Raw genomic sequence first — 144,179 nt, 5'->3', positions numbered from 1 at the left:
GGATGAGTATATGTATTCTCTTTGGGAGAACAGCATTCTAATTCTTAGTAAGAGAGGAGGGGTTTAACCTGATGGAGTGTGCAAGAATGAAAATTTTGGATATCATTATTTGGGTTTATATTTACATTGCTGGTGAAGTTGCAGGTCCAGATGTTGCCACCCTAAGGTCGAGCTAAATGAGAGAGTCTACATAAGAGCTTGACATCTGCATTGTAAAGTTGGGAGCATATGTGAACATTAAGATGAGCATTCATCTCTCAGTCAGAGAACAACCCAAGGATTTGAATAGAATATATTAGAACATACATGAAAGAAAAAGATAGAGTCATTTTCCATCACAGTTCTAAATGGCACTGTGAATACTTAGAAAAGATAATTAGTAGTTACATGGCTCCGCATGAAAGCAAAAGGATACTAAAGAAGTTACTCTAGTGCTGCCTGTTAATGAGGCCCCAAATTCAAGGATAGCCTCTTTGGAAAACTCAGCAGTGGCCACAGGAACGGAAAAGATCAGTTTTCATTCCAATCCCAAAGAAGGGCAATGCCAAAGAGTGTTCAGACTACTGCACAATTGCCCTCATTTCACATGCTAGTATGGTCATCCTCAAAATCCTCCAAGACAGGCTTTGACAGTACATGAACTGAGAAATTCCAGAGATTCAAGCTGGATTTAGAAAAGGCAAAGGAACCAAAGATCAAATTGCCAACATCTGTTGGATCACGGAAAAAGCAAGAGAATTCCAGAAATATTCTACTTCATTGACTATGCTAAAGCCTTTGGCTGTGTGGATTACAACATACTGTGGAAAATTCTTAAAGAGGAGAGAATAACAGACTACCTTACCTGTATCCTACAAAACCTGTATGCAGGTCAAGAAGCAACAGTTAGAACTGGACATGGAACAACAGACTTATTCCAAATCAGGAAAGGAGTATGTCAAGGCTGTATATTGTCATGTTGCTTATTTAACTTATATGCAGAGTACATCATGCGAAATGCTGTGCTGGATGAAGTACAAGCTGGAATCAAGATTGCTGGGAGAAATATCAATAACCTCAGATGTGCAAATGACACCACTCTATGGCAGAAAGCTAAGAGGAACTAAAGAGCCTCTTGATAAAAGTCAAAGAGAGTGAAAAGCTGGCTTAACATTCAACATTCAAAAAACAAAGATCATGGCATCTGATCCCATCACTTTATGATAAATAGATGAGGAAAAAATGGAAACAGTGACAGCCTTGATCTTCTTGGGCTCTAAAATCACTATAGATGGTGACAGCAGCCATGAAATTAAAAGATGCTTGCTCCTTGGAAGAAAAGTTATGACAAACCTCAGTTCAGTTTTCAGTTCAGTTCAGTTGGTCAGTCGTGTCTGACTCTTTGCGACCCCATGAACCACAGCATGCCAGGCCTCCCTGTCCATCACCAACTTCCGGAGTCCACCCAAACCCATGTCCGTTGAATTGGTGATGCCATCCAACCATCTCACCCTCTGTTGTCCCCTTCTCCTCCTGCCCTCAATCTGTCCCAGTATCAGGGTCTCTTCCAGTGAGTCAGCTCTTTGCATCAGGTGGCCAAAGTATTGGAGTTTCAGCTTCAACATCAGTCCTTCCAATGAACACCAGGACTGATTTCCTTTAGGATGGACTGGTTGGATCTCCTTGCATTCCAAGGGACTCTCAAGAGTCTTCTCCAACACCACAGTTCAAAAGCATCAATTCTTCAGCAATGAGATTTCTTCATAGTCCAACTCTCACAAACATACATGACCACTGGAAAAACCATAGCCTTGACTAGACGGACCTTTGTTGACAAAGTGATGTCTCTGCTTTTTAATATGCTATCTAGGTTGGTCATAACTTTCCTCCCAAGGAGCAAGCGTCTTTTAATTTCATGGCTGCAGTCACCATCTGCAGTGATTTTGGAGCCCAGAAAAACAAAGTCAGCCACTGTTTCCACGGTTTCCCCATCTATTTGCCATGAAGTGATGGGACCAGATGCCATGATCTTAGTTTTCTGAATGTTGAGCTTTAAGCCAACTTTTACACTCTCCTCTTTCACTTTCATCAAGAGGCCCTTTAGCTCTTCTTCACTCTCTACCATAAGGGTGGTGTCATCTGCATATCTGAGGTTATTGATATTTCTGCCGGCAATCTTAATTTCAGCTTGTGCTTCTTCCAGCCCAGTGTTTCTCATGATGTACTCTGCATATAAGTTAAATAAGCAGGGTGACAATATATAACCTTGAAGTACTCCTTTTCTTATTTGGAACCAGTCTGTTGGTCCATGTCCACTTCTAACTGTTGCTTTCTGACCTGCATACAGGTTTCTCAAGAGGTAGGCCAGGTGGTCTGGTACTCCCATCTCTTTCAGAATTTTCCACAGTTTATTGTGATCCACACAGTCAAAGGCTTAGCATAGTCAATAAAGCAGAAATTGATGTTTTTCTGGAACTCTTGCTTTTTCGATGATCCAACAGATGTTGGCAATTTGATCGCTGGTTCCTCTGCCTTTTCTAAAACCAGATTGAACATCCAGACGTTCACGGTTCACGTATTGCTGAAACCTGGCTTGGAGAATTTTGAGCATTACTTTACTAGCGTGTGAGATGAGTGCAATTGTGTGGTAGTTTGAGCATTCTTTGCCCTTGCCTTTCTTTGGGATTGGAATGAAAACTGACCTTTTCCAATCCTGTGGCCACTGCTGAGTTTTCCAAATTTGCTGGCATATTGAGTGCAGCACTTTCACAGCATCATCTTTTAGGATTTGAAATAGCTCAACTGGAATTCCATCACTTCCACTAGCTTTGTTCGTAGTGATGTTTCCTAAGGCCCACTTGACTTCACATTCCAGGATGTCTGGCTCTAGGTGAGGGAGCATTCAATCGTGATTATCTGAGTTGTGAAGATCTTTTTTGTACAGTTCTTCTGTGTATTCTTGCCACCTCTTCTTAATATCTTCTGCTTCTGTTAGGTCCATAACATTTCTGTCCTTTATTGTACCCATCTTTGCATGAAATGTTCCCTTGGTATCTCTAATTTTCTTGAAGAGATCTCTAGTCTTTCCCATTCTATTGTTTTCCTCCATTTCTTTGCACTGATCGCTGAGGAAGGCTTTCTTATCTCTCCCTGCTAGTCTTTGGAACTCTGCATTCAAATAGGAATATCCTTCCTTTTCTCCTTTGCTTTTCGCTTCTCTTCTTTTCACAGTTATCAAGAGCATGTTAAAAAGCAGAGATATCACTTTGCCAACAAAGGTCCATAGAGTCAACGCTATGGTTTTTTCCAATAGTCATGTATGGATGTAAGAGTTGGACCATGAAGACAGCTGAGTGCCGAAGAATGGATGCTTTTGAACTGTGGTGTTGGAGAAAACTCTTGAGAGTCCCTTGGACTACAAGGAGATAAAACCAGTCAATCTTAAAGGAAATCAACCCTGAATATCCATCAGAAGCACTGATGCTGAAGCAGAAGCGCAAATACTTTAGCCACCTGGTGTGATGAGCCGCCTCATTGGAAAAGACCCTGATGTTGGGAAAAACTGAAGGCAGGAGGAGAAGGGAAAGAGAAAGGATGAGATGGTTGGATGGCATCAATGGACATGAGTTTGAGCAAATTCTGGGAAATGGTTAAGGACTGGAAAACCTGGTGTGCTGCAGTCCATGGGGTTACAAAGAGTCAGACATGACTGAGCAACTGAACAACAACAAAACCAAGGACAGGCACCTGGGGACCTGAATCACTTTTGGTGCCAAACGAAAACTAGATACTTTTTCTTTAGTGAGAATGGGGGCCAAGTTAAAGTTGAATGATGACCAGAGATAAACATTAATACTACCTATGTAGACATCTTGACATCAACAAAACAATCAGCATCAGAAAAAAAAAGAGACTAAACCAGATTTTCAAGGTTAGCTCCTCTGCATTGTCATGCACTCATTATGTAAGAATATCTTTTGATTGCATCATGCATCCTCCTTCCTGTCCCTGCTCCAAGATCAAAGGAGCTATCCCTCGAAAGAAAGGTTGGAGGTATCTCAAAGCCAGATCATAACAGTCTCCAGCTACCCACCCACCCACCCACCCACCCACGCACGCACGTACTCGTAGAGAGACAAGATCAAAGCTCTAGTTGCCAGAGGGGTGAATTTTAACTTGTATATGAGTATGAAGGGAAGAAGGTATTTAATATGCAGCCTTGCAAAATATTGAAAAATCAATTTTATTTTATACCCCAATAATATAAGAGTTAAGAATATTGAGATATCCTAATTTTATATCTTCTACTGTTTTAAAAAGTACTTTTATTTATTTATCTGACTGCACCAGATCTCAAGTTCCAGCATGTGGGAGCTTTAGTTGTAGCACGTGAACTCTTTGCTGTGGCCTGTGGGATCCAGTTCCCTGACCAGCGATTGAACCCAGGCCTTCTGCACTGGGAGTGTGAAGTCTTAGCCACTGGACCACTATGGAAGTCCTGATTTGCAGTCTTTTTCTAAACCAGCTTCATCACTGCCTTTCAAATGGCCCACATTCAAGCAGGGTGGCAACTGCTTGAAACTAAGAAACTGAGAAATTAAGAAACTGAGAAACTGAGAAACTAAGCTGAGAAACTAAGAAAAAGCTCTGAAAACTAAAGATCAGTATACTTTTTAAAACAAAAGTATTGAGATACACTTCACACACCATATGCTTCACCCAGTTAAAGCTCTCTCTGGTTTTGTCTGATGCTGATGGCTTTTGTTCATACTTAGATGTCGACACAGGTGGGATTCGTGTTCTTCTCCGGCCACTGTTCAACTTCAACTTGGCCATATCTCACTGAGGAAAGGGTAGCCTAGGTTTGCTTCGGTACCAACACTGGTTTGTGTCCCCCAAGTCCCTGGGTTTGGAACCTCATTACTTTGGAGCTCTAGAGAAACAAACAACTCAATGTCATTTAATAGCCTCAAAAAGTTGTACAATCACCACTGCAATCATTTTAGAACATTTTTATCACCCCATAAAGAAACCCATGCACATTAATAGTCATCTCTACTTGCCCTGATTCACCATCTTCAACCTAGGGCTCTAGACAACCACTGATCTACTTAATTTCTCTATAAATTTGTCCATTCTGAACATTTCATACAAATGAAATCATATGAGTTTTTTATTTCTTGTTTCTTTCCCTTACTATATTGTTTTTAAGGTTCATACATATTCTAGCATATATCAAAATTTTATTCTTTTTATTTTGACAAATAATATTTCATTGCATGAATAAATCACATTTTACTTATCCATTTATCAGTTAATAGACATTTGAGTTATTTCTACTTTCTGACTATTATGAATAATGATGATATCAATATTCATGTACCAGTCTTTATGTGGATATACATTTTTATCTCTTGTGTAGATACCAGGAATAGGACTGCTAGTTCATATGATAACTGTGCTCTTAACATTTTAAAAAACTGCTAAGCTGCTTTTCAAAGTACATGTACAATTTTTGCATTCCCATCTGCAGGATGGCCGAGTGGTCTAAGGCGCCAGACTCAAGATTCTATCTTCCCCATCTGCAATGTATGTAGATTTCACTTTCTCTAGTCCTCATCAATAATTTTTACTTTTTAACTATAGTCATCCTACTAGGTATGAACTGATATCTCATTATAATTTTAATTTGTATTGCCCTAATGACTAATGATCAAGCATCTTTTCATGTGCTTATTTGTGATTTGTATTCATTTTTTGAAAAAACATCTACTAGATCTTTTGCTCATTTTAAATGGAATTATTTGTCCAGTTTACCTATTTAGCAAGTTAGCAAGTGCTAAATTAATTTCCTGTTAGGTAATCTTTCTTTTCTTACCTGTGCTTTTGGTGTTGTATCTAGGGAAATGCTGTAACTCAAAGTAAAAAAACATTACTCCTCTGCTTTTTCTAAGAGTTTCATGGATTTAGCTCTTACATTTAGGTCTCTCACTTTTTTTTTCTCTTTTGTATGATGTAAGTTAGTGACCCGGTTTTATTCACTTGCATATTGACATTTAGTTGCATCAGCACCATTTGTTGAAAAGATCGAAAATGAAAGTGTTAATGGCTCAGTCATGTCTGACTCTTTGTGACCCCCATGGACCAAAACCCGCCAGCCTCCTCTGTCCATGGGATTCTCCAGGCAAGAATACTGGAGTGGGTTGCCATGCCCTTCTCCAGAGGATCTTCCCAATCCAGGGATCGAACCTGCGTCTCTTATGTCTCCTGCGTTGGCAGGCAGGTTATTTATCACTAGCGCCACCTGGGAAGTCTTTGAAAAAATTACTCTTTCCCAATTGAAGCATCTTAGAACCCTTGTCAAAAATCAGTGCACCACAAATGTAAATTATTTCTGTACTCCCAATTCTATTCTATTTAACTATTCTTTTATGCCAGCAATATACTATTTTAGATAATATAGCTTGGAGTAAGCTTCAAAATCAGGAAATGTAAGTAATCAAATCTTTTCTTCTTTTTAAATATCTTTTGGCCATCTGAGTCCCTTGCATTTCCATATGAATTGAAGATTGTTTCTCAATTTCTGCAAAAAATTCAGATGGGATTTTGACAAGGTATGCATTAAACCTGTAGGTTAATTTGGGGTGTGTTCATCTATGCTCAATCCATAAACTTGGAATGTCCTGTTTATTTAGGTTTCCTTTACTTTTTTTCAACAATATTCTGTAGTTTTCAGTGTTGAAGACTTGCAACCTTTTGTTAAATTTATTCCTAGGTATTTATCCTTTTTGATGCTAAACAGAATTGTTTTCTTTGTTTCACTTTCAGATTGTTTACTACAAGTATATAGAAATACAATTTATTTATTATTTCAGCCGTGTATCTTGCAACAATGCTACACTCACATATTAGTTCTAGTAGCTTTTTAGTGAATTCTTTATGGTTTTCTATATATAAAATTATGTCATCTATAAATAGGAATAGTTTTACTTCTTCTTTTCTAATTTGATGCCCTTTCTCTCTTTCTCTCTCTCTCTCCCTTACTCCACCACCCCAATTTGGTAAAGCTTTCAATATAATGTTGCATAAAAGTGTAGATGTCCCTGTCTTCTTCTGATCTTGTAGGTGGAAAGCATCCAATCTCTCAACTATTAGGTATGAGGGGTGCTTGTATGTTTTTCATAGATGCTCTTTATTGAATCTTTTGCACTCAAAAGAGCCATAGTTTTCTTTCCTCAAAATTTTTGTCCAGTCTCAGTGTATAGGGTAAATCTGGTCTCACAGAATTAGTTGGGAAGTGTTCAGTTCTCTTCTTTTTTATTAAAGAGAGGGTGGTTTGAATATTAATTCTTTTCAAAATGTTTTATAGACTTCATTGATGCCATCTGGACATACGCTTTTCTTCATAATAAGGTTTTAAATCACTAAATCATTTTACTTGTTAGGTATCTATTTAGATTTTTCATTTCTTCTTGAGTTAGTTTTAGTAGTCATAGAAATTTGTCCGTTTCCTCCCAGTTATATAATATTTTGGCACTAAGTTGTTTACTGTATTCTCCTATAATCATTTTTATTTCTGTAAGGTTGGTAGTGATGTCCCCTCTTTCATTCCTGATTTTATTAAGTTGAATTTTCTCTTTTTTATTGATCAATTTTTTTTGTGTGTGAAATCCTGTTCCTATCTAGTATACTTTTATTTCAACCTGAAGTACTACTACCTTTTTAATTTTTCACCAGGCAAGTTTGTTATCAGTGAGTTCTCTCAGTTTCCATTTATCTGGAAATATCTTTAATTCTCCTTCATTTTAAAATATTATTTTGCTGAATACAGACATCTCGGTTGATTTTTTCTTTTAGCATTTTAAATATGCCATCTTATTGTTTATATCCTTCATGGTTTCTTATGAGAAGTCAGCATTTAATCTTATTGAAAATCCCTTATATATCATGAATCACTTTTTTTCTTGACACTTTTTTTCTCTCCTCTTCTTCTGGAACATCTGTTATTTTGCTGTGCTTGATGGAGTCCCATGGGTGTCTGAAGGTGTTTATTTTTCTTTATTCTTCTTTCTTTCTGTTCCTCAAATTAGGTAATTTCAACTGAACTATCTTTAGGTTTTCTGATGCTTTTGTTTGGCATTTCCCATAAGCTGCTGAGCTGCTCTAGTGAATTTTCTATGTCAGTGATTGCAATTTTCAAATCCAATTTTTTTTTTTTACAATTTATTGATATTCTTTCCTAGTTGAGACATTGTTACCATACTTAGTTTTAATCCTTTAGAAATGATTTCTTTTGATTCATTAAACATATTATGAAACCTATACAAAGTTCTATCCCTAATTATTAAATATTAATTCAGTGCTCAAAAAATGAAAGTGAAAGTCACTCAGTCATGTCTGACTCTTTGTGACCCCATGTACTGCAGTCTGCCAGGCTCTTCTGTCCATGGAATTCTCCAGGTCAGAATACTGAAGTGGGTAACCGTTCCCTTCTCCAGGGGATCTTCCCAACCCAGGGATCGAACCCAGGTCTCTTGCATTGCAGGAGGATTCTTTACAACCTGAGCCACCAGGGAAGCCCAAGAATACTGGAGCGGGTAGCCTTAACCAAGACTAGTATCACTATCATAAAAAACAGTGAACTCATTCATGATTGTCCAATTGGAAAGCCATACGCTGTCCATGTTAGAGACATTACCCTTCAATAACTCTGGTGTATTTGCCCCTCACCTTTTTTGCCTACATACATAGCGAGTTCCTGAAATGTCGAATAAGATTTTTAAGATGTTTATATAAACCGCATAGAAGTGAGTGATTCCTTCTTTGTTCTCCCATATATTCTTTGATTCTGCCTTTCAAAAGGTTTACTACTGCTTAGCTCTAAACTAGTAAAGATAAAATTGCCATTGTTGTTGTTTAGTTGCTAATTGCTATTTAGTTGTTTAGAATGCCCCACTCTTGTGATCCCATGGACTATACCCCGCCATGTTCCTAGAGCCATAGGATTTCCCAGGCAAGAATAGTGGAGTAGATTGCTGTTTCCTTCTCTAGGGAATCTTCCAATCCCAGGGATCAAACCCACATCTCCGGCATTGGCAGGCGGATTCTTTACCACTGATCCACCAGGGTAGCCCAAAGATAAAATATGAGATATCAATATTTAAAGAAGGAGGAAAATAAGCAATAGAGATATTGGTGGATTATAAAAATTGAATCACTTAGCAATTTAAAATAAAGGATTATCTGAGAAAATTGCATCATATTATAGATAGCTAGATAGATAGATCACCCTTGTCTTCTCTAGCTTTTGACATCTTATCTTACACAAGTTGCAGACAACTTCTTAATAAAAGAAATAAATCCTGAGTGAGGACAAAGTAATATTGTTCTGTGTATACTGTCTCTGTCAAATGTCATAGTATTATTTGTGAGAGGGTGTCATTATTGTTTTCCATGATGCTGCACTCACAAGATTAAGTTGTCTCCTGAGTGCATTAAATGAAACTTCAAGAATTCCATATAGACAACCATGATTTTATTTACATTTTAAAAAAATTCTACAGCTATTTCAACCTCTTTATAAAGTAAGTGAAAGTCACTCAGTCGTGTCCGACTCTTTGCGACCTGATGGACTATACAGTCCATGGAATTCTCCAGGCCAGAATACTGGGGTGGGTAGCCTTTCCCTTCTCCAGGGGATCTTCCCAACCCAGAGATGGAACCCAGGTCTCCTGCATTGCAGGCGGATTCTTTACAACCTGAGACACAAGGGAAGCCCAAGAATACTGGAGTGGGTAGCCTATCCCTTCTCCAGCGAATCTTCCTGACCCAGCAATCAAACCAGGGTCTCCTGCATTGCAAGTGGCCAACTGAGCTGTCAGGGAAGCCCAAAATTCCATTTAATTTTAACCTAAAAGAACTCATAGTTCTTTTAAACATTAAATACCAATATGTCTCAAATATGGCTTCATATGGCTATGAATAAGGGAAAGGATTACTTATTTCAATCCTGAGCTAAATCCTCAAGGTACAACCTTATTTTTAACCATAAAAGCCATTTAAAAAAGACCACTGAAGCGATATACTAGTAGGCTTAGGGAATTTCCAGGTTATCCAACTTTCCCATTCCAATCTCATTTCTACTCAGTTTCCATATTAGTGTCTTTGTAACTATTATATACCTCTTACCATTCCTTTTAGAATGATGACTCCTGTGGGTGATGTACCAGCTATTTTGCTTGCTTATTGATTTAGAACTGTCTTTTAGATTACCTACTAGGCTCCACTTTCAGTAGTTATGGTCTAGGAATAATATCACGTACTACTCTAACGTTTTTTGTATGCTGTTGCCATATTAGCTTTCTTACAGTGGTTTTAAATCTATCACATATCTTCTCAGAAAGCTTCAATAACTCACCATTTCTTAGTGTACCAAAACAGACCCTCTGTGCCTTTCAAAGAGTTCAGATTCATGGTTGGACTCCAGTAATCCAACCTATGGCTCACTCTAATAACTCACATTCCCAAAGTAGATAAGGTGATCTTCCATTATCCTCTCCTAACTGTAATACTATTCTTCATTTATGGTCCAGCTTAAAATAACCCTCTCTTTGTTACTCTATAAATAACATTGTTAATATCATTGTTGTTGGTTTGGATACTTGGGTAGAGTTTTATCTACCAGTGATGGATAAATACCGTGACTATAAAATTTATTGTCCAAACCAGGATACTTTTGAAAGTGGAGAGATTGCAATTAATGATACACCTAGACAAGAGGCACAAACCAGAATGTGTTGTGCAATCTAGTACTGTTACAAGCCATCACTTTATAAGACAATTTTCATATACAATTTTAAGAATAATATTGAACTTCTGTAAATCAGAAAATTATTTACCAAATTATAACTCTACTTTGGGCTGAGATTTAATTACCAAGGAAAAGAAAAAGCTGTTAGAATCTTAAAAACTTGAAGAAACGCAAATCTGGTTTTAAAAACAGCTATTCCTCAGACCATATGTTTCCTGTCTGGCTCATCACAATAAGTCTTTTAAGTGAAAGTGAAAGTCAATCAGTCATGTACAACTCTTTGTGAGTCCATGGACTATGCAGCCCATGGAATTCTCCAGGCCAGAATACTGGAGTGGGTAACCTTCCCTTTTCCAGGGGATTTTCCCAACCCAGGGATCAAACCCAGGTCTCCCTCATTGCAGGAGGACTCTTTACCAGCTGAGCCACAGGGGAAGCCCAAGACTACTGGAGTGGGTAGCCTATCCATTTTCCAGTGGATCTTTCCAACCCAGGAATAGAACCAGGGTCTCCTGCAATGCAGGTGAATTCTTTACCAGCTGAGCCATCAGGGACGCCCTGGTCTTTTAAGTAGGTAAAATAAACTAAATATATCAACAATTTCTATATTAATTTGGACATAGTTGGCGGGTTTTTAAAAATTTTTTATAAACTATTGGGAAAGTTGTGATACTTTTATTCTCATTTCATAAAATTTAGCTGCCCAGAGAAGTTCTTCAAAGTTTGTCTGATGACCCAAGTTGAATTAGCCAAATGCTAATATAAATTTATAAACTCTTAAAGGTTAATCCAATTAATCAAAATTAATCCAGTCTATTTGGTCTGTTTTTAAAAACTGATAGAAATCTCTCCTTAATTGGTATTGAGATGTTAGGCACTGTTACTTAACACAATTCTTTTAATTTGTTTCAGTCACATGGATAATGCTTGAATGGCTTCCTTTTCGAAAGCCACTCATCTCAGAGAATTCAAGAGAAAGAAGGAAAGGCTTCTTCACATGAGGCACCTTCCAGAGTGTTTCTGTGAAAAGACATAGTAAAGGAATGTAGTACTATACAGCCAGTGATAGATAGCCCAAGAAGGAAGACTGCACCTCTTTTAAGGAGAACAGTCAGAAGAAAGACCAAGAAAGAAGTGATAGCCTTTGTTATGGCGCAAATGGCCCCTCCAATAAAAACCACATCAATAATAATAATAGTGTTAAAACCAGTCAATCCTAAAGGTAAACAACCCTGAATATTCATTGGAAACATTCATGCTGAAGCTCCAATATTTTGGCCACCTGATGCAAAGAGTTGACTCATTAGAAAAGACCCCGATGCTCGGAAAGATTGAAGGCAGGAGGAGAAGGGGACAACAGAGGATGAGATGGTTGGATGGCATCACTGAGTCAATGGACATGGGTTTGAGTAAACTCCAGGAGTTGGTGATGGACAGGGAGGCCTGGCATGCTGCAGTCCATGGGGTCACAAAGAGTTGGACACGACTGAGCGACTGAACAACAACTATATCAGGTAATACTAAACCTTCAGAGTTTCTTTACACCATACCTAATTATCATCTGAATTTCTGCTTTATCAGTTCAGTACCTGGAGACTACCTTTATCAACAGCTATTTTAATAAGCTGATGGAAATGAGTTAGTGAGAACACTGCAGAACACCTGTTTACACAGCTCTTTATAAACAGTGTACATGATTACATGCCCTTAAGCTTATTCAATCCCTACCCAGAAGGGATATATTTTGCAGAAGTTATATGACTCTGATGTAAAACTAGTTTAAGATGTTTTATAAATAGCCTGAGTTCCTTTTACTGTTACTCAGGCACTATGCAGTGTCTATTTCTGTAACATGCTCTGTTCTCACTGCCTTTCATGTTCTAACAGAAAACAAATTTTCCCTGTTGTGGAAGAAATGATCAGGTGAGAAACATTGTCAATTTTGCCTGAAAGGATGGAAAATGTTTTAAAAGGTTTTGCTTTTAAAAGCCAGTGCTTTATATTCCTCTGGCATGTTGCACGAATTTTCAGGCATCCCCAGAGGAGAGGCGTTTACCTGGAGCCTCTTCATGCAGATTCATTTTCATTGAATGCAGCCGAGCAGAGACACCATCAGTTCTTTTTGCCAATACCTTGGCTTCATTACATAGGAGCCGAATCACAAACCTCAAATGCCTCAAAGAGCAGACGCCTCTCTCTTCTCAAGACAACCACTTTCTTTCTTTGCTCCCAGCAAAGTTAACTGCAATGATATAACGTTCTATGCAATTCAACTAGCACCTACCTTCTGGGCTGTGTGTTACCTTGGAGTTTGGAAATCTCGACTTTGGTCCTACCTCTTAGTTAGAGACGGAAGAAATTAGCAACCAGGAAAGGGAGCCAAGATGGCAATCACTGTAGAGCCTAGTCCCCGTTACCTCCCCCCCATCCTTTTCTAAATTCACACTGGTCTAAGAAAGAGCCAAAGTAATCATTATCAGAATCTACTTTGCGTAACAGCCTTGGGAATGCTGAGAGTCTTAGGAATGGATCTGCATATCTGTTCTTGAGCTCTGGAAGAACTGAGCAGTACTGCCATATTCTTTAGACCCCTGAGGTTGCCAACTATGAGCTTAATGTCATGGGTCCAACCGTGGCACTGCCTAGGGATGTGGTGCCCTGAGGAGTAGGAGGAGAACCCCTGTTGAGGGGAGTGTGGTTCCATCAGGGCAGGATGCAAGGATCTGTGGAGAGAAAAGGGCCGGCCTGGTACTCAGCATGCCCCCCCCCCCAGAGGACTGCATACCAGGATTCTTGGACAGCCCACTCGCTGGAAGTTAGGGCTCTCAACAGCTCTGCAGAGGGTGTTGATGGTGACCCAGGCACTAACCATGGCTCAGTGAGATGCCAGGGACTAGGACCAAAATATTCACACTTCAACACGTTGCCCTGTCTGAGAGCCCTGGCACTTTCTGGCACTTCCTTCCAGAACAAAGAGAATAATCTGCAAGAGCCACTGGCCAATAGGAGACATAGGATGGAAGAACCCACATTAGCAAAGCCTGTTCTCATAAATACTCAGACGTTCAGAACAGAATCCAGCAGCAAGCTCTTCTGAGGGTTTCAGGACCCTGATCCACTGTGGTTTGCCTGACTCCAGTCCCCCCTCCCTTGTGCTGCTGGATGCTTCTGCAATGGAGGTCTCTGCCCCTGAAGAAGCTTAGAAGTGAAAGCCACAGGCTGCTTTTGAGACTAAGGAGATTTCACTGAGTAGCCTCTTCCACCATCATTCAACATCCCAGCCTGTGCAGCCTTCCATGGACCATTCATTACTGAGCACCTATTCGGTGCCAGGCACTAAAAGTGAAAAAGTGAAAGTGAAAGTCTCTCAGTCGTGTCGACCCTTTGCGACCCCATGGACAATACAGTCCATGGAATTCTCCAGGCCAGAATACTGGAGTGGGTAGCCTTTCCCTTCTCCAGGGGATCTTCCCTACCCAGAGCTCAAACCTGGGTCTCCTGCACTGCAGGTGGGTTCTTTACCAGTTGAGCCACAAGGGGAGCCAAGACTCCTAGCATGGGGAGCCTATTTCTTCTCCAGCGGATCTCCCCAACCCAGGAATCGAACCGGGGTCTCCTGAATTGCAGGCAGATTCTTTACCAACTGAGCTATCAGGGAAGCCCTTCTTCTAGAGGCAGAAGCACACAACAAATACACCAACAAATAAAGCAGCTATATGTGGTGACAAGAGCTATGAGGGAATGAATACAGCTCTGTCAGTCGTGTCTGACTCTTTGCGACCCCATCGACTATAGCCTACCAGGCTCCTGTGTTCATGGGATTCTCCAGGCAAAAATACTGCGGTGAGTAGCCATTTCCTTCTCCAGGGGATCTTCCTGACCCAGGGTTGAACCCAGAACTCCTGCAATGGATGTAGATTCTCACCATATGAACCACCCAGAAAGCCCTTATACAGCCCTGAAATAGAGAAGAACACTGGGGCTTGGATAGAGTGGTCAGAGGAGGCCTCTCTGAGTAGTTGAGATTTAAGCTGAGCCTAGAAACATGAGAAGCAACCAGCCCTTGGAAAACTGTATGTGTGTGTGTGCACGCATGATAGAGAGAGAGAGAGAAGGATGTGGTGGGGTGTGACGGAGGTGTGATGGTATGCAGTATTTCCTACAGGGAAAAGAGTTCAGTTCAGAAAGGAAAACTGTACCTGAACAGTGGAACTAGAGAGATGGTGTAAGATGAAGATGAGAAGGTTGACAGGGGTCATGTCATTGTATCCACAACAGTCTGGGAGAGAAATTTGTTTTAAACTCTAGGTATAAAGAAGCCCACTGAAGGGTTTTAATCAGGGGAGGAACAGGATTAGGATAAATATTTGCTGAATTAAGGAAGGCAGGAAGGAATGAGTGGATTCATCTCCTCCCAACCCCACAGTTTTCCACAGTCTGTGCCGCCTGAGTCCTATCTCTTCCCACTCCCTCTTCTCAGTATTACTGTCTTTTCATCACCACTTTATGCAGTGTGAAAGCCAACTCATTTTGCTCCCTTATAACTCACTTCTTTTCACATTCAGACCTCACTGGGGGAGAAGAGGCATGTGCCAACATAGAGCTACCCATTGAAATAAATGGAGACACAGTGAATTGCTTGCTGACTTTTGCACTTGATAAAAAAAGATGTTCCACAATTTGCTCACTCTCAGCAGCTGGTCTCCTCCCTAGTCATGGGAACACTTATCTACCAGAATGGAAATTCCGTGGGAGCACAGCCTGCACCTTCTCTACTTCAGTTCTGTGTGCAAATACGGTACCTAGCTCTGCAAACTCAGCAGAAGTGTCCAATCTGTGTTCTGTGCCTGCCGCCAGGCAAGCTCACAGCCTCCAGCAATTTCCTAACACCTCTCTTAGGAAAGAGAAACAAATCTTCTTCTTATAGCTGTTTTAAATTGGTAAATAAAATGGAAGACCACCAATGACTTTGTGGGCTTCCCAAATAGCACAGTGGTAAAGAATCCACCTGCCAATGCAGGAGACTCAAGAGAGACATGGGTTCTATCCCTGGATGGGGAGGAAATGGCAACCCATTCCAGTATTCTTGCCTAGAGAATTCCATGGACAGAGGAGCCTAGCGGGCTACAGTCCATGGGGTCACAAAGAGTCAGACACAACTGAGCACACATAAATGGAGAGGCATGCACACAAACACACACGATGGCCTTTGCAAGGACCAAATTTCCCTAGAAAAGCTCTGGGGAGGACCAATGTGGCCTGAGAAGAATACCTTCCCTCTCCCGCAGGAGAAGGGTTCAAATCTATCCAGAGCATTTCTGGCTTCAAGATTTTTTTTTGACCCAAGTTTGTTTCACAAGATTGGCATGGAAATCTCAACTGACTATAACCTTTCTGCATTTTTAAAGCATCAAAGGTCTGACCTTGTCTTTCCACAGCCCGAGAGAAAGCCTTACGGCTTCCATCTAAAACAGTTCTTCAGGCAGTGCATATTTTGCATAAGTTAAATGGTTAATGGGCTTCTCAAGGGTTGTATAATGTTCTGCTTTTGTTTGTCTTCTCTTTATCCTTTTTTTTATCTCCTCTAGGTGATTCATCAGGCATACTTCCTGAACCAGCTGTGAAAGATTAAGAAACGTTATTTGCATTCAAGGGAAGAATTCTCAGGCAAGGAACAATCTGCCTGTTGAATACATTCATGTAAATAGAACAAATGTTTTAAAGCTGAGCAAAATGAAAGCAAGGGGCACATGGGAGAAAAAAAAAAAGAAAAACTACCTCTCAGCACAAACCATGCAGAACTTTGATCATTACTTCAAATGAGACTAGATCTCACCATGTGTGACAAGGCTCTGGATCCAGGATTTCTGCAGCTCCGAGAAAAGTTCAAGCAGCACCAAGCCTTCCCCTTTCTGCTTTCAACCAGGACAATGATAAATATAATCATCATTAATAATTTTAAAACGTAAGGCATGATTCTAACAACTAAAGACCACATTAATTGGGTGTCAAGCACTAACTATACCTGTCAAACACCGAGTATAACTAGGTTCTTTAAAACATGATCTTAACTTCCAAATAGCCCTATGTATCTTTATAATGGCTTCCCAGGTGGCTCAGTAGTAAAGAATCCTCCGGCCAATTCAGGAGGCTCGGGTTCAATCCCTGGGTAAAGAAGATCTCTTGGAGAAAGAAATGGAAACCCACTCCAGTATTCTTGCCTGGAGAATCCCATGAACAGAGGAGCCTGGCAGGCTACAATCTATGAGGTCGTAAAAGGGTCAGACACAGCCTAGTTACTAAATACTCACATGTTTTCAACAAATGAACAATCTGAGATTCAGAAAGGATAAGTGATTTGCCCAGCAGTCATCTTGCAAACTAGGGTATTTTGATCAACCAATTTAACTTCTCCAGACCTTAATTATTTGTTGTTGTGAGGTTTTTTGTGTTTTTCATCTGAAAAATGCAGAGTCAGAATAGGTGATCTCTAAGGTACTTTTTAACTCTATCATTGTTTGGTTTGGCAGGTTCTCTCAGCCCTGCAAGGTGAGTTGTCTCTCTGCCATTTGAGTTCTAGCAAACCAGTTCTGCTGCCCCATTCACTGGGCAAATCAGAAAGAAAGGAAAATGAAGCACGTGATGTAAGGGAGATTTCTTCAAACAATGACTTCTGGTCGCATAACATCTGGGCTTCCCTGGTAGCTCAGACAGTAAAGAATCTGTCTGCAATGCAGGAGACCCGAGTTCGATCCCTGGATCAGGAAGATCCCCTGGAGAAGGAAATGGCACCTCACTCCAGTATTCATGCCTGGACAATTCCATGGACAGAGGAGCCTGGTGGGCTACTGTCCATGGTATCGCAGAGTCACACACAACTGAGTGACTAACAGACACACACATACAGCATAGCATCTGGGACAGAGTCAGGACTGAGTGCTGGCTACAATATCAGCCGGTGTTAGACTTCGGTCAACTTGCTTATTCTTAATTTTCCACTTAGTTCAACACTGACTCTGTCCCAAATAATCAAAATCAGACTCGGACCAGAAAAAAAAAAAAATATTCATTTACTCTGCCTTTCTAGTTCCCTCCTCCTTGCTTTGCTTTCCAAGGGAATCTATGAACCACATGTGGACATCTTTGTTCTCAAAGCCTAACATTAAAGAAAATTACAGAAAGGAATACACAATTTGGCAAATTTTACTGATCAAGTAGAATTTTTGAATGATCTTTGAAATTCACTTGAAAGATTATATAAATGTGAGGTTACAAATGCAAGGATGAGGGGGAATGAGTTCAGCTCTAAACTTTAAGAGGACTGTAGAGCATTCTGATCTGCTTTCCACTCATAAGCAGCTTTAGGAGAAAATGGCAATTCACCAAAGAACAACATGAAATGTTGGCGTTTTTTATATGTATAAAAGTAGAAATAAAGTATTTGAAATAATGGAGAAAAGGAAGGCTACCCACTCCAGTATTCCGGCCTGAAGAATTCTATGGACTGTATAGCCCATGGGGTCACAAAGAGTCTGACATGACTGAGCGGCTTTCACTTAAATATTAGGTTTTTAAATTTGTTTTGTTGTGTGTTTTGTTATGTTTATGGAAGAACTTAGATGCCACATGAAAGTAAATTATCATGCAAATCCCACAAACTCCCATGGAAGATAAAAATTTTATTTTCTTGAAATTGAGAATGATTCAGTCTCAAAGATTGCAGATTAATCTTTGATTTGCTGAAAGTTTCCGTATCAACGGAAGAACTTTATGTCCTACAGCTTTGGATTCAGACTTGCGGTTGAGTTTCGTTTGCCAGAGTTCAGAACTGGGTCAGGGTAGAATCAAAGCCCAGTTCCTGCTCAGTAACCTTAGCCTTCTCCCACGAACTTCGTGCCCTCTGCCTGTCCCTTCCACCACAGTTTTTCTTTCCCATGAAGGCAAGCTGCCTAAATAGCTACCAACTGATTACTTTATACTGTAGAAATACAGATGAATGGTACAAATAATTCAAGAAGTGTATGTCTCTTAAATGTAAACTAATTTTAAGGTATCCTAGAAGTTTTAAGATTTGTTCCCAGGTATTTTAATAAACCTTAGAATTCCAGTTCAGAAGCTTATATCTTTTTTAGTTGGAAATCACTTCAAAATTAAAGAAATGCTACAAGATGTCAGAAAGGACCCTGATGCTGAGAAACATTGAAGGCAGGAGGAGAAGGGGATGACAGAGGACAAGATGGTTGGATGGCATCACTGACTCAATGGACATGAGTTTGGAGATGGTGAAGGACAGCGAAGACTAGTGTGCTACAGTCCATGGGGTCGCAAAGAGTCACGTCACCCTCTCTCTGGTAAAACTAACTCTAAGTGAAGTCAACTCAGAGGAAAGCACAGACAGAGAGGGAGAAAAATTACTAGTGGTATTTTAAAGTCATATTTAAAGTTTATCCCTGGATTTATCAGCTACATGAGCCAATATATTCTTTTTAATTAAAAAAGGAAATAAGAATAAAAATAGTACAAAGAACACCCTTTAGTAAGCAAGCACTTTTAGTAAGATTTGTACATTATTAACATTTTATCCCATAACTTCTTTATTGTTTACTTTCTCTGTCCCTGTCTCTCTAAAGAAGATATACAAATGGCAAACAGTACATTGAAAAGGTGCTCAATGCAAAGGGAAATGTAAATCACATCTGTTAGAAAAGTTGTTAGCAAAAACCATGGGATTAATGCTGTAGAGTATGTGGAAAAAATATACTGTAGAGCATATTTACGTCCCCACTCTTGTTGGTGGGAGTGTAAATTGGTGCGGCCAGTATGGAGTTTCCTTAAACAATTAAAAATAGAACTACCATACCCCCAAGCATTTTCACTTCTGAACACATATGTGAATAAAACAAAATCAATATCTTGAACAGATATCTGTACCCCCATGTTCACTGCAGCATTATTTACAGTAACCAAGACACACAGACAACCTAAGTGACCATCAACAGATGAATAACTAATGAAGACCTGGTGTGTGTATATATATATTTATATATATATACATACACAGAGACAATGAATATTATTCAGCTCGCCAGAAAGAAGGCAATCTCGCTGCTTGTGACAACACAGATGAAACTTGAGGGCACTGTACTAAGTGAAATAAGTCAAACAGAGAAAGACAAATACTGAATGATCTCCCTTACATGTGGAGTCTAAAAACATCAAACTCACAGATACAGAAAGTAGATTGGTGGTTGCCAGGGAGAGGGTACGGAAAAGTTGGTCAGTGGTACAAACTTTCAGCTATGAAATGAGTAAGTTCTGGGGAATCTAATATATAGCATTATAATTATAGTTAACTATGCAATAGCAACAACTTTATTGGGTACTTAAAATTTGCTAAGAGAGTAGATCTTAAAAGTTCTCAGCATCTCCCAAAAATGGCAACTAAGTGAGATGATATATATGTTAACTAATTTTATTGCGATAATCATTTATCAAATATTCATGTATATAAAATCATCACCTTGTACACTTTAAACTTACACAATGATACATGAAAAAAATTTTAATTTTACTTCATGAGATTAAGTGAAGATACTTTCATAGATAACATATCTGGATTAACAAATCTTTGTTTCTTCATGGGATGAGGAATTTACACTTCATTTTGGAAATAAAATCAAAGTTCCATAAGACAGTTTTGTATTTGGACTCCTGATTATTAATTTCAATATTTCTTCAATTGAATTCCCTCTGTTCAGTCATTAAGAGTAATGATTCCTCTCCACACATAATTTCTAAATCATTTAAATTAATTCTTTGGAGAAAAAAATCTTCCATAAAAGTGACAAGGTTCTCCCCCATACAGGAAACTATAAAGGACTTTCTAACCAAACGGTGAAGCACACACACCCATTTGAAACCCCTCTATATTAGTGTTCTAATTATCTTGGCTACTAACCATGCTGACCCAAATAATCTATAAATACAGTGTAGACAGATAAGCATTATATTTAATTTAAAACATAGTTTAAAGTAATCTATTGAGAAAAAAAGGATGTCTAGAGTCTGGATAGGTTAGCATTATCTTCAAGTCATCAAATTATGAAACAACAAAAAGTTAAAGAAAACTATATTGAGGGCAATTTGTACCTTTCTCTCCAATTCCAGGAAAAAGATCCTTCATCAACTTTGGTTTAGCATCTGAAAAATGGCTTTTGACTTATCTTGTAAATTTCAATGATATAGGCCATCTGCTCTATGTGATAATATAAAGGTGGTGATTTATTCCAGTGCCTTTATCATATGAATAAAACACAACTCAGATTTGCATCAAAAAGAAAAACCAAAATTAATTATACAGTGAGATGAATAAAAACACAAATTTTCCAACATCTTAATGAAGAAGAGGTAGGCCTCCACTGATTACGTTTCAAATCAGATTCAAGTCAGGTTAACTAGGGTTTTTATAACTTACATGAAATTAAAACAAAAAAGTAAAAAAAAAATTCTAATGAGATTCTCCAACAGAATAAAGTATCTGTCAATATATGGCACAATCACTAAGTTAAAACTGGATGCAAATAGCCAAATGATAATCAAGTCATTTTAAAAGTACTAACTAATCTGGGAATAAGCTGAAAACTCTGATAAAAACATTGGATGCCACTCTGAAAAGGAAACAGGGAGAGAGAGAAAAGAAAGAGAAAAAAAGAACTTTAATTGAAAGGAGAGATTGCTTTACACTTTTCTGAACATCCAAGGAAACTATGGTTTTGTTTCTTTAACTTGAAATGTTTCGTATTGTCAGATTCTCCATCTGCAAGCTTAATACAATCAAGTCACAAGAAATACATGTTTGGAAATTTCTCCTAAATTGTGGAAGTCAACAAGCTAAATGAAGTAAATTTAGTGCTTTCATCCTATCTTTTCTCCCTGTTACTCTCTAGCACTGCCTCTCTTTGTTTCTCCAGATCAAAGAAACAAGTAACTCCAGGAACACGAAGGTGAATTATTGATTCAGTGCTAACCTCACAAAGGGAGTCTCTAGGTATTTTCTAGACTATCTAATTAAAAAATCACTTTTGGTTGAAGTTCAATTACTTCAGACTTTCAACATTTAATATGGTTTCTTTAGTATAAGAAGATGACAACTGATACATTAAGAGGTCATCTGTTTTTGAGTTGCAGAAAACAACCTAAGTTGTTTTCATGAAATATTACTGACTTTGGGGAAATGGCAATCTCAGTAGCAAATTAACCAGGCCTCGTGAACAACAATTTTCTCAGCATCTTAGTTTTCTTCAGTTAAAATAATGCCTAATTTCTAAACTTTGTTTACATTAAATCAGATGTATTCACGTACAGATTTAGAAGATGGAATGGTACTGAACTCATAGTAAACATTTATACATATTTCTTGAATTTCAATATCTTGGTCTCATTTGTTACTTTATTAATCTTGCACGAAGCTGGAAAAAGAATACATTCTTTTTAAAAATAGATTAGCACAGACTTGTGGACTCTGGGAGAAGGCGAGGGTGGGATGTTTCAAGAGAACAGCATCGAAACATGTATATTATCTAGGGTGAAACAGATCACTAGACCAGGTTGGGTGCATGAGACAAGTGTTCGGGCCTGGTGCACTGGGAAGACCCAGAGGGATCGGGTGGAGAGGGAAATGGGAGGGGGGACCGGGATGGGGAATACATGTAAATCCATGGCTAATTCATTTCAATGTATGACAAAAACCACTGCAATGATGTAAAGTAATTAGCCTCCAACTAATAAAAATAAATGGAAAAAAAATAAAAAAATAAAAATAGATTAGCAGGTTTTAGAGACAAGTTTAAGACTAGTCTTTAGTTCTTTTAGATTTTAGAACAAAAAGTAGCCTAGAAAAGAGGCCATGGGATTATTATTGTTTGTTGTCGTTGCTGTTTTTCTTAAGAGGGGTAATTACAGCTGAGACCCAAAACTGAAAACCAAAGTCACTAATGGCCACACAGTCAGAGTTCAAATTCTGCCAACAGTTTGCCTAATTTACTAAGAAATGCCTGCTCAGAACGGCCCCAACAACAACCACCATGGTATAGTCAATAAAGATGAAGACATGAACTTGTTGCTGGAACTTTTCGTTAGAATAAAGTGCTTGTGGAGAAATTCTTCACCCTCTTCCACCACAAAGATGGAGACCTAGCATCAACCGTAAAACAGTGATGCAGGCAAGAAGAGGAAACTGGCATCTTGCTCTCTGGCTACACGTCGCTTAGCCAGTGTATTTGCCAGTCATCTCTGTGTTATCCTGTCTGGGAAAAGAGAACCTGAGAGTGGATGGAGATGACAGGACAACGTGAGTACTCTGTGAGAAAGATAGAGCCATACTAAGTAGCTGGGTTTGAGGATTCTTGCCAACATTACACTCAGGATATTCCTTTGGATAAAGGATTCCGGCACCAAGATGATAGTGGTGTGTAGGGAGAGATAAAAATAAGAGCAGCAGAATATGCCGAGGTGGAGGGGAGCATAGGAAGGTCAGACAGGAGGTCCTCCTCCCCAAGTGCCCTCTGGAGAGTCCATACCACGTCCCAGGGCGAGAACCAGCTTTTAGGTACCTTCTACCCATGTGCCCCAAAGCCCAACCGACAGTCACTGAGACATGATGAAGAGCCATAACCAGCCCACAAGAAGACTGCATCCTTCTTGGTTAATTAAGATGTTTTCCATTTTCCTCCTCCCTACACTGCCCTCAAACACACTGAAGGAGCAGGGCTATCACTGCAAAGTGAAGAAAAGGAATGTATGAAAGAGCAAATGAAATTCCCCTCCCTTCCCCCAGACATATAACCTGACAATAGTCACAGACAGGTCTCACTGAACTGGAAAGAAGAGGTATTTCTACAGTGCAATATCACAAATGAATCTTGAAACGTAGGTGTGGATGTGAAGGATAAAAAATAAGACAAAAAAAATATTCAGGACAGTCTTAAAGAACAAGAATAAAAAAGAACAGTGGTACCCATCTCACACTGTACACAAAGATTAATTTGAGATGGACTATAAACATAAATGTGAAATGGTAAACAATAAATCTTCTAGAATTAGACTGTTTGTCAAGGTTCCTTGGGGGGCTGCAGCAAACTCAAATGCCATCAGATATTTTACACTGGTGAGAGAAACAGTAATACATACTTTTGTCAGACTCTTCACAAACTACTGACTCAAGGTACTCATGTTCTCAGTGTTACATTGTGCTACATTTTATTCCATCCATACCTTTGCAAAACTAGGTGCTCAGTGATAGCTGCTGGGACTTCCCTGGTGGTCCAGGGGCTAAGACTCTGTGCTCCCAATGCAGGGGACCAAGGTTCAATCCCTGGTCAGGGAACTAGATCCCACATGCTGCAACTAAGAGTTTGCATTCCACAACTAAGATTCAACATAGCCAAATAAATAAATAATTTTTAAAAAAGAACAACAAAAAACATAAGTACTGTGTGAAAATTAACATGGATAGAGTATGAAGGTGCTGGTGTCCAATAAGTTTCCAAGATTTGAGGAGTTCTGAATGGTAATAGGCATACACCCCACTAGTAAATAATTAGGGTATGGGAGAATAAAATAGAAATACTATTTTTCTTTTAGTTAATTTATATTATTGCTCCAAACATATACTAAGATTTAGGACATGGGCTTCCCAGGCGGTGCGGTGGTAAAGAATCCACATTGCACTGCAAGAGATGCAGGAGATGCAGGTTCAATCTCTGGGTCAGGGTAGGTCCCCTGGAGGAGGAAATGGCAACCCACTCCAGCATTCTTGCTTGAGGAACCCCATGGACAGAAGAGCCTGGCAGGCTGCAGTCCACAGGATCACAAAGATTCAGATACCACTGAGCAACTGAGCATGCACACACACACACACACACACACACACGTGATTTGGAACATAAATCTTTATTGTTTGGCACATGCATGCTCAGTCAGTAAGTCATGTCTGACTCTTTGCGACCCTATGGACAGCAGCCGGCCAGGCTCCTCTGTTCATGAGATTTCCCACGCATGATTGGGTTCTCATTTCCTCCTACAGGGGATCTTCCCAACCCAGATGCAGGACCAATGAACCACCTGGGAAGCTCTAAGTGGTTTGGACCTACCTACTTAATAAACAGAATTGTTGGTGTTTCTTTTGGCCTAGGAGCTCTCTGAAAAAATTACTAACATATTAAAGGTTCCACAAACCAAGAAAGTTTTGGAAAATCTGTTATAGAAGAAAACATAGGGGAAAATATTCATGACCTTGTGTTAGTCACTCAACTGTATCTGACTCCTGCCAGGCTCCTCTGTCCATGGAATTCTCCAGGCAAGATTATTCAACATGGCACAGGTTCATAGAAGTTATTTATAGACAAATATTCCATACTTAGATCCCTCATTATTTAATATTCTTTGAAACACAGGTCAATAAGTACAGTATAGCATGTAGCCCAAAGTATGGGTTCTCGGGTTCTAACTGCCTACTTATTATCTGTGTAACCTTGATAAGTTACCTAGCTTCTCTTTAAAACCAAGATGTCATCTGTCATATTGGATTGTTGAAAAAAATTAAAGGGGATAATGTGTGTCTGTCTGACAGTCAGCACTAAATACACAATATATTTTATCATATTTTTGTTTCTCTTCCACAAATCCCTGATAAGCTTGACAATACTTTTGTATCCATTTATGAAATGTAGCAGTGTCACAATTTTGTCTATTCTGGGTGAGATAGTTTTAAAATAAGAAAGCAGATGGAAGTTGGGAAGAAAAAAAGGAAGTAGCATTAAATGGATGAGGATGAACAAGAAAAAGTAAAGATATCTGGAATACAGTTTTGAAAAAGGCAAAATTATGTGGGAGCATGATAATCCTATTCCTTAAAACAGCACAGCAGTATCTGTGTGCAGGAGGGTCAGAAGGGTATTACAGTGGAACTAAAGCAATACAACCTTATCTATTTGAGAAGATGGTAGAGAAATAGCTACTCAATTGGACTAACATTATTCATCTCAAAAGTCCAAGTTATTTTATGTCTCTGAAGCCAACTCGGTGCCAGACAAGTAAAGAGGGCGGAAGTCATCATCTCAGAATTACGGAATCACTATGGCTATGAATAGTCACCTAGCGAGGAAAAATTTAACTCCGTGTACATCATGTCTGTATCAAAGCAAACTTAATCCCAGTCACGTTTCTGAAACTACATAAGGAGAGTCTGAAAATTCTCTAGTGATTGTTGGATAATAAATGGAAGTCAATCATACTGTGCCCATTAATTTAATATGTGTGAAATGTTTTCACAATCACTCTGCTACTTTATTGGTTTTCATAAACTGAAAAATTACTCATAGTTTCACTCAAGACCTTAGTCTCTCAACCGTATTTTGTGCTCATAACTGTTTTAAGTTTCTCGATGGGGAATTCTTTCACCATATGATTATTTCAGAATGTTGATTCTCAAGAAAAGAGACATAATACTTTAGCAAAAGATTATCTTGAGCCAGTACCTGCAACCCTAAGATTTCTAAGTCTACCCGAAGGTCAGCAGAGTTTTTAATTCCCTGTTATTTGTGTTGAAATAATGAACTTGATTATCCTTTTTTTTTAACTTGTTCATCAGCAAGACTTAATTTTTTTTCCCAAAGATGAGCTAGTTTTCAAAGCCAAAATCCCAAGCAAGTGTCTCTGTCAGCCTTAGGTGACATAAACATTTTAGAGAGAGGCTTTCTTCATTGTTTGAAGTAGAATTTTATGAGAAGTAATGATGAATACAGTTGACTCTTACCAATGGGCAGTGAAATTATTGCCCTTTCAAATTTCCCCTCTTGGGAAATCCAAGCTCCTGGCTTGGAAATCCTGGCTCCTGGTCATATTCAGCTGTTAGGATCATATCCAGTTGGAACTGACCTCTAAGGCAAAAAATAGACAAATTAAAGGGTAAAAGATCTAGGAGACATTTGACACATCCCTCATGGACCCTGAAATAATAAAAGAAGAAAAACAAAGAAACCTAAGAGAACCGGCTCCCTGGGAAAGAATGTGAGGGGTGTTTGACATTGCCCAGGATGGCATAGCTGAGATGAATATGCTCGCTGTTCTGGAAGAGGCAATGAGGGACTGCAACCCCAGCTGTGATAATAGGGGCCCACTGACCTGTGACTCCATCTTGACTAAATTGCAGGCCTTGAATCTAATCATTATGTTAACAAGAGGTGTTGAGCCCCTGAAAGGAAGGCAAGTCTGGAAAAAGAGACACGACAATATGCTAAAGTCAAGCTCTAACCTAAAATCCACAAATACGTGTCATCCCACCTGCTATTTGTTTCTGCCAAAGCCATCATCCGTGATCTAGAGATGAGAAAGAGAGGCAGCAGCTTTTACAAGAACTAATAACGTGTGGTGTGAAATTGTGTGTGTTGCCAAAAGGCCATATTCCCGTGTAGCATTACTTCCATCTCTTTAGGTGGTGCTCCATGAACTTCAACACATACCTGAGAAATACACCGGTTCAGCAAGCTCACAGCAGGCGGCTTTCCACTCTTTTCTACTTGAAACAGGAAAAATGATTCTGATGCATTCCTTAAATCTTGAGCAATATCACATACTGAGAACTATGACCTACTAAATACAAAAGTGTATTCTCCTAGAAGCAGGCCATAGGTCTATTAAATGTGCTTAGGAAAATCTCTTGCTTTGTCAGTGTCCCCAGAGGGTCTCCAGAACTTACCAAAGTTCTGCCAAACTGCCTCCGGGACGTGAAATTGCAAGACTGAAAAACTGGGAAACAGCAGACAGAGAAAACTTCTGCTGTGCACTTTTTGTGCACCATATGGATATTTTTCCACATGTATAGATTACCTCGTATTAGGTCACAGTCTAGTGATTATAATACCTTACATATATTAAATATTCTGTAGGGTTAGATATCTTTTCACATATATCATTTCTCCCATTTGAGACTTTGTGAGTTGCATGAGTTTGTACTCTAGGTGTCATTGTAACAATAGGGATTTTTTTAATTAATTTTTTTTAACTGGAAGATAATTGCTTTACAAGGTTGTGTTGGTTTCTGCCAATGTGAATCAGCCATTATATATATATATATATAATATAAAAAAAAATACATATGCCTTTCCTCTTGAGCCATTATATATATATAAAGTATATATATATATATATATATATATAAAATACATATGCCTTTCCTCTTGAGTCTCCCACCCACCCCACTCCCCATCCTACCCCCCAGGTCATCACAGAGCATCACAGGCTGGGCTCTCAAAGGGGAGATTTAAATCAAAGATTTTTTAGATTTTCAATAAGTAAATATATAGGTCAAACTAAAATGCAAGTTTTCAGACACTTATTCAAATCCTTATTCTATGACACTGTGTGACCTTCAGGGAAGGGTGGGATGGGGAATGAGGAGAGAATGTCAAATCATTTCCCTCAGAGAAAGATAGTTAGGATCATCAAATATCAATAAAACAACCAAGGTGATACCCCTAAGGCTACTTCAAAATCTATTTCAAAGTCCATAAATTACTAGGTAATAAAATATATCTTCCCCTTATATTTAGTTCAGCATAATAAGCATAAATAACAATATACATTTTAATTGTCTGAGAATAACTAAGAAGAAAGTTCCCTCCTATCATTCAGGGACCAAATAATTTTCCTAAATGCAAACTAATCTAAAACTAATCTAAAAACTTTCTGGCAAAATTTCCTTATAGTTAAAAAAATTTTTCAATGTATTTTGAAAATGATAACCTCTAAGCATCAGTTATTAACAAATCCTGATATCCTCTTCAGTTATTGTCATGGTTAAGGAAGCAATACTAACACAAAATCTACAAATACGAAAGGTAATAACTAAAGACATATAGGTGCTGGTCTACACAGTAAAGAGGAACAACCATGAGTGAGGATTACATAAGCATCCCAGAGATACTGACCACATGATGCCAAAATGCCCTGATTATCAGGTCTCATGATATGATAATCTGATTTCCTTCCATTTATTTGTCCAGTCCTTCAGTGTACTTTTTATGGCTTATTAACACAGATGGTTTTAGCCCCAGGAGTAAGACTCAGGTTCTAGTTTCAGTTCTAGTTCTTATACTGAAGCCCTTACTAGAGACTTGAGATCAAGCCAAGTGCTAAACAGCCTTACAACTTCACGCCTTGTTTAAAGCCAGCTGTGGGAAAAGACTCTTAGGGGGAGCAGGTCAAACCTACCTGAGAAGCTGGAGAAACCACTCCAGACGAAAGCCAGGGCAGACACCTGAACTTGATTTTAAACAACTATCTTCTACCCCTTAGTAAGCTTCTCTACAGTCCCACTAGCAGAATTTAGTGCCAGGAAACCCACCACACTTGGGCATTCTGAGAGGAGGACTTTCTGTCCTGTTCATTGTTACATTCTCAGCAACCAACATAGGACTTTATACATTGGAGATATATGGTGTTTCTTGAGTAAATGTTCTTGGTTGAAATGAACATTTGAGGTAAGAATTAAAGACTCTGCCTGCCATGAAGCAGACTCAGGTTCAATCTCAGTTGGGAAGATCCCCTGGAGAAGGAAATGGCAACCCACTCTAACATTCTTGCCTGAAGAATTCCATGGACAGAGGGACCTGGCCGGCTATAGTCCATGGGGTCACAGAGAGCCAGACATGACTGAGTGACTAATGTTTTTCACTTATTTGGTGGTGGCTTAGTTGCTAAATTATGTCCAACTCTTTCGACCCATGCACTGTAGCCCGCCAGGCTCCTCTGTCCATGGGATTCCCAGGCAAGAATACTGGAGTGGGTTGCCATTTCCTTCTCCAGGGGACATTCCTGACCCAGGGATTGAAACCATGTCTCCTGCATCGCAAGCAGATTCTTTACCAACTGAGCTATGAGAGAAGCCCTGGTTCACTTATTTAGAGGGAACCAAATATATACATTCAATATATTTTAAAATTTTGAGATACAGAATGGGGAAAATAATGTTATTTTACAATTGAATGGGTGTCATAAATGTTTTGTATATAATTACTGATTTTGTCCTTATCACAGACAAATCATATATGATTTGTCTCCCAAAACTGGTCTCCCTCAAAAAAACTGGTCTCCCTCATCCCAGACATGAAAACAAACTATTTAACTTCATATTTGGCTTTTCCCCTCAAGCTGCCTGGCCTTTCCACTAAAAATAGTTCAGAGTTTAATACTGTAGACATTTAATTGCTCTGAAATTCACTGAATATTATTTTGAAATGCTATGGTTTTTAAAAATGGTATCTAGACTTTCTTTATCACGTCAGTAATGATTAACATCCTGAAGACGTTTAGTGGGAAAAGGGCTAAGAAAAGGGTTATTGTTTGTAACATACTAATAGGCTTTTAAAACCACCATAGACTATGAAGATGATAAAATACTAAATATTTGGAAGCATGCTTATCTTTATGCCAAATATTGGAGGGGCACATTTGAATGTAAGAGCTATCACCGACATTCTAGCACCTACAAGGGGGGACTCTCTCTTGTAACTCACCTGTCTGAACCATAGAAGGTGCTGCATGAAAACCAGTCATTCCCTTCACTCCCTTTTAAATCATCCAAGAGAAAATGCCACACTCAGCCATCAGTACTTATTTCACACTGGACATTGGGGGAATAAACATACCAGGAACTAATGGGCCTTGCTTCCTGGGAGTCTCGTATCAGGGCAGGTAACATAAGATAAATCATAGCGAAGGATTTCTCCAAGGTTTCCTGCTGAGAGAAACATGACCTTTTCAAGTGTAAACTGATGGATTGAGCAGGGGAAGCCATATGTAGATTTTTAAAAAAACAAGGCTGACAAAAAACCAATGACGCATCTCCCAAAGTTAGTCAGAATACCTTGCACATGTCCTCCGTCAGGAAGCAAAAGGGAAAGCTTACACCTGTCCGAAACACAAGAACTTCTTAACCAAGAAATGAAGTTAAAACCAAGCTTACTCTCAGGAAATGTTATGTGGGCCCGTTCCTAATTGTCGCATCAGAAGTCTTCAGGGTTCCCGGGAAAGTCGGTGGCCAGGTGTTGGCCGCACACAGCTTGTCTGCTCTGCCCGGGGCCTCTGGACTGACTGCAGACTAGTAAGGCGCCTTTCAAGTCCATGTGAAGAGAAAGTGCAAATCCCTTTAGACAGCTCTCTATGGTGTGAATTTATGGAGCCTCGTGCAGTCTATGACTTTTATAATAGTCACTTAGCTTCATGCATACATCCCAAATTTCATTTGATGCTGGCCCTTAAAGAGCCTGGTACTTGGAAAGAAATGGTCCAAATTCTTTAGTCATCACCTGACTCCAAATTTACTTTCTTATTGTCCAGAGGACAGTCTGAAAACCCGAACAGAGTTTATTACTCCATAGAAAATAAACAGTCACCAAGGCCCATCTGCCCTAACTTTTTTATTCTTACACAGTTAATGCAATTGTTGGTAGCTTATTTTTTTAACATCTCCAAGGGATCCAATCCTAGCTTTCTGCTGCATTCCAATCACACTGGCAATGAGAGCCAGACATTCCAAATAGACCCCAGACAGGAACTGGGGACAGGGGAGGGGGAGGGGGTGCCAGGCACGGCAAGGCTGAGGCATCGTCTCTGCTTGATGTTTGAGCTGAGCCTACTCAGAAATGCCTGTCTTGGTGCTCAGGTGGAATGAGGCCACCCAGCGACAAAGTCCCTGCTCTTCTGGGAATATTAGACTACTGCAATAGAAAGAGCCCCTGTGGGTGGTCCTCAGTTCTGACCCTGAGAACAGGGCCCAGCCTCCACTACTTTGGATGGACTTGGATCTTCAGATCCCTGGGGCTTTGTTTTCCCTCCGCGTGCACTCACTCTAGATAATGCACTTGTCCTGATCCTCTCTCTGTGTGTGTTCGGTTGCTCAGTCGTGTCCGACTCTTTGCGACCCCTGTGGACTATAACCCGCCAGGCTCCTCTGTCCATGGGATTCTCCAGGCAAGAATACTGGAATTGGTTGCCATTTCCTCCTCCAGGGGATCTTCCTGACGCAGGGATGGAACCCACTTCTCCTGCATGTCCTGGATCTCCTGGATCAGCAGGGGGATTCTCTACCACTGAGGCACCTGGGAAGCCCGATCCTCTCTCAGGCCAAGCAGATGCGCCAGGTCCGGGCCTGCTGGCCCTCAGGTTCAGTCTGTGCCTCTCTGTCTCTTCGCAGGCTCTGCTCTGCATCCCAGCACGTGGCTCCTGCCAGCTGTGTTTCCGGGGCTCAGCTGGTTCAGAAGCTGCTGCCCTCTGACTGGGTTCAGCAAATGGGAAACCCAGGCAAGAGACGGAGGTGTAGAAGGAAAGGAAGACTAGGGTATTTCTCCTCATGCGGCACCGCCAGCAGCCGCTGGGTATCCTCCACAGTGAATAGAACGGGAGGGGAATAAATCCTTGCATTCTGGATCTCCTCTTGGATTGCCAAGAAATCTTCTTCCTTGACGTGTGAATGCTCAATATATTTGCATTTTTCCCAGTCAGCTTTTAAAGATTCACCCACAAAGATTTAACATCTGAAGGAAAAAAGGAAAACTATGAAATTCCAAGTCACTGAGAATACTTTGACTGGGCAAAGAAAAGAGTCATGAAAGCATCTCCAGCCGCCTCCCTCCTTTCTAAGGGCACTCAGACTCTCAGACGGCGCTCTTTAGAGGGTCCAGGAGCCACAGGTATGATCACCCAGCACGTTTCCAGAAAGAACAGACCTCTAAGAGCCAGATCCAGGAACATGCTTTTAACAAGGCCCAGATGATGCTTCTGAACACGAAAACCTGAGAGTGAATTCACATCTCACGAAGGTCAAAAGCAGCAGACAAATAAACAAGGATCAGGTCTTTCTTTTTTCTTTCCACTTTCTGCACCACACTAACTCCTACAGAACAATATACTGTCTTGGAAAAAGGAGGGGAAAGTACATGTATCTTGGTACGAGCATGAAATATTGTACAGGTCTTCTTTTCACCCATCTTAAAGGGAAAAGAACAAAAAGTAGAAGAAATAAAATGTGATGCTGGCCCAAAAGAGGGACATCCATGGCATTGCAAGGAGTCAGACATGACTTAGCAACTGAACAACAACAACAAAATACTAGGAATATTCTTATATGTTCCAAAATCACATGCATGTTTAGAGTCATTACTTGGAAATCACTGAAAAAAAAAAGAGCTCATTCTTTTCTAGGACTTCTTTTTAGAAAGGTTAGAGAAAGCTTTGTGTTATTTTTGCTTTCAACTTACACAATTCTAAATCAGATGAAATAGTGTCCTACTTACAGGAGACTTTTATTTTCATGGTGTTCTCCTTTCAATTGTTATAATAAATATAGCTACCTACAATCAGCACGCTTCAAAACTGGATGGAACCATGGCCTGTATTATACTTCAAAAAAAAAAAGCAGTGCTTCTGGAAGAAATGTAGTTATTATGAACACAATCCACTCGAATCTAAGGTAGCAGTGACAGGCAGAAGACGGCATATATAGCACCTCTAGAGTAACCCTGCTAAAGTGGTGTACATTTCAAAATAGAAATCAAATATTCCTTGGAACTGGAGTCTTCATATTTTTTGAGTTATCAAAAAGACTTTCATCTGGCATAGGACCACAGATAAATCACCTTGGGGTTGAATACTGTTTCTGCCATGAAATAGCTATGCAAGCCACCTATTCTTCCTAATCTAATTGTTATATTCTCATCTTTAAGATGAAGTCTTAAAATTTAAGGATAATTCGAACTTGAAAGTATATCATGAAGCTCCAGTGGCGCAATCGGTTAGCGCGCGGTACTTGAAAGTATATCATGCCATGCAACAGAAAGGCAACACATCAACCAGAATCCTGTTCCAAATCATATTTTATCATGTACATTCTGTAAAGTTGCAAATGTTAACTTAAATGACCTTCCTGTCATTGACAACAAAATAATTTCAGGTTAATCTTTGTACTGTGTGGTAAATTAGAGAATACCCAGCCCATGCCATGAAGTTTGGCTGGTATTAAAAAGGAAGAAGGTTTTCCCTGGTAGCTCAGTTGGTAAAAAAAATCCTCCTGCAATGCAGAATACCTGGGTTCAATCCCTGGGTCAGGAAGATCCTACAAAACAGAAACAGAATTTATGGCCACCGGGGAGAAAAATGAGGGGAAGGAATAATTAGGGTGTCGGGGAGGATGGGTACACACTGCTGTATTGAAAATGGATAACCCACAAGGACCTCCCGTAGAGCACAGGGAACTCTGCTCAATGTGATGCGGAGCCTGGATGGGAGGGTGTTTGGGGGAAAATGGACACATGGGTAAGCATGGCCGAGTTGCTCTGTTGTGCACCGGAAGCTATCACATCACTGTCAATCAGCTATATTCCAATACAAAATAAAAGTTTAATTTAAAAAAAGCTACTGTTTAACTGTTGTTTTATTTGCACTCAGGCTTAATAAATTTTGGAACAAATTAGTCAAAAAAAGAGGACAATTTATGCTTAAGCTTACCATTAAGATAAATACATGTAAGAGTAACTGCATTTCAACAATCACAAAGACATGAATAAGGATGAGATCGTGTCCTTGGCTTATAGTTTATTAAGGGAATTTAAAAGTTGAGAAGATTCTGTTCTGCCCTGTAAACTAAAAGCCACCTAGCAGTTGAGAAATTGGAAACCACAAAGCTTAGGAAGAAAAATGAATGCTTTGAAGCATAAATTTTCCCATTAAATTATGCCAATAAACTCAGGGCCTTGAAAGTTACTAAACTCAAATATTTTTTAAAAAAGGAAGAAAATGCTCTTTGTCTACCTTCAAAATAAAACTGAAAATTGGAAGAACAGAATAACAAGGTTTTTTTAATGCTACAAATACAAACTGATCAATTTTATGTTCACTGAACATCAATCAGTATGAACTGAATATAAATTTATCAATGTAGGAGATAATGTTTTCAATTTTTCAACTAAAAAAAAGAAGTATAGGCATGTCTCCAATTAGATCTTCCCTAAGGTTTCCAGATGAATACTTGTTCTTCCACTGGTTGAGTAAGAACACCAAAGATGAATTAAGGTTGTTACATTAAATCAGAGTAAGAACAACTCTCCAAATTTAAAAGCCACAGAAAGGTGCTAAGCTCAACTGTTCCTATTTCATACTAGTTATAGTTAGTGGTAGTATAAGAGCATGTATAATTTAGGATTGGGTTAAAGTACAGAATGCTATGTTATTGCAGACAAATCAGTATATTATTAGTCCCTACTAATTCAGGGCATGTACAGAACATAATAAAGTGAATTTATTGCAGTGACTCTACTGTTCTCTTCATTTCTTTCCTCACTCCCTAATGCTCTTTATTTTTCTCTTCCTCCCTTTGAATAAAATCAAGCCTTTGATAGGATTCAATAGACAATGTATAGATTAATTGTCATGCTTCTTGGGTTCTAAAACAATTTTGCCAGTAACTGACAAAGTAACTATCTGATCATTTAATTTCACTCTAAATGATAGCAGCTGAAAAGATGACTTCAATATCTGTTGATTCTACATTTATAACATACTGTTGTCCAATTTTATTTCAAGGAGGGATAAAACAGTAAAGAGCAAATATAAATCAAAGTGAAAGAAAGAAAGAAGCTTAAAAACTGGGGACATAATCCTAGTACTATCTTCAAAAGATTCTTAAGACTAGGTTTGGTTGTATACAAATTAATCTATGTAGGCTCCCCTTATAAGATTTTCTTATCTCATAATGGAACTATTGATTTCACTGTGACCTCTGTCTCTCTTGGCTTTTGGAGCTCTGGAGATCAATAACCAGGAAAAGCCATAGAATCACATCATATGAATAGGACTGCTCAAAATCCGTGGATCCAGTGACCTCCCAGTGATGTGGCAGAGGGCGTGCCCTCTGCTATAGCTAAGGGATGAACCAATTTCTAAGTGCTATTTTCCACCCAAATATCACATTCTTCCCACCTCCTGTCATCACCTTCCCCACGCCTGTGCAATTTATGCAAATGTCAGCACCCTAAACCAAACCTCTCTTTCGAAGCTTCCATGCTTCTCTCTTCAGCCCACACATGCTGTCTCACTCACCTTGTGCTCAAAGCCCTGTTCCTCCTCCTCACACTCCCTAACTCAACAGCCAGCACCAGTTCTTTCCCAAGCTCAGTTGTCTGCCCCCTTCATGCCTTTTCTCCTCAATAAATACTTACAAAGAAGTTATACCAACAGCTGCATGCGCTAGGAAAAAATACCTACATTAGCTGACATTTTAGTAAGGATACACTGGGAATGTGCATTCAGTGAAGAATAGGCTGAAAAGACGAAGCCATGGAAACTGGTCAGTAGAAATATTTCAGTTTTGGAAAAGATGTCAGAAAAGACGCCATACATGAGATGGGATTTCTAAAACTGCCAACTCAGATTTAGTCTTCTTAGCCATGTTTGGATGAAATACTCCTTTCATAACATCAGGATCTACAGTATCTGAGATACCCATGATCTTGCTTTCTGACCCTTCATTATTGTCATGTCCAGGGAACTTCAAAGAGGCTCTGCTCTGAATTGCATTATCTGCCCCGGTGGTGGTTTAGTCACTAAGTTGTGTGTCTGACTCTTGCGAAACAGTGGACTGTAGTCTGCCAGGTTCCTCTGTCCATGGGATTTCCCAGGCAAGAATACTGGAATGGGTTGCCATTTCCTTCTCCAGAGGATCTTCCCAACCCAAGGATTGAACCCAGGCTTCCTGCATCTCAAGTGGATTCTTTAATGACAGAGCTCCCAGGGAAGTCCTATCTTCCCAGAAGGTGTGGCAAAGAGCCAACTTCTGAAGTTGTGGGACAGACAGAATTTCCTTTGGTTTGGCATTGCCTGTTGGGTTTGTCATTGGTTGCATTTTTTAATAGTTTATCACATTTGTAATCGGAAAACATACCCATGCTGGTAGCTTCAAAAGGACACCAACTAACTTAGAAGCACATCTGGTTGGTCCACTTCTCAAATCACAATGAGAGTAAAATAGAAAAGACAATAGGCCTTACTATTGCCTGGAGTGATGTAAGCTATTACTTGTAGCAGTAAATTCCTTTTAAGACAGAAATGAAAAATGTAAAATACCTAAAACAGTCTTAACAACAACAAGAAAGCTAACAAAATAGTTTTTGTTTCAATACTTACAAGCTCTCTCTATAAGCATTACAATCATACAGCAAAATAATCTGGGCAGAGAGCATACAGTCCAGGTCGTTTGTAAATACTGCAATTAGAGGAAGGTGATGGGAACACTTCTTTGCCTCAAATATACTAAATCAGTTAATTTTTAATTAGTCACAATCATAATACACACACAAACACACATTTATCTTCTATAAAGAGGCTTCTTAAATGAGTTTTTTTTATAAATTACAGTTTGGTTAATTGAATGAGGAAACAGTTTCTCCTATAGGATAAGTGCTGAGAAGCGGAATTTATGTTTTCTGCTAGATGTGTTATTTCCTCAAATGGAACCTTCTTGATTAAGGAGACCAGACACCACAGTTCATGCTGAAGGCAGGAAATTGGGCTTCAGAACATAATGAGAATGGGTTCCCTCTGCAACTCTTCCCATGCTCATTACAATCTTCCTCGTGAGAATAGATTCCTATTGTGGAATTTTCAATGCCTGTTATCATCTTTGTCACATGCATGAGGTATTCAAATTTTAATGCCTAATAAGATCCGACACAGCATCCTGTACTGGCACTATGTTATACTCTGGACAAGAAACATACTGGGGTCTGTCAGAATATCACACAGGTTACAGAGCTATAAACAGAGGAGGACTGGAATACTAGCCAGTCAGATCAGCAGGTAGGACTTTTAAAAACCCACATGTCATTTTGCATCTTGCAGCATGTTGTTCAGTTGCTAAGTCATGTCCGACTCTTTGGACCCCATGGACTTCAGCATGCCAGGCTTCACTGTCCTTCACTACCTCCTGGAGTTTGCTCAAGTTCATGTCCATCGAGTCTTGGAACATAATGGCTAATAACATGCTGATAATGTACTTAAAACAAATGAGAGCAAAGAACGTTGCACCTCAGGACACACTTATAACCAAAATACATTTTAAATTCTGGAAGAATATCACCCTTAACCCCTAGAGTGAGGAAGAGTGACACTGTCTTGATCCTCAGAGCTGAACATAGCCAACAGTACACTAATAGCATGATCTAAGGAAACAAACAAACAAAAAAAAACACACTTTTTAAAAAAGAAACCAGATGTACCATGTACAACTATTTTCTTCCCAGAGATATGAGTTATTTTTTATCTTAAAGTTCAAAAATTGAGTGCCCCTGGGACTTCCCTGGTGGCCCAGTGGTTGAGAATCTGCCTTTCAATGTAGGGGACATGGGTTTGATCCCTGATTGGGGAACTAGGATCCCACATCCCACGGGGCATCTAAGCATGTACAGTGCAATGAGGATCAAAACAGAAAAAAAAAAATCCACTGGAAGAACAGCAAAAATGGACAAAAAAAATTTTTTTAATTGAGGGCCCAATGCTGACTCCACTAATTAGCTTTTGAGTCTCTATTTCTTCTTCCATGACATGGATAATAGTATCTGCTTTGTATACCTAAGAGGATTTTGGCAAGAATTAAAGGAAATGATGTGTCTGCAGACACTTTGTTGAGTATAGGGTTTTTACAAACATGACATGATCAATACAATATTAATTATCTTTAAATTAGGCACACAGTAAGTGAAGCCCCACTTTTGGAGACTGTTATAAAATTCATAACCGAGGCCTCCAATTTAAAGGCAAAGTGGTGGCATCGCTGGCAGTGTACAAAATTGCATGGTGGTGAGGGGCAGATAGCCCACAATAAAAGGCTTTGCTCATTCCTGCAGGCATGTACAGCTGTTCCCAATCCTGCAGGGCACGGTCTGAGAGCCCTTCTTATATTCTCCCTGAGTTTCCCTTCAAATCACCTCTTCTTTGACACGGTTGAAAAATGTGCAGGCTAAGGAAGATAATGCAAATAGGGCAGTGTTGTCACTTACCATCCTAGCCAGCATTGGCGTTGGAAAAATGAAAAAGCCTCTGACATATTGAAACTTAGCAGCAGCATTCTCACTGGGTTGAGAACAATATTTTTAATCCTCCCTAGAAAGATCAAATTAAATCAGAGGCAAGCGCTGCCTGATCCAGCACTGTGTCACTGACTCTTTGAATGAGAAGCCTACAGAAGCCTGCAGCGCCTGACTTTGTAATGCATGTCTTTCTATAGAAATTCAGGGAGCAGGAATAAAGCATTTCTGCATACAGATTAACCTCAAGACAGTGAGATGGTGTCAGAGGGTGGGTGGGGACCAAAGACACACATTTTGCCTGGTTTTTAGGTTTAGCCAGTCATCAAATTTTGCAGCTGAGCTTAAGACATGACACAGTCAAGAGGTTTGACTTTCCTTCTCTCCAGCAAGGCAACACATCTGTATATTTCAGTGCTTATAGCTATGTATTTTAGTGATTGTGTACTTAAAGCAGATTCTATCAATCAATAATATGAAATGATGGCCATATCCATTAAAAGTTCTTTTTAATGACAATTAAAACTTGAGGGCAGTGGTCTTCAAACTTTAGTGTGCATAAGAAACATCTGGAAAGCGTAAAAAATGTAGATTCTAGGAGTCTGCCTGCAGAGTCTCACTGAACAGATCTGAAATGAAACTCCAGAAATTGCATTTTTTTAACAAGCACCCCAGGTGAAACTTATTCTACAGTCTTTCAGTCTTAATGTGATTTTTATAATCCCAATTGCATTTAAATCCTTTGAAAGAAAAGGGGAAAAAAAAAATGGAAGGAGAAGGACAGCCCAAAATGCATCTTGACAGTTTTGTAGATGGTCTTACTTTGGCTTTTAGAGATTGTAAATCAAATTTTTATGGCATATTAATTCATATATGAATGCTTTTCTAAAAATCAAACAAATGAAAGATGCGTTCCCAGAAAATTTTTCAGCTCCCCCAAAGCAAATATCTTTCATATGAGATATTTTAAGGAGCTTAGTTTTATATGTTCAAGTTAATAGTCTTAACCACAGTATTTAATTTAAGCTTAAAGCTTTAAGTTTTTGCATCACTTTGGAAGTATTCAAAACTGAAGTATGAAAGTAATGCTACTAATTCAAGATGCTCAAACAGCCATAGCATATTCAATCGGCAGTGAAATATTAGGTCAATGTTTCTCCAAATAAAAAGTTGAATGCTTGTCCTTACAATATCCACAGTTTTTCTTTTGAAGTCTAAGACTTCAACTACTAACTTTTCATAATGATAGAATCAAGTATAGCAAATTTAATTAGACCAATGGTATATAACATATAGCAATCACTCTTTTCAAACTAACCTTAATAGGTTTCTTCTTTGGAAGAAATACTAAGTTCTCCAGTCCTAGACAACTGAAAACCTTGAGTGGTACTGTTTGGTTTGTCTTTGTTCTTTACACTTGAAATTGGGTTCTATTTCCCACAGCCCTTAACAGGGCTGGTTTCTAAAGTGTGTGACATGTACAGTCACATAGAGCCCGGCACTTGGCTTAATGCTTTACTGTCACTGTCTTGAAATTATTCATATTTTTTTTAACAAGCTGACTCACCTTTTCATCTGCCCTCATTGTTGTTCAGTCACTAAGCCATGTCCAACTCTTTAGGACCCCACAAACTGCAGCACTCCAGGCTTCCTTGTCCTTCACTCAAACTCATGTCCATTGAGTCAGTGATGCCATCCAACCATCTCATCCTCTGTCACCCCCTTCTCTTCCTGCCCTCAATCTTTCCCAACATCAGGGTCTTTTTCAATAAGCCAGCTCTTCACATCAGGTGGGCAGAGTATTGGAGCTTCAGCATCAGTCCTCCCAGTGAAGGACTTCCAATGCTTTGAATGAAGCATCAGTTTTTCATTTGTCACTGGGCCCAGCAAATATGTATTTAGTCCTACTCCTTAATAATATTTAGGTGTAACATTTGGCATTTCTTTCAAGAAACATTACCAGAATCTATATCCTGCTTGGGTGTGCCCACAATCCACAGGTATTTGTTCACTGTACTATGTGTTCTGTTAGTCACTCAGTTGTGTCCAACTCTTTGCAACCCAATGGACTGTAGCCTGTGAGCTCCTCTGTGCATGGGATTCTCCAGGCAAGAATACTGGAGTGGGTAGCCATTCTTTTCTCCAGGGGATCTTTCCAACCCAGGGATCAAACCTGCATCTCCCTGATTGCAGGCAGATTCTTTACCACCTGAGTCACCAGAGAAGCCCTTCACTGTAATAAAGTTATTACCAATAACTAGACTACAGAAAGGAATAAAGATGCAATCTCTGTCTACACAGCATTCCAAATCCACTAGTGGGACTAATCATTTATGTTAGATAGCATGCAATAAATATTCCACAAGCACTGTCTTCATGAATAGACAGTCACAACTTCATATGAATTTATTTATAAACTAACAGAAACACTGCACCTATTATTCTAGATACAAGGAGATTGGGAGTATGTCTAAAAGGCAAATAATATCAAGTACTTCACATCATGAAAAACAACAGAATTGTTCAGTATTTAACTGATGATGGGTGAGTCAGGTGGACAGCGACAGTGGCCCACAATGTCCAAAGTATTCCTCAATAACACTCGAAGATAATTCTTAATGACATAAATAGTTTTCTCTTCTTCCCCCAATCATGTATACTGGTTTCTCTGTTAACTGGATTCAAGAAAAAACCAGTTCCACATACACATGTGCTAATAATCTCTGCATAAACTTTGGAAGAAAAAGCACAGATGAAATCTCTCTAGAACCTGTGAAGGCCACAGAATGCAGGTCAGCAACAGTTATTCTTCATTTTAAAAATTAAAAAGTACTGAGCTACAAGGTGGTTATGTATGTGCTTCAAGACATAAATGGCTATTAATGGACCTCACGGGAGTTTATTAGCCTGAGAGTTAAGGGTTGAAGGACACTATACACATACTCAGGCTTCCCAGGTGACATACGTGCTGAAGAACCCACCTGCCAACGCAGGAAACATAAGATATGCGGGTTCAGTCCCTGGGTCAGGAAGATCCCTTGGTGGAGGGCATGGCAACCCACTCCAGTGTTCTTACCTGGAGAATCCGAAGGACAGAGAAGCCTGGCAGTATACAGTCCATAGGGCTGCAAAGAGTCGGACACAAATGAGGTGACCTGGCATGCATGCCCACCCCTAGAGTATTCAGCAGAATACTGATTAGTGCATTCATGTAAGGAAATTACATGACTTAAGAGAAAAGACCTACCCAAAAGAATTTGAGTGGTGGAGAAACAGACATAGAGAACAGACATGGACACAGGGGGAGGGGAGGAGGGAGAGAGTGAGATGTACGGACAGAGTAACATGGAAAGTTACATTATCATATGTAAATTAGATAGCCAGTGGGAATTTGCTGTATGTCTCAGGAAACTCAAACAGGGGCTCTGTGACAATCTAGGAAGGTGGGATGGGGAGGGAGATGGGAAGAGGGAGGGGCCATGGGTGTACCTACGGCTGATTCTTGCTGATGTATGACAGAAAACCACAAAATTCTGTAAAGCAATTCTCCTCCAAGTTAAAAAAAAAATAATAATTCGAGGGAAAATCATTGGGAACATTGTCTTTTCCTACCAACTAGAATAGAAAACTCATGACTTATGGATTATTAGATAGAAACCTGAAAGGGTCATGTCTCAGTAATTGGGGTCAATTATGGAAATGGCAACCCACTACAGTATTCTTGCCTGGAGAATCCCAGGGACAGAGGAGCCTGGTGGGCTGCCGTCTATGGGGTCACACAGAGTTGGACACGACTAAAGTGACTTAGCAGCAGCAGCAGCCCTAAACTAAGCATTGCTCTGTTCTCACATAACAAGTCTTGAAAGCATCATCTGAAAAGAATAAACCTTTTTTAAACAAAGTAACTGTGTCCCAGGACAAAGTTCAAAAGTATTAATAAAATTATTCAGTACCCTAAAAGATAAAATTTACAACATCTAACATTCAATCAAAAATCACCAGGTAGGCAAAGAAACACAAAAATACATCGTATAATGAAGACAAAAATCAAATTGATTGAAACCAACCCAGAAGTTATGTAGATGTTAAAATTACTAGGAAAGAATATTAAAACAGTTATTATCTTTTCATTCCATGTGTTCAAAAAGTTGAGTAGAGCCATGAGAGCTACTTAAAAGGCCAAAATTGAACTTCTAGGGATTAAAAAAAAACTGCACTTTTTAAGGTTAAAAAATACACCAGAAGGGAATAACAGCAGATTAGATACTGCAGAAGAAAATAGTAGCAAACCTGAAAGCAGGTCAATAAGAATTATCCACAATGTACAGAGGAACAAAGATAAGGGTGACAGCAGATTTCTCATTGAAAAGTGCAAGTGAGAAGTCCATGGAGCAAAATCTTGAAAATACTGAAAAATCTTGAAAATAGACTGAAAAAAAAAAACCTAAACTCCTCTGTTCAGTAAAAGTATCCTTTAGAAATGAAGGTAAATTATAGTTTTTCAGACACATGAAAGCAGAAATAATTCATTAGCAGCATACCATACTATAAGAAGGAGCTTCCCTGGTAACTCAGAGGTTAAAGCATATGCCTCCAATGCGGGAGACCCGGGTTCAATCCCTGGGTCAGGAAGATCCCCGGGAGAAGGAAATGGTAACCCACTCCAGTATTCTTGCCTGGAGAATCCCATGGACGGAGGAACCTGGTAAGCTACAGTCCACGGGGTCGCAAAGAGTCAGACACGACAGAGCAACTTCATTTCACTTTCACTCACACTATAAGAAAAGCTACACATGGTTAATCAATGCAAATTGCTATATCAAAGTATTCCTCAAGACCAACTGAATTAATAATTTTACTTTCCTCCTAAATGAAATAATCCCAGTAGGCTGATTTTGGTTTTGTTCTGTTATGTTTTAGTTCATGTGCTTAATTTTACAATTTTGTCTTTCTCATGCTTTCAACTATCAATTCTCATAATTATTGTGTTTTTTTAAAAACAGTCTTAATTTGCTGCCTCTTATCAGTGGACTCAGAACCTAGATAGGAAAAGGTATTAGAACTGTGAATAAATGAAGCTAAAATAACCTGATCAGCTTTGTTTTTGTTGTTGAAATTCTCAAGCGAGTCTCAAGAGTCTTCTCCAGAACCACAGTTTGAAAGCATGAATTCTTCAACACTCAGCTTTCTTTATGGTCCAGCTCTCACAGCCGCATATGACTGTGAAAAACCATAGCTTTGCCTAAATAGACCTTTGTCAGCAAAGTGATGTCTCTGTTTTTTAATATGCTGTCTAGGTTTGTCATAGCTTTTCTTCTGAGGAACAAGCATCTTGTAATTTCGTGGCTACAGTCACTGTCCATAGTGATTTTGGAGCCCAAGAAAATAAAATCATCTGCTTTAAGTCATCAATTTTGTATGATATAACTATTCACTCAGAAGCTTTTTCCTCCAGCTTTATTCTTTAAAAAAAAATATAATAGAATAATAAGGAAAACTATTACATATTGAATGTCCCCTGTGTGTTAGTCATTATTTTATATCCTTTGCAAATATTATTTTTAATTTTTCCATAGCCTTCAAAACCTTCAGAATTGGCTTCTAAAATAGATAAATTTATGAGCAAAGAAGTGGAATGATAAAGTACTCTAAAATATTAGCTTCAAATCCAGATATTCCAAGATATGCTGGAGACTCAGGTTTGATAGCTGGGTCAGAAAACCCCGTGGAGAAGGAAATGGCAACCCACTCGAGTATTGTCTGGAAAATTCCAGGGACAGAGGAGCCTGGTGGGCTACAGTCCATGGGTCACAAAGAGTCGGACAAAACTGAGCAACCGAGCATGCACACACAAATTCCAAGATAAAATTGCAGCTCTTCACTTCCGGCACTATATTTGTAGAGAAATCACTTAGCCTCACATTCTTCATCTAGCCAATTCCAAAGATCATGCTCTTGCTGCTACATTACCTATCCCTGTAGTTACTAGAAGCATAGTATATGTAGGGCATTCGAATATATATGAGAACATATATATAAGAAGAATATATATTTAGAATATAAGTAAATAGATTTCTAGAATGTTTAAGTATATATGTTTATAATGTAGTTATTTAATGTTCATAAAATAAATAACAACACTAAAATTCATCACCATACATCTATTCTTGCTATTTTGATCTTATTCTACCAAATGAAGGAAATAAAAAATTTCAAGCACGTAAATGGCATACTCTCAGATATCTCAGGGATAACTAGATTGACTACCTACCTCTAATAATCTCCCAAGAATAGCAAGTGCCATAGTTTCCTTAAGGGAACCCAAAATCTGCCAAGAAAATCAGAAAGGAAAATTGGGCCCTGTAGCATGATAGATGGGTTAGATTCAGCCTGTCACTGCACAGTATGCTGCCAGAATAATTTGCAAGGACAGTGACTTAGCAATCAACCATAACTCAAGAAACACAACCAGGAGTCGCACAGCTGAAATAACCTCTATTTAGGTTGGATCCTCAAGACAGAGAAGGTTGCACTTCTCACTGTTGAAGGCACATTAATTCTCTCAATGTTCATTCAGCATTTTACTGGCAGCAATTTGGAGACATGTCATTTCATTTATGCTTTTCAGATATGTATTGAATTTAGAGATGGCTTCTTTTCCACATGATCAATGAACTCCAACTGTAAGGGTCTCTGAGTCGGAATAGGAAGACTCATGTACCTAGGTAGATCTAACCTTTCCTTTGATTTCACTTGGACCTCAAATTAATGTTTCATCACTGACACTGCTGCTCATGACTAATTTATACTCTGTGGGATTATTATGACATCCCACTCAGAGTAGCATCTCTGAAATTTAAAGAATGAAGATCAGTGAATTATCTGTGAATATGGGCCAGAATTAATCACTTCGAAGTAGAGTGGGAATATATATAATAGACTGCAGGCCAGGGGCCAAGTCAACACCAAAGGCCATTTCCTCACACTTGATATACTGACTAATCAATCATCGGGCACCTTATTCTCATCATCCTGCCTTCACCCCTCTTTCTCTCTTCCTCTGACTTTTTGTCTCTCTATCCAACTGTCCTCATTTATTCCTCTTTTCCTTATCTTTTCTCTTTTTCTTCATTTCCTTTGCCCCATTTCTCTTTTCTTTTCTTTCATCCTTTACACCACCCATTATATAATACAAAATTCAAGTCTAGTTGTTATAGTCATTGAATTATGTTTTACAGTCCTACTCCATTAAAAATTGGACAGTTTTTCTTTGATTTTTGCCCCAAGCTGAGCCGAAAACAAGCCTTGTATTAGGGACTCACAAATCTGAAATTCACTTTTGAATTATCTATGTTTTGGTAATAGCCTGAAAGAATGTTTTCCTTTTCTTCTGAGAAGCTGATTAAAAATAGGAAAGAAGAAAATCAAATGTGAAGTCAAGTAGTTAAATACAACTTGATTATATCAAGCAGACTTTGATCATGTAAAAATTTCAAAAAAGACTTTGAAAATGAAGTTCCATTATTTAGCCCTAAAAGGGTATTTTGTAGAAGTATAGAAATAACTAAGGCTATGTATATTTCTATATATTTCTTACGAAAGTTGCCAGAGGGCAGAGAAACAAAATTCATGACGTTTGATGAGGATTTCAAGAACTTTGAAGAGTGTCTTTCTAGAAACAGGGAGCAAAATACTTAGAAACTCAAGCAAAATGTCAGCAAGTGAAAAAAAGAACATGGATGAAGCATAACAGCTAGCTACTGCTTCAATAACCTTAAATCAATGAACAAATATATACTTAAGGTCTACTCTTGCTGCTGCTGCTGCTAAGTCACTTCAGTCGTGTCCGACTCTGTGCGACCCCATAGACGGCAGCCCACCAGGCTCCCCCATCCCTGAGATTCTCCAGGCAAGAACACACGTAAGGTCTGCTACATACCAAACCCTCTGCCAGGTGTTAAAGCATACAGACTGCACATGCCACAGTGGGGAGGAAGAGAAATTTCAAAAGTGAAATGTGATTTAGAGATAGGAAGAGGGTGCCATGGAAACACGGACCTCTAATTCGGAGATGTAGTGATGGCTCCCTGAAGAAAGTGGAGTCTCTCCAAGTTTCAGAGGGGATTAGGAGGTGGAGAAGGAGGACGAAAACATGTTTCAAGCATAAAGAGAATCTGCTTCAAATACAGGGAGGCAGGAAAGCACAGATATCTGAAGACGCTCAAATGTAGCCTCTGACATCAGAAATTTAGGTCCCATAATTTTTAAATGTATGAAATTAAATGACTTATTTCACTCTACTCCATTTAAGAGACTTACAGTGAAGATACAATGGGAGTTCTCGAATTTTCCTACCATAGAGTCTAGCACAAAGTATGCCACGTAAGTGTTCCATGCAATTGCAGTTTATCTAATCTAGTACATGAAAGATAGCAAAATACATCATTATTTTATGCAACTCAAAGAAATATTAACTGCAATTAATACTAAGCTATAATCAATTCTAAGAGTCATCCTAATTTCAAAAAAACCCTAAAATGTGAGGGGAAAAAAATGTGCAGCTTAGAATGCATGAAATATAGTTAGTTTATTCCCCTGACTCCATTCTGTATATTGAAACTGAAAAAATCTAAGACAAAACCATTATCAACTGTCAAAATGGATGTGAAGATTTAAACAAAGTATACCAGGAAGATACATCTGATTTTGTAGTTAACTCTTCATGATACCAGTGCATGTGTTTATTTGTTAAGAGCCAATATCATTCTGGTTATTTATCCAAAGAACACAAAAGCACTAATTCAAAAAAATGTGTACACCCATATGTTCATTGCAGCATTATTTACAACAGCCAAGATGTAGAATCAGCCAAAGTGTCCATGGATAGATACGTGGATAAAGAAGATGTGGTATATGTACACAAAGGACTACTACTTAGCCTTTAAAAAGAGTGAAATCCTGCAATTTGTGACAACATGGATGGACCCTGAAAGTATTCTGCTAAGTGAAATAAGTCAGACAGAGAAATACAAGTACCATATGACTTCACTCATAGGTGGAATCTAATAAACCAAATCAAACAAACAAAATAAAGCAAATACAGACTCACAGGTACAGAGAACAGACTGATGGTTGCTGGGGGGAAGCGGTTTGGGGATGGGTAAAGGGTGAAGGGGGTAAGTTGTATGGTGATGACTAGAAACTAGATTTATGATGGAGATCACTTTGTAGTATATACAGATGTCAAATAATAATGCTGTACATCTCAAACTTATTTTAAAAAAAGATTAAAGTCAGCTAGACATACTACACTATTTCTTTATATTTTCAGGTTGGATCCCACAATCCTCTAGTTCTTATGTCAAGTGAAATACACCTATTTTCATATGAAATATATAATTGTGTGCTTCAGATTTAATAAAATAAAGTTCTGCTCTTTTATTTTCCAAAGTATCCCAAACACCATTAGTTTTTGTAATTCTGGTCAGCAGAGTTACAAAATGGGTGCCTTTTAAATTTAAAAAAATTCAAATTTTAAAAAAGTTTAAATTTATAAAAAATCAACATCATATCAATCAATGATTATTGGATCTTTGTTGCTGTAATACATCAAATATGTTAGCAGCTGCATTTCTCCTCGTACCCATTCCAGTTGTTATCTGGCTATCTTTCATAATATGCTTCCCTGATAGCTCCGACAGTAAAGAATCTGCCTACAATGCAGGAGATGAGGCTTCAATCCCTGGGTCAGGAAGATCCCCGGAGGAAGGCATGACTACCCACTCCAGTATTCTTGCCTGGAGAATCCCATGGACAGAGGAGCCTGGCAGGCTACAGTCTATGGGATCTCAAAGAGTTGGACACAACTGTGTGACTAACAATTCACTTCACTTCTATTTTTCATAAAAGCAATGGATAGTTGGTCAGTATATTAAGTCCCATGAACCAAACAGAAGGAAGTGTAGCCTAAGAAATATAATAAAATTTGCCCACTCACAATTCATTTATATTTGCACAATTAGATGTCATTCTAGCCCCTGTTTATAGAACTGCTGAACTACTGCTTACTGATTTTTAAAGAATATTTAAACAGTAGTCCACACTCCTCTCAAGTTAGCATTTCCAGGCAATCTCAACCTTGTCCAGCATAAGTTCAAAGGCCTTTTGAAAAACGGCACTGCCAAAGTTACCATGACAGAAATGCTGTTTTTCAAAATAAATGAGAAAGGGAAATAGGATTTTTTAAATATTTTCTTTAAAATGCTAATGAGAGCAACTATTGGTGATATGCTCTTAATTATTAACAAAGAATGTCAAGGGGAAACACTAAGCTACTTCTCAGAATTAAGTTACTTACTAGAGAGAAATTGTAAGAAAGATGTGAGGCAAAATTGATGACTGAACCAGTTTCTAGAATTCTTTACCCAGTATAGCAACCACTAAACTACTCAGGCTCTGATGTACTTGAATGCGGCCTCTTCAAATTAACATGTGTTTTCAGTGTAAGACACACAGTGGGTTTCAAAGATTTGGTACAAAAAAGAGTATTTTTATACTTATTTCAGCATAAATTTTTTATTGTGCTTGCATGTTCAAATAAAAAATATTTTCAATGCATTGGGTTAAATAAAATATATTACTAAAATTGGTTGCACATGGTCTTTTTACTTGCTTTAATATAGCTACTGGAGAAATCTTAAGTTACACACAGGCTCACATTTGTAGCTCACATATTTCTATGCAGAGGGCTCTTGTAGAGGTGGCCCTGTGTAGAAGGCACAGACAAGCTGCCTGGGAGCTCTCCAAAGCAATGGTGAGAGGTACAGAGCTATTTATTTAGCTCGCATGACCTCACTCCCCAACGAGTCTATGTAAAGCCAAGTATTGAATGGATTTGTAATAGTTTACTGTGCGTGGTCTGTGCTTGGTCGCTCAACTGTATCTCACTCTTTGTGACTCCATGGACTGTAGCCCACCACGCTCCTCTGTCCATGGATTTTCCAGGCAAGAATACTGAAGTGGGATGCCACTTCCTACTCTAGGGGATCTTTCTGATCCAGATTCGAACCCACATCTCTTGCATCTCCTGCATTGGCAGGCGGATTCCTAACACAAATGCCACCTGGGAAGCCCCAATGTGCATATAAAAATGCATTTAAAAAAATCTCAGGAGACCTCTGTGTGCACTGTCAAACAGAAACCATCTACAACAAGAACTTCTGTTCTTCCATATATACACTCATCCTACAAACCTACAGTTTTTTTTTGTTTCTTTCCTAGTTTTTTATTGGCCTTCTGAAGCATAATCCAGGGTGTCAAAACAGTCTTGAGCTTCGATTCCTTTCAAAGATGTAAAAAACATTCATTTTAAAACACATTAGGTAGTTTCTGCCAACTTGAGACTTCGCTAAGTCGGGAAAGAAAGTCGTCCGTGTCTTAGTGACAAGTTTAGAGGTGTCGGTGGCATTTGGCCAGGTACCATTGCAATTCATTTAGTATTTCCTGTGCCTCAGGAACCTACCATCCCACGAGGCTCTTCGTCACCAGATTCTACAAGGTGGTCACCCACGTGGTAGGTGACTTCCTAATATTCACACTGACAAGTGTGGGATGGAAAGAAAGAAGACATCCAAGTGGCAGGACTGAGAGTTCAAAGTCACAACCAGCGTTTGTTCCTCGTACCCTTCCCAGGACCCTGGTTTCCCTGTGGACAGGAACGAGCTAGACTGCGCCACAGCCCTGAGCCCTGATCGCACATCAGAACATCTGAGGACCTCTCACAATCTTTAAATCTTAACAACAACAACAATGCAGATGCCCAGACCCTACTTTAGAAATTCCAATAGTAGCATCTGTCTCAATGTTGTAAGGACTCAGTCATATCCGACTCTTCGGGATTCCCTGGACTGTAGACCGCCAGGCTCCTCCGTCCATGGGATTCTCTGGGCAAGAATATCCTATTAGGAGAAGGTAGCCCTTCCCTTCTGCACATATCAAACCTGGGTCTCCTGCATTGCGGCAGATTCTTTACTGACTGCGCCACCAGGGAAGACTGTGAAGCCTGCATCAGAGTCGCCTGGAGGGCTTGTTAGAACACAGTTTGCTAAACCAACACTGCAGGAGGTCTGGAATGTGGTCCACGGTTGGCGTAGTCACTGTGCCCAGGAGGTGCTGATGCCTGTGGCCCACGTTTTGAGAAAGGCTCAGGAATGCAGAGCCTTCTCTGCCTCTTTCACCTAGTCCTTCTTCTGCGACAAGGAGTGGCTGATTTCACTATAGAGTTCGGGAGAAGAAACAATGCACAGCAGAGAAACTTCCTCTCCCTTCCCCGCCCCCGCCCCTGATGTGGAGCCAGGAGAGAGAGGATATATCAGGGGAGGCTGTCTGCTCACACAGGAGGATACACTCCGGCTTTGTATTTTGTTCTGTTTTGCTTGGGGAAGCAAAGTTCAGTTTAGGGAAAGTATTAGCAGAGCTAAAGTCATTCCCCAACATGATTAGAATTTTTAAAATATATAACATTTTAAAATGTTGGTCTCCATTCTTCTGTCTTTTGCATATATGTCTCATTACAGTCTGAACTCCACAGGGAAAAATGAGTGTCATGTATTAGCCTCCTAAAACGCCAACATAATTCCTCTTTTGCAAGGGTTCCTCTTCTTAGCCCTTTGAAAGCCTTATAAACAATTTCACTGACTGGTAAACAGGGCTGTAAAATCTGAGGCTAAAACATGGCCCTGTTCAATGGGATCGATTCTTTGAAGGAGGGAGAAGATAGACATGACACACCCACAATAAACAGTTACTAAGATGTATGGGTGAGCTCAGCGTTGCTCCACTCCACAAGTTTCACCTTATTTAGCTCTAATTTTCTACCACTACCATTAAAAAAATATATAAGAGAGACACCCTAGATACCAGCAGATAAGAATCACCAAATCAAACAACAGTTACAGAGAAATAATAATAATAATAATGTGTCTCAGCTGTATGCCAAATGCTAACTGCCTGCTATGTAGTGTCTCCTACTATATGACTCTCTGTACAGGTAAATATTAGTAGGTAAGGAAATGTAAGGCATGACTGTGTTAATACTGGGTAAAATAAGACTGAGGTTCTGTCTGGGTGGAAAGCTGATATGATGTCCACTGTATGCCTATAGTTGCAGGCAACACCTTTTTAAGGGCTGTGAAAGATGCAAAGAAATAAAATATATCATATCCATTCCCTAAGCTCAAAAAGCATGTGGCCTAGTTACAGAGTTAAAAGCACATGTGATATATATGTTTCAAGGCTAGTCTCTCAAAGCATCCCATTCTCTCTCCCACTGAGTCCAAAACTCTATTCTTTACATCTGTGTCTCCTTGGCTACCATGTGTAAAAGAGATAATCAGTGCAAGTTTGATGTCTGAAGTAGGGCACCCAAAGCCCATGCTCTGTGACAATCTGGAAAGATGGGCTGGGGGCGGAGGTGGGAGGGGGGTTCAGGATGGAGGGGACACCTATATACCAATGACCGATTCATACTGATGTATAGCAAAAACCATCACAATATTGTAAAGTAATTACAATAAATTACAATTGAAATAAATAAAGTTATTTTGGAGTGGGAGGGAGGCTCGAGAGGGAGGAGATATATGTATACACATGGCTGATTCACGCTGTTGTACAGCAAAATTAATACCACACTGTGAAGCAATTATAATCCAATAAAAAATAATTTTAAAGTATATGTACAAAAAATTAAACAACATAAAATCTAAAGATTAATAAAATATGAATGGGATTCCAATCTAGACAGTGTTTCAAAAATAGCAGAGTGACAGGAAGGAAACCAAATGCACTAGTACTCAGATAACATGAAAGCACTTCAGAGAGAGAGAATTGTACGGAATTGCTAAAATCAAACGTAACACGGAGAAAACACAACTGTGGGAGAATCACAAAGCAGAATCAGCAATAAAGGCCATCTTGCAATTCAGTAAAAAAAAAAAAAAAAAGGAGCAGTGAGCTTGGAAAATAGAGAAATGGATTAAGGGGATCAAGATTGAATCCCGTTTGGTCAACTATGAACTATGTGATCCTGGTAATTCATTTTACATGTCTGGTCCATTGTTTCCTGATAGAATTAGGAAATCAAACTAGATTGGGGCTTCTGAAAATTCACTTAAGGGGACCATAAGCACAAAAGGGAAAATGTATCTTTATTTTCTTTAACTGAAATTTATAGCACTTCCTCTGATTATGAATATAAGAGGGCTACCACAATAGTATTAGCAATATTTGTGATCCAAAATATAAATTATAGACATTTTCATATTACAATACAGTTTTACAGATACTACAAAATATTTATGATCATCAGCTCTTCAAATTTATAGTAATCATCAAATTCACAGTGATTTCTTATTACTTAATGCATTAATAAGGAGGCACATATATTCTTGTATCACAACATCCTTTAAAATGTTTTGATAAGCAGATTGAACATAATTCATTATTTTATAATCATATGCATGCTAGCTGATGCTTTTTAAAAGGTTTTCCTGAGACAGGGCTTTATCAGACTGTCAAAGGGTCCCCTGAGTTTGACAGTGTCTAAGGGTTATTTTGGGGGCAAGAGGAGAAGGGGATGACAGAGGATGAGATGGCTGGATGGCATCACCAACTCAATGGACATGAGTTTGAGTAAACTCCGGGAGTTGGTGATGGACAGGGAGGCCTGGCATGCTGCAATTCATGGGGTCATAAAGAGTCGGACACAACTGAGCGACTGAACTGAACTGAACTGAACTGAAGGGTTATTCCCAATAACTTGGTAGAATTCTAACTCTGTCAGCTTAGGACCAGAGATGCCTCACTGGCTGGGACATGCATCAATGACAAGCAATAGCAGGTCATGAGGTATGACGAGGAAATGGCAAGAGAGAACAGACAAGACGGGGCTACTCAGATCATCAGTCAGAAACACTGAGCCAGCAAATGTACCAGGCTATGAAACAGCCCACACTCTCAGGAAGGGACAAGTGTACAGCCATCCCGACACCGGTGAGACAGCAGGCTATCCCAGCCACTCTCCAAGCCCTTTACACACTGCTCCTGTTCAGAACACAGAGAGAAACCTTTCAACCACAGGTGAAAGAACTGCAGAAGCAGATACTCAGAACAAGGACGCTGATAGAGCAGCACGTTACATGGCTTTTCCGGAATAAAACTGGCACTTTGAACATAGAGGAAGGAGAAATTAATGGCCCTTCATGTGAATTAGATCTTAGAAAAGTGGTCATCAGATAATGTTATTGAAGGGAAAGGGTGACAGAAATTAGCATTCACTGGCCACTGAAGTGCCAAGCTTCTAGGTAAGTATTTTATGGATAACGCTGAATCTGGTAGCAGTAGCCAATAATTTGGCAAATAGGAGAGTAGAGACTCACAGAGTCACATTATCAGAGCTAGAAGTGTCCTCAGACATCACGCCTCCAAGTCCCTCACTTTGCACATGAGAAAACTGAGGCCAGGAGAGGAGCAGGAACAGACCAGAGACTCTATATTCTTTTCTGCCTCCTCATCTAACCTCTTCTCGATAACCCATAAGCCTCCCACATAAGCAATCATGTGCATGTATTCTCCAAGTAATTAAGCTCTTTATTGAAAGTCAGAATATACAGTGAACCTGTATGCCTCGGTCTGCAAACTAATGTCTGCAGAAAATGAGTTAAGAAGAGTTGCTTTTGTTTTAAAATTCTTTTTTGAGATTCTAATTCTATTGGAATTGAGGAAAAAATAGTTATCAGTCCATTTGTTTCTCCTTTTCTGAAACAATATCTAAGTTCCAGGGAACCACAGTACAAGGGAAGCAGCTGGTCTGAGACATCATTTATGCAGTCCAGCATCAGATGAGATGTTTGTCATCAGGTTGGGGAATTCCATCCCATATATGCTTGTCACCACTGGTCACACATTTCTGTCCATGTTTCTCCTGGTTCGTGTATCTCTTGACAACTTCTATGCCATAGACAGAAACAAGGATCCGATCTTACATCTTAGTGCCACCAATATCATGGAAAGCTTCGTGACTCCATCTATGTCACTGCCCAGACTCACTCTGCAGTCTCCGACTCCCCTTCACTTCTTCATGGCTCTCTCTGGGTGGATGACCTCCCTGCTCTTAAGTTCACAAAGCTTTCTGAGGATTTGCAGACCATCCAGACCTATTCCTGGGATCTAGAAAGTAAGGTTTCTCTCTCTGGAGCTACCACTCTAATAGCATCCTACTTGTCTGCATCCAGAGAGGAATTTCTAGACTTAGGGATAAAAGAGAAACAATCCCTTTCTTCTCTTGGTTTATCTGAAGTTCTAGCTGGTTGCCTAATGTCAAGATATGTAAAAATTAAGTCAAAGGAGACCAACTTCCTTACATTTTCACCCTGTGATATCCTGTCACTGGGGCAAGGAGCACAGACCACAGGATCACAAGCAACAAGGATGAGGAGGAAAATGTATGGAAATAAATGACGAGGTGTTTTCATTTCTGCTGTGGTTTATCACCAAAGATTAAAGTCAGTGGAACAAGAGGAGGGAGTAAAAGAGACCCATTAGGAGGGGCATTTGTAATTCATCAAGCGATGAAAAATAGCACTTGCTCTTTTTTGTAGCTGTATTGAATAACATGATGCAGTGAGATTTTAAACAAATATAAACTGTTTATCGGGCTAGTCTCAGTGATAAAGAACCTGTCTGCCAATGGAGGAGATGGAGACCGCAGGAAAGGTGGGTGTGATTCCCTGGATCTGGATGATCCCCTGGAGGAGGGCATGGTAACCCACTCCAGTATTCTTGCCTGGAGAATCCCATGGACAGAGGAGCCTGGCGGGCTACGGTCCCTGGGGTCATAAAGAGTCAGACACAACTGAGTGACTGAGCATGCAGCACACAGGTCATCCTTAATATCCTACCAGAGCTTTATTTCTCCTACTTATTTGCTAAACTTTTACAACCTCTTTCTCATATTGAGGGTGCCTCACCTGCAGGCCCAGCTACTCTTGCTGACTCAACCTTTAGGAGGCCAAAGGTGAAGCACTTGGTATTGATCTGTCCATTCAGTAAGGTACTTAGGCATCAGAAATTCTCTTATAACAACACAGAATATCACTTAATGTAACTCCTGCTCACCTCAATCACAACAGAGTCACATTTTCAACAATCAGAAATTATTATGAACAAACTTCTGAATCCTTGAGTTTGTTCAAAAAGCACTATAATAAATGGAACTGAATTTAAATTCTCCTTTTGTTGTCTTAAAAACATTAATGAGGTGCTAGTCTTGGGGGTGTTTAATACATCTTTGTTGATTAGCTTATTTATGAAGGGGAGAACTGGAGTTTTCTGACTACACTTTCTGGAATTTTGCCAATAATTTAAAATATGATCTTCATGTGTGCCTGGAGGCCAAAGTAGGTTTTGCAGAGGCAAATTGAAAGCATGTTTGAAAGACTTATCTTGTTCCTACACATAACCTCTCACAATGTCAGTTGGAAGACGGTGGTGGTGGTTGTGGTTTAAGTCACTAAGTCATGTCTGACTCTTGCGAACCATGGACTATAGCCTGCCAGGCTCCTCTGCCCAGGGGATTCTCCAGGTAAGAACACTGGAGTGGGTTGCCATTTCCTTCTCCAGGGGATCTTCCCAACCCAGGAATCGAGCCCGGGTCTCCTGCATCGCAGGCAGATTCTTTACTGACTGAGCTATGAGGGAAGTCCCTGGAAGATGGTGCCACTCTGATAATTTGAAAGGAACAACAAATTTTCAACTAGCTCCACATTTATCTTGATGAACCCTTTTGGCATATTTTTAAAGGTGAAACTTGCATGCTCCATGGCTTTTTGTTTCCAGGCAAGGATTTCTGTGGTACTAATTATGAACTAAAGAGCCTAATTATACGGTCCTCAGAGAGCCTGGAATCCAGCCCAAAGTTAGAGGGGCAGAGCTTGAAGCAAAGTTTGGTTCATGCAGTTCCTACTCCTTCTGACTACTGGATTCTTATTTATTGCAGCAGATTTATCATGTGTTAGATAATTTCACATTCATGGCTTTTCTAGTGCTCAATTTATCAAGGAGAGCGGAGCCACATCCTCCTGCATTTTATCGCAAGTACCATCAGGGTAAGAACGACAGGTTCTCTCTCCCCTGCAGTGACTCTGCCGCTCAATCATAATTCATAACGATGCATCTTTCCTGGGTTCAATTTTTAACGTTGTTTCCCTTTTTGGAATGCTTACATAACAGGAGAAAAGAGGGCATTATATATGAGTTGCATCCATATCACTCTTGTGTTCTCTATGAGAGGATGAAACCAGATAGCTGAATAATACTCGGTGATTTCAGCGACTCACTTTGGACATTTTTTTTTTTTTGAAGTTGTGCACTTTTTCATCATCAAAGACAAGAAAAATGAGGATAAAGGTGATGAGGGCTGAAGTCATGACTTTCACTTTCCTTCTAAGTTTAAACCGTGAGGTGGCTAGTGATACTGCACATGGATTGCATGGCCCACAAGCAGTTAGAATGGGGACCAGATGGATTAGTGAAAGGTCATTACCCGTCAGCAGATGAATATCCATTTTTATGCTTTTCCTCATGCTGTGAACGGGCTTCCCAGGTGGTGCAGTTGGGAAAGAATTGTGCAGTTGGTGTAAGAATCCGCCTGCCAATGAGACACAAGAAACATAGGTTTGATCCTTGGGTTGGGAAGATCCCCTGGAGAGGGAAATGGCAATCCAGTCTAGTGTTCTTGCCTGGGAAATTCCATGGACAGAGAAGCCTGGCAGGTCCCAGTCCACGGGGTGGCAAAGAGCTGGACACGACTGAGCACACACGCACCCATGCTATGAATGCAGTTATTGATAAAACCCATTTTACTTTAGACAAGAACAACAAATCCTCTCATTTTTTCCTGGAAAATAACACTTGTTCTTTCTTAATCTCTCTCTCAAACCTTCACTTACTTGTAGAAGGTTTACCTGTGCAAGGTGAGCCCAGGATGTAGTTAACTTCTGTATGGAACATTAACTTTGATGATTCCCAGTTTCATTTCCATGAAAGTTACTGTAGATTTTCCAAACAAAGACATTTTCAATAAGGCTGAATATTAGAGAGCAGTGATCTTTCCAAAAAAGCTCAGAATATCTCCTTAAGATGATCTTCTAGTGAATACCAGATGGCCATGTGCCAAGAGTCAAAAGTCAGAGGAACACCACCCACTGAGTGACTTTCAACAAACCACTTCACTTCTCTGGGCCTCTGGTGCCTCATCTGTAGGTTGAAGACAATTCTTGTTTCCAATTGTATGATTCCTTGACTAACAATTTTCTAGTCTGTACTTTGTTGCAAAAGCAAAAATATTGTGCTATCTGCTTGGATTTAGCGACTCATTTTGATTAATATAAACTGTGACTGTCAGAACCTCCATTCCAAAATTGTTGTCAAATTCATTTGGTTTCCTTTTATCTATACTTTATAAGTATAGATCTATAATATTTGGACAATAGGACTACATTTTTTCAAAACTTCAGAGGTTTAAACAAGATGAGAGTTTTTTATCCTCATGAGTTGTAAATGGGTCAGCCCTCAGAATAATTGCATAAACATAGTGACTTGTTATTAGTTTGGCAAAGCTTTTAGCAGAGTATTCAAAAGTTAATAGCTGTTTGGAAGCATTTTAGAAATCAGTTATTATCTACTCACTCTGAGTTAAATTCTTGTTTCACTCTAATGGTGCCCTAAATTGCTCATTGAAACCAAATTGAATCCTGAGGTTAAAACAAACTTGATGTTACTATCTTATATGAGAAAAATCATAATAAAGACTAAATGACTTTAGGATCATCCAATAGGTCATGGGTTAATTTTTCAAGGAAAAAACAAAAAAAGTCCAACAGATTAAATTAAGCTATCAGATTCACTTTCATTGGAAAAAGAAAATCCTGATCTAGAACAACTCAATGTTTTCAAGCAACTTAATGAATAAATTAGATCAATAAAACATTGAAATCAGTTGCTGCAAAATGTCCCTAAAACATGATTTGGGTAGGAAAATGCTTCCTATACACTCAGTAAATGTTAGCTCTCAGCAATACGATTATTAGGGAGTCTGAGGCACTGCTTTCACACTGGAGAAAGTTTTACCACTGACAAATAGTCAATAACCACAGTTCTTACTTCTTGTCTGTTCTGCCTTGAGAAGGATTTACTGGTGAGAAATATATTCCCCTTCCTCACAAACATTAATGAGCTGTAGTGTTCTGGATTTTGTGGTGGTGGTTCTAGTTCAGTCTTTTATTTTTTATTATTTTTTGACAAATACACTAGCTACTCAATCCCCAAACAAGTGTTCTTTTAAAGTCAATGGTGTCTGCCTTCCCATTTAAAACCAAAGCCAATTTTAAGTGTTACACTATGTATCATAGTATCCTCACATGGAATTATGTTCCTGTTGCCTCATCTAAGTTTGCACCCAAAACAGGAGATAAAGGGAGTGCAGGGCTCAATAAAATTACACATTTACTGTCATTAATCTATGTAAAACAATGTAAGCATGCATGTGTGCATATAGCCATGCGAGTATACATATCCATACACATAAATATGAATTCAGTTTTTAAAAGTTATATGCTTAAGAGATGGGAAGATAGATTATTTTTATCATTTGCTTTGAGGAATATATATCACTTCTACAAGCGTATAAACAACAAACTTAAGTATCTCTGGTGATGATGATTAAACAATATGAATGTACTAAATACCATATCACTGAATTGTACACTTAAAAATTGTTAAGATAGTAAGTTTTATATGTGTCTTGCTATAATAAAAATGTTAATAATAAAGTATGTCTAATTTATGAAGAGGGCATCCCTGGCAGCTCAGCTGGTAAAGAATCTGCCTGCAATGCAGAAGACCCCAGTTTGATTCCAGGGTCGGGAAGATCTGCTGGAGAAGGGATAGGCTGCCCACTCCAGTACTCGGGCTTCCCTGGCGGCTCAGCTGGTAAAGAATCTGCCTGCAATTTAACAGACGTGGGTTCTACCCCTGGGTTGGGAAGATCCCCTGGAAAAGGAAATGGCTACCCACTCCAGTATTCTGGCCCGGAGAATTCCATGGACTGTAGCTCATGACTCTCAAAGAATCAGACACAACTAAGTGACTTTCACTTTCACTCTAAGAAGCAAGAACAAGTAATAATCACCATTCAAGGTCAAGTACAATTCCCACAAGACCATCTACCCTTGTACACCTAGCATCCCTGGATCCCAAATTGGGGTCTAGAGAGGACATGCCCAGAAGCTGCACTTTGGGAATGGATGAAAGCCAGCTCAAATCTGGCTACAAGACCATTTTGGAAGAATGTGTGTTGCTGAGAGAGTACAGTCCCTAGCTGCAAATTCAAAATATTTTTATGTGATAAATATGGTGGGAATGTGGAGGTGGGTCACCTAAAGACATATGTTACCCAGAATTATTCGCAGTTCATGTATGACTATTCTCTCTACAAATTTGTGGTTGCACTATGCATATTGTTAAGGTCTAATCTTCTCACTGTGCACACTTTCAATGACATTAAATATTTTTTTAAGTAGTAATTTTACAGCCACCTCCAGATGTATCATATTACTTAACAAATCCCTTATGCTTAATCCTTTAGATTATTTCCAGTTTTTCTCCATTATAAATAGGATTGCCATGAGCATTGCTATTCAAGTACCTTTTTTTACCCACTCTGTGGGCAATGGCATTCTCCTACTTTTTTTTCTTTTTTTTTTTTATTAATAAGCTTTATTTTTTTAGAGCACATTTGGGTTCATAGTAAAATTCAACGGAAAGCACAGTTCCCATTTATCCCGTCCCCACACATGCACAGCGCCCCCTACTGGCAGCATTCCACACAGCAGTGGTGTATTTGTTAACAATCCAGGAACCTACACTGACCTCATCATTATTCAAAGTCCAGAGTTTTATATTAATGTTTAGTCTTAGAACATCTTTTTTGTATCAAAATATATCATCCTTAAGATAAATCCCTTGAAGTGGAATTTTTGAGAATCAAAGGATATGAACATGAGACAAAATTTGACACGTATATTTTGAGTGTCAGTTTCTCCTGAGTTTAAACCTGAGACATCTTCCAGTGTGGCACAGTAATTTGCAGTCCAACATATATGGATTCAAACCCCAGCTCTGGACTTCCTAGCATGCTGTCTTTTTGTGCAACTTGATCTCTAAACTTCAGTTCCTTCACACGAAAAATGGGGATAATTCCAGCCACTTCAGATGATCACTGTGAGAACTAAATGAAATCATGTGTTTAACCTGCTTAGCACAGCTCCGAGTATCAGTGGCTGTTTTTGCCAAGAATTTGCTTGAGGTCAAGTCTGTACACTGAGTCAAAGTTCTGAAAGTCGGAGTTCTTTCCTGACATTTTAATAAGATATACCGCACACAGAGCATCTCTCCTCTCTAGAACACCCACTTTGATCTCAGAGATCATCGGTGAAGATCCAGGCCATCCAATTACATGACTGCATGACCAGGCTACCTGCATAATCCACAGTATGTTGAATGGGATGAGTTGATCCCAGTTCATCCTTACCTCCTCATCCTGGCCAGGATTTGCCGTGGGTGATACAGTTCCTCCCTCCACTGACTAGGAGCTTAGCCAGGTGACTTGCCTCTGCCACTGGACGTGAGCAGATGTGAAGTCTACCACGCCCGCTCAGAAGTTCCCGACGAGCTCATGATGGTTGACTCAGCTTCCTGCGCCGTGAAGAAAAGCCTGCCCCCTTGTGGACGCTCTTCGACCTGCACCCTGGACACAAAGGGCATGAGGGTCAGACCTGAGCCCCACTGCAGCCAACCCACACACCAACCTGGGAGAAATTAATCTGTGCTGGTGTCAGCCACAAGATTTGGGGGTCCGGGCTGGGTAATACCCATGGCTGTTCATTTCTACCAATGGAGGCATGCTTGATGGAGGAACAGAGGCATCGAGGGGGAGGAAGGTGCCTCTTGAGGGGGCATATTTGTTCTGAGACATTTACTAAAAGCAGAGTCACCACAGTGACCCAGCCTTCTTTTCCTCATAATAAAGGCAAGGTACCGCAGAGTGTTAGCAAAGAGAATATGGTTGAGAAACCGGAGCCAAAGCCCCAAGGTGGCCAGGCTGGTAATGGAAGTTGGCCTTGTCTCACTTTGGTTATTTCTCTCCAGCAGTGATTTACAAGGTGATAAAGAACTTCAAGCTGCAAAAGGTACTTAGGCTGTTAAAAACCAGCTTTTTATGATCCCTTGTTCTTTATAGTACATGTTGTTTCATTAATCAAATGCTTATTCTATTACAAGTCCCAAACCTTTAAGATGGTGGGACATTTCATTTTTATTGCTCTGGAGTGGCATTAAAATCCACATGTTCCCTAGCAGGGCACTGGTGAACGCTTAGTGTGCGGGCTCTTTGCATCTTCTGTTCTCTTTGATCCTATCTATTTTGTATTAATATTTTGGACTTCAAAAAAAATTTTTTTTTTTTGCTATTTGCTTCATGTCAGTACTGGAATAAATGCTGAGAAAATTAGCTAAAACCCTTTTTGTTCCATAGCCATGTGTTTGAAGTCTAGAACTAGTCACTGATGTTATAATCAAGCACACAGGCTTCCATGGTGTACCTCATCTCTTCTGGCCTGAACTTCAGCTAGCTCTGTCTTATCCTCAGCTGGTAAAATCAGATGCTCCCATCCAGTCGGCCAAGAGCAAAGCCTGTTTGAGTCTTTCTCTCTCTTGTCAAACATGGGTTTTATCCTGGAATTTCTTGTTGTGCATTTTCATGACTAAAGTGATTAATCTGTCATTTTCCAGTTTTCATTTTTAGATTGCTCTGAGTAATAAATAAATATTTACACCTGTCCATTTATAGTTTGTAATCATTTTATAACAGCCACCTCAAACCATTCCTTAGATGAAATATGTATTAGATAAGTAGAAAGATAAACCGATAGAGACATAGATCAACTAATATGAACAACATTTTTTCAGGGAATTATAATGAATAAATATTTCAGAGCCTTTAGAAGGTGTTTCCAGACAAACGCAACTCTTGTCTTAAAATTGCCTAGACTATAAAAGAAAAGATTTGAAAAATTTTTTTAAAGAAATGGCAGGCTCCAAGCTGCTGTTTATCAACAGTATTTGATAAACAGATCCTATTGAGAGAAAGGAAGAAAGGAAGGAAGTGCAGAGGGAGGGAGGGTGGAAGAAAAGACTAGTAATCTCCATCAGAAACTGGGAACAGAGGAACAACACTGAGAAGCAAAGAATCCCTCCCAGTTCCATTCCAATGGGAGTGGGAATCCACTTCTGATCAAGGTGTTGCAGGGCCATGCTTCCTCTGAAGACTCTTGGTAATTTTCAATGTGCCTTTACTGGTTTCTTCCTCAGACTTCAAACAGGCATAGACCTTGCACACTGGGGGGGGAAATGTGTAATGAGCCATCTCTCCCCCTCATATTTGCCGTTTCCTTTTACAACAAAACTTTTAATGTTTACAAATCTCAGTTTGCTCCACACTCTGCTGAAGGTGGTTTCTCTAAGCTGGCAAGGCATCATGAATCCCACATCTACTGTTTCCTTATGTTCCCTTCCTTTGATCTCTCTATAAAATTTGACTTTAATGACTCCTTTATTCTTAAAAACCTTTGCTCTGATTAACTATTTCTCCTCCTATCCATCACACCATCCCTGTTCAGTCTCCTTCACTGGCTCTCTCTCCCTCCACCATCTATCATAGGATCAAGTTCCAATCAAACATTCTCTCTCCTCCTCTCTCTCTTTGAGCGTTCACTGGCTTTTCTGTTAAATATGGGGATGATCCTAAAGCATCTGTCTCTAACACAGACCTCATGCGGATATTTCATCCCCTATAGTAGATTTCCTCTGGGATGAGCAGGTGCATCTGTTTCACCTCCAAATGCTGTTCCCCAAATATTTACTGTGCACTTCTTATCAGACTGATCAAAGCACCTTCCTTTCTAGTCCAAGTTCCTGAGTCTTCTCCAGCCCCGTACCACCACCCACATGGATTATTACAGTTGATTAGGCTTAGGTGGCCTGAGCCCAATCTCTGCCTCCTCTGCTCTGCCATGAAGACCAAGGGGCTTTGAACCAACCGTGGGCTTAGAATCAACTGTGGGAGGCATGATACTTTAGTTTTAAAGCCTATGCCTGGTCCCTACACATACAGTAGGTCTTAGGTAGGGCCCCAAATTCTATATTAAAAAAAAAAACAGGTTACATTAATTTCCTAGGCCTATGGTAATGAAGTATCACAAACTCAGTGGCTTAGAACAACTGAAGTGTATTCTTGTTTCACAGTTCTGGAGGCTGGAGGTCTATTGGTAGGGCTGTGTTCCCTCTAAAGGCATGAGAGAGAGATCTCTTCCAGACCTCTCTCCCAGCTTCTAGTAGCCTCAGGCATTCCTTGCTTGAGATGCCCATCTTCTCCCTTTGTCTTCACGTCTCCCTCTGTGTGTGTCTGTCTCTGCATCCAGATTTCCCCTTTTTATACAGACATCCATTATATTGGACTAAGGTCCATTCTAATGGCCTTCTCTTAACTTGATTACTTCTGTAAAGAACCTATTTCAAATAATGTCACATTCTGAGGTACTGGAGGTTAGGATTTCAGTACCTCTTTCTCTCTGCTGTGCTCAGTCGCTTCAGTTGTGTCCAGCTCTTTGCGACCCTATGGATCATAACCCACCAGGCTCCTCTGTACGTGATTCTCTAGGCAAGAACACTGGAGTGGCTTGCTGTTTCCTCCTCCAGGGGATCTTCCCAACCCAGGGATCGAATCTGCGTCTCTTATGTCTCCTGCATTGCCAGGTAGGTCTTTACCACTAGAGCCACCTGCAAAGCTCTATCTTTCTTTGGGAAGACACAATTCAATGCGCAGCATAAGTAATCCCTACCACACCATAAATCTGTAAACCACTGACACAGATCAAGGGTTAGCACATTGCAGTCATCCTTCAGTATTCACAGGGGAATGGTTCCAGGACCTCCTCCCGGCTACCAAAATGTGTGGTTGCTCAAGTCCTTCAAATAAAATGTCATAATACATGCATAATATTTGCATAATATTTGTACACATAATATTTGCATAATCTCTGACACATCCTCCCATTCACTTGAAATCACGTCTAGATAATTTATAAAACTTAACACAATGAAAGTGCTATGTATTTGTGTTTGGGGACTTTCTGGAATTTTTTTTTTTTTTCAAATATTTTTGATCCTCAGTTGGTTGAACCCAGAGATGTAGAACCTGCAGTTACAGAAGGCTGACTGGACATCCCACCAGCCAAAAGTCCTGCCTGTTTTTTGAAATAAAGTTTCATAGGAACACAGCCACATGTATTTAATTGTATTGTATCTCTGGCTGTCCTCAAGCTATAACAGTGGAGTTAGTATTTGCAATTGAGGCTGCATGGCCCCAGAGCCTAAAATAGATGGAGAAAAAGCTTGCAGGTCCTGACCCTACACCACTGCTATCCAAAGTGAGGGCAGATAACACTGATGGAAGTGGAGATTTTTTATGTGGCTTCCCAGGTAGCTCAGCTTTAAAGAATCCACCTGCAATGCAGGAGACTCCAGTTCGATTCCTGGGCCAGGAAGATCCCCTGGAGAAGGGACAGGCTACCCACTCCAATATTCTTGGGTTTTCCTGGTGGCTCAGACAGTAAAGAACCCACCTACAATGTAGGAGATCTGGGTTCAATCCCTGGGTTGGGAAGATCCCCTGGAGGAGGGCATGACAACCCACTTCAGTATTCTTGCCTGGAGAAACCCCATGGACAGGGGAACCTGGTGGGCTACAGTCCACGGGGTCACAGAGAGTCTGACACAACTGAGTGCCGAGGCACACACAGCACAGCACATATGGAACCATAGCTAATCAACTAGAAATAGCTAGTCATACAGTGAGACAGGTATTTCCTTCTTAATTTTCTTCCTATTTTTACAGTTTATGAAGGAGAGGATTTGTTTTGTTGCAGATCTTTATAGAATCTGTCTTTGACCAAAAGAAAATAGACTTCAGACTTAGAAATGTGAACAGAAAACAGTACCTACCTAGAATTCAACACGTTTTTCTTGGATTTATTTATTTTTTATGTTTGTTTCAATTAATGACAAGTAGTATTTGCTTTTCGTGTATAGTAGGGATGCAATTTCCTTTGAAAATACACTAATTAAATAGAAGAATAATATAAGGAACAAGATGAAGTAATATGTAGAAAAAAATCCCAAAGGTATTCACTAATGGCTAGTTTTCAAAACACTGCCCCTGTCTAATGTCACATCATTTGCATGATGTCTCTGCCCTGCTCTAACTTCTTCACTGGGTTTCCTCCTCACTCTAATATTCAAGGCCATCTGCACTCTGTTCCCACCCAATGCCTCAATTTTGGCCAACCGCTGCCTGCTCTGGACATAAACCAGCCATGAGCCAGGCTCCCTGGCCTCTCCTCTCTCCACTGATGACATAACTGCCTTTTCATCTGTGAGTCAATTCAAATACTTTCCTCATAATTTAATACTATTTTCCCCATGTCTTGCTCTCTTTTCTTTGTCTTGACTAAGCCACATCCTATCCATTTTTCAGTGAGCTCAAGCCCTACTCACTGGGTGACAATGTGACCTATGATGTGACTTTCTGCAGATCTCTAACTGCACGTCACTGTCTGTCTGATACAGACTGGCTTTGATTCATTCTCTAGATATTTACAGAGCACCTGCAAGTATGAGCTTTGTCCTAGATGCTGTAAGAATATAATAGTAAACATGACACGTGAGCCTTGCCTTCACCAGACTTTTAGTCCTTGGAGGAGGAAAGTGAAAGTCACTCAGTCTTGTCTGACCCTTTGTGACCCCATGGACTGCAGCCCGCCAGGCTCCTCTGTCCATTGGATTCTCCAGGCAAGAATACTGCAGTGGGTTGCCATTCCCTTATCTAGGGGATCTTCCTGACCCAGGAGTTGAACCCAGGTCTCCTGCATTGCAGGCAGATTCTTTACCATTTGAGACACCAGGGGAGCCCTTGGAGGAGGAGGGACAAACAAAGCACTGTGGGGATTAAACGATTGAGTTTCCTGAAAGGGAAGGTATGGGGGAATGGGAGCCAACAGCAGGGAGGTCTTGCCTATTTGAGAAAGCTAGATCAGCCTCCTCAAGGAAGTGAGAACCAAGGGATGAACTGCAGTCAGCTTGGTGAATGAGGAGACGGGGGAAAGGGGAGAGGGCTGAGGCAGAGACGGTGAGAGGGGCTGAGGGGAGAATGGGAGAAGAGGTGAAAGCAAAATCTCAAGGACAGGAGACGAGAGAGAGAGAGAGCACGGAGGTTTAAGGAGCTGTAGGAAGGGCACGGCAAAAGAGGGGAGACGTTACAGCAAGTAATGATACTGCGGAGAGGGAAGCAACTTCCGCAAGGTTACTGAACCCTGGAGTTTACAGAGATGCACTCATGGGCTTAAGCCAGGCAGTGGTGTGGTCATGTCTTATTTTGGAAAATGCACTCTAACCTCAGTGCATAGAAAGGACTGAAGAGAGACCGGAGGAAGGCCAGCGAGGAGCCTACTGCTTCAACCGAACGATACGGCCATCTGGGAGGGGGAGTGGCTTTGGAAATACAGGAGGGGATTGGAGAGAGATTCAGAGAGAACCCACAGGACTTAGGTTGGATGTGTGGGGTGAGGGAGAAGGAAAGATCTTGGAAGTCCCTGGACTTTGTCTGGGACAACCTGGTGGGTGGTGATGTTATTTACTAAGACAGGAAACCCAAAAGAAGGAGTGGAAACCGGCTGGGAGGGTTGGAGGAGGCGTGGGAAGGGGATGAGAAACTGTGAAAAGCATTGTGCCTTTCAAGCCTCAAGAAACTGTGAGCTTCCCACGTGGGATGGTACCCTGGGCAGTCCTGGGAACTACCCACATCACAGAGCTTTGCAGTCTTGTGAACCTGACAAAAGCTAAGGACATGCACACTGATTTTGCATAGAATTTTAGGGAAGTCACAGGCTCCTGGACCCTAATAAGTGCTCTGATGGATAAAAATAGAACATGCAGAATTAGATGAGAAAATCCAGGAAGAGAATAGGGCAGATAATTTAAGGCAGAGCCCTAAGGAACCCCAGCACCTAAGAGACACTTCCCATGGAGGGAGAAGAAGCAGCAGATTGAAGACAATAGCCTAAGAAATGGAAGAAAAACTTCTGTTTTAAAGGCTGCCACTGAACAAAGGTGTTTTCAAATCAGCATCATTCTGGCCATTCATTCGAAATAACACATCTGCAGGTTCTTGAAAGGCAAGGGCCTGTATTTCTTCTGTAATCCTGGTATCTAATAACTGATTCTCATTTGGCAGACAACTCATGCACAGCGCTTGTGCTCTGTCGCTAAGACTTGTCCGACTCTTGCCACCCCATGGACTGTAGCCCGCCAGGCTCCTCTGTCCATGGGATTTCCCAGGCAAGAATATTGGAGTGGGTTACTCTTTCCTTCTCCAGGGGATCTTCCTGAGCCAAGGATCAAATCTGTATCTCTTGCCTTGGCAGGCAGAATCTTTACCACTGATACCCAGTACCTTGAACTAAATACACAAATAATGAGGAATTAGTAGGCTGAGCTTGCTATTACTTCAAAATAGCAAAGCAGCTAATCAAGTAACCTCTGGAATAAACACTATGTGGAAACCATGGAGTAGTCTATCAAAAGTGGCCTGGAATGTAATCTCTCCTAAACACATGCTTGTGACGGGCACATGAAGCCACTCGTGGAATAATATGAGCTGCATCTATTCTAGCAAAGACTGATATGACTACACAGAACACTCACAGTGGGAATAGTGGCTGGGCCAGGAATCAGGAGAACCGGGTTCCAGTCCCGATTCTGCCACTCAGTAACCAGATTGCCATGGTCAGGCCTCTGCACTTCCCTGGGTCTGAGGTTCTAGTTCTGAAGTCTGGTATCACCCACTCTGTGCCTTTAATGCTGAACATTAGCGATTCTACAGATGTTCGGACAGATGAATGCTGATAGCAAATGATCTATAAATTCTACTCAACAGTACACCCCTTACACACTGCAGAACAAAAGCAATTGTTACCAAACTTTGCAAAGCTGCCAGCATGTTATTAGGTGTACAAAAGATGGATTCTTTCTTTTTCTGAGAAGTGTTCCTTCTGATTATTTTGGCCGGTGAGTAATTTCTAAGAGTGGGTGACAGTGATTAATTGCCAAATGCTTCTAATCTATTATCTAACACCACTCTGCTACTAATGGAAAGAGGGAAATGAGTAAATTCCTTGCCGATCTATACCTAGCATAAATAATAATTAATTTTCTTTATAAACCTAAGTTTTCTGAATACGTTGAGAGAATAAGCAAAAAAATAAAACATGACCTTAACAACAAGCAGATGGCATTCTCCTTTCTGTGATTATGTACACTTTTGAAGTTTTACAGAAACCACACAACACTCATGCTTTCAATTATTTTTCCAGCTAACAGAGGCAGACACCAAGTGCACTTTTTTCTTTATAACTGATTGCTCTTCCAGTCCAGTTCATGTGCCTGAGTTGGAAATGCACCTCCATGAAGGAAAGAGAAATAAACTTTAGCAACCTCTTGAATTGGCATCCCCAGAAATATTTGGCTAAATTTAAATCATCATTTGGCTAGGTCCCCACTCCCACTTTCTTTTTTGGGGGGGAAATAAGGAAAGAGAACTCGAAGAGACTGGATCCAATTAAAGCAACTTTGTCTTTTCTCTATATATTGGAAAAATTTACTGCACTGGTAAATATTAAGTACACATGGACTTTTCTCTTGTCTCTTCCTCATTATCTTCTTGGCTGTATCTTTTCAGTCCAAACCAAGAGGATATTTACAGATAGAGACAGGGCATGCTTATTATCCTTGCCCAAGCATTCTAAATTTTGCATACTATCTGCTGAGGTCTTTCTGAACATGGAGAGAAAGAAAATGATAATACTATAACTTGAAATATGTATAAAATCCAAAGAGGTTAGTAAGAGAAATGTCAATTAGTTTCATCTACTCGTTCATTCAAAAAAAATTTATGACGTACCTCCTATGTCCTGGCAGTCTTCTGAGGACAGAGCTAACATCTCAAGAGCTTGGTCTCATATGTCAGGTTGCTACCCTCTGCACTGATGCTGTGTTTTAGGGTGTATGATTTGACTAATTGTGCTTTCATGAAGTTTGCATAATTAGATTCTTCTGGGGGGTTTTGAGATGTACACTTTACTTTCTATTAAAGTGTAGTCAATTTACAATATTACATTAGTTTCAGGTGTACAACATAGTAATTCAATGTTTTTACAGACTATACTCCATTGATAGCTATTATAAAATATTGGCTATATTCTATGTGCTGTACAATATGTCCTTGTACATTATTTATTTTATATATAATAGTTTGTACCTCTTAACAGTTCTTCTGGAGGTGACAAAAAATGCTATTTGGAAATCTCAGTTAAGCAATGCATGACAAATGCATGTCAAGACTTCTGTTTAATTTGACATTTAACTGTTGAGGCCTGTGACATACGGGTGTTTCTGAGTACCCGGCCTGGGAGTCTCTGCAAGCCAGTCCCTTGTCCTTCATTTAGGTACATTCCATCACCCTGCACAGGTCCTGGCCCAAGAAGTTTTCTACACATGAAGGTATCAACACTTAATATTTTGTATTATGACTCCACAGCTGTCAGCTTATTTAAAGTAGCTATAAATAGTAAAGTTCCAAACAATTAAAGAATAAAAGTTTCCTTCTTTTTTTAAGCCATGCCCTATGAAGAAAGCATACTTGTATGGCTGTGGTAGGAAACTCTTAGAGAGGACCTCACCTTGTGGATGTGTGTGTGGGGGTGGTTGGGGAGTGAAGATCATCCTGATGTAGGAGATAGACGGGCTCCAAGTTAGACTTTACAACTGGCCTCCTGTTTACATTTCATGGGACATGAAGAAGGGTGCTTCAGGCTGGGTATTTTCATGGTTAGGACTTTCTGAGATGAGAGATAGGTGGGCTCCAGGTAAGGCATGGACAATCAGCCTCCTTTTTGCCCTCCAAAATGAAAGTAACAACAGAAACAGGATAAACAGCCAGTCCTTGCCTCTTGTAACCCTTTTAGGCAATAGTCATGGGAGAAGTCAAGGTAATAGTCATGGTAAGGACCAAGAGGCACAAAGCCCTGTTTGAGTAAAGGATTAAGGGGCCTCCCTCCCCCCTCTTTCGGGACAAGGGAGGCACTATACATGCTCAGAAAGGCTCCTTGTAGGTCCAAATTCAGGGGATAACACCAGACCATGATGAGTATTGCTCTTCCCAGAAGCCTTCACTTCGAGATCCTTCTTGGCTGAGGGGCGCGTGAGCACCCAGGGGAGTGTCCCAGGGTAGGTCAGGAAAAAGAAACCAGATAATTGGCCCAAAGGAAAGACAACGACCCAGAAGAACTGCCCTATATAAATGACTTAACCACCTCTTTACTACACTCCTCCTCACTAGGGGGGACGCCCACACTCTCTCTCTGGGTATGCATCTCTCCCTGCTTCTGTCTTAACTAAACAAACTGTTTCTCTATGTGCTCTCCCATTTCTTGTTGGGCTGTGTCTCTAGTAAACTTTGTACCTGCATTTACACTTTCTGCCTCTGTGATCAATGCATTTTTCACTGGGGGCAAAGACCCAGGGAAAAATAGCTTCTAGCCTCTAGCCCTTGCTGGTCTGGTGGCTAGGATTCCTGCTTCTCATCCAGGCTACCCAGGTTCAGTTCCTGGGAAGGAAAGTAAGATCTCGCCTCACACCACTGCTCACTGCTGCCTCGCTGAGATCAGTCTGTGACACAGAAATCACCCAAAGGGGGCTTCTCAAAGTGCGCACACCCAGATCTAGTCTCAGTCTTCCTGACCAGATCTCAGGAGAGAGAGGGGATGGATTTTCAGGAAGGCCGAGTCCCTCTATGTAGTCTTCTATGATGTGGAACCCTTACAACACATGGATTTTAAGACATGTGGAAAAAGCTAGGATGCAATCCAGAATTAAGAGGCCTGCACTAGAGGGAGAAGGCTTTGTTCAGTCTTTGCATTTCAGGCACCCTTTTCTTTAGGCAAAAAGTCGCCCAGGGAACAATGGGAAGCTGGACTCTGATCTCCCGTCTAATTTTCAAATTGATGGTTTAATTGAGTGCTTCCTGCACGGATGTAGAGAGGTCTCCTGATTCATTAGCATTAATGGAATGAGCAGCCATTAATTAGAGGGAGATTAGTTTAAGCAAAAAGAGATTAAATCTAGATTCACTTATTATCCTTTCCATTGTTAGTACTATGGAACCCTGTTGTGGGGGGATAAGGACAAGAGAATTGGTGATCGGGCAGAATATGAATCAATTAACAGATATATTACATGCCTGCTCTGTGCAAGAATCACTGTGTATAGGATGATATAAAGATAAAACATGATAGAACTGAACACACACACACACACACACACACACACACACAGATGAAGAGAAAGATGAGAAAGACAGGGACTAAGAGAGAGAGACACACACAGAGTCATTTTTATATTTACGTTTTTCTTCCTTTATTACAGAATTTTGGTTTATTTTCTTTAAACCTCTCCCTTCAAACACAGAGCTTATCTAGAAACAATTTTTTTACTGCCCTAAAATCATTAAATTCTCTGGAGACATCTTGAAAAGTATCAATATTAGAATTTTCCCAATTGAAATTATTTGCATACAGCATAGCAGAATGGTTTCCAATCCTATTAGACTAGGGCCCTCTTTAAAAAATGTAACACCCCATTTATCACCCTGAAATGAAATCCTTTGATAATATAATCTACCTGGAACCTTATTTATTTAAAAAAATCTTTAAATTTGTTGTCTTTTAAAAAACATTACACATTAGTAGTATGATAGTAAACAGAGGTGATTTCCAAACTTAAAAAATTAATATAATGCCATTATAGTAGTATATAAAAAAATAAAAGCAAGTAAAGAAAAAATGCATTTTAGGCATAAATAGTATGTATTTCATTTTCTTGATTCTTTTCCTTTTTCATATAATAAGGTAATTTTCAGATATCTCATCCTAAAATGGTGAAGAGTTTTAAAAGAAGTACTTTCATGTATTCCTAACTAGGAAATCAGATGATCGAAGTTTCTTCACCAGTGATTCCTAACCTTTGCTGGGACAGACCCCTATGATCACCTGAAAGATCTTTTCCCAGGAAAAATGTACAAATGCACAAAAGCACTTGTACACAAACATTTTCTGCATCTGATGACCCCAGAAATCATCTGTGATCCTGATTAAGACCCTCTGATTGTCCAATGATGAAACGTTTCAGCATCATTTTCAAATGCAAATATTCTAGAATCAATATCTACCTCTGAATGCCAGTTGTCTGATGAGTAAATTTTATACTCACTCAGGCATGTAACTATCAAGGTTTAGTTTATGATTTTACAATGTCTCTACATAAGCAGAACCTTAAAGAATCATCTACTGGCCACATTTTAAAAACCATTATAAAACATGACAATTACATGAGCATAGCAAGATACAGTAAATCCTTCTCATCCTGGATCACTTCATGCAAAATTTGAGTAGAAACAGACTTCTTTGTATTTTTTCCTCAAGTGTGAAAATTTCAGATAAACACATGTGAGTCCCTCCAAATTGCCACCATACCCTATCACTGAATAGCTTTCCAGGAGGAAGAGGGCTCTCGTCACCCATTGTGGCTATCCGTCTCCCTATCACCACTCATCTATTTTGTTATACACCACCTTTAATTTTCAATTTACTGAATTGCGTTTTATCATATGTTCATCTCTAACTAGCACATACACAGGGCTTAACATGTGCCAGGAACTGTTTCAAGCACTTTACCAATACTGGAAGTGAAAGTCTTAGTCATTCAGTCATCTCCAACTCTTTGCAACCCCATGGACCGTAGCCCACCAGGTGCCTCTGTCCATGGGATTCTCCAGGCAAGAATGCTAAACTGGGTTGCCATTCTCTCCTCCAGGAAATCTTTTCAACCCAGGGATCAGACTTGCATCTCTTACATCTCCTACATTGGCTGGCAGCTTCTTTACTACTAGCACCACTCAGGAAGCCCTAAATGGCAGCTAACTGATTGCCAATCTCCTATACAACCTTCCTCTCTCCACCTTACAATTAAGAAAACCATGAAATCCATAAGCAGAAAAAAATACAACCATACATAATCCATGCCTTTGACATAATGAAGCCTATTGCTTTGATCTTTAAACTACCTATAGGTCAGTCAGAATCTCAGTCAATGCCATAGTCATTCATAAAAAAATAATCAAGCAAAGTGATGAACTTAGACAAAGCACAGACAATGTGACAATGTCATCCTCAAAAGGAGAAAGTCCAACATCAAATGCCAAAATACACAACAGCACCAGAGACAAAAAGGAGCCTTGCATCCCTGGTGCCTTAGACAGTAAAGAATGTGTCCGGAATTGCAGGAGACCTGGGTTCGATCCTTGGGTCAGGATGATCCCCTGGAGAAGGAAATGGCAACCCACTCCAATAATTTTGCCTGGAGAATTCCATGGACAGAGGAGCCAGGTGGGCTATAGTCCATGGTCGCAAAGAGTCGGGTAAAACCTAATAACTAACACTTCAAAAACTTGTAATTGCAGTCTAGAATTGCATCTACAGGGATAATCAGATAGAAGGAGAAGAGGTAGTGAAGGAAAGAAGAAAATAAAGGAAAATTGAGTACCCTGAGAAAACAAAACAGAGAGAAGAAACACCTAACCCTCCCCTATTCCTCCAAAATTGTCTATTAAAGCTGCACAGAAGAGGACAAAACTGACAGAAAAGAGTGTATTGAACTATAAAACCTGCAGGTAACACATAAAGGATTTGAAAAAAACCAACCACCTCCATTTAAAATTACTGTAAAAAAAATACAAAAGGTATAATATACCTAACATAGTATTAATCGTTAAGTGTACAATTTAGTGGCATTAACTATGTTCGTAATGTTACGCAACTATTACCACAGTCTATTTCCAGAACTTTTTCATCACCTCAAACAAACTCTGTACCTCATTACCTCTGACTAAGGAAAGATTTCTAACTCTTATTTAAATCCAGACACAATGAAACACTTCTGATTGCTTAACAATAAAATTTGCATGACAAAATCGAAAGATAAATAAATGAGGATAAAATATTAGTAACATAATCACAGATAAAGTATTAATTCTCCTAATGTACAAAGAACTTTTCCAACTAGGATAAAATGACCAGAAATTCTACAAAGAAAAAAAGGGCAAAGACAAGAAAAGGTAATTTTCGAAGACAGAAAAAAATAGTCTGAAAGCATATGGAGACGGAAAGATTTTTCAACCTCCCTCATAAGACAAATTAAAACAAGTACAGAAAGACAGCCTCCAAGACCACACAAGGGATCCCGGGACAGGAAAGAGATCTTCTTAGAACAGCACTGATGGAGAAGGGGCAGGCTGCTTGGCAGTACCATTTATCCAGGGTCTGAGAATGTAAGTGGCCGGGGCTTCCCTGGTGGGTCAGATTGTAGGGAATCTGCCTGCAATGCAGGAGACCTGGGTTCGATCCCTGGGTCAGGAAGATCCCCTGCAGAAGGAAATGGCAACCCACTCCAATATTCTTGCCTGGAGAATTCCATAGAAAGAGGAGCCTGATGGGCTATAATCCATGGGATTGCAGAGTTGGACATGACTGAGCAACTGACATTTTTTTGCTTGAGAATGTAAAGGTTGACTAACATCACCAGTATCAGGGAGTCAAAAGAAAAGCAATCAATTTATCATTGTAATTCTCACAAATAACATGTTCGGGACTTCCTATTATTTAACCCCTGTTAACAAAATTAATTGTGAACTGCTTCGTAGGTGGTAGGGTAGAAGGGTGTGAAAGAAATATATGAGTGTAAATGCACTGAAATTTTAGTTAAAGGTTGTACTTTTTGAACAGTTTTCAGTTCAGTTCAGTCACTCAGTCGTGTCTGACTCTTTGTGACCCCATGAATCGCAGCACACCAGGCCTCCCTGTCCATCACCAACTCCCGGAGTTTACTCAAACTCATGTCCATTGAGTCGGTAATGTCATCCAGCCATCTCGTCCTCTGTCATCCCGTTCTCCTCCTGCCTCCAATCCCTCCCAGCATCAGGGTAGGGCCACAGCAAAATTGAAAGTCCAGGCATTTCCCATATACCTCTGTTCCCGCACATGTATCTTCTCTCTTATTATCAACATCGCCACCACAGTGATACATTTGTTACAATTGATTAACCTACCATGACACACCCTATTAACTCAAATTCCATAATTTGTATTAGAGTTGACTTTTAGTGTTGTGCAGCCTATGGGTTTGGGCAATTGCACAATGATATGTTTCTATCATTATAATATCAGAATATTCTCACTGCCCTAAAAATCCTCTGTGCTCTGTCTTTTCACCCCTCCCTCCCCATAATCCCAGGCAAACATTGATCTTTTTACTCTCTTCATAGTTTTGCCTTTTGCAGAATCAGTTGGAATCAGTATGTAGCCACCATAAACTGACTTCTTTAACTTATGCATTTACGCTTCCTCTGTGTCTTTTCATGGCTTGATATAGCTTATTTCATTTTAGTGTTGAATAGTGTTCCATTGTCTGACTCTATTACAGTTTATTTAACAATTCACCTACTGAAGGATATGGTGGTTGTTGCTAAATTTGGGAAATTATGAAAAAAGCTTCTGTAAACATCTGTGTGCAGAATTTTGTGTGAACATAAGTTTTCAATGACTTTGGATAAATACCAAGGAGCATGATTCCTGGATTGCATGGTATGAGTATGTCTAATTTTATAAGAAGTTTCCAAGGTCTCATCCAAAATGACTGTTAGCATTTTGCATTCCCATCAGTAATGTATATTAGTTTCTGTTACTCCATATCCCCCACAGCCCTTGGTGGTGGTGTCAGTGTTGTGGATTTGGGGCATTCTAACTAGACAGGGTATCAAAAACCAGAGACATCATTTTGCCAACAAAGATCTGTAGAGTCAAAACTATGGTTTTTCAGGAGTCATATATGGATGTGAGAGTTGGACTATAAAGAAAGCTGAGCACTGAAGAATCAATGCTTTTGAACTGTGGTGTTGGAGAAGACTCTTGAGAGTCCCTTGGACAGCAAGGAGATCCAACCAGTCCATCCTAAAGGAGATCAATCATGAATATTCATTGGAAGGACTGATGCTGAAGCTGAAACTCCAATACTTTGTCCACCTGATGAGAAAAGCTGACTCATTGAAAAAGACCCTGACGTTAGGAAAGATTGAGGGTGAGAGGAGAAGCGGGCAATAGAGGATGGGATGGCTAGATAGCATCATTGACTCAACGGATATGAATTTGAGCAAACTCCAGGAGAAAGTGAACGACAGGGAAGCCTGGCATGCTGTAGTCCATGGGGTTGCAAAGAGTCAGACAGGATTTAGTGACTGAACAACAGCAAAACATGGGCTCATGTTGTGTTGGGATGGAGCTGAAGGGTTGGTTCGGTCTGGTCTCAGCCCAGCCAGCTCAGCCTCTCTCTCCTTGTGGTTTTTCATAAATGGGCTTCTTCACATGGCAACAGAAATATTCTAAGAAAGAGAGCCCAAAAACTGCAAGGTCTCAGGGGCTTTAGATGACTGTACCACATTCTGTTGGTCAAAGCAAGTCACAGGGTCCACACAGAGTCAGGTGATGGGGAAATGATTACATCTCTCAATAAAGCTGCAAAGTCATGTGGCTGTATTTTTCAGTCTATCACAACTGATGAGAGTCTGAATGTACTAGCACAAAATGAAACTTAAATAAATGCTGATATTTTTTAGTATTAAAATAAATACTAAAAACATTAAATTTACATTTCTTAATTTTATTTCCCACCATCAGTAAAGACTTTAAATAAGTGAGTATCTGCCCACAATAACATCTCCACATCTTTCCTTCAAATCATGAAAACAATGAATTCAGCAAAGCATTCACTCTGTTTATAACGAGAGGTTCTGTTTTTTTTTTTTTTTTTTTTTTTTTTTGGCCAAGTCATGCAACATGCAGGATCCTTGTTCCCTGACCAGGGGTTGAATCCTAGCCCCCTGCCATGGAAGTGTGGAATCTTGACCACTGGACCTCCTGGGAAATCCCCACCTTGCTTATATCTTGATCAACATTTAAAGCCCCCAACCAAGATCTATAAATTCTTTTGACCTCTCTCTAGTTCAGTGTTTAGTTCTCATAGAAAACAATGTAAGGGTTTCCTCTTTTTATAGATTAAATCAGCAAGTTTCTTTACACACCTAAAGATGAAAGAACTGATCAATATATGGTTTCCACTAGAGATAACCCAGTTATGGAAAATCAATACTTTAAAATGTTTCAACTACCATTTAAAACCCTGCCTTGTATGGTAAACAGACTGCAGGGACTCCACCTGTCACACATCAGCCAGAGAAGAGGCATAAATCCACATTCAGAAATATGTGAAAGCGTTGGCTTTGCATAGACCGTATCTGACAGACATTTATCAAGCTCACAGTAAACATCAGGCCTTTTCTCTGGCCTCAAAATGTGAGCAAGATCATCAAAACAACTGCACAGCTTTTATACTGAGCCAACTCTGCCTTTCTCCAGGCCAGTTCTCAGCTGGAGGCAGTTTTGCCCACAGGGGACATTTAGTAATGTCTAAAGATATTTTACATGTCACAACAGGGAAAATACTATTGGCATCTAGTGGGTAGAGGCCAGGGATCTGCCAAACATCCTATGGTGCACAGAACAGCCCCCACAATGGAGAATTTATCAGCTCAAGATGTCAACAATGCTGAGACAGAGAACCCCTGTCCCAGCTGTGTCCTCAAGAAAAACCAGAACTGCTCACTGCATCAGGGTGCAGTGTGGTGTATAGGAGCTGGGTTCCATCATACCAGCTCAGGAGAGCCAATCATGTGTTCCTTGTCCTGTCTCCATTTTTAGGGACATGACACCGGTAGCTTGAAATGGATCATAATGCGAGTATGCACATGAGGAAAACTGGCAAATGCTACAAATGAGAGCCTCTTTCCAGGAAGCTAACTGTTAAACATTTATCAGCACAACAGCGTGCAGCCCTACCCCGTTGGGGCAATGGCCTGTGCTCAGTCCCTAAGTAGTGTCAGGCTCTTTTGCAACCCCATGGACTGGATGGGGCCCACCAGGCTTCTCTGTCCATGGGATTCTCCAGGCACGAATACTGGAGTGGGCTGCCCCTTTCTTCTCCAAGGGATCTTCATGACCCAGGGATCGAACCCACGTCTCTTGTGTCTCCTGCATTGATAGGCGGATTCTTTAACCACCGCACCACCTGGGAAGCCATAGTCTAGCGGACTCTAATTTCTGCTCCGCTGGAGATCTCTAACTTCTTGGGCAAAAGAAGTAGCTCATTAGCAACATGCTGCTGATGACACAGGATGACCAACAGTGTATTATCCAGTGACTTAGGTAATCAAAGTGAAAGGTAATCTTTCTGTGGAAATGTATTTATTGCCTAAAGCCCCCACATCACACACACACGTACACAGGGCCACATGACATGTTACACATGTTACATGTTACACATTACATGTTACACATGATACACACACAGTGTATACATGCACACTGGCCTCTTATTGATGCGGTGCAGTACCCAGCAGATCTTACACAGAAGGGAAGGTTTCGGCCTTTCCCCAGGTAAGAGTGTAGCACCTGGACACAGAGGAGCAGCGATAGAGGAGCCTGTGCCCCTCACAACTTTGTGGAGCAGAGACGCGGCATCAACTCAGATTTAAACAAGAGAGAAACAAGTTAGTTTAACCCATTGCTATTTTAAAATTTTCTCAAAAGAAGTCAACCTTTGAGATGACATGGCTGGACCTTGAAGGCATTATGCCAAGTAAAGTCAGACAGGAAAATATAAATAAATACTGTATGATCTCGCTCAGACAGTAAAGAATCTGCCTGCAATGCGGAACACCCAGGTTCTATCCCTGGTTGGGGAAGATCCCTTGAAGAAGGGAATGGCAACCCACTCCAGTATTCTTGCCTGGAGAATCCTATAGACAGAGAAACCTGGAGGGTTATAGTCCATGGGATGGCAAAGAGTCAGACACGACTGAGCAACTTAACACTTCACTTTCATATACTTAAAAAAAAAAAAACACATAGAAAAAGAGATCAGATTTCTGGTTACCAGAGGCAAGGGGAGAGGAGGGGGAATTGGAGCAGGGGGTTGAGAGGCACAAACTCCAGTTGTAAGATAATAAGTACCAGGAATGTAATGTACAACATGATGACTATAGTGATGCTGTATGATATATTTGAAAAGTTGCTGAATGAGTGAATCCTAAAAGTTCTCATCACAAGGGGAAGAAAAACCACTTTTTAAAATCTATAGGAGATGATGGATATTAACTAAGTTTGTGTGATAATCATTTCACAATATGTGTAAGTCAAGTTATTAGGTTGGGCAACTTAAATTTATAAAGACCTGTATGTTGATTACATCTCAATGAAACTGAAAGGAAAAAAGCCAAACTTTTATATTCACTAACAGAATAAGCACTGACTGCGGGGTGGGGGTGGGGGGAAGCTTCAATAGTATTTTTTAAATAGCACATTAGCCTTCCCTGAAAGAAATATTATTGATATAAAAATTATCAATACTTGTCAGTATATCACTATTTATTTAAATTTTCAAGCCTAGAGTTTGAAAGAATTGTTTTCTTGATGTTAAGTATAAAGATGGAAAGGCACATAGACAAAAACTATTGGGTTGGCCAAAAAGTTTGTTCTGTAAGCTATAATGGAAACACCTAAAGGGACTCTTTTGGCCTAACAAATATTTTAATGTAAATAAAATATGGGAAAACTCACTTTTTAATATTCATATATATTTGATGCCAGACTTCCCTGGAGGCTCAGCTAGTAAAGAATCTGCCTGAAGTGTGGGAGACCTGGGTTCGATCCCTGGGTTGGGAAGACCCCCTGGAGAAGGGAATGGCTATCCACTCCAGTATTCTGGCTTGGAGACTTCCATGGACTGTGTAGTCAATGGGGTCACAAAGAGTCAGACACAACTGAGTGACTTTCACTTCATTTCACTTATATTTGATACAAAACTAAAGAACTGAAATCTGTTCAAACCCTTGAACTTCTTATAACCCCCACCCAATACCATTATGGACCTGTCTCCAAAGTTAAGTTGCACAATTAAAATACCAGGATAAGTTAGAGCCTTAGAGAACAATTCTGTTTAATTAAGGGGTGTGTGTGTGTGTGTGTGAGTACGCGCATGCACGCACTCTGTCATGACTGACTCTTTGCGACCCCATGGACTATAACCCACCAGGCTCCTCTGTCTATGGAATTTTTCCAGGCAAGAACACTGGAGTGGGTTTCCATTTCCTTCTCCAGAATATCTTCCTGACCCAGGGATTGAACCCACATCTCTTGTGTCTCCCGGTTTGGCAGGCAGATTCTTTACCACTAGCACCCCCAGACTTTAGAAAATATCTCAGGAAGAGTCCCATGGACAAATGGAGAGTATAAACTGCCTCTCCTGGGAGAAGACACAAGACTAGGGTCAGCCAACTTCAGCTCAGTTGGTTATCATGCATTACTATCAACCCTACTTCAAAAAGCCACCCTAGAGAGGGGCAGCTTCATAGACCTCTTCCACCTCAGAATTCTGAGGGGGGCACTTGATGTTCATCTGCACAGCCAGACTGCAAAGCTCCTGAATCTGTTCTGTGTCTCAGACCAGGGTCCCCAACCTCTAGGATCTAATGCCTGGTGATCTAGGTGGAGCTGATGTAATAACACAAAGTGCATAATAAAGGTAATGCATTTGAATCATCCTGAAATCATCCCTCCCACCCCAGTCCATGGAAAAATTGTCTTCCATGAAACCAGTCCCTGGTGCCAAAAAGGTTGGGGATCACTGGGGAATTGAGACTTTTGTCAACAGAAAGGGATCCCAGAGCCAGCAAAGAGACTTTATATTCTTTTCCTGTCTTTCTAGCTCATTTTTCTTCTTTCTATAACTAGAAGAGGGAGAAAAGACAAAAAGACCTTTTTAAAAAGCTAGAGAATTTGTCTAAGTCCACACCTTATGTATCTTGGAAGTAAAACTGATAGGTTATAAAGGAAAGGTGGGTTTCCCTGGTGGCTCAGATGGTAAGAATCTGCCTGCGCTGCAGAAGACGTGGGTTCAATCCCTAAGTCAGGAAGATCCCCAGGAAAGGGAATGGCTTACCCACTCCAGTGTTCTTGTCTAGAGAATTCATGGACAGAGGAGCCTGGCAGGCTACAGACCATAGGGTCACCAAGAGTTAGACATGACCTAACATTCACCACCTTAAACCTTATTTAGAATTTTAAATTTCAAACCCCAGGTAGCCAATGACCAGATAGTGGATATCGGGAGATTCAAAACAGAAAATAAATCAAGGTGATTTAGGTCCAGTCAATACAGTCCATCCAGAAAAGAAAAAAAAAAATACTCTATTTTATTAAATATATATCCACAAGCATAATGAACTTGTTATGCCAGTTATAGTTAAACTTCCACTCTTCAGCCTCGATCACAAGAGGAAATGTGACCTTTGGAGTAGGTCCCATTCTTCCTTTCTGCTGTAACAGATTTGGAAGAGAGGGACTAATGAGAGCCTCGCCTTTCTCTGATGCTGAGTCCAGCATGACATCCCCCAAATGGTATGCTCATGCCCTAATCCCCAAAGCCCATAAATGTTACCTAATTTGGAAAAAGAGTCTTTGCAGATATAATTAAGAATTTTGAGATGACAGTATCCTGACTTATCTGAGTGGCCCTAAATCAAATGACAGCATGCTTACAAGAGACACACAGAAAAAAAGGAGGCAATGAGATTACAGGCAGAGGTTAGAGTGATGCAGTCACAAACCTAGGAATGTCTGAAACCACCAGAAGATGGAAAAGGCAGCAATAATTATCCTCTAGAGCCTTTAGAGGGAGTGCGTCCTGCCAACACCTAGATTTTAGACCTCTAGGATTGTGAGAGAATAAACTGGTCTTGTTTTAAGCCACTATGTTAGTGGTGACTTGTGCCACCATAAGAAACAAACACAGTAGTGCAGGCTGTGTAAATAATCTGAGAATGAAGGCCATAGCACCAAGGTGATGTGCTAAGATCCAGCAGTATTTGTCTTTCTCGTCTGTGAACAGGAATAATGAAGACAACGTCAGCCAAGGTTCAAGACAACACCTGACACCAGATCCTCCATAAATAACATCCACTGTAGGGGCAATGACTTCTGCTCTGGATTCAGGAGCAGGAGAATAATTCCTTCTCTTATTTTTACCTTTTTGTCTGTCCATGCCACCAACCACCCCCCCACCAAAATAACCTATTCTTTTAAGTAGCTATTGAAATAGTATTTCATCGATTGAATAAAGTAGGAAGACTTAAAGTAGGTTGTTGTGAGATTCTGAAGTCCTCTCAAAGTCATTTGTCAGAGATATGAATTCAGTCTCATGTTAGAAATTTATCATAACATCCAAAGAAGTACACAAAACTTTATGGGGAAAGTCTCTGTCACAGCAATATTTATAGCATTAATAGCAAAGATACATAAACTAAATAACCAACACTGAGGATTGATTAAACACATTTTAGCAGTCACACAAAAAGATTCTGTGCAGTCACTAAAAAAATATGTTCCTAGTGATATTTTGTTGACAAGTAATATATTGCTGAGTCTAAAATCATTACAAAATATTATGAACAGTTTTTCCTCACCTTCTTTGAAACACACCAATAGAAATATCTACATGATTACCTAAAATATCAATAGTGGCTCTCTGGGTTAAAATTACAAGTGTTTTTATTTATTTATTTATGCTTGTAACATTTCAATAATAAAAATGGATTATTTATACAATTTTAAAAGTATTTTAAATATAAACTTCATAGAAAAATATAGACACATGAACCACTGTAAATTTTATCAAAAGCTTTTCTACTCATAGATGCCAATACATTATTTGATTTTTCTATAATTTTTCTTCTGGGCAACTCCAAATATCTTTCTGGCCTTATTATCCCCTTATTAAAATAGAGGGAACTCTACATGTTTGCAGTTCATTAAGAGCTCTGGTTGAGAAGTCTGATGGCAATTCTCTAAATATATTGGAATAAAATAATCAAAACCAGTTAATAGGCAAAAGCATCCTCAGGATTTTTTAAGGGGAACCAAAAATTTCCCCTAAAAAAGAGTCATACTGTATGACTCAAATTAAGCATAAGATTTGCAATAAGACTCACCAGATTATACCATTAAAACTGTCACAATTTCCCATTGTCAGATGCATCAGAGAATTATATAGTTATTGCCATTGTTCTATATGTTTAAAGGGTTAATATAATTGAAGTTCAATCTCCAAGCTTATGAAAACTTAGAAAATAAAAATACGTACCATCTTAAGCACTCATACTACCTGAACTAACACGAGAATAAATAAAATACAACTGAGTGACTTCACTTTGCTTTTTTGCATTATTACAAATAACTCCTTAGGAGAAAATTTTGAAAGTTGACAAATAACTGACAATTTGGGAAACTTTCTGTTGCCTAGCTTCATACAAAACAAATTAGTGAGGAAACATTCAGAATAAATTAATGTATTGAAGTAGGCCTAGACTCAATAAGATTACATTAAAATCTCATTTCACTCTATTAAAAATTCAATAAAATGATGCCAATTAAATGAAGCAATCGGTAAGAACAAGGAGATTTACTTGATGTTTCATCCATTCTCCCTCATTGTTAGGTTTCATTTTTAACAGCCTATTGACAGTGATTCTCCCCTGACAGCACCAGAGCTAGAATCATGAGTCAGCTTTGAAATCAACATGGAAAAAAAAGTAGTCCTCAAATTGCCATTTACCACATCTGTCTCTCCAGATAATTGAATTCTCGTGGAAAATACATCATTGGAGATATACTAGAAATAGCAGGAAAGAGAAGGAAGTCAGTAAGTGGAAACACTGAAAATATAGACTAAAGAACAGCACGATACATAAGAAAATAATTTAGAAAGTTGTACTTGCTATAATGTCTAATGCATTTCCACTTGGAGATGAGCCCCCAAAAGACTAATCCATTCCTATTTTTATTTATGCACCGAAGGCTTCAGTTTAAAGAGGTGTGGTGTGCTTGCGGGCCTGCCAATTTTAAGTATCAAAGCCTAGGGATTAGTCTATGGAAACACCCTGATAATGGATCCAACCACACTTCTGAACAGTCCACCCACCAAGTCTCAGCTGGCTTAGCCCATTATAAAAACTCATAATCATTCTGCATATGGGATCAGAGTGTAGCAGCCTCTGAGGTGCTGACAAAGAGTGATATTATTTAGCTAATCTCTAAGTAACCCAGAGGAAGTGTCGTGGCAGGTGGGATTGGAGTCTTCTTTCCAGTCTTTTGTTATGTTGGACTCACAGACTCAATGAGGGATTAAGCCTTATTGGCCTTGCCCTGGATTTTGAGTATGTTTTCCCCAACTTTTCATAACTCCAGGCCCTTTGTAAGACCAGCCCTAACCAACTAGTGTACTTTATTTAATGGCTATTCTAAACAGTCAAATTCCAGAGTAACTAAGGAACAAGAACTAGCTCAGACTTTCATCACCTAGGAATTTGCCCAATAAAACTGAAGAGAACAGTGGAATACTTGTAGAGTATCCTAATTATCTTCTGATGAGAATTATGAATCAGGAAGACCTGAGCATGTGGAGAAATACTCTTAGTTATAATGGGATTTTACGAAACTGAAATGTTAAGAGAATGGACTGTGAAAATGCCACATCCTTCTTTAACACCCACACTCACAAGCTTGCTGCATACAACTCTAACATGGAAACACTGGGTTGAAGATGAAATTCAAACCTCAGTTCTTTAACATGCCCAAAGTTTACAGAAGACACTTGCCCTGATTAATGATTGCAACCATTTCCTTTCAAAAATCATAGGCCTTGTGAATTATAGACGCAACTCTATACACACCTACTGCCTCATAGAAGAAAAGAGAAGAAAAGTCTTTTCTCTTTTATTATCCCACTTCTCTTTTTTTAACTTGAAAAAAAGACACATATGGTTTTCAAAGTCATAGATCTCAGCATTACCCATACTTTGTGCAGGAAATCAGAGGAAAATTGAAGATAATTATTTCTCCAGTATGCTCTCTCTCCCCACATATATATATGCACAAAAGAAAACTACTCAGCCATAAAAAAGAATGCAATTTTGCCATTTGCAACAGCATGGATGGGCCTAGAGAGTATCATGTTTAGTAAAATAAGTTAGACAGAGAAAGACAATAATTGTACAATATCACTTATATGTGGAATCTAAAAATAAAATGAATGAACATAACAAAAACAGACTCACAGATATAGAGAACAAACTAGTGGTTATCAGTAGAGGATTAATAGGCACAAATTACTAAGCATAAAATAAATAATCTATAAGGATATATGGTATAGCACAGGGAAAGATAGCTATTATTTCATAAATAATTTTAAATATAATAAATAAAATATTGAATTATTAACTTGTGCACCTGGAACTAATGCAATATTGTAAATAAACTTTACCTGAATTTTAAAGAAGACTTTGAGAGGGACTTCTATAGTGGTCCATTGATTAGGACTTTATGTTTCAATTCAGGGGGGTGTGAATTCAATCCCCTGTCAGGCAGCTAAGATCCCACATGCCTCACGGCCAAAAAAAAACAAAACATAAAACAGAAGCAACATTGTAACAATTCAATAAAGGCTTTTAAAATGGTCCACATGAAAAGAAAAAAAAATACCTTAAAACACTAAAATTAATTTAGAAAAGACGGAGGAATGAACCCTGATTGCAAGATACAAGGACACCAGAGTTACTGAAGTAAGAGGCAGTAGCAGTCTTACCATGAAGAGAGGGAGATACAGTTTTGGGGGGGCCGGAGTGAGCATCTTTTGGTGGTCTGGGGAAGCCAATGTAACCTTTCTTAGAACAATGTTTATAAACATGTAGAACAAAACACATAGGCGTAAGATGAGACCCAATTACCTAAAAATACAGTTTTCACTATGAACCACTGATTAGTGGTCCCTGGACTCCAGGTAAATCAGTCCTACCTGGAGTTCAAGGCCAAATTATGAGATAACTTCCAAGTTACGGAATGAAAAGGTGGTGGTAAAGAATGAAGCAGTTTAGGACTGGGAGGTCACAGCGGTTACCCACTGTAGCCTATTTAAAAAGGAAGCCGTTTGGTGGGAAGACTGCAGGTGATGGTTTAAGCCAGAGCTAAGACTGAACAAAATGAAGACTCCGAATTAAAGCTAAGGACCCCAGAAGTGGGTTTTATTAGACTGGGACATTCCACCTCCTCCCTCTCTGAAAGATGCTGATCTTTCCTCATCAGGGGGTTGTTCTATTTTAAAATTTAGAACTCCCATCTTCTGTGATTAGAGTTAAACATGTGTGTGACTTTATTCATTCACCCCTCTCCCTTGCTCTAGAAGTTCAGTCTTTCAGTGAGATGTTTAATGAGCAGCTCAGAAAATTGCTTTTTGACATCGATTACCTGCTTCTGAGGAACACAGCCTCATTTAGACTCTGGATTTGAAAGAAATTCAAATGCTAAACGTCCGTGCACATAGACTGAGGACACCCATGGGGATCTCACTGTTTGGATCTGCAACAGAGCATGTGATGAACTCCTAGACTTGCCCCTGCGGTGCCTAGCTCAGTGTCATTGCAGAATGCTCCAGGACGCAGGCAAACAGTATTAGTTTCTGGGGGTATCTGGGAGGCAAGTCTGTTTCCTCTGGGGAGCCACAACTGATTCTGTCTTTGAGGACACTTGTGTCACCAAGACTTTAAAACTGGCTCCTGGGGAACAAGGTTAGGGCTTCTGGACAACAATATTGAGAACGAACAGCCAGCACTAAATAGGGACTTGAAAGGGGTGATAAGCTGTCCCCTCAAGTCACTGCAGTTCATGAAGTATGCTGCCACACCCACTAAGAATAAACCATAATCAAGAAAGAGACCAGCTCAAAATACCAGACTGAGTACTCAAGGAGCTTCCCTTGAGTACGGGAAGATTCTTCTTCCCATGAAGAATCTGCCTGCAATGCAGTACTGCCTTGTTCAAAGCACATTCGACTATTAAACCTAGCTCATTGCAGTGTATAAACTGTGACCACTACTATCACTACTATCCTTATGTAGGTACAAATTGCTAATTGCAGTTAATTGCGGTTTCATATGAATATTACAGATCTTTCTCTAATTTTATTATTGTTATTATTATCATTATTTGGTGATAAAGTGAAAGTTGCTCAGTCATGTCTCTTTGCAACGTCACGGACTATGTAGCCCACCAAGCTCCTCTGTCCATGGAATTCTCAAGGCAAGAATACTGGAGTGGGTAACCATTCCCTTCTCCAGGGGATCTTCCCGACCCAGGGATTGAACCCAGGTCTCCTGCATTATAGGCAGATTCTTTATGGTCTGAGCCACCAGGGAAGCCCATTGTTATCACTGTCATCATTATTCAGTGGGAGGGACATGTTAAAGGCAGGCACCAAGATGCAAACAATATTTCAGAAACACTAGCATCCTTCCTAATATATTTCTAAGGAGAGTAAACGCCAGTAAGCTACCTACTCCCTGCTGAGATGACGCTCTTAACTGTCATTGTTCGATTCCTAGAGATAATACTGGAAAGCACATAGAGTACACTCAATTTGGCAACTCACAACTAGAGTAGGAGATTTATTGAGAAATCAATCAGCCAAATTCCAAATGGATAGTCAGCAAGCTAAAGGAAGGGTATAAAGCTTAGACCACAGTGACAGCAAAACAGGTCCTAACCTTTTCAACTGTATCTGGAAAAAAGAGGTGCTGAAATGTCTGTGGAAAATTGAATGTATGTTTACTGTCTATTTGAAAAAAAATGGTATATGGAACAAAAATCTCCTAACAGCCCAGAAGGGCACAAATCAGATGCTTGCTCTCACCCTGGTGTTACAATGTAGCGATTACATGCCTTCATTCAGGTTACGTTGCTATATACCAAGGACTACTATATACCGAGTCACCCAAGGCATGGATCTTCCTTAGCCTTTGAATGATTTCAGAAACCTCATAGGAAAAAATCACATTAATGAAGATGAGCTTCATCTTGAAAGATGAAAACAGACAGGTTTTTGTACAAGTTGTGACCTATTAATGGCTAATTCAGAATTTATCTCTACAGAGCCATTTCCTGACTTGCCCCCTCCAACAATAAAGAAAGGTAAGAAAGAAATTAGACAATGATTCAGCTTGTGATTTAATATTCAAGAACCTAACAAATACGCTTGGTGAAAATCCAGCCTTATTTCACCCTCCTGACTTTGATAAAGTGTTCCTGGTTCAAACAGATGACTCTGACATTAGGCTGGAGGCACTGCTGTCTCTGATAATGAAAGAAGAGAAACAACCCATAATGCGTACATTCAAGAAACTTTTAAAAGGCAAAACTCTGTAACTTTCTATTTCAAGGAAAGCTTTGGTCTTCTAAAAAGCTAATATATTCAGTAGGCTTGTTGAAATTTTATTCTTGAATAAAATTCAAAAGGAAGAAAGACAACACTTGTATTTAAGCAATATTTTGTTGGAGAGTTTAAACATAATTATAATAATGTTGGTGAGATACAAGTCTTTAACACAGTATAATGAATACAATCAATTTACAAAGAAAGCAAATGATCAAATATTATGCCAGGAAATATATATGACTTTAAAAGAGTCCCTAAACTCTAAGGACTTTTTTAACATAATGTAATATGACATAGACACTTAGTTGGTTTTCAAACTGGAGAAGACATTTATTGACATACAAACATACCTAAATTTTAAGTTTTGCTATTTTGCTTTCTATTTTGTCATTTTGGCTCTCTTCGTTTACCTCTAAAATATGCTTTTCTGTATCTCCAGAACATTTTTATAATATGTTGCTTTTATTAGCTTTCAGTGTTTGTAATAATTGTCTTGTATTTTTACGTTTTAAACATTCACTTTATAATCTATTTTGATCATTCATCATCTCTTCTCTCACAGCCCATTCCCCTTTAATAGGTCAGCTAAAAAGTTTACACATATTAATTCTTTGGTTCAATCAGCCACACTCTAATTCCAACAGTGACAGTGGAAGAAATATATGGAGACCATGGGTGCCCAAACACTATCCCTTAAAGCCATTCTTAGTAATTGATTTAATGAAGGTGTTTTGCAATATTTGTGATACATATCAATTTTATATACTCTTCCACTTTACAAATAAAAAGAAATGAATCCATTACACATGATTTTGAAGGTAAGGGCATTTCTGATGGAATTTGAAATTATTAAGGAATCTCAAGGGCATTAAACCTGAAAATAAAACCATTAGATCTTCTAAATGAATGGAGCCAATATTGGGAGATCATGTACAAGTTAGTCCTTCCTCCGTAGCCCCTGAAATTGGAAACACACCACCAAGAGGAAGTAATAACACTGCAGTCAAATATTCAAAGTCCAATTTTTACTCACATTGATTATTTTTAACATTTTGAAGTATCATTTTGTACCTCCATCTGAAAGTAGTTATAAGACTAGAATTCTGGGGTTATGTTCACTCTGGCATTTTATGAAAATGATATTTTTCCTAGTTATATTGGGAGGGGAGCAAAATGAAAAAATATTATGACAGGGATAACTTTCAAATTAACAGTCTGTTTTTCTGTCCTAACTCTCACTAGATGGAAAACATAAACTTTCATTGTAGGATTATTGGCTGGTAAATACAACATAGAAGGAAACAAAAATTCTCCTTCAGACTTAAATTGAGTTTTTACTTTGCTTTTTTCTCATCTATGAACTCAGAAAATGAGATATCATCAGTTTAAAAGGGAAAACCTAAAGCTATTTCTGAGCCCTTAAATCTCTGACTTAATTCATCTCTGAAACAGATCAATGCTCATCAAAATTGTTGGCCTCATCTCACCCAGCCATTCTTGACGATAAAGTAAAAGGGGTGATACACATGGTTGGTCACCCCTTAAAAGAGAGAAACATGTTATCTTAATAGCATTCATTCCAAATCTACAGTGTATGTCATGGTTGTTTGGCCAGAAATGTTCTATATCTGTGCTTCTAATATCATTCCGTAAGGTGTCAATAAAATACGGAGTTTGAACTCTATCACGAGAGGCTTTCAGTACTCCTGGATATTAGTTTGCCATCTTTTTTCAACTTTATTAAGGAGAGTGTTTGTGATGACTAGGGGCTTGCGTAAAACGAAAAATTCACTGTTCTATTTGTCAACCCAAAGTTTGGTCCTGTGGTTTCTGAACTTCCTTCAGTTCAAATATATGTTAGCTCTCTTAACAGGATTGAATAGCCAGTGAATTATTTTTCTCATTCATTCCACAAACAACTTCAATCTATCTACATGGTGGATGGACAAGAACAATTTCTGGCGAGGGACACAACATTCTAGAAGTTAAATGCAGTAAGATGTCTAAAAGAAAAAAAAATCAAAGTAGTATATGTTAAGTAGGGCATTAAATGAAGATCGGTGAGTTCATTTCAGTGAAATTCACTCTCTTCTAAAATGTTACGGTTCACAAAAAGTCAACCATTCCATTTTAATATTATTTTTAGGAATTATATTTAATATTAGTTCTATGTATACTAAAAACACCGGAGAAATCATGAGTAAGGTTATACCAATAAAGTGGCTGCTGATACAACACCAAGTATTCTTTGTGTATTGATGTTGACAATTTACTAAAGATCTAGTTTTCAAAGCAAATTTTGGGAAAATACTGATAATGCACTGCAAGCCTTAAAGAAGCATTGCAGACTTCTTATCTTTTACCTCTGAGCAAATGATTCATTCTTCTTAAGCTATTTGGGCTAATATCTATTATTACTTTCTAGGTACTGTTGATATTAGAACAATTTGAGTCTCTCCATGGCTCCAACAAACACTCCTTAAGCAAACGATAGCATTCATTGGAATTGAAAAGCATTTGTACATCAAAGTCAAATGTCAATCTTGGGAATAGTTCCTCCTTCCACAAAAGAATCTGTCTAGTTCTAACGTTTGAGGTATACCATAACTATTGGGAGGGAATGGAAGCTGATTCTTGACATAAAACTCAAAAAAAAATTACTAGTGGATTTCAAAATACATTTCCCAATTCCTTCATCAGCAGCTCATCTAGGCAGTATTAGTAAAGCAGAAAAGATGAGTTCTCAGATAAGGCTAGATTATAGAAGAGAGTCTAAATTAACTTGTTTTATTACTGAAATAAGTCATTTTAAAATTATCTTGTCATATAAATTTGGCTTAGTTTTTCTTAATTTACAACATAAATTATCATATTTTAATCTTCAAATATTGAACATAGAGTCAATGCCAAGGCAAACCTACACTTAAAATACTACATTTTTTCTTAATCTTTAGCTATTAAACTTGTCTCAAACAAATAACTCTTCTAGCATGTTAATACATAACTAAGAAAGTATGTGCAGTTCCTGAAGTAACCCACAAGTTAAAGGAATTGCTATCAGCTAAAGAAGTTACTGTTTATGCTCATGTGAGAATGCTGATTTCAATAACAACAGGAACAACAACAAAAAAACCACTTACAGAAATGTTATACAAGCTGTTAAATGCAAAATAAAGGAGTCTTGGAAGGCCATTTAGTGTTGGGACAAAAAACAAAGCATTGAACAACACAGTTCACGCTGAAATCCCTAGATGCCACTGTGTTTTAAAATAATATGAACAGCACTCTTAAAGAAATTTCCATGGGATGAGTCCCCCAACTTGCTTAATGAAGCATGTGTGTTGCTGCATGTTCCTTGTAATAAACTAGTTCAATGAATCTCAAAAGTATTAAAACAATGACTCTCGTAGTAGCCTGAACACCAATAATCTGCATTTGTGTGTGTGTGTGCTCAGTCATGTCTGCCTCTGTCTGACCCCATGGACTGTAGCCCACCAGACTCCTCTGTCCATGGAGTTCTCTAGGCAAGAATACTGGATTGGGTTGCCATGCCCTCCTCCAGGGGATCTTCCCGACCCAGGGATCAAAGTGAAGTCTCCTGCATTGCAGACTCTTAACTGTCTGATCCACCAGGGAGCACTATCCCATTAAAATAATGTTTTGATTTAATGACTTAATGTGACTCAAATGGATTCTAGTTGCTCATTATTTTCTATTTTAGGTCTTTATATAATATTGTTTCATAAAATTTTCTATTTTACAATATCCTCAATATTAACAATCTATCTGATTTCCTTTGATCTTCAAAAGCACCAAAACCTGTGTACCAAGAATCCAGGATTCATATGTTTTCATTAATCAAAACATCTTAATTAATAAATATTTATCAGACATGAATTCTTGGTTTCAAAAAAACCAAAATTTAATTAGCATGCTCAATTGAGCATAAACCATTGGCCTGGATGATTCAGAATCTGATTACTTTGTCTTAAATAATTGCCTTAATATTGCTTTGTCATAAGCCATAGTTAATAGCAACACTACGATACAATAGTTAGGCCATCTGCAAACAGTTCTAGTTGATTTTGTTGAAATAAATTTCTAGGCCCAAGATAGAACTATTTCTGCCTAGGATGACACAACAGCAAAGCAAAACTTAAGTTAGCTCTGATGTCTCTGTAATTGCTCTGCTTGACCAGAAACGAAGTACACCCAGTCAGCCAACTGCCAAATGCCAAGTCAACTCTGGGTCTTCGCACTCTAAACAAGGTTGACTCTGGCCCCAGCCAATCAGATATTTTCTATTTTTCTCTTCCTTGTTCTTTATTCTTTATCCTATAAAAGCTTCTTATCCCCCACCTCATTTTTCAGTTCTCTGCTTCATTTGGTATTTAAAAAGTGTGTATTAACCACCTAAGTTGTCTTCTTTAATCATTTTGAACAATAAAAATTAATAGATGAATGAGAGTTTTCAATGAAACTACTTCTCCCATATTTTAACCCAATATAATTGTTTTCATGCTATAATCTCTCACACAAAAACTTTTCAGATAAGGCAAACACTTAACTTTAGCTTTGAAAGCATACAATTCACCAAGGCATGGAACTGACCAACACATAGATTTGGTTTCAGATAATCAAGTTATTTGACTTCCCAGGTTTATTTCTACATTCCTACAACGAGTGCCACGAAAGTAAATAGATAATAAATTAATTCCAGTTTTATTACCACAAAGTCATTCTTCTATAAATCAGCTCGCTCTGAGGCAGAAATGTGCTATATTTGGATCTGATACTTTTTTTTAGGCAACAGAATACAAATTTAATTCCCAAAGTAGGAAAGTAGCCCTAAAATTAATTGAACACAATGTAATGACTTTTTAAAATTAAAAACATGATGCTATTACTTGGGAACTGATATTTTAAATATCTCACAATATTTGATTAAAAGGTTCACCCAGGAGTGGTATTTAAGATTACATGAAGTTCCCTAGGGTGTGCCTTCCTGAAGCTCCCTGATGTTGGGGCCTTCCTCGTTATGTTCTTCTCATTTGAAAAAAACACAGCACTACTGAAGTTTGGCTTCCCAAGTGGCACACTGATAATAAATCTGCCTGTCAATACAGGAAACATGGGTTCTATACCTGGGTCAGGAAGATTCTCCTAGAGTTGGAAATGGCAACTCACTCCAGTATTCTTGCCTGGAAAATCCCATGGGCAGAGGAGCCTGGTGGGCTACAGTCCACGGGGTTGCAAAGAGTTGACACAACTGAGTGAGTAAGCACGCACTGAAGTCTGTTTTGCTGCACGCCTGAGTAAAATTATATCCCACTGGCCATTCCATTTTAAAAATTACTCACCTAAACATTAACTAGTTGGGAAACTGATTAAAATAATTGCAGTAAATAACTTGTTAAAGGCACAGCATTTTTTCAGAATTATCTAAGTCAATCACAGACTGTTAAGAATCTTGATGGTACTTGACAAATGTCACTATATATAACATTACAAGTATTCATGCTATTTTACTGTATTCTGTTTTTAACAACCAGGGAAACTGAGTCACAGGGATTCAAGGGCTTATAAAAGATCAGAGATGAGACATTAATTCCAACACTAAAATTAAAGGCTTTCCAGATTCTACTCGTGAGTCTAACCTAGCAGACCATAAATTTCTCTTTTAAAAATCATTAAATTACCCTTTAGCTCAAGTGACAGAATAGTTCATTTCAGATACAAGGGTCTTTGGTTCAAGTGCCAAAGTGGAAGGATTTGTCATAAAACCACAAAAAGAAGTTTGATTAAAGAACCTTTAATGAAGATCTGACATTTAATCTGCTCTTTTATTGGATAAGATCTTTAAATATTCTCTCCTTATGAATTCGTTTCATATTCACTTGAATGGTACTTGATCATAGGCATATGACTGTATGCTGGTACTAAAAGAAGATAATTAAGCAATATGTTCTGCCAAGGACCTCACCACCCTATAACATCCATCATCCCACTTGGATAGTTAATAACTTGAGTAATGTTGCCATGACATTGTAATGAGAATGTTTCATATCCTGCAGATTCTTTGTCAATTGGACCTGCTCTAAGGTCAAATGCTGGCAGCTTTATAATAAAACTTTTATATGTTTGCTGTGCCCCTTCTGAGGGATTTCCCCCTGACACAAGTAAAGAAAAATGCCAACAAGACTTCGACAGTCATTAGGTTTTTAAAGACACTTTCTCAGATGCCAATTACCTCTGAACACTCTACCACCATGCATTGAGAAAAAATAATATTGTATTAGCTTGTACAAAGTATCAAAGACTATTGCATTATCTAGTAACATAGATATAGATATGCTGAAATAATATACTAAGCAATACAGCCATACTTGAAATGTCAATTTTAAAATAAATAGACACATGAAACTTACAGTTGAAGATCTAGCAGCATTTTTTTTTCTTTTTCTTCTGCCTTGTGAAATTTCCAGTTGACTAGAAATGTGTAAAAAGTCAAAGAGATCTCCAAAATTGAAATTCTACTCTAGAGTATATTAAACTCTCGCCCAAAGCTTCATCTCAACCAAAAAAATATCAAAAGTAAAGAGAAGTCAAAAGAGTAACAGGAAAAATTTGATCTTCTGAATCTAAGTCAATAGTAGAAATGTGTGCATGCATGTGTGTGTGTCTGGCTTTTATTCACATGAAGGTAACAGTAAAAGTCTGTAACAGAAAAACACTTACTCCCATGCTCAAAAAGAAAATGTATTTCCACATTAACAGTACTTTTCATTGACTAACCAAAACTAAAATAATACAAGTTAATCTGCACTTGTGGCCTTAAATTGGATTATATAGAGAGGAATCTGAGCTTTTCATGAACCCTTTGGAAGACAGAAAAGACTAAACTATACCTTGAGGTTCGGGGAACCCGTGGATAGATTTTTGCCCTCAAAGAAGTTCATAGAAAATGCTTTTCCATTGACTCTTAAGGGAATATAATTTACTTTGTCAAGACTTTCGATGTTATATTCAACTCTCAAAAGTCTCAGGGGACTGAAATCAAAATATTAGATCAGATAAAGATATCTGGGGAAAAGGTGTAAATTATATTGCATTTTTTTGGTGAGAAAGTAAAACAGTAAAAACATAATCTGATAAAGGATTTTTCTCCAAAGACCTTAACAGAATAATGGCAAGTGAGCATATAAAAGATGTTCTACATTAATGTCATTAGGGAAACACAAATTCAAACAACAACAAGATATTGTTATACAACTACTGTGTGTGATAAGCCACTTCAGTTGTGTCCGACTCTTTGCAACCCCATGGACTGTAACCAGCCAGGCTCCCCTGTCCACAGGATTCTCCAGGCAAGAATAATGGAGTGGATTACCATTCCCTTCTCCAGGGAATCTTCCCAACCCAGGGACAGAACCCAGGTCTTCTGCATTGCAGGCGGATTCCTTAATACCTGAGCCACCAGGGAAGCCCTACTAGAAAGGGCAAAATCTAAAACACTGACAGCAACAAATGCTAGTGAGAAAGTGGAATAATGGAACTGGCATACACTACAGGTGGGAATGCAAGATGACACAACCACTTTGGAAGATGGTTTGGAGAATACTTACAAAACTGCATGTACTCTCACCATGTGATCCAGTGATCATGCTCCTTGGTATTTACCCAAAGGAATTAAAAACTTATGTCTACACAAAAACGTGCACATGGGTGTTTATAGAAGCTTTATTCATAATTGTCAAAACTTGGGAGCAACGAAGATGTCCTTCAGTAGATGAACAGATAAACTGTGGTATATCCAGACAATGGAATAGTACACAACACTAAAAAGGAATAAACTATTAAGCTATAAAAAAAAAAAAATCTTGGAAGAATCTTAAATGTGTATCACTGCGTGAAAGAAGCCAATCTGGAAGGTTATATACCAAATGATTCCAACTATATGACATTCTAGAAAAGGCAAAACTATGAAGAGAATAAAAAGATTAGTGAGATGGGAGGGTGGAAAGATGCAGAGTATAGAGGGCTTTAAGGCAGTGAAAATACTCCATATGATGTTATCATGATGAATATATATCCTTACACTTTTATCCAAAACCCATAGATTGAACATCAAAAGTGAACCATGAATCTACAGACTGCATGATTTTGATGTGTCAATGTAGATTAATCCTTGGCAAAAAAGAAAAGTACCATTCTAGTAAGTGATGATAATGGGGGAGGCTATGCATGTTTAGGGGCAGCAACTAAGTGGGAAATCGCTGAATTTCTTTTTCAGATTTATTGTAAACCTAAAATGTTCTAAAAACATTACGTCTTTTAAAAAGTAAAAGTAGTCATCCACAGTATTTTCTTCTTGAGCTTATTTCTATTCATGTCATGGATAATTTTTTTCTCTCCAGTTTAAGGGGGAGATTTAAGGAGTTTCTGTTTGTTCTAAAGATTTCGCATGTCTAGAAAGGAATGGGACCGAGTTGGGTCTCTGGGTCTCTGCCTAGATTCCTCACAGCACACACCACAGCGAACAGTGACTGCTCTCACTTCTCATCCTCCCAGTTCTCATCTACCCAGTGGACTCCATGTTCCATAAAGACCTTGGCTTCTCATGACAAACCCCAACTTCCAAACACAGCACTTAGCACAATGATCAATAATATCTGTTGAATGAATGTCAGTGAACAGAAATGAAAAATGTCTCAAGTCAGTCTCTGAAATTATAGATATAAGAAAATGGGTGGAATTCTTTGAAAGCAAAACTATTAAAAGAAACCAGAATCACTGCGGATAGAAAAAAGCCAATCTTTCTAAATGCTAGGTAGATCTTTTCACTTTATTTCAGCAATCAACACTTTACATGATTTTGAATTTTTAAAAATTCCCAGAAACTTTGGAAAGACACCTCTTTCAATAGAGGCAAGTATTTTCCTATGAAACATATCATGTTTTGACATTTGTCTTTTTTATGAAACATGTATTAGTGTTTCTGTTCATTGATTTGATCTCAACACCTCTAAGTTGTAAATGAAATACTTTTCCCATGTTTGAATTAATATTTTGATCCTTTGTGGATGGGCTTGTATTGGATACTCAGTTTCTTAGCTTTTATATAATTTTTTTGTTTTATATTCTGGAAATTTAGCCCACTTCCAACTTCCTTTCTTTTCAAATATTTTTTAAGATGATGCCGGCTTCAATGTACAGAGAAGAAATGCAAACTTGGATTCAGAAATTGTTTTTGAATACCTGAATTTCTTCTTCCTTTATTTTAACTAAGAAACAAACAAAAATCCTCCACTTAAATGCTTTGACATGATGGATTCTGTCAGTTAACCCTATCATGAAATAAAGAGACCTTTAGAAAATAACAGAAAATAAAATAAATGGTGGGGATGCTTATTCTCTGATATTTTTATCAGACCCCAAAGGAATAAGGAGGAAAATAATCTGTTCTTACCTTCCCGTAAAGAAACAGCTGTTTCTCAACAAAAGGAAAGGCCGCTGCTCTTGAGTACCTAAACCACCTTAAAATTCTTTCCTGTTCCCATTTTGCTTTTGCTCTGTACTCTAACATTTATAAACTTTCCATATGGCAAAGCAGATGAGGATCCCTTTGGGTATATCTTGTAAATACCAAATGAAATATCATAAGTGATAAAACGTTACAGTTGTCTAATTTGTAATGCCTCAAATGTTTCCCATGGTCTCTCAACTGTAGCCTCATATGTATAGTTGAAAAACCATCCTTCTTCCTGTTGAACTGGAATAATTTACAGTTTCTTTCCGGAATTTCAACCCTCAATTTAAGCAATGCAATCAAAGCATCATATCAGTGGGAAAAAAGGAATATTTAACTTGGAAAACACTGAATGTTTTCTTTATCAGGTGACTGGATACAAAATAAACCAACACTAAGAAGAAATTTGGGGGCTTTGCTGGTGTCTCAGTGGTAAAGAATTCACCTGTCAATGCAGGAGACACTGGTTCAACCCCTGGGTTAGAAAGACCCCCTAGAGAAGAGAACGGCTACACACTCCAGTATTCCGGCCTGGAGAATTTCATGGACAGAAGAGCCTTGTGGGCTACAGTCCACGGGGTAGCAGAGTCAGACATGACTGAGCAACTGAACAACTATATGGACAGGGTAGGAGCATGGCCCTGTGATAAACACACCTATTTCATTAGAGGAACTCTAAACTCACACTGAATCAGGTAAAATGGAACGGTTATATTATCACAGAGTAAAATCCTCTGGTCAATAACTCTAATGAATACCATTTTCTGGGTACTACACACAAATATAAGTATTAAAATAGTTACCTTAAAGAAAGTTTTGAGACTATCCACAGATCCGAGAGATTTGCCATCAAATTACAAACTGTTGTGTAAAATAGAACAAAATGGCCCATGACCCTCTCTAGTTTTATTTTTTAAATATTGTCCCTACGAACATTAGGGGCTTCTCTAGTGGCTCAGGTAAAGAATCCAGTAAAGAATCCTGCAATGCAAAAGACCCAGGTTGGATCCCTGGGTTGGGAAGATCCCCTGGAGAAGGGAATGGCTACTCACTCCAGAATTCCTGCCTGGAGAATTCCATGGAAGAGGAGTCTGGTGGGCTACAGTCCATGGGGTTGCAAAGAGTCAGACACGACTGAGTGACTAACACACACTAATGAGCATTGTCTCTCTTTTCAGTGAGTTTTCTCATCCAAGCAAAGTGGAAAATTGAAATGGTTCAGGTGGAAACAGATATTTTGCTTAAATTATCTGGAAAAACATCTTATAATTTGCTTTGCTATGATCATGTAGAATTTGTCTCTATGTTCTAAAGGCTTTTGGATCATTTCAATTATTTTAATCCCTTGTAATACAAATTATCAGTTCTCTTTTAGAAATTACAAAACTGGTACACTTGTTCTTTCATTTAGCACATATTTTTTAAGGTATAGACTTTACTATAAACATGGAGAACTAAATTCAGTTCCCACCCAAAAGACAAACATAACAGATTTTAGCATAAAACATATAACCAGTAGCATGTTCTATAGCTATGTTAATACTATAGATATATAGTTTGATAACCATTCTGAAAGGTTGTTGCTGAACGATTAGACGCGGGATTCTCGGCCTCCGGAGGAGACGAATTCAATCCGGGGCCAGAGACGAGGCTGGATCGCTCAGAGCTTTTGTGTAATAAAGTTTTATTAAAGTATAAAGGAGATAGAGAAAGCTTCTGACATAGGCATCAGAAGGGGGCAAAAGAATACCCCCCTCCTAGTCTTTAGCTGTCTGTTATATAGTCACTCACAGTCTGTTAATGAAAAGGATGTCATAAAATTTAGAATGACATCAGATAATTTATCCCTGGCCATAAAACGATTGACTTGAATCTTGTAGAAGGGCAGAATACCAACAAATAATTTCATTTACATAGATTAGGGGAACAATACCTGAGTAAGTGAGTTAGGCCGTTTGGCGGAACCAACTTGAAGATAGAGTCTGGGGTTCATTAACATAGCTTAAGACAACATTTCCATACGAAAAAGAAACGTATTGGTCAACTCAAGGTTTGAGAGTAGTTAGCTTCAGGTGAGACCAGGTGTCATGGCAACACAGCACTTTTAAGAGAAACCTCTTTTAAATTTGTGTAGAGAAGGAAAGACATATCGCTGGTTTGTTTCTTCCTGCCGCTTAAGAGAGATAAAAATGTCTGGCACCTGCAGCTTCTTTTTTCCATTTGGAGACCCCTGGCCTTCCTGCCTGTTACCCTCTCAATTCTAATACTAACAAAGATCTTTGGGCACACAGAAGCCTAGAGAGGCTGGTCTGCGCCAAAGTCAGATGAGAGTATAGTGCTAGTCATTCCCAAATTTTACCAGTGCTATGTGTAAGGTAGAGAATTGGTGGTCACTTTAGAAACTCATTCATTTTCAGTGGACACAGGCCATCACCTGGTGAAATGGGCTCTAGTCAAATGCCCGTAAACCTTGAATCACACCTACAATGGCTCCCTACTGACCATGCTCAAAACCTACTCAACCTGTCAAAACCTACAACACTTCAAAATACAACCCACTATCTCCACAACTGTACCACTATTCACCTAAACTAACCCTCTGCAGCAGAACAGCCTGGTATTTTCTCCAGAACATGCTGTGCTCATTCCTCCACGTGCTCCTTTGGGAGGAGATTTTTGCATAGAAAAAAAAAATACTATTCAGAAACAACTTGGCTGAACTTCTAGTTCTCTCAGACTTTTCATTACTGGGGATGCCTCATTCCTCCGTGTCGGGTTTAAGTCCTACATACTTGGTCAGGCCTGTCCAGCCTCCACAGTCCTCACTGTTCTCTCTCCTAATGAGGTGGCACTTGTCTGCTCCGTTCGTCTGGAATGCAACATGTGTCATGGCCTGCCATCTGTGTATGTGTGTGTGATATGTACCACAACATATGCAGGACATTATTAAACACACATTTATATTATATACGTATATGTTTATATGTACATATTTATATATGTATGAGTATATGCTAAGTCACCTCAGTTGTGTCTGACTCTTTGCGACCCCATGGACTGTAGCCCACCAGGCTCCTCTGTCCGTGGGATTCTCCAGGCAAGAATACTGGAGTGGGTTGCCATGCCCTCTTCCATGGGATCTTTCAGACCCAGCGATTGAACCCGCGTCTCTTACATCTCCTGCATTAGCAGGCAGGTTCTTTACCACTAGGACCAGCTGGGAAGCCCTATATCTGCATACTTACAATTATTACTGTGCATTAATATACTGTTAAATGTATTAATATTTTATATAATTTCATTATACATTATCATTAATATATGATATATGTTATATCATAAAAAATACAACATAGTTATAATAAAATTAACACATTGAGATTGATGAATATATTTATATTTTGTATGATACATGTGCATTTATATTTGTATATAATATAATAGATATATGCATCTTATCAGTTCAGTTCAGTTCAGTCCCTCAGTCGTGTCCAACTCTTTGCGACCCCATGAATCGCAGCACGCCAGGCCTCCCCGTCCATCACCAACTCCTGGAGTTTACTCAAACTCATGCCCATCTTGTCAGTGATGCCATCCAGCCATCTCATCCTCTGTCATCCCCTTCTCCTCCTGCCCCCAATCCCTCCCAGCATCAGGGTCTTTTCCAATGAGTCAACTCTTTGCATGAGGTGGCCAAAGTATTGGAGTTTCAGCTTCAGCATCAGTCCTTCCAATGAACACCAGGACTGATCTCCTTTAGGATGGACTGGTTGGACCTCCTTACAGTCCAAGGGACTCTCAAGAGTCTTCTCCAACACTACAGTTCAAAAGCATCAATTCTTTGGCGCTCAATTTTCTTCACAGTCCAACTCTCACATTCATACATGACCACTGGAAAAACCATAGCCTTGACTAGATGGACCTTTGTTGGCAAAGTAATGTCTCTGCTTTTTAATATGCTATCTAGGTTGGTCATAACTTTCCTTCCAAGGAGTAAGCATCTTCTAATTTCATGGCTGCAATCACCATCTGCAGTGATTTTGGAGCCCCCAAAAAATAAAGTCTGACACTGTTTCCACTGTTTCCCCATCTATTTCCCATGAAGTGATGGGGCCAGATGCCATGATCTTAGTTTTCTGAATGTTGAGCTTTAAGCCAACTTTTTCACTCTGGATATATACAAATATACATATAAGAATATATATTTGAAATGTACATATTCAAGATATTACACAGTCTAAGATAATATGTACAATATTATATTCTTTGTATGTAAGGATATAAACAGTGTAGCACAGGGAGCTCAGGCAATGTTCTGGGACAGCCTAGAGGGGTGGGATGCAGGAGGGTGGGAGAGAGGCTCTACAAGGAGAGAATACACGTATACTTACAGCTGATTGACACGGCTGTACAGCAGAAACCAATACAACATTGCAAAGCCGTTATCCTCCAATTAAAAATTTAAAGTAAATAAGTAGAATATGTCCAAGAATATATAGTCACATACAACAGGTATATAAACTTTTCTCTCTTGCCACGTCATACACTTCACGTCCTAATACTCCTTTTGTACATCAAGTACATTTTTCATGAAAGATGGCTAGCAGCAGCATAAAGAATAAAAGGAGGGCACAAGGAAACCACACTTGGGACCGCTGGCAGCTGCATGAAAGTATTTAAACAACTTCCCACCTCCTGCCTGCTTGGCCCATGGTTTTTCTGATCCAGGATTCCCAGGAGAAGGCTGTCAGATTATCTTGAGGATGTTCTCACCCCCACACCCCCACCCCCGCCCTTTCTAAAGGGCAAGATGTTAGAAAAGAAAGCAGATGTGGAAGTGGCATGTAAATGACCTCTCCACTACTAATCAGGGTATGGAGAATAGGAAAGGAGCATTTTGAAAGAGCGCAAATTGAAATAGAATGGGATTGTCACAGTGAGAATATTGTTCATACATAAAATGTTTTAAAAAACAATTAGACCAAAGAAAAGTTAACCAAGGGATTGAACTAAAAATTCTCAGATAAACAATCTCATAATCCATTAAAGAAACTCAGATTAAAGCACATTTTGAAATGCCTACCAAATTACTGAGTGGTTTATTTTTTAATGATAGTGGTCGATATTGACCATGGTGCAGCAGTCATTCTCTGGCAGCAGTGTATCTTGGTAAAACCATTTCATGAAAAACCTTGGTAGCAAATTTCAAGGCTGAAAATCAGTATAATCTCAGATTCAGTATTCTTCCTTCTAGAAACCTAGTCTAAACAAACTCAGACCAAAACTTATATGAAGGAGGTCTCTACATGTCTTGTAACAGCAAAATTTGAAGACAACCTAAATGTTCAAAAACAGAAAACTTACCAAGTATGGGCCATTTGGTGGTGAATAGCTACGTGGCAATGTAAACTGTTAGTCTGGGGACTTCCCTGGCTGCCCAGTGGTTATGACTGAATGCTTCCAATGCAGGAGTGTGGGTTTGATTCCTGGTCAGGGAACTAAGATCCCCCCAACACTGCGCAGCACACTAAAAAAAAAAAATTTTTTTTTAAGTTAAAGCAAACAAAACAAAAATGTTAGTTTTGAGGAATATTTATAACATGGAAATTTTCACAATATCATGTTAAGGTAGAAAAGATACAAATATATCTATGTTGTATTCCCATTCTGTCTGAAAATATGAACAATAAAACATCCAGGAGGAAACAGACCAAAATTTTAAAGATAGTAATACAGTTTTTCCTTCACGTTTCATATTTTCCAACTTCTTTACAATTGAGCAGGTATTACTAATCCAAATAAAGGTCAAGATCCTCTTTAAAATAACAGTTCCAAAGGAATACTAGATCTCTGAAAAAAAATAGTTTGTAACAGAAGTTTCAAAATAGCTGGTTATTAAAGAGGTCATTTTATATAAAATGCTTATAAGTAATGTCAAGGGCAGTTCCTGTTGAGAATGGAACCACTTTCTCTCTAATTTAGGAAATTCAGTGAAAGGAAACCCTCTTCTGATTTCAGAAAACCCACATTAATTTGACCCCTTCATTCTTCCTACCCTGCCCTTTATAAAACAGAAGTGAGAGTGTTGCTAATAAAAGCCAAAGACTGTCAAAGCAATCCACCAAGGGCTTTCACTAACAGCAGAAATATGAAAGATTTGTAGTGTAAGTTTAAATAATCTGGTTTGATTATAAGGAAATAACCCAATGAAGTGTGTGCATAAGATTAATGTTAGAGTGAGATCAAATATGTTAAGAATTTACTTAGAAAAAGAACCAGTATGAACTTGTGTGTATTTGTTTAAATTTGGTCTTTATATATTTTTAATGTATGATGCAATTGTTACCACTGACTAGCTGTGTCACCTTGACAAGTCCTTTCATTTCCTTGTGTTTTGATTTCCTCCAAGGCAGTAAAGAACAATGCTAGTTAAGAACGTGACCTCCAGGGCCACAGTCTGCATCGTGGTTCTGCTGCCTTCCAGCTCTTTGACCACAAAAGATAAAGAACCCTCCCCAGGCCTCAGTTTCTAACTGTAAAATGAGGATAATAATAACTACTTTATCAAGTTAAAAGAAATATATGAGTTAATACAGGTAAAACACTGACAGCAGACTATCTAAGTGTTTCATGTGTTGTGTTCTGATGCCCAGTCATCTTGACTCTTGTGACCCCATGGACTATAACCCACTGGTTCCTCTGTCCATGGGATTCTCCAGACAAGAATACTGGAGTGGGTTGCCATGCCCTCCTCCAAGGGATCTTCCCAACCCAGAGATCAAACCCACATCTCTTAAGTCTCCTGCATTGGCAGGCAGATTCTTGACCAATAGCACCACCTGGGAAGCTTTTCACCTTTAAAATTAAAGGCTTAGGCAAGATCTGCAAGTTCTCTCTCAGTTCTAAAATTTCCAAATTTAAAGAATTCAAATTACTGATTGAGGTTATCATGTTTGTATCATTTAATAAGTAATTACATTTCTATTTTTAATTTAAAAATGAGGGTATCTATGTTTCTATTGGTGAAAGATTAAGTTTAGACTGTAAAAGGCTATGCCTTAGTACATAAACCAAAAAAGAACAAAGGAACCACTATTTTCTGATGGTAATGCAGCTAAACTACAGACAAAGGAGGTTAAAGGAAATAGCCTCACTGATTGACTTTATAAATCTAGCATTTTGAAAATATCATTACCCTAAAACTGGCTTACTGAACAGACCAAAAGATTAGGTCCAGTTATGTGAACATTCTCTTCACTGTGCCTTCATACCTCAGAGACATGGTTTCAGTTCCATAAAGCTATCTAACCAATGAAAAACCCATTCCCTGGCTGGCCAATAATATAAGGAACTGTTTGGCACATACGAGGTACCATGTATACCTTTGGCCACAGTCACTCTTGTGACATTAAAATATCTTCAACATGGTTAAATTGTTAATCAGATATTTAATTTGACTAAATATTGTTGATAAATTAGAAGCACACTTCAATTAACTTCTTTCATGCCTTATTTTATCTACCCCCAAGCAATAACTATAAGACATGGTGATTGTATTCATGTTTTTTTGCTGAACAAAGCTGCCAAAACTTTACTAGAGAACAAGAATAAAACAGGGTATTTTAAAAGAACTGGAAATAATCAAATATTTACTTCGGCCAAAAAAAAAAAACTTTTTACCCAAAACATTCCTGGAGTCTTAAATTCAAAGCAAGTTATATCTTCGGTGTCTTAGCTCCCTTCTTCTCCCATCCTCCCTCAGGCCCTACCCACCCTCCAGGCCCCCAGTACAAACACACATTTAATAACATGACAATAAGATGAGGCAGAAAACAAAAATAAAGGTTGAAATATGTCATCTCAATACTAGCAATACATGTTAGTCCAGAGAAAGTCAGATACTGGAGACGTACATGGCACTGCTACCTTTCAAATGTGAGACTCCATCATCACGGATGATGAACCTGAAAGATGATGCTTCCCACAGCCAAAGAGAACACCAGGAAACAATCAGAGTCTCCAGAGAGCACAGTGAGCTCCTTGCCGCATTAATCTGTCTCAAAGCCCTTCATTCTCCAAGCACAGAAACATTAGGTAAAGGATAAGAATGAAAGGGAATGGTACCAGGATTTGATGGTCCATTCTGTCATAGTTCAAAAATGGGATGAGAAACTCTACTTGCTTCTTTTGCAAATATCGGTATGAAAAAGCAGGAAAACAGACACATTTCTCTCTAGGCTCTCAGAAGGGCTGGCAATGACTGTTGTGATCAATTACTCAATGAAAAAGGTACACTTTGTGGCTCAGCATTTCTGAGAACAAAGTCGCAGAAATATTTTCTAAAAGAAATCACAGAGGGGGAGTGTGAGTCAATTATAGAGCTCAAAAGATATCACAGCCTCAAAAATGTTTTTGAGCATCAAAACAAGAGACACAACGGTGTTATTGAAAGCTTCAGAGTATAATTCTGATTCTGAAAGATGTATGTAATATATAAGCTGTAGTGTGAGATTGGCATGCTTGTATCAGTGATTAAATTAACTATTCCCCAATGGACCACAGCATTCTAAGAATTAAATTGCAAAAGCTTCTGCATATAGTTTTAAAATGTCAATTAAATATAGTTGGAAAAAAGCATCAATACTTGGAGTTAAGACGCAAATGGAAAAATAGGTCATTCATGCATGTTGTTCGTTTTCAGTCACCCAGTTTTGTCTGACTCTTTGCAACCCACGGACCGCAGCACTCCAGGCCTCCCTGTCCCTCACCAACTCCTGGAGCTTGCCCAAGTTCATGTTCATTGCATCAGTGATGCCATCCAGCCATCTCATCCTCTGATGCCGTCTTCTCCTTCTGCCCTCCATCTTTTCCAGCATCAAGGACTTTTCCAATGTCTGTGCACATCAGATGACCAAAATTCTGGTGCTTCAGCTTCAGCATCAATCCTTCCAGTGAATATACTGGGTTGATCTCCCTTAAGATTCACTGGTTTGATCTCCCTACTGTCCAAGAGACTTTCAGGAGTTTTCTCCAGCACCACAGTTCAAAGGCATCAATTGTTTGCATTCTGCATTCTTTATGGTCCAGCTCTCACAACCACACATGACCACTGTGAAGACATTGACTATATGCATCTTTGTTGGCAGAGTAATGTCTCTGCTTTTCAACACACTACCTAGGTTTGTCATCGCCTTCCTGCCAAGAAGCAATCATCTTCTGATTTCATGGCTGCAGTTACTATCTGCAGTGATCTCAGAGCCCAAGAAGAGAAAATCTCTCACTACTTCCACCTTCTCCCCTTCTATTTGCCATGCATTAACGGCATGGCAAATGTTATAGGTACTCAAAGTCTGTAAGTGAGAACTTTTGTATTTTAATGAAGTGTTTTCATTGATAGAAGTCAAGGTGTTTCTTATATTTAGTACCATATGTGTGTGAGTATAATTACCTTACACACACTTAATGTTATATATCTATAATATAGAAGAAAGACATAAACACAACGACTTTAAATTAACCAAGGGCTCCCAATTAGCAATTGAGGGGGAGGGGTTGGAGAGGGTGCATGTTAGGAAGGGAAGTGACAGTATTTTGACATAAGAAATACGTTGAAACGATAAGCAATATTAAGGGGAAGTTATTAATAAGCTATATTTATTATCTTGCAATGCAGAAGACCTGGGTTTGATCCCTGGGTTACCCACTCCAATAATCTGGCCTGGAGAATTCCATGGACTGTATAGTCCATGGGGTCACAAAGAGACAGACACGACTGAATGACTTTCACTTTCACTTTTCATTATCTTGAAATTCAAAAGGATGCAAATATTCATAAAGGAGGAGCCACTCTCATAACAAAGTGTTATGTCCCAGGCAGTACTGTGACACTTTTAAACCCACCTCAGCAGGGATTGCATTTTTTCACTTCTCATGTACTTAAAGACATTACCACTCTCTTATTCACCCTGGCCCCAGAGGACTGGCAGGGCAAGAAGACAAAACAAATAGAAACAGGTAGCCTCCATCTTTCTCTCTCTCTCTTCTCTTTCCCTTTTCAGCGAAGTGTTCAGACTCTTGACCATGCACCACCACTCACAGGTTTGACATAGCCTCAAAGACTGATCACAGCTAAGCCCCCTAAATGCTGCATTATGCTCTGTACAATGAAAAAATGTAAAAATATGCTTAAATGTATACAAATCTTATACTCAGGGTAGATAAGATATTATCAGGAATAGCATTCCAAATCAGTGATAACACACAGTAAGTTATATCTGCATTTTATTTATTTGCATTTTACTTGTTTACATTGTTTCCAGTGTTCCAGTATTTCAAGGAATATTTGCATTAGTATTAGAATTAGTGTTTAGTATTTCCACTAGAATTCTCTTACAGTGACCTAAGCCAGAGTTTCAGAGTCAATCGGACATTTCTGTATCTGCATCCGGATCTGCTGCTTTGGATATAGTCCACAATGTGGACTTAAAGCAGGTTATTTGGTCCCTTAAGTTCTTCATCAGTTTTCACATCTGATTTTAGCTCATGCAGTTGTAGTAAGAATTAAACAAGATAATCAAAGGACAACATTATGGCTGTTACCTAGTATAGATGAATCTCATAATGGTTAGGGTTTTTTTTTTCCATTTCCCTTTTTTTTTTTTTTTTGGATGCAGTATTCTAAATTGCACAATAGAAGAACCACTCAGATAGTCTTGTGGGATTTTAAGCAGTGGCTCTCTAGTGAAAGATAAACTCTTTTCAGTAGTTAGGATGCTTGGGAAGGTAAAATGAAAGCTTAACTTGAAAGAAAGTCGTGCAAAAGAACCCCATAGTGGAAAAACAAGACCAGAGAAGTAATTGCTAATTAGCGAGCAAGCAGCGCAATGATGTATTGTGAGTGTCAAAAACAAAGCAGCAAAGTCAGGACTATTTTTGCTGTGGAGATAGCCAGGCTTCAGGAAGGGCCATGTTTCCCAGTAATTTAATCTGAAAGATGTAAATCATGACTGAAAAGCTTCTTGCATCAGTAATGGAGAGAAACACCTACATTCTAGCAAGGTTTCCATGATAAAAGACAGGTTTCCATACATATGAGATGGGGAAAAACAATTATCAATCAAAGATAACCCACTGGATACCTGTTTGAAGTGAAATTGGAGGTCAGCAAAGGCAAAAAAAAAAAAAAAAGAGAGAGAGAGAGCTGTATTGTCTCTGATTTTAAAGAGCTCATCACTAGAAATTCTTTTTACAAAGTTTCAGCTGTATGTGATTTTGAAACATTAATGATTTAATGCCTGCCAGACAAAGAAAGAGAAAAGATGTCAGAAATCAAAGACAGATATAACTATCATCAGCATAAAAATGGAGGCTGACATCATAATGATAAAAAAAATCAGTCCAGGGCAAAAACATGCAAACTAAAATAATGGGCAAATGCAGAGCCACATGGTGCTTTGGAAGAATACACCTGGCAGTTGATGAGAACAGGATGATATATATCATCTGATAGCCAGAGAATTAAGAGTTCAGAGAGCACAAAGTCAGGAGCCCCCAAATGATCCTTTGCTATGCAAATAATACTCAATACACATCCAAATTCACTTTCTAAATCAGAATGATCTGTCATTTCTCCATGTTGCTGCGTGCAGTTTAACCACATTACCCAACCAACGACCATCTGGGGCTATTCGAGCATAAAATAATCTTGGCCCTGACTCATCATTCCTACATCGTTCAAGACCAGTTAAGTCTTGAGAACCCTTGAAGTCCCAATATGCATTCAATGACTGGTCACTGAGCATCTGTTATGCCTAAACAATGGAGTTAAGTGTTATAGAGAAATAAAAAGCTTAAATTGAAAAAAAAAAAAAAAAGCTTAAATTGTACACAACTACTAGACTATCAGTTACTCACTAAACAGTTACTTTCCTGAGAGCCAAGATCAGATTTTATTTGTTTTTGTCGTTCAATCGCTCAGTCATGTCTTACTCTTTACAACCCCATGGACTGCAGCACACCAGGCATCCCTGTCCTTCACTCTTCTCCAAGAGTTTGCTCAAACCCATGTCCACGGAGTCAGTGATGCCATCCAACCATCTCATTCTCTACTGCCCCCTTTTCCTCCTACCCTCCATCTTTCTAGTATCAAGGTCTTCTCCAATGAGCTGGCTCTTCACATCAGGAGGCCAAAGTATTGGAGCTTCAGTTTCAGCATCAGTCCTTCCAATGAATATTCGGGGTTGATTTCCTTTAGGACTGACTGATTTGATCTCCTTGCTGTCCAAGGGACTCTTAAGAGTCTTCTCTAGCACCACTGTTTGAAAGCATCAATTCTTCAGTGCTCAGCCTTCTTTATTTATTTTATTAAATCTCTGGAGTCGTCAGAATCAATTCCCTGGTAAAATCTCAACTAAGATTAAATGGGGAATGAAGAAAAGTGGGGAGGGGATGAAAGATAAAGAGGAAAGGAAGGAAAAGTGGAGAAAAAGAAAGAAATAAGTGACATCTCCATTCTCAACTCTAAAATCTGAATGGGAATATTAATCTATTTACATATGTCAATCAAAACAGATATGCTGAACTAACCAGGACAATGCTCACTCACTGCTATAACAAAAACAGCCCCCAAATTTCACTGATTTAACATAATAAAAGTTCATGTCTCAATTTTGCAAATTCATGACTCTCTTCTAAAGGATAACTCAAGAGATCTGATCTGCTTTCATGTTACACATGATTGCACATGGTAACCACATAAGGAAAAGAGATTGGTATGTATCAATTCTGCCTACATAGCATTGACCAGATCACAGTCATATGCTACTAACATAACTATCAGAGAGGCTAAGAAAAGTGGTCTTTGTATGTTTCCAATAAGAAACAGATCAGAGAGCAGCTAGGCAGTCCCTTCCATACATGTTACAAAGCAGCATATGACCCAAATGAGAAAATGGGGAAAGCTGCATGAAAAATATGGGACTGAACATAAGGAAAAGAGGCACTTCAGGGAGAAGGAATCTAATGATCAAGAGCTCACAGGAGACGAGGGCAGAGGGTGCTTAAGAGCAAAGGATTCGACAGGGCTTGCTGGAGCAGATTTTTTTAGTAACTGAAAAGAGTAAGAGAAGATCAAATAGGTAAATTAAAAAGACAGGAGGATACTTAATGCCAACTAAGGAGTTTTGACCTTTCCTTTCAGGTTATAAAAATCTTTGTACATAGCTCCGAACTAAGAACAGTGCAGAGTGTGAAGGGTATGCACACGGAGAAGAACTGAAGAGAAGAAAGTGCTGCAACAGGACAACCAGCAGGCCATGTTCACAAGAACTGGTATCAAAAATAAGACGCAAGCTGAAAGTGGTGTTGCCTGTGCTAAGCTCCACATCACCAAACTGAGACTTAATCAGAGCTTCAGCTCTCACAGAAACAGAATCTTAAACCAGACACTCAGGAGTCACCTGATCAATCCTAATTAGGTCACCTGCCTGGATAGACACCCCTGCCACACCCTAAAAAAAAAAAAAATTGCAAAAAAAAAAAAGCCCACTTTTTGTCTAGTCCAGCTTTCTTGTTCCCACTCCCTTCTGCCTGCAAAAGCTTTTCATTTTGAACAGCTCCTCAGAGCTCCTTTCTATCTGCTAGATGGGATCTGGCCCGATTTGAATAGATTTTTGCTCAAATAAACTCTTCAATGTTTCACATGCCTCAGTTTGTCTTTTAACACCATGTACAAGACTGGGTTCTAATACTGAACCGTCTGCATGAATTTGGACAGGTTCTTTAAGTTCGTTGCTTCTCAGTTTATTCACCTGTAAAGCGAGGAGAATATTGCTTATTGGATTAGAAAGTCGTGTGGGTCAACTTTGAAAATATGTGAGAGAAGAGTAAAGCAACATCAAGACCTGTGGCCTATGCGGTCCTGGTGGGGCAGCAAAAGGAGGCATCAAGAGTGGCACTGTGGAAACAGAACCAAAGGCAGGGACAGAGGCTACATGAACAAGACCTGGAAACACAAAGACGTGGCAGACGTAGGGCAGAAAGGGAGAAAAATCCAGTTTTCAATGCAGGAAGCTGAGACGATAATAGCATCCATAAAAGGAGTAAGGTAGTTGAGTGAGGACCCGTTTAATGGGGAGGACCAGGAGTTAAAATGGGGGCAAATCAATCTGAACTGAAGGCAAGGAAGCAAGTATCTTTAGAAAACAAGAGACAGTTCAAGAAGTGACTATCACTTAAAATCAACTTGGAATCCATCCACACAGACAGAGTTAAAACAAGTGAAGCAAACACTGCAATCCCTTTCAGAATTTTGAATTACTTTAACCTAGATTTAAACTGGGCTTCGCTCATGGCTCAGCTGGTAAAGAATCTGCCTGCAATGCAGGAGACCTGGGTTTGATCCCTGGGTGGGGAAGATATCCTGGAGAAGGGTATAACTACGCACTCCAGTATTCTGGCCTGGAGAATTCCATGGACTGTATAATCCATAGGGTCACAAAGAGTCAGACATGACTGAGTGACTTTCACTTTTCTAACTATACACAAGACTTAAAAACCTAAGTAAGTATCAGCATTCAAAGAAAAAATGAACTACAATGGAAAGGAATAGTCATTGTCCAAATATACTTGAGAGGCAGAAAACCAAACTAGTCCTCAAGCCTTTCCTCCAGAAAAACATTTATTTACATAATTAGCTCCAACGTACATGGCTTAGTCCATGCTCTAGTTTCTGTAGAGCTTTGTAGAACCCCAGGAGACTCTTTCAGATTTCTCCTTTTCCATCACCTCCCAATGCCACCCACCTTCCTTGGAGGCTTTCCAAACTGGGTGGAAAATGCTGCCCAGGCCTGCAGTTTCTCCACTGTGTCTGGTTGTCTGCTTTATTCCCTCTATTACTGTGCTCCAGGGCTGGGAGGAGGCCAGATGGGAATCATGGACACAAAGGGAGCCTCATAATGTAGAGGGTTCTCTAGGACGGAGCAGTATCTCCAGGGCAAGAGAGGCAAACCTCTACTTGGAATCACTGGTTTATGGAAATTCCAGTTCATGACAGAGCTGGGTGGTGTAATCTGTACAGGGTTGAAAATAAAACCAAATGAAATAGAAACAAAAAACAAAGCAACGAAAGTGAAATGCGGAAAATGGAGTGGGGGGAGCAGCGGTGGAGTCACACAATTCTGTAAACTCTTGTTAAGCCTCTAAATTCTGAAACACTCAACAAAACAAAACTTTTTCACAGCTATCTGCGCCTCAGGCTTATTTCCTAATTCAACGCTGTAATGAAATCAAGTTAGTGAAAACCTACAATGGAAAAGTGAAGCGCAATGCAAATAGATTTCTTACTCTGGAGCTAATTTATGCCCTAAGACATTTGCAAAAATTCTCTTTTCACTGACTCCAAATATCATCTCCATGGATGTTTGGTATCAAACTGTGAAATGGGCATTGTAGGAATGAAAATCAACTATTGATTTCAGAAGAGTGAAAGCAACTGAGCTACTCTGAATAAACCACTTTACACAGGCCTGGCACTTTCCTTCTCTCCACTGGAAAGACGATATGGAAGATGAACAGTTTACCCTAACAAACATGCATTCAAATGAGAAGCTCTCTCAGCCTTCCTCTCAGCTTCCTCTGGGTAAAGTATCTGGTGGACATATATGCCCTGGCAAATGGTGGACATATATGCCCTCCTCCCAAAAAGGAGCCACCTCAGGATGAATTTTGCAGGATGCTGAGCAGACCAGCCAAGAGCTGGGGCAGGGGGTCTCATTCAGGGTGGTCTGGAGAAGAGGAAAACAGAGTGGCTGCATCCAAGCTGTGTCAGGTTACGACAGGTGGCATCCAAACCAAAGAAATAAACCAAAGACCAGCACACGTCCAAAGGCAGGCAAGGTGCTGGCGAATGGCAGGTGAGTTCAGAACCGGGCGCCAATAGAAACAGGAGTATAAACAGGGCAGGCTGGAAGCATAGTGAAGAGGTTCCTGAGCAGTGGCTGAGAACACCGCTATTACCTCCTCTACTTGCCTTCATTTTTCAAGGGCACAAAGATACGGGGTCAAGGAAGATGCGATGGGAACATGTGTCTGCAGCCCTATGGCCAGCCTGTCCTCATGCTCCCGTCACTTTACCTACTAGAATCCCTCAATACTCGTGTAATCTAGGACACTACCCTTTCAGCAAAATGTTCACAAGGGACTCATCAAATGGACAATCTCTACAATGTGCTACATTCCCAAGGTAACTTAGGAACACAGACCATCATGACTCAAGTTCACTGACCGTCATGACTCAAGTTGACTGAAGGACTTTTGGATGAAGCATCAGCAAATTTTTCTATCAAAGGCCAGACTCTAAATATTTTAAGATTTATCGGTCAAAAGGAAAAATCAAACATATTACATAGATACTAATATGAGAAGAGTTAAAACAGATTTCCACAATGCTTTTATTGACAAAATTCAAAGAAACATTATTAGTTAGTATATTATAGTTAGTTAGTTAGTTAGTTAGTATGTTATTGTTAGTATTCAGTTTAGCTAAGTCACTCAGTCGTGTCCAACTCTTTGCGACCCCATGAATCGCAGCACACCAGGCCTCCCCGTCCATCACAAACTCCCAGAGTTTACTCAAACTCATTCCCATTGAGTCAGTGATGCCATCCAGCCATCTCATCCTCTGTCATCCCCTTCTCCTCCTGCCCCCAATCCCTCCCAGCATCAGGGTCTTTTCCAATGAGTCAACTCTTTGCATGAGGTGGCTAAAGTATTGGAGTTTCAGCTTCAGCATCAGTCCTTCCAATGAACACCCGGGACTGATCTCCTTTAGGATGGACTGGTTGGATCTCCTTGCAGTCCAAGGGACTCTCAAGAGTCTTCTCCAACACCACAGTTCAAAAGCATCAATTTTTCGGCTCTCAGCTTTCTTCACAGTCCAACTCTCACATCCATACATGACCACTGGGAAAACCATAGCCTTGACCAGACGGAACTTGTTGGCAAAGTAATGTCTCTGCTTTTTAATATGCTATCTAGGTTGGTCATATTGCGAGAGGGCATCAGAGGGCAGACACACTAAAACCATAGTTAGTATAGTTGGTACATTATAGTTATAACATAATTAGTTAGTAGATCTACAGTACAGGTCTACAAATAAGATAAATGGACTTCTTTGAGAGGGAAATAAAATCTTACTTAATTGAGATTCAAAGTCCCCTGTATTAAAAATGATTATAGAAAACAATTTAGGTGGCACAAGCAAACTTTAACACTTCATGAAGTAGATATTCTCCATTCAAAAAAACTCAAAAAAAAAAAAAAAAACCGAACTCAAAATGGGGTGGAAGGTAGGAAACTTTCATAAGATAAAGCGCAAAGAACAAGGAAGAAAAAGAGAAAGTAGCTGATTGGCTGGGGCCACTTAGCCAATATTATTTGAGTAAGTAGGAAAAGGAGCACATCAAGGCTGTGTATTGTCACTCTGCTTATTTAACTTACATGCAGAGTACGTCATGAGACACGCTGGGCTGGAAGAAGCACAAGCTGGAATCAAATTGCCGGGAGAAATATCAATAACCTCATATATGCAGATGACACCATCCTTATGGCAGAAAGTGAAGAGGAACTAAAAAGCCTCTTGATGAAAGTGAAAGAGGAGAGTGAAAAAGTTGGCTTAAAGCTCAGCATTCAGAAACCTAAGATCATGGCATCTGGTCCCATCACTTCAAGGGAAATAGATGGAGAAACAGTGGAAACAGTGGCTGACTATTTTGGGGGGCTCCAAAATCACTGCAGATGGTTACTGCAGCCATGAAATTAAGACACTTACTCCTTGGAAGGAAAGTTATATCCAACCTAGAGAGCATATTAAAAAGCAGAGACATTACTTTACCAACAAAGGTCCTTCTGGTCAAGGCTATGGTTTTTCCAGTGGTCATGTATGGATGTGAGAGTTGGACTGTGAGGAAAGCTGAGAGCCAAAAAATTGATGCTTTTGAACTATGGTGTTGGAAAAGACTCTTGAGAGTCCCTTGGACTGCAAGGAGATCCAACCAGTCCATCCTAAAGGAGATCAGTCCTGGGTGTTCATTGGAAGGACTGATGCTGAAGCTGAAACTCCAATACTTTGGCCACCTCATGCAAAGAGTTGACTCATTGGAAAAGACCCTGATGCTGGGAAGGATAGGGGGCAGGAGGAGAAGGGGATGACAGAGGATGAGATGGCTGGATGGCATCACTGACTCGATGGGCATGAGTTTGAGTAAACTCCGGGAGTTTGTGATGGACGGGGAGGCCTGGCGTGCTGCGATTCATGGGGTTTCAAAGAGTCGGACATGACTGAGCGACTGAACTGAACTGAACTGAAGAAAAACAAGGAAACAGGTGTAAAGCCCAGAGCTGGTTTGGCATTTGGGGATTGGCTGACTTGCATTATACTGTTTCTGGTCAAGTGGAACATTTACGGGAACATGAAAGTTATTTGAGTTTGCTGACGTGCTACCCTGGATAAGAGTGGCTTAATCTTGAACCTAGAAAATTATTTCAACATCGATAATCAAGTCAATCTCAAATGTTCATCTGTGAAAACCATTCTAAGGTTGTACCACCAGACAAATAGGCAGTGACTGGATTTGGCTCACAGGCTGTAGTTTGCCAACTTCTGATTCAGACTAATCTGCCCATTTTTTTAATGTAAAGAACCTGAATTCCAGAGATTTGGGGATTGCTTTAAATCATAGAACTGCAGAAACAGGACAAGCACCTAATCTCACCCAACCAACTATGTGTCCTGACTCTAGGACAATTCTGTCAACATTAAAGTTTCAGATCAACAGTGATGGTTACTTTTATGTGTCAACTTGGCTGGTCCATGGTGCTCAGATATGTGATCCAACATAGCTCTGAATGTTTCTCAAGGGTGTTTTTGGACTAGATTAACATTTAAATCAACAGACTTATTAAAGCAGATTGCCCTCCTTGATGTGGTCGGGCCTCACCCGGTCAGCTGAAGGCTTGAACAGAACAAAGACTGACTACCCCAAGTGAGAAGGAGTCTGGCCAGCAAACAGCCTCTGGCCATGAACTTCAGCAACCATTCTTTCCTGCGTCTCTAGCTTCCTACCCAACCCTATAGATTTTCAGCTTGTCAGCATCCATAATTCCAATGGCCAAATCTTCAATTCCTTAAACGATCTCTCTCTCTATCCTTAAAAATACACACACACACACACACACACACACACACACACACACACACACCCTACTGGTTCTGCTTCTCTGGAGAATCCTAAGCAATATACTGACCAAATTTTTAATCTCATGAATAATACTATGAAAAGATAACCTAAATACACACACACACACACACACAAACCCAAGCCGATTCTGTGACAAAAACTACTTGAAGAAAGGACAAAATATAATTCATAATATTTAATTTTTTATTCATATTTATTGATTATCTACCAGGTAGACTACTGGAAATAAGATAGTGAATAAGCTAGACCCAGCCCTTACTTATTTTCTAATAAGAGAAACAAAGCAAAAAAAAAAAAAAAAGTAAGCATCAAATAGACCAATAGTAAATAAAAGTTAACAAAAAAATGCTATGTAGAAAAAAAGAGGGTTGACAGAGAATGGTAGAGGAACCAGCAAAGGCCCCTCAAAAACTCAGGGCTAAAACATTCATTGAAATTCCAGGAAGGGGCAAAGCTGAAGCTAAAGAAACAACATGGACAAAACAGACAGGAAATAGAAGAGAGTTTAGACTCTTCACAGACCTGGAAGATCAGTGAACAATACAAGACAAAATGCTAATCAGAGAACAGGAATCTGGTTCCAAAGATGATGGTGGGGTAAGTAAAAATGGCATTTCATCTCCCAGCACTTACTTGTTTCTCTATACTCACCAATATCAGATTTCTCCTAAAAATAAACTGGAAGATAAATGTCATATTTAAACTGACTTGAAGTGGACAGGTTCACAGAGAAAATCTCCCTCACATTTTATACCAATTGCAAACAGGGTCTTCACAATCTCTATATTCAAGCTCCCTACATAACTGTTGACAAAGTGAATCAGTAGAGATAAATATTTATCAAAATGTCAGTTAGACTTCAACAGCAGGGATCATGGTCAGAGTAAGTCATAATAAGTTTTTAGGGAATGGTGACAAAGAAGGCTTTTCTTAGTCAGCACCTAACTCAGTGCCTGGCATATAGTAAATGTTCAACAAGCTCTGTAGGAGGTTATTAAGAGTTATTATATATAATAGTATTATTAAGGGTGTGATATCGTGATTTATAGTAAGAAATATATATTTGGTCTTCATCCCTGTTTCTGGACCAGAGCTCCTAAACCTTCGAAATTTCTTAAGTAATGAGAGTTACAAAGGTGTCTTTGGTTACATGAATAATGTGACTTTTGGGTCTCATGTAAGGATGGGAGCTGGTTGCCAGGAGAACCAACCAGGAGACTGGAGAGTTGGAACATTCCATCCTACCCCCCTCCCCAACCTCAGGAAGGGAAAGGAGAGAGAGGTTGAATCAATCAGTAAAGATCACTGATTTAATCAGCCATACCTATGTAATGAAGCTACCACAAAAGAGCAGAGGATGATTTCAAGAGCTTCTAGGTTGGTGAACTCATGGAGATGCAAGGAGAGCGGCACATCCTGAGAGCGTGGACACTCCATGTCCTTTCCCCATTCCTTGCCCTATGCGTCTTTTCCATCTGGTTATTCCTAATCCTGGAATCTGGCTATCCTTTGCAATGAACCTGGCAAATTTAGTGGCAAACTGGTTTCCTAAGTTCTGTGAGCTGCTCTAGGCAGATTAACCAAACCCAACGAGGGGGTCATGGAAACCTTTCATTTATAGCCGTTTGATCCAAAGCAAAGATAATCACCTTGATTCTCAGTTGCCTTCTAAAGTAGGGGCAGTCTTGTGAGTGTGCATGTATGTGTGCTCAGTTGTATTTAACTCTTTGTGACCCCATGGACTGTAGCCCCCCAGGCTCCTTTGTCCTGGTATTCTCCAGACAAGAACACTAGAGTGGGTTGCCATGCCCTCTTCCAGGGGATCTTCCTGATCCAGGGGTCAAACCCACATTTCTTATGTCTTCTGCACTGGCTGGGTGGGTTCTTTATCACTAGTGCCACTTGGAAAGTCCCAAAGTCAAAGTGTTAAGTCACTCATTCATGTCCAACTTTTTGCGACCCCATGGTCTGTCCATGGAATTCTCCAGGAAAGAAGACTGAAGTGGACTGCCATGCCCTCTTCTAGGGGATCTTCAAGACACAGGGATTGAACCTACATCTTCTGTGTCTCCCACCTTGTGGGCAGATTCTTTACCACAGAGCCCACCAGGGAAATCCAGTCTTATAGGAATGAGCCCTACACTTGAAGGATCTGATGCTCTCTCTGGATAGATATTGTCAGAACTGAAGTGAATTGTAGGACACTCAGCTGGTATCTGATCACTGCTTGGATTTGGGGGAGGAAACCCACACATCAAAATTGGTGACCACAGTTGTAAAGGGTTCATTTATTGAATAAACAACAAGTAAATGGATAGAAGCAGTCAACTTTTTGTGCGCCAATCCTAGATTATACCCTAGTCACTAACTGGTCTGAAAGTGAAAAGTGAAGTTGCTCAGTCATGTCCGACTCTTTGCTACCCCATGGACTATAGCCCACCAGGTTCCTCCATCCATGGAATTTTCCAGGCAAGAATACTGGAGTGGGTTGCCATTCCCTTCTCCAGGAGATCTTCTTAACCCAGGGATCAAACCTGGGTCTCCTGCTTTGCAGGCAGATGCTTTACCCTCTGAGCCACCAGGGAAGCTGGTCTAAGCTGTACCAAAAAGCCACCTAAGGCCCCACATTTACAAGTAACATTCCAGGTGCTGTTACCTACCCAGAAATGTTTCAGTGGCAAAAAGCAGCCTTCTCCCCAGGCTCTGGATTCTCCTTCCTGTGTACCTTTCTTCAGTCTGTGTCAGTAACATCTACTGGGACAATCAATGCCAATCTTAGAGATCTTGATAATTTCTGTAAGCTACAGATGGTGATTACAGCCATGAAATTGAAAGACATTTGCTCCTTGGAAGAAAAGTTTATGACCAATCTAGACAGCATATTAAAAAGCAGAGACATTACTTTGTCAACAAAAGTCCATCTAGTCAAAGCTATGGTTTTTCCAGTAGTCATGTAAAAATATGAGAGTTGGACCATCAAGAAGGTTGAATGCCAAAGAATTGATTCTTTTCAACTGTGGTGTTGGAGAAGACTCCTGAGAGTTCCTTGGACTGCAAGAAGATCTAACCAGTCCATCCTAAAGGAGATCAGTCCTGGGGGTTCACTGGAAGGACTGATGCTGAAACTGAAACTCCAGTACTTTGGCCACCTGATGTGAAGAGCTGACTCATTGGAAAAGACCCTGATGCTGGGAAAGATTGAAGGTGGGAGGAGAAGGGAATGACAGAGGATGAGATGGCTGGATGGCATCACCAACTAAATGGACATGGGTTTGAGTAAACTCCAGGAGGTGGTGATGGACAGGGAGGCCTGGCGTGCTGCAGTCCATGGGGTCGCAAAGAGTCAGACACAACTGAGTGACTGAATTGAACTGAACTGAAGCTATAGGATTTGTTTTGTGTGGTTTGGCTCTTCATCTTTATTGATTAGCTACTTTCCCTCTCTAGAAGGCTCACACTAGTATTAGTGATACACAACACACTAAGAATAGATGTCCAACTGGCCACAGATGGTCAAATGGCTCACTTTGAAAACTACATGATTCATACAAAAAAAACATTTGTTTTCATGGATTTCCTTAGTGGTCCAGTGGCTTAGACTCTGTGCTCTCAATGCAGGGGGGTGGGGGAGGCTATTTTCAATCCCTGATCAGGGAACTAGATCCCACATGGCAAAAGTAAAGATCCCACATGCCACAGTTAAGACCCAGCACAGTCAAATAAATAAGTATTTTTTAAAATATTTTGGGTTCAGTTATTTGGAAAATTCCTTCATTTGTGATTGGGGATGGCAGGGGGTGGGGATGGAGAAGGTGTCAATACTGAATTATTTTCATAATTCTTTCTGAAATCTAGATTGAATGAGAAAATGAATGAATTTTCTAAAATAAATGGTCTAAAAGTAAGTTTTCTAAAATAAATGGTTCTTAGATCATATGTTAAAAGCTTTCAAAATTCCTTTAATGAGCTATGTTTATGGAGAAAAAGAGCCCCTTTTATTAAGTCCCATCTCAGGGATACGGAGCATATAGACTGGGGAGGGTAGGGTTGGGGGGAACATTTGAGACCAATGTCATCTAACATTCACCTAGAAGTTGTATTTCTGCAATGTAATCACTCTTTATACCTCCTTCATATCTCCATGCATCTTGCCCTTGGATAAGTGTGGTTTTATATGGAAATCAAAGAAGAGGTGGAATTTTATAACTGACTGGATGCCATGTGGAACAGGGTCATTATGCATAAGTGATACAAACCATAAACTAAGCAGCTATAGGAAGACACATGTTTGTTAGGCCACTCTTATCAGGGAAATCCCAGTTGGTATCTGGATTACATATTGACTATTCATTTGGCAACCACCACACACCACTGATGCCAGCTGCCAGACATGAGACAATATTTCGTTCCTAGGGAGCATTAGAAGCTTCCAGGAGGAGATAAGCTTGGAGGCACTATAATTCAAGTCCCTACTTAGTGTTCAAGCTCAGAACCAATAGCTTTTGTTGACTCATCTGAAATCTCATTATAAAATAACCCGAAGCGTCAACAAAAGAGTCCAACTGCAGTAGTTGGGTGCACTCTCAAAAATGACAGAATGATCTCTGCTCATTTCCAAGGCAAACCATTCAATATCACAGTAATCCAAGTCTAGGCCCCAACCACAAATGCTGAAGAAGTTGAAGTTGAATGGTTCTATGAAGACCTACAAGATCTTCTAGAACTAATACCAAAAAAAAGATACCTTTTTCTTTATAGGGGACTGGAATAAAAAAGTAGGAAATCAAGAGATACCAGGAGTACAGGCAAGTTTGGCCTTGAAGTACAAAACGAAGCAGGGCAAAGGCTAGCAGAGTTTTGCCAAGAGAACGCACTGGTCACAGCAAACACCCTCTTCCAACAACACAAGCGATGACCCTACACATGGACATCACCAGATGGTCAATACCGAAACCAGACTGATTATATTCTTTGCAGCCAAAGATGGAGAAGCTCTATATAGTTAGCAAAAAAAAAAAAAAAAAAAAAAAGGCCAGGAGCTGACTGTGGATCAGATCATGAACTCCTTATTGCCAAATTCAGATTTAACTTGAAGAAAGTAGGGAAAACCACTAGATCATTCAGGTATGACTTAAATCAAATCCCTTATGATTATTCAGTGGAAGTGACAAATAGATTCAAGGGATTAGATCTGATAGACAGACTGCCTGAAGAATATGGACAGAGGTTTATAACATTGTAAAGGAGGCAATGATCAAGACCATCCCCAAGAAGAAGAAATGTAAAAAGGCAAAATGGTTGTCTGAGAAGGCCTTATGAATAGCTGAAAAAAGAAAATAAGTGAAAGGCAAAGGAGAAAAGCAAAGATAAATCCATCTGAATGCAGATTTCCAAAGAATAGCAAGGCAAGAGAAGAAAGCCTTCCTAAGTGATCAGTGCAAAGAAATACAGGAAAACAACACAGATGGAAAGACTAGAGATCTCTTCAAAATTTAGAGATACAATGGGAACATTTCATGCAGAGATGGGCACAATAAAGGACAGAAATAGTATGGACCTAACAGAAGCAGAAGATATTAAGAAGAGGTGGCAAGAATATACAGAAGAACTATACAAAAATAATCTTCATGACCCAGATAATCACGATGGTGTGATCACTCACCTAGAGTCAGACATCTTGGACTGCGAAGTCAGGTGGGTCTTAGGAAACATCACTATGAACAAAGCTAGTGAAGGTGATGGAATTCAAGCTTGACTATTTCAAATTCTAAAAAATGATGCTGTTAAAATGCTGCATTAAATATACCAGCAAATTTGGAAAACTCAGTGGCCACAGGACTGGAAAATGTCACTTTTCATTCCAATCCCAAAGAAAAGCAATGCCAAAGAATGTTCAAACTACCACACAATTGCACTCTTCCCACACACTAGCAATGCTCAAAATTCCATAATGCTCAAAATTCTCCAAGCCAGGCTTCAACAGTACATGAGCTGTGAACTTCCAGATGTTCAAGCTGGATTTAGAAAAGGCAGAGGAACCAGAGATCAAATTCCCAACATCTGCTGGATCATAGAAAAAGGAAGAGAATTTCATAAAAACATCTATTTTTGCTTCATTGACTATGCCAAAGCCTTTGACTGTGTGGATCACAACAAACTGTAGAAAATTCTTCAAGATATGGAAATACAAGACCACCTTACCTGCCTCCTGAGAAATATGTATTCAGGTCAAGAAGCAACAGTTAGAACTGGATATGGAACAACGGACTGGTTCCAAATTGTGAAAGGAATATATCAAGACTCTATATTGTCACCTTCCTTATTTAACTTCTATGCAAAGTACATCATGCAAAATGTTGACCTGGATGATGCACAAGCTGGAATCAAGATTGCTGGGAAAAATATCAATAACCTCAGATATGCAGATGATACCACCCTTATGGAAGAAAATGAAGAGGACTAAAGAGCCTCTTGATGAAAGTGAAAGAGGAGAGTGAAAAAGTTGGCTTAAAATTCAAATTCAAAAAACTAAAATCATGGCATCTGGTCCTTCATGGCAAATAGAAGGGAAAACAATGGAAACAGTGATGGATTTTATTTTGGGGGGCTCTAAAATCACTGCAGATGGTTACTACTGCCATGAAATTAAAAGACGCTTGCTCCTTGGAAGAAAAGCTATGATCAACCTTCAGTTCAGTTCAGTTCAGTCACTCAGTTGTGTCCGACTTTGTGACCACACAAACCGCAGCATGCCAGGCCTCTCTATCTACCAACTCCTGGAGTTTACCCAAATTCATGTCCATTGAGTTGGTGATGCCATCCAACCATCTCATCTTCTGTTGTCCCCTTCTCCTCCTGCCTTCAATCTTTCCCAGCATCAGGGTCTTTTCAAACGAGTCAGTTCTTAGCATCAGGTGGCCGAAGTATTGGAGTTTCAGCTTCAACATCAGTCCTTCCAATGAACACCCAGGACTGATCTCCTTTAGGATGGACTGGTTGGATCTCCTCGCAGTCCAAGCGACTCTCAAGAGTCTTCTCCAATGCTGCAGTTCAAAAACATCAATTCTTTGGCGCTCAGCTTTCTTTATAGTCCAAGTCTCACATCCATACATGACCACTGGAAAAACCATAGCCTTGACTAGATGGACCTTTGTTGACAACATAGTGTCTCTGCTTTTTAATATGCTGTCTAGGTTGGTCATAACTTTCCTTCCAGGAGTAAGTGTCTTTTAATTTCAAGGCTGCAGTCACCATCTGCAGTGATTTTGGAGCCCCCCAAAATAAAGTCAGCTACTGTTTCCACTGTTTCCCCATCTATTTGCCATGAAGTGATGGGACCGGATGCCATGATCTTAGTTTTCTGAATGTTGAGTTTAAGTCAACTTTTTCACTCTCCTCTTTCACTTTCACCAAGAGGCTCTTTAGTTCTTCTTCACTTTCTGCCATAAAGGTGGTGTCATCTGCATATCTGAGATTATTGATATTTCTCCCGGCAATTTTGATTCTAGCCTGTGCTTATCCAACCCAGCGTTTCTCATGATGTACTCTGCATATAAGTGAAATAAACAGGGTGACAATAGTCAGCCTTGACATACTCCTTTTCCTATTTGGAAACAGTCTGTTGTTCCTTGTCCAGTTCTAACCTAGACAGCATATTAAAAAGCAGAGACATTACTTTGCAACAAAGGTCCACCTAGTCAAAGCTATGGTTTTTCCAGTACTTATGTATGGATGTGAGAGTTGGACTATAAAGAAAGCTCAGCACTGAAGAATTGATGCTTTTGAACTGTGGTGTTGGAGAAGACTCTTGAGAGTCCTTTGGACTGCAAGGAGATCCAACCAGTCCATCCTAAATGAGATCAGTCCTGAATATTCATTGGAAGGACTGATGCTGTAACTGAAGCTCTGATACTTTGGCTACCTGTTGCAAAGAACTGGCTCATTACAATAAAAAAAAAACCAAAAACCCTGATGCTGGGAAAGATTGAAGGCAGGAGGAGAAGGGGATGACAGAGGATGAGATGGTTGAATGTTAACACCGACTCAATGGACATGAGTTTTATCAATCTCTGGGAGTTGGTGATGGGCAGGGAAGTCTAGTGTGCTGCAGTCCATGGGGTCACAAAGAGTCCAACACAACTGAGAGACTAAACTGACTGACCCTAACACCTTAAATCATTTTCCCAAAGACGTACAGTCTGGAGTTTTCTAAGCTGAGACTAGAAACCAGTTTTCCTACCCCCCACACCAATGCATGTTCCACCATCAAATGCTTTCTGGCTGTAAACAAAGGAGTCAAAAGAACAGGGAGGGCATGATTCGAAGATGAGGAGTACGAAAGGAAACAAGGTCACCTGTCAAGTCAGGGGAAGAGCTTTACAAGAAACTGTAACAGGGGTCTTGATTCAGCAGGCCCTGAGAGATTGCCATAAACCCCTGATAGAGCAAGAAAGGCCCAACAGCAGATGCCTCTTAAGAACCCACTGAAGAGAAGCTACCCTGGAGGAGAGCAGGCTAATGAGAAGGGAGCTGGAAATGAAGAAAGATGAGTGAGGACAAAAAGAAATGGTAGGACCCCAGCTTCGCGGGGACAGAAGTAAACCACAAGACTTGCCAAGTAGCCATGTGAACCTAACTCATGAAGGCTAAGATTGCTTCTGAGGGGGCACAGTTTACATACAGACTCAGAGGAAAATGTGGCTAATAGCATAGCTGAGGACTGAGTCCTACCCGACCTCTGATCCAACCACCTTTACTAAGGGTTCCCCTCAGCCCTTTTGGAGAAGGAAATGGCAGCCCATTCCAGTTTTCTTGCCTGGAAAATCCCATGGACAGAGGAGCCGATGGGCTACAGTCCATGGGTTCACAAAGAGTCGGACACGACTTAGCATCTGAAAACTTGGTCTTTTTATGGTGTAATGTAAACCCTCAGGTCTTATCATTAGAGTTCAATGAGGGCTATCTAGAAACCAACTTATTCACAACTGAGAATACTTATAAAAGAAGCAGATCAAGAGATAATCTAATTATCTTGATATTTTTGAGGCATCAGAAAAAAAAGCACTGATCTAAAGAAGCTTTCCTTTCACTTTGTTCCTCTCTATCATGTATTAAAATCATGAAATCAAGAGTGATCTATAAAACTACTTTTAATCTGTGCTGGAAAGAACAAAGATCTAATAAGGGCAGTGAGAACAGATGACCTCTTCTGGAATGTTTAGGGCTTCGAGAGAGATGTCTTGGGTTTTCAGACGCCACTACACTTTTTCTGCTATGTCCTTCTTCTGAATATTTTGACTTTACTAGAACTTAGAAGCCTTATTTTTGGTTTCTCTAATAATTTGGAAACCCTGCTCTAAAGAAGATCAGAAATTTTATATGAAGTATTTCTGAGAATACTAATAAAGTCAAACTTTTTTCAATTTGTTGTCTAGTTTTGCCAACATAAGACAGCAGCAGACTTCTGGACATTATTTAGATGTTAATTTGTAAACTAGAAAAAGCACTGAATTTAGATGTTTGGATTTTTTTTTCTCATCTTTTAAAAGACTAAATCATGGAATTTGATTCTCTTTTATCCTTCTAAGGAAAGCAATCTGCCAATGCTTTTCTGAAAGACGCTAACCATATGAAGAAATATTGAAAGCAATTAGAGGAAAATGGTACTTTGAACTTAGTAGAATGTGTGTATCAACTCTCGCAGGAAATATCAGAAATGGCATTAAAGATTCCAGCCACTGCGCTTTTCAGAGAACAGAACAGCATGTAGTTATTTATTGAGCACACTTTGTAGGGGGCATACAGAGCATATAAAAGGCCCCTTTTGTTTATGATATGGATTCTCCCAGTGTTCAGAAGCTTTCCTTCCAACAGCATCATTTCGGTTTGTCCAAACTTCTCACAGGAATCAACGGGATCTCTACTTAAAGCCTCTCATGAACAGAACCACGGGGCCATGGTCATGCTGCTTTCCCCGTGAGAATCAGAGCCCTGCGGATCCTGTTCTATCTATTCTTCCCCCAGGCTCCTGTTCTTTCAGCAGGCAGATACCTCCCAGAAGGAAACCAGATGCCAGGCCTGTGGGGGACTCGAGCTGCTTAAGCCAAGCTGCAGGGGTTGGAAAGCAGAAGAGCTGCACAGGCCACCCCAGCCCTAGTGCTGTCTTGAATGTCAAAGAAGCATGTACACCGTGCAGCAGGGAAACCCATCCAGGCTGAGAGAGGGAGCTAGCTGCACAGACAGGGAAAGCTGCCAAACATCTGAGAGTGCTCTCAGAGGACAGAGGGTGGTTTGCTCATTGCCCTGCCTCCTCTGTTACTGGCAACATGCTGTCTCTGGAATGTCGCGGCCTGAAGGGTTTTGAAGTCTCTACTGAGATGAGGGATCTGGATTGAGCCTGTGAGGTTTGCTGTCCCAATTCCTCTGACTCAAAATCAACTGTGCAGATTTCTCACTCTGGACTGAAAGCTTAAAAGCAATGCCATGCTCTGGCACAGTGAGTTTGTCTGAAAAATTTTTCAGTATCTACCAGTGCCATCTCAACCAATTTACATTGAGATGGTGCCTCCAACAGCCTGCATTCCTGAGTCACCATGTGGACCAGGGTCCCCAGTGTCAGAAAAGGACATGAGCCATAAGCAGCTTTTGGGTTAATCAAGATATTATGGTTGTTTAATCTGCAGCAAGACCTGGCCTATCCTGAGTAGGATGACTTGAACCAGGGGTTGGGAGTTCAAATGCTTTCAAAGTAAAACTTCAGGCCTCTCCTCCTCCTTCCACACCCCCTGCCCTTCCACGGGACACTTCTCACTTTGCTGTGGCACATGCTGAAATACTCAAGATCAACTCTGTTCATAGACACAGAGATGGATATGAGCCAGATATGCATTTGACACCCTTCCTTTCTATGATCCCTACTGGTTGTAACAATGCAGGTAGGTTTATGTAAGTCGGTGTGATGTGAAAGACTGAAAATGCAGAGCTAGCTTCCTAAAACACTCAGGTAGGTAGGGCTAGTCCAGAGTCTGTAAAGATAACAATGATGCTTCTAACCTCGCGGGATAGATCAATCGATAGATCGATCACTAGAGCAATAGATCAATTCTATTGATCCTGTTTCTCTGGAGAATGTTGACACTAAGATACATGACTAAGCTTCAAATCAAACTGGGAGGGTTCTACAATATTATACAGCAGAGGCTGTAAATATAAACATTAAAGTCATTTTCGCAGCTACTATGGGTGGCAAAGATAGAACCCCCTTTTCCTACATCTGTTTCCAACCACTTAAAGACAAGTAAATGCTTCAGCTGCTATGCAAAGGGCAGGAGGTGTTGTTAGTCCAGGAGAAGGGGAGACACTCAGATCACCTTTCCCATCCCCAGGGATAGCTGGTGGCCTTCTGTACGGACACAGGCGTAGGTCTCACCCACCTCATGGGGTCTCTGAATCTGAGACAGACAGCACATAACAACTCATTATTAGGAATTCTAAAACATTTTAGTTCTCTGGAAATGTAACCCTTATGACTGTTTTTCAACTTTCAAATACATTTTTAGAAATCCACAGTGTATGAGAGCAAGGAACTGCCTAAAACCAACCCCTTTTTACCAGATAATGTCTGGATCATACAAATATTACCTAGACCTTTAATGTCTTTTATCCTTTAGTATAAAAGGATAACACAGTAAGGTAAATAAAGCAGATACTGACAATCTATTTTATGTATGAGGAGATATAAAGACATTAAATGACCTGCCAAAGTCTGAAAGCTCATTAACAACAGAACTAAGAAAGGATTGCAGGTATCTGACTCTGGACAGGAACCTTCTCAAAACATCACATGCCACTTATTGGGTCATTTAAAACATTAGAGTGTGTCCGAGCCTGGCCTCCTGTGTGGTAAGGGCCACAACCATTCTTCTAAAACATTTGCTCAGGCACTGGGTCAACAAATGTTTATTGAGCACTTTTCCCCTTCTCTGTGCCAGGCAGTGTGCTATGTTCTGGAGATAACACTGGTTAACCAAACGAAACCCAGTGCCTATCCTGAGAAATGCATGCTCTAGTGGGAGGAGGGGTGGGGAGAAGATTAAATTTTCACATGGACAGAGAGATACACACAGCAAGAAGGAGGCAACTGGGAGGCCCTGGGCCAGGCAGAGGGTAGGGAGGGTTTTCTTGAGAAGCAGTGATGCAGATTTGATCTAAAGAACAAGCTGGAGTTATTAAGACAAAGAGAGAAGAGAATGGTGTTGCAGGCAGAGGGTCTAGAATACACAAAGCCCTTACCCTGAGAAGAAGCAAAGTAAATACAAGGGAGGGAGGAAGTAAGTGGAACAGAGGAGCTTGTGAAAGGCTAGACTGGATTCAACAGGCAGCGGCAGATCTTGGGGGGTCTGAAGGTCATTTTAAGGAATTATACTTTATCCAAAGAGAAACAATAAGACTTCAAGGTTTGTAAGTCAGGTGCTACCCTCCATATCATTAAGCCTGGATCAGCTGCCACCCAGAAAAGAAGTTGTTGCTTTCTCGGCAGTTCATTATAACCCTGGAAGAGCGGACAGGCTTTTTAATTTGATCACAAAACTTAACCCTTCCCTAAAGAGTTCCCATGCCACCATGCTCACAAACTTGAACTCTTCCATGCTATTCTTATCCTTCCAAGATGATACAAGATAGCAAGAAATACGGTACGGCAGAGAGCAAGGCGGAGATATAGTCTGGATCTCAGCTATGCCACAGATGATGACCGTGACATACTGCCAGGCTCCATATTTTGCCTCCTCTTATGTGCAAGGCAGCTCACCTCTGGGGCCGGAAATAGTTCTCTGCTCAAAGTGGGGGGTGAAAGGAGTAGTCTGGGGCAGATTGACAATCCATGCAATCACATTTTTAATTATTATAGACTTTTCCTGGTAATTGACTCTAGTTCTCCATGTGAACTGAGTTTCTGTTCAGAATTTTAACTTATGGAGGTGGGGGTGTGGAAGTCATTGGAAATCCCATGATTCATTGGGGAAATAAGAAACTGCCAATGAAATATGAGGAACACAGAAGACAGTAGAAGAATTAAAAATCTGTTGCCTATCCTGTACTTCAAAGTAATTTTTAAATGGTAATTACACCTTTGAAGAGTATCTAATTGTTATGAAAAAGAACTCTGGATGGATGTGGAGCTCTTCATCTGACTTCAATTGATATACAGTGATAATATTCAAGACAAAACTTTCTGAAGCTTTTATCACTTGACTGAGTATTGGTCTGTTTCTGAAGTTTAAAAGGATTTTCTAATCTTTTGCTTCCCAGGAGTTAAGCAGAGAAACTATTACGGCTGATGAGGTAAAAGAGAGGAGGTAAAAACATTTAAGTGTCCTGTGGAAAGGGCCCTCAAGTCCAGACTAGGTCAAGTTTACAGTCTGTGGTGAAACAGGGATTTAAGTCACAAACCTCCAAAAAGAAAATTTCTAGTCTCTTTACTTCCAGATCACTCAGTAGCATCTGGTGTCTCCTCTGAATGGCTGATACCACGTAAGGACCTCCATCTTCATCCGTACCATCAAGAACAAAATAAGCTTGCCGTGTGCTTGGCATTATGTTAAATGCCGCTATACTTAAATGACTAGCACTGTAAAATAGTTTCAGAAAAAGACATTTATGATCACTCTCAAGTAAATGCTCAAGTGGTTTAACTAGCTTATTAAGCAGATCATTCATTACGAATCTATTAGATTTGCATAAAATACACTCTACCGCCACCACTCTCACAGATACAATGGCAACACCCTTTGAACTAAGGCCCATAAGTTGCCTTAATGGGTTACATGAAAATTTTAATGGCCCAGAACTTGGCCACTAACATTTACTACGTAGACAGATGGTGAGTGCCGCTAATGAGAAGACTGTTGGATACTCAGTTTGTAATGCCCTTTACCTAAATTCTGTAATTAACACAGAAGTCACTGTTTAGCATTTTTGATCCCTCTCCTTAAATGGGATTTTATATTAACCAAGGCAGTTAATTTTCTTCTGCAAGGACTTCAGATGCACCTTAGACCGCATCTCCTTCTACTCTTCTCCCTCTCCACTTCCAGAAAACCACACTCACCTCCTTGATGATCTTGAAAAATGCCAGCCTCCTCAGGACCTTTACACTTGTGCAACCTCTGACTGGAACACAGTAACTCTGGGTCTCAGAGAAGTAGACACCAAAGTAGTATTAGACATGCAAGAGATGTACTGGGAGAAATGTCCGTGAGGGAAACTGGGGAGGGACTGGAGGAGGCTGGGAGAACTGCCAAGCCACAATGCAGATCTGATCCTTGCAATGAACAGAAAGAAGGAAAGAGGGAGGGAGAGAAGGAAGGAGGAAGGAAAAAAGGAAGGAAGGGAGGGGGAGGAAGAAAGAAAGGAAATATTTTTTGCGCTTTCTTAGCTAGTCTCATTTTTTTTTCTTTCTTACTTCCAGTTTTATTAAGAAGTAACTGACATACAATACTGTATAATTTTTATCATTGATGTTTTAAAATGCCTATCTCACACTGATTTTTAAAAATATCTATCAATTTGATAGACTAAATTATTGTATCTTATGAATTTATATACCTCATTATTTATGCTTTTGAGCCTAGTTTTCATTTTCATTAATCTTTTTATATTCTTTTTAGTGAAATATCTAGTTTTCCAATAGGTTGGAGAAAGAAATGGCAACCCACTCCAGTATTCTTGCCTGGAGAGTCCCAGGGACAGAGGAGCCTGGTGGGCTGCCATCTATGGGGTTGCACAGTCAGAAACGACTGAAGTAACTTAGCAGCAGCAGCTGCCAATAGATTGGCCAAAAAGTTCTTTTGGGTTTTTCTATAGCAGCTTATGGAAAAACCTGAACAAACTTTTTGGCCAACCAAATACTTGGACAATCTTTCTATAGAAAGTTCAGTGTTTTTTATTAACACTCTTATAGCACTAATATGTATATTACATACATACATAATTAATATTAGTAATATATACTATATGTGTGAAAATGAAAGTGTTGCTCAGTTGTGTCTGACTCTTTGTGACCCCATGGACTGTAGCCCACCAGGCTTCTCTGTCCATGGGATTCTCCAGGCAAGAATACAAGAAGGGGTTGCCATTCCCTTCTCTAGGGGATCTTCCCGAACTAGGGATCTATCCTGGGTCTCCTGCGTTGGCAAGCAGATTCTTTACCCTCTGAGCCACAAGGGAAGCTCTATATATTATACACACACACACATATGTGTGAGTATGTCTGAATGGGCAGAAGATCTAAATGGACATTACTTCAAAGAAGACATACAGATGGCCAGTAGTCAAATGAAAAGATGTTTAACATCACTAATTATTATATAAATGCAAACCAAAACTACAATCAGATATGACCTCATACCAGCCAGAATAGCTATCATCAAAAAATCCACAAATAATAAATGCTGGAGAGGGTGTGAAGAGAAGAGAACCCTCTTACACTGTTGGTGGGAATGTAAATTGGTACATCCACTATGGAGAACAGCATGGAAGTTCCTTATAAAGCTAAAAATAGAGCTACCATATGACCCTGCAATTCCATTCCTGGGCATATATCTGGAGAAAAACATGATCCAAAGGGGTACATGCAGCCCAACGTTCACTGCAGCATTGTTGAAAAAAGCCAAGACATGCAAGCAACTTAAATGTCCATCAGCAGAGGAATGGATAAAGAAAATGTGGTACATACATACAATGGAATGTTACTCAGCCATTAAAGGGAATGAAATAATGCCATTTGCAGCAACATGGATGGACCTAAACAGTGTCATAAAGAATCAAGTAAGACCGAAAAGGAGAAATATCATATGACATCACTTCTATATGGAATCTAAAAAGAAATGTTACAAATGAACTTACTTACAAAACAGAAAGATATGCACAAACTTAGAAAACAAACTCATGGTTGACAGGGGGAAGGAATAGTTAGGGAGTTTGGGATGGACATGTACGTAGTGCTATATTTAAAATGGATTACCAACTAAGACCTATTGTATAGCACATGGAACTCTGCTCAATGTTATATGGCAGCCTGGATGTGAGGGGGTTTGGGGGAAAATGGATACATGTGTATTCATGGCTGAGTCCCCTTGCTGTTCACCTGAAGTTATCACAACACTATTAACAGCTATAATATTCACAGGTATATTCACAGCTATATCCTAAAACAAAATAAATAATTCAATAAAAAATAATAAAAATTCTAGCTCCCAAAACTGTGAGAGCACACACTTCTTTTGTTTGAAGCCATCAGGTTTTTGGTTATTTATAACTGCTACCAGAGGAAACCACGTGTGTGTGTTCATGTACATACACATGCACACACATATAAACATGTTTATTTGTGTGTGTATTTGTCAGACTAGCACATATTAGTGTGAAAGTGAAAGTGAAGTCGCTCACTCTTTGAGACCCCATGGACTGTAGCCCACCAGACTCCTCCAACCATGGAATTTTCTAGGCAAGAGTACTGGAATGGGTTGCCATTTCCTTCTCCAGGGGATCTTCCCGACCCAGGGATTGAACCCAGGTCTCCCACATTGCAGGCAGATGATTTACCATCTGAGCCACCAGGGAATCACTGCTGCTGCTAAGTCGCTTCAGTCGTGTCCGACTCTGTGTGACCCCATAGATGGCAGCCCACTACATCCTCTGTCCCTGGGATTCTCCAGGCAAGAACACAGGAGCGGGTTGCCATTTCCTTCTCCAGTGCATGCATCCATGCATGCTGAGTTGCTTCAGTCGTGTCCGACTCTGTGTGACCACATGGACAGCAGCCCACCAGGCTCCTATGTCCACAGGATTCTCCAGGCAAGAATACTGGAGTGGGTTGCCAATTTCTGTAATTCAATGTAATTCAACTTTACTGCTTCACCTTCTTGTTCTCCAACTAAAGTTAAAAAATAACCTCCTGGAAAATATCCTTCTAGCTCTTGGTTTTATACAACTTACTCTGCTTAATTTTTAAAAATACAATCTAAAATTAAACTTCACTATGTGTCTTTCCTATGTGTCAGTTGGTTATTTTTGACCTAATAAAGTGATGTGACTGTCCTGTGTTGTTCTTGTTCCATTAGCATTCCACAATCAGTGACGTTTGCAAGCTCGAAGGAAAGAAATCACCAATTTAATAAAATTAAAATGTGTTTCAGTCCTGAAGATTTTATTCTTCCATAAAGAATTTTCATAGATAAATATAAGTACATAGACTTTCATATACTGTATCATCTCTTGGTCCTACACAATGTTGATTCCCTCCTCTAGGTCCCATATTTTTATATATTTCTAGAGCACTAGACTATGAGACCCTTGAGAGAGTTTTATCCTTCCTTGAGTCCAGTGGTGGCATTGGTCCTGGGACTTAATTGGTGCTCAACAAATGCTTATTAAATTAACCCTGAAAACTGTGAAGTAAATCAAGTGCCTGTCCATTAAAACATTCCATAAGGGCTAAATCTAGACTGTACCCCACAGTTAGGAAGATCACAAATGTAAATATATAGGGTTGAAGGTGATTTGCAAAAGATTTGTAGGTAAATTGCACAAAGGCCATGTAGATTTCTCTTTGGCAATTGTGAGTGAAATTCTATTCATCACAGTCCACAGCATGGATATAAGGCATAAGTAACAACCTTTTTCATCCTTGCTAGTGAAAAGCCTTGTCTACTCCAGACTTGGTCTATGTTTTCTTACAGCAAAAGTTTGGACCAGCAACACAAATTGAATCCTGCACCCATGCAATTTACACACCGAACACTGAAGCTGACTACATCAGTAGTATGATGGTTGTTTGATTATGAGATGAGAAGCACTGTGAAAGAAATAGAAATAAATTCTGCATCTGACCTTATGAGAAAGCTGTCACAATCAATTAAAAGAAACATCAACAGCTAGAAGGTGCTATGATCTCCATAGTGTTACTGCCTTCCACTAATCTTCCAGAGAGGAAACTCTGGGATACTGTGCTCAAACTACTTAAAGCCATTCATCTCCAAGAAGTTGTGACAGTTACCTTGCTATTTTCTTCCCAGTCCTCAAGGGGAAATTTAATCAAGATTGTCAGAGCTTGAAAGAAAAGGGGAAAATACACACAATCAAGCTACCCTTCAATAACCAGATAAAAACCACCAAGAATTCATCAAAACTTAACTTGAAACCCTTCCAGAACTGCAAAACTCTCACAGTATCCCAGAGATAGATGATCCCATGAATTCTGATGTATGCACCACACTGGTTTGATAAAATGGAGATGTTTTCCTGCCGTAAGTGGTATAATTCACTATGCTTCATATGCATTCATTTAATAAGATCCCTGTTTCACATCCAGCCAGGCATTTCTCACAAAGTGCCATCTTCACAGGCCACCCACTCTGCTGATTCAGCTTTCTACTGTAGTGGGTCAGGCTGCCACCAGCTGCCATTTTTTCATGACCTAAGTTAATGATCTGGTGCTTTCTTGCATGTTGAGGTTAACAGATAACTAATATATTTTAGCACATTCATTATGGTCAGTTTTCCACTAAGGAAAAAAACCGCACATTGGGTTGTTCTGCTTTGACAAATGTGGTGCTACATCGTGAACGCTGATTAAAATCAATACTTCTGTGGAAAATTACATACAAGATGTATTAGTATCCAGGATACTCTGATAAGAACGCTTCTTATTCTCAATTCTGCTCTCACCTCAGCCCCTCAAAAAAAATCATACTAAAACTGGATGTGATTATTCATGAGGAATTCAGTGTTTTTTCAACTGACAAATTAAAACTACTCATCAGTTAGGCCATAGCTTTTCATTTAAGACAAGGTGAATTTTAGTTTAGTTTGGAGGGTAATGCTAGCTAATGAGGAACTGCAAGAAATTGAAAACATTCTGAAGTCATATTTTATGTCCAATCGAAATTTCAGAAAGCCTCCAGAAATTCAATGGCATAAACTTTCTCAATTGAAACAAGAAGAGAGCAAAGAACAAGCAGAGAGCCATAATTCAGTAGAGGAGGAAAGCAAAATTGGAGATGACCAAGAGACATAAATCCTGTGCAAATGTGCAGACAATTGAGGAAGAACTTTGGGCTTTGCATGGGTACAGAAGACAGACATACACAAATCTTAGCCAGATCTTAAGGGAAATGACCCAAACTAGCAGCAGCATTACTTTTAGGTAAGTCTCATTATCCCCTGCCCAGTAAGTATCAGTTAAGTATTATTATTTCCATTTCACAGAAGAGGAAGATAATCAGAGAGGCTCAGTACCAAAACTGGAATTCAAGTTCAGGTTTGCCTGATACAAAGCTTGGCTCATTCCACCCTGCCTCTGCCCACATTCCCTAATACCCACTGGCAGAATTAGTCGCTATATACTCTATGGCAGGGGTCCCCTCCCCAACCTCCAGGATCTAATGCCTGATGATCTAAGGCAGAGCTGATGTAATAACAATAGAAATAAAGTGCACAATAAATGTAATTGGCTTAAATCATCCTGAAACCATCCTCCCTCCTATGGTCCATAGAAAAATGTTCTTTCACGACCCATTCCTGGAACCAAAAAGGTCGGGGACAACTGTTCTATATTCTCAAAGTTTCTCTTTGATTGTTTACTGGTTTCTGCATTTTTGGCTTTTATATCTTGGTAGCAGTTCTTATCACTCTGTGTGACAGTTTATCTCCTAACATGACTGTCTCTCATGGGAGCTGAAGCTCCCTGAAGACAAGACATATTTTACTGGTGTATTCTCGTCACTGAGCTGTACCTGGAACACAGTAGGTACTCAATAAAGGCTTGTGTGCTTGTCCCATCATTCACACATTAGCATTTATTAAGCTCCCTGTACATGTCAGACACTGGGGATGGAGCAGTAAATAAAAGCAGACAGAAGACCCTGCTCTCCATCAGTGAGCAGAAAACATCACCCAAATCATCACATAAACTAAAACACATTGCACAGCCCACTGAGGTGCGTGTGATGTCACAGGGGAACAGAGAACTTCAAGAGTAAAGGACAATTCTGAGAATCCAGGAAGGATTCTAAAGAAAAGGATTTGTGAGTGAGCAGTCAAGAACAAGTAGATGAGTAGAAATTCCCAGCAATCCCTCAGCAGGAGATGACACAGCAAGACTGGATCCATAGGAGGATCAGTGTGTCTGGAGAGCAAAGATGGAGAGAGAAATAGGTAAGCATGAAGAGACAGCACTGCATCAGAGAAAAACACACACTTCTCATCAACCGGAAGCCGTCTATAGAGACTTCCACAAAGAGAAAATCCATGATCGCTCATTCCAGTCTCAAAATGTTTGGAGCAGCTGTCCATTTTCTTTCCAAACTCCCTTTAAAAAAAAAAAATTGCTCAACTTATTAGATAAGTAATACTCCATTAGTACTGGACTGTCCAGACCAGGGACTGTCAGCAGCAACTTCTCTGACCACTGGAGAGTCAGGGGCACCTCTGGAGCAGTAGTACCTGAAAGGAGGCTAAGAAGGCAAGTTTCCTGTAAATGAGGCTGAGAGGAAGCTCTTTGTCCACAGTGCTGGTGGTAAAACTATGCATTCAACTGATTATCCAAAAAATAATATCAGTGATTAGCAAAGTGAAGTGAAAGTCACCCAGTTGTATCCACCCTTTGCAACCCCATGGACTACAGCCTGCTAGGCTCCTCTGTCCATGGGATTCTCCAGGCAAGAATACTGGAGTGGGTTGCCATTTCCTTATCCAGAGGATCTTCCTGGACCAGGGATCAAACCCATGTCTCCTGCATTGGCAGGTGGATTCTTTACCACTAAGCCATCAGCCCTAGTGTGACCCAATATCAGCCTGAAGCTAGCAGATTTCTCACCTTTCAAGCAGGTGCTGGCACCAGGTAAGTGGGCCAGCAATCCCATCAGATGCATCCCACAAGGGAAAAGTCAGCTCTGCTCTCCGAAGGTGCTTGCTGCAGCCAGTGTGGGAAGAAACTAATGAGTACAATGCAAAGACCTGCATGTTGAGTAGTTAAAGTTTATTGGGTTTTCTTTACCCCCAATTAAGTGTGTTTGTAGTGATTCCATCAGAAGAAACTACCAATACACTGAATTGCCATGAATTATCTGACATGGTATTTCCATTTTGCTCTGTTAACAAAGACTAGAGTTTAATTTCCAGGGACGTCTCAGCACAGATGCTCAAATGGAGTGATTAATCTTTTTTTTTTTTTCTGTTCATTCTTTAGAAACTCATTTTTTAGATTGGTCTAAAGACATACTTTGGCCACCTCATGCGAAGAGTTGACTCATTGGAAAAGACCCTGATGCTGGGAGGGATTGGGGGCAGGAGGAGAAGGGGGACAACAGAGAATGATATGGCTGGATGGCATCACCAACTCAATGGATATGAGTCTGAGTAAACTCTGGGAGTTGGTGATGAACAGGGAGGCCTGGCATGCTGCGATTCATGGGGTCACAAAGAGTCGGACACGACTGAGTGACTGAACTGAACTGAAAGACATATTGCACCAAATCTTTAGACAAAGGACACTGGACATTAAGAAAAGGGTCCACCCCAGTATTTGCAATCTAGGGCAGCTACTTGTCTTCTTGTGTGTACTATGATTACTTTCTTAGGAATGAAGAAATAGCAACTCATGTGCATAAGGATAAGTCATAAACAGAGAAAAAATTATTTAAGAAAAACATAAGGAGTTAAGGTAGCATTAAGACATCTCTACAAACATATGAAGTTGAAAGACAAAATAGGGTGAGGATAGATTAATAAAAAGTATCCTGCATGGTTAGCAATAAAAAATGTTTTTTCATAGACATTAGTGGGGTTTATTTTGATTGGCTTTTTATTAGTGGTTGTAATTCTATTTCCTGGATCAATGAGTCCAAAATTGGGTATTAGCAACCACAGGGGTACAGTAACTCAGGTAACTCTTGAGGATAAGCAATTAAAATAGATTAGGAAATGGCTTCTTTTCATAGCTGTGGGCTAAGTATCCAGAACCAGGTTGCTCTCAGTACCTGCTATGAAACCAAAAAGGCTGCCGCTCAGCTGGGGAGAGAGGTCTTTCCATACCCTATTTTTGGCCCTCATTCTCTCTCCTTCACTTCCTTTTGGTCTCTTGGAAATGAATTCAATTTGTTCACTCTAAGGAACTGAGAGCTGTTAACAGCTTAGTATGTTATCCCTCCCACTGGTATTTGCACTTTGATAGAGAATAATGCCTTAACTCAGAAGAGTGAACTGCTTGGGCAATGAACTGAATGGAAGGGATCAGGGTTCAGGATTGGCAGGTACGTAACCCCATATTGCTCACTGGGCCAGCTTATAGGATCAGGTCAGAGAGGACCCAGACCAAGGATTCTCAAAGTGCAGCCCAGTGAAGCCCTGAGAGACTGTCAGTGGTTACATGAGGTCAAAACTACTTTCATAATAATACTAAGATGTCATTTGCCCTTTTACTCTTGTTTTCTCATAAACAAGGTGGAGTTTTCCAGAATCTTCATGATGGGGAGTGTCACAACCTATTGAACACAGAAACAGGAGAGTTCAGATGCCTATTAAGCCACATGTTAAGAACATTTGCAAGGATGTAAAACAATTCTTCTTTGAATTGTTTTGTTTTAGAATCTTCAAATGCTTAGTAAAATAATTTTAATCAAAAATTCAATGAAAATTTTAAAACAAATAAATGTCAATACATTTAAATTTAAAATCTTAAATAAAATTTTAAGATTAGAAACACATTTTTTAATGTATTTTGTGCCAGCAAATTTTCTTATGCTTAGTATTAAATAGTTTTGATTGTACATGGAAAATAATGACAGTTTCCTATTATTTTCCATATTTTGGAATAAGTGCTTGACATATTAAAAACATTTTTAAATGTTGTTAAATGCTGTATGACATTCCATTGTATGAATATGACATCTTTTACTATTTCTTTTTTTTTTTCATCTTTTACTGTTTCTTTTGTTAAATATTTAAGTTTATCATTCCCTCTTAGAAATAATGGTAATGAACATCTTATGTGTCAACTTAGGAACTAAAGAATATTTAACAGAAATTTGAATCCCTAATGTGCATTTTAAGTGGGACATCTTAAATATATTGAGGTTGTCTATGTTATACTACACAGAAACATCAAAAATATAGATTTTTAGCCCAAATGTTTAGGTAACAACATCATATATGGATGGTGTTCTCATTTTTAAATTCTTATGGTAGTCTCAGAATTTTTTGTATATCTATTAGGGTATTTTGGATTACTGTGTCAAGTCAACCTTACTAATAGGCAGTTATTTTTTTAATTGTAATTAATGTCTACATGAGCAACTCTGTAAAAGTTCTGGATATAATTCTTAGTTTAAAATGGAGCAACAGCTATTGAAGGAAAGTTCAAATTAGTTGATAATAAAATGAGTGTGGGAAAGCTTTAACCAGCTGAGCAGAAGGGCAGAAAAATTAGTTAGAAGAGCATCAGTGAGTGGGTGTGACTCAGTCAAGAGACAAGCACAACCTAACTGAAAAATAAGGCACCAATTAAAACAAATCTATTCCAAGAAAGCAAAGAAAACCATGTGTGGCATCACCCAGCAACACGAACATGTGACAAATGTGATGTATATGATAGTATTTGCACTACTCTCTCTCCTGATTAGACATGGATTATCCAGAAAACAAAGACCCCATAATACAGACTTAACAGAAAGCCTCAGTATCAGGAAACCCACTTCAAAGTCATCCAGACGAACAATCTAATCTCATGCTGACCATAAGGCAGCACAGCAAAAAGGTGACCCCAAAGAAATGGGTAGAGGAAATGGCACCATTTTGTCATCATTTTCCTTGGAGAAACAAGGATGCATGACATTTTATTAATAGGCGCAATCTCCTTATGTAAGTAACCTGGTAAAAGGTAATAGGGTGATTTCATGCTCTGCTGAAAAGATGGGATGGCTTTCTACCCTAAAGCCCTTGGTACTTTTTCAAGCACAGCATGGAGCATATTTGCTATTTCTTTATCGCAGTTAGAACCTCAGTGATGTAAAAGAGCTGACCCAGCTTCCTGCAGAAAGGCTGTTTACTACGTACACGGTTGATTTCGTATACTCCAGGGCCTATTGGCTGATGCAGTCATAACCAATATGGACACTGACTAGTGGACTTGCAAAGACAGCTGTCTTGGTTCTTTCATACCTTTTGGTTATATCACAAGATGCTAATTCATGCAAGACCACAAGGTCAGTGCCTTGTCCACTTGACCCGGTACCTCTTATAGTGTGAAATCTCCTTACAAAGATTTTGAGACAGGTTTCCAACAATCTCAAAGTTCTGATGGTTTGGAGAAGGAAATGGCAACACACTCCAGTATTCTTGCCTCAAAAACCTCATTGACAGAGGAACCTGGGGGGCTAGAGTCCGAGGGGTTGCAAAGAGTTGGACACAACAGAGTAACTAAGCATTCATCATTAAGTCCTGGAGGTATACATTCCATCCTGTTTTCATCCACAACTTCCATCTACTCACTCAATTCACAAATATATACTGAATGACTAGTGTGTACCAAGTACTTCTAGGCTCCAAGCAAAACAAAAAATGCCTGATCTCATGGGGAAAATAAAAGCAGTGCAGAGACAGGCAATGTCAGTCTGACATCTTAAACATGGTGGTCAGGGAAGGCCTCACTTAGAAGAAGTCATTTGAGCAAGACGTAGTGAAGGCAATCCACAAGGATATCTGGAGAAGGAATGTTCCAAGCAGAGACCCAAAGGAAGGAGCATCACCTAACAAGTTCAAAGAGTAGCAAGAAGTATAGGGTAGGGTGAACAAAGGACAAAAGTGGGAAGGGAAGCAGGAAGAAGGGTGGTGGGGGCAGCAGATAGCGAGGGTCTTAGGTGCTGTTAGAGGACCACTGCTTTTTCTGAGTGAGGTGGAAAACCACTGGAGCTTTTGTACTGATACAAAGGACTGATATTATCAGATCTGCCTTTTAACAGGACCCCCATATAGAGAACAGACTGCCAAAAAAATACAAACAGAAGAGGGAGACCAGTTAGAAGACTACTGGAATAATCCAAGTGCAAGATTATGGTGTCTTGGACTACAGTATAGCAGGGTAGGTGATGAGAAGCGGTCAGAATATGGGTCACTTTGGAAGACGGCTCCACACAGAAGTTGCTGACAGATTGAGAAAGAAAGGGCAAGGATGGTCTCTCAGTTCAGTTCAGTTCAGTCGCTCAGTCGTGTCCTACTCTTTGCGACCCCATGAATCACAGCACGCCAGGCCTCCCTGTCCATCACCAACTCCCGGATTTTATCCAAACCCATGTCCATCGAGTCGGTAAAGCCATCCAGCCATCTCGTCCTCTGTCGTCCCTTTCTCCTCCTGCCCTCAATCCCTCCCAGCATCGGGGTCTTTTCCAATGAGTCAACTCTTTGCATGAGGTGGCAGAAGTATTGGAGTAATCGTTAAAATACACAGGAACCCCCTTTCTGTAAGTTTGCTTTATGCTACTTTGCTTTTATAAAAGACCTGTGTTAGCACCTGCTTTTACTAACAGAAAGAAATCCAAAAAAGATATTCTTTTTTTAAAAAAAAAAAAAGATGAAAAGTGAAAATAGCACTGAGTGATTCAGAGGCAGTGTGCACCCCCGGTAAGAGTGGCACCTCCAAGCTCATCCCCCAG

At 39.6% G+C, this 144,179-nt stretch overlaps 1 non-coding gene across 1 annotated transcript; it reads right to left on the bottom strand.

The window, feature by feature from the left end:
- Positions 1 to 139,992: 139,992 nt before the first annotated feature.
- LOC139032689 (small nucleolar RNA SNORA81) lies at positions 139,993 to 140,121 on the bottom strand. Its single transcript, XR_011485265.1, has one exon. It is a non-coding gene; the product is annotated as a small nucleolar RNA SNORA81 (small nucleolar RNA).
- Positions 140,122 to 144,179: the final 4,058 nt, after the last annotated feature.

This window comes from Odocoileus virginianus, chromosome 32 (genome assembly GCF_023699985.2).
Source record: "Odocoileus virginianus isolate 20LAN1187 ecotype Illinois chromosome 32, Ovbor_1.2, whole genome shotgun sequence".
Lineage (NCBI taxonomy): Eukaryota > Metazoa > Chordata > Mammalia > Artiodactyla > Cervidae > Odocoileus > Odocoileus virginianus.
Note: the sequence above shows the minus strand (reverse complement) of the source record. Positions and strands in the feature narration are given on the sequence as shown.